Here is a 144,179-nt window from a genome sequence, read left to right on the forward strand (position 1 = left end):
GAAGATGTATTATACAGTGTACCAGGTTTGGTACATTTTTGAGCTGTCTTTATTGTGCCCCACAGGTGTCAATGCAATTCAAATAATCAGTAGAGAGGATGGACTTGATACAGAGAAATTTGATATTAACTCCTGTTCCTATTTTCTGATGCGGTCCCAAAGGGAAAAAGGGGTTTGCCACTCTTGGGATGGTTGCAGAAAATGGCCCATTATTAAGGGAGCTCCCGCTTTATACAAGGTTGGGGTGGAAATCGCTAGAAGGAAAGAAGAAACCAGGGAGAAACATGCAAATAATGACCATAAAAGGGAAATTAAGGGTTAGTACTGCCCATATAGGGGGATTATGGTCATAAAAGGAATTGCTGCAATGCAGCAAGCAGGAGCCAATCAGGGAAAGGAATTAAAGGGCACAAAGAACCAAGGGAAATTTCATAAAAAACAGTTTTCAAAATACAATTGAGGGTAAAATACAATAAACTCTTGAACATAATAGTAAAAACCCAAGGTGCATTGGGGTTAAACATCTCAGTTGCTTCAAAGAGGGGCTTCATTCTCTGGGGTGCCACGGTTCTCTTGATAGATCTCCTGTTCTCTCTTCCATTTCTCATAGCTCTCTTCATTCTCAATCCCGACAATTTTCTCCCTTAGTATTTTTCTTTTTCAGAACCAGAGAGTCATTGATTCACTTGTCTCTTCAGAGTATAGGACTTGAACTTCTTTCTTTTCTCTCTTTTTTTTTTTTTTTTTAATAGTGCACTGTCTATTGAGCTTGAGGTTACATGCAATTATACAACTAGGAGGACCTCTGTTTTAGAAAAATGAAAAAAAAATAAATTAATGAATCCAAGATGCAGGATAGTTATAACTGCTTACAACATCTTAAAAACTAATTCTAGTCAAGCTTCAGATCATACACTGCTGACAGACTTCCCTGAAATCTACTTTACTTTTTTGCCAATATAGTTTCCTTCCTACTCAGTGTATTCTTAACTGTGTTTGAACACAAAGTAATACCTAAAGATTAAAAGAAGAAATGTCTTATAGTTTTCCAGCGGCCATCAACAAAGTTATTAGATGACTGAGGCATCATGGATTACCATTTGAGACTTTAACAATTGGAGAGTTTGATCCTTATCTTTCTTTTGACTAACTTTGTATTGCCTCCAGAGTTATCTCTACAGGCAAGAAAATCATCATGTCACCTTAGGCATGAAATCAGAGTTGTCCTACAAGTCAAGTTCAAACAACACCGCAAATCATCCAAGGATGATGGGGGATGATGCAGGAGCCCATGCTTCAGCTTCATATGTGTCCAGTGTCAGGTTAGTTTTCTGCAGGCCACTTTGGTAGAGGAAGACATAGCATCAGTGCTGTGGCAGGGGGAGATCTCTTTCATGTCAGACAATCCTAACAGAAAAGGTGTATGGTGGACTCCCTCTCTTTCCATCCATGCATATCACACAGATTTTTTTTTCTTTAGTTCAACATGTTCTCAGAATTCACAATAAATGACCTTCTGAGGTGAAAAAATACTCTACTTCAGCAAAGGGTATATTATGAATTTAACATAAAAATAGGAAATGTTAAAAAGAGATAAGGCTTATGAAAGGGCATGGCATTTTACTTGGGTTTATTGTTGTGAACACAGGTTTAATTCACATAAATTAGCTAGAGATCTATAGGCTTGGTATTTTTTTCAGATGAACACAATCTGCAAAAGAAAGGAGGAAAAAGCAATTATTTTTGTGAGCATAAACTATAAACTATCAAATTTGTTAATTTGGACACTAGCTTCACTCTGAAGCTTAGACAGCCTTTTATAATTTAACAAGTAGCCCTGATAATCTGCTGCATTGTGCACAATCATTGTGCCATTCCTAATTAAAATTGACAAACCCCCTGAAACTTCCCCTAGACAAATGTGGCAAGTGTAGAATAGCTTGAATTGGTTTAACTCTTTGGAACTGTATTTTTAAGTAGGCTCTTTTTAGAAGCAACAATGTATGGAATACTCTAAAAAACCTGTACAAATACCCAGAAAATCACCATAGATTTCCCATGATGATGTGTAAACAATGCCTAAAAAACATCTACCATATGAGAAAACACAGTGAAAGCACCATTTTCTCTCTAGACATGTTCAAGATACTTCGTGCTTATTTGGAAGGAGAGCTTCTGAGAAAACTGTTTTCTCCTATACAATGTGATCAGGCCTGCTGCCTGGATGGCTGCTCGTCTGTTAAACTTCAAACTCCTACTGCAAAATACAGAGTGTGCTAGGGGTCTTATAAATGACCTACTTAATCTTGATAGAGGCAGCATTGGACCACCTAATACAAAGGCACCATTTGATATGTCCTCTCCCGCAACAAGACGGTGTCCTTGTGGTTCAGCAAAAGAGTGACTGGAGAGTACAACAATTCGTGGATTGGGAAGCCAGAATCCTTTGGTCTTTTCCTGTACAATGTAAAATTATTATAATCCTGTCTTCCATACCTAACTGTGATTAAAGCTGATTGTGTAATATTTATCAAAAAGTATTTGTCTCTTCTTCTGTGAAAATAGTGCACTCCTTAAAGACTAATTATTTTGATGAGGTATATGAAATAGTGGGAAAAATATTGCTAATATATGCATGTGATGTGCACAATAATGTAAGATTGTGTGCATTTTGCATATTTCACAAGAAGAATTTAGAAGAATTTAGCCTGCAGCAATGCAGTTAATTTCTGGAACATCCAAAGCAAATTCCTGAGACCATTTATGGGGGAAGTGAGACAGAGGGGGGAAAGAAATTGCACCAAAATGCAGATCTGCTGCTACTCATGTGTTAGGTCACTTCTGTATATTGATGTTTTTAACATCTTTACAGAGTACTGAAGTAGCTTTTGTAGAGACATTTCATTCTGGAAGGAAAGTACATTTTTATTGATAGTGGCTCTCTTTTGTTGTATGAATACAGATGATACTGAGGGCCAAATCTTGGCCAAGAGACCTAGCCAGTGTTGTAATAGATGTATGATGCACATACTCAGTAAGAATCTGGTTTATAAAAAGAAAAGAACTGTGTTCTTCGAATGTATGTCTTGCAGGTAGAGAAATCGGGAGATGGGTTGAAATACATGGGTTTGCATTGCTACCTCTAAAGACAGAGTAAAAAGCCAACCAAACAAATGAGTATTGGCCAGAATGCTTGTGGTTTCTGAAAAGATTTATTTTTCTCTATTTTACACCTGTGTCTTCATGTGTGACAATGAGGCCCAGGAGGAGAATTCTGTTTCCTTGAGAACTTAAGTGACAGAGACGTTGGTTCAGGAAGAGGAAGATAAAGTTCTACATAAAAGTTCTGTGACTTAGAGAGAAGAAAATAAAATTAAAAAAAAAAGAAAGTCCTTTCTGCCTTTATTTTACATTTTTGTGTGCGTGTGTTTTGTTTTTTGTTACAAATGAGTGAAGGAAGGAATTTTAAGAAAAAAAACCCTTCTGTGTATTACTTTAATTTGAGACTAATGTTTTGTAAGTTCTTTGTGAAAAGCAGGACGATACAAAAGTCCATAAAAAGCTATAGACTCTAAGATTCCTAGTGCAATAAATTGAGTCTCTTTTTTACACCTGTTATTCCTTTAGATTGAGTAACATACCTGACCTAGCCTATACTTCCTTGTTTCTGTCTTTGTTGATGAGACACATGAATAGCATTTATTTTCTGGCTTCCCTCTCTTCTCCTTGTCTCTCTTCTCAAGTACTTGGATTCATGTATAGCATATTTTGGCTTCATGTATCTTCTTGCATGATGAAGCATCTGCCTGTGGTGCTGAAGCTACTGGCAGTGCCTGTGTTTGCCCCAGAGCACATTACAGATGGTAGTGTCATTGCAGATAATGATAACCTAATATACTCAGGGTAGCAACAGGGGACAGATGCTGCTTTTGTTCAGTTTTCAGTGGCAGATCCACTCTCCAAACTGGGGTGGAGGGGAGAAAAGAAGCAGAGCTGGCGATTTAGGCAAAGACCACTGGGTGGGGCAAAAGTGCACCTCATTAAAAACAAAAAACAAAACAAAGACGTGGGTGATTTGTTGGAAATAACAGGGTAATCAAAAGCACCACTTTTTTTAGGCCAGGAGATTCTCAACCATGTGAGAAAATAACACTTTCTACATATGAAACAGTGTGCATTCTTCATTACTTTTATTACTTCCACAATAATTTACATCAGATTACACAGGGCACCATTTCAAGGCATTTTGTCTCTCAGGATATGGATGTGAGTAAATCGCACCCTATAATCTGCCATCATCCCCAGTGCTTTTTCCAGGGGGGATTTACACTCACACATAAAATAAACATTTAAAACCCCACTGTAAATGGCAAAGGCCCTTTCTTTCAGAGACTGCAAGGATCTAAAATACATGCTGTTTATCTTTTGTCTTCATGCAGTCAGATGAGGAAAGCCTTATCAGATCATAATGTTAAGTAGGAATTTAACTTTATCATTATTTTCACTGAGTGTAATATTTTAACAAATTGCGTTTGTCCTATTTCTCAATTTAATAGCTCAAGATCCCAAAAGAAAATGATATGTTTTTAATGATTAACATGATTTTAGCATAAACCAGCATTTTTAACTCTTGTAGTTAGCAACACTAATGAGGGAATGGACCTCAGGTTATCAGTCATCCATGTTCAGCTGGTGTACCAGAAACATAGGAGAGAAGCCAGTAGCTGAGTGAAAAAAAATCACACTGTATATGATCTTAACTTCCTGTATATCCTCTTACCCATACTCAGATTTGCCATCTGTTTTCTGCCATAATGTAATTGCTCTGCTTGAGGTCCTTGAAGAGGTTTCTTCTCATAGCACTGCTTTTCTTTTCATAGTTTCCTGTGGGATGGAAAACTGTTGGCTTGATTTCAGCAAACCCCTAAAAAGGAAGACATAAGGAAGAAGGAAGGAAGTATTACAGACTTTTCTAAGATTTTTCTCCCAGACATGTTCCTGAAGAGTGATCAGAAAACAAAAAAATAACAAAATCCTCATTGTCTTTATAACACTACTGCCATTTTCTTAAATAGCCAAAGGAAGTGTCCTGTATGTAGTTGTTGAAGCACCAAATCCAATCTAAAGCATTGTCTTTTCTCTTTAGAGAAGGCCATGAAAATATTTTTTTTTTTAAATTTATTTTCATCTTCCTACATTTTCATGGCTGTAACTCTAGAAGACCTCTCACATTTATGAACTCGGTGACTGTTATCACTTGTGTCATAGGGTCAGTGGACAGGACAGTTTATAATAGAGAACCATTTTCTGCAGGGAGAAAAGGACACTGTATCTTTTTCTCAGCAAAAAGACTGAAGCAAGGTGATAAAAGCCATTATACTTCCTCAGTCATTTAACTCAACGGCTGGCACCCCTTTTCACTGACCTTACATCTTTCTACAAACATCCCTATTAGAGCTACTTCCCGTGACTGAAACAGCCATCTGCCGGGGCTTGCAAGTCCTTCTGACCCTGGAGAGGACCATTTCACCTCACTCCTTTTAGAGAAACTGACCGCCTGGACATATTTCTACTGGCAGTGCTTGGCCTACAAAATGAACTGCTGATTTCAGCCCATTTTCTGTTCTTCAGGCATACTAATCAGCAAAAACCATTAAAACAGATGTCACTATCTTTAAGTGGTTTTAAAAGAGAAGACACTGAAGAGCTGAACTACCTTGCAGAAATTTCCAGATGTGAAATGGTCTAATGCACATCACTTTCTTAATGTTCCTTGCCTGTGGATAAATGAACTTTGTTCTCTATTGTTACCAGCTTTGCATTTTTCAAAATATTAAAAACTAACTTGAGGAAAAGCAAACATACTCACAGATAACAGTACCTGAGCTGCTTAGAGTGTTCCAGAGGATACCAGAACAGCAAACAAAAACCCCTCTGCTAATGTCTCAGAATACCTTTTAATTGTCCTGTTGTGGTGGTGCTAAACACAGAAATAAAAAAAGTTAATCTCAACAGTTTAGGTAGTTTTTCAGAAAAGGGGATTACTAAAATATGGAGACCCTACCCCTGGCTTGCCAAGCAAGTGGATATTGAACTCATAACTTCTGTCCTGTAACATCATGATCATCTTTCCACTCTACCTTGTACTGCAGAGCCAAGATAGTAATGCTTTTTAATAATGTCATTACTGATAGTACTTATTACTTAAAAGATTATCCGGTGTTGTAGTACAACTGCCAGTCAAACTGTATCTGCTTATACCAGAACTGAACCTGTTTCATAAGGCTTCAAATAAAATTTGAAGCACTTCAAACATGTAGGTAACCATGACCACATACAAATGCAAAGATTGAAATACAAGTTTTGGATTTTCCTCCAGGTAACTCTCCTGATCCACCACGGCACTACAAAATGGAGTCTTTCAAAATCATTTTTTGGGCCTACTATTGGCTCGAGGACACTTTAACTAGGTCTTCCAAGGTATCTTCTTCCAAGCATTGAAAGGTTGTTATTTGCTACTCTTCCAAAAGTCAGCCATTTTCCCTGTCTAAAGTAGTTGCAATCTTCCAGACTACACAGTGGACGCACTGCAGATTTCCATTTAAATTTATACCTCCTGACTTTCTATCTTTGACTACTGAGAAGCTCTTCATTTTCATAGTTGTGTTGTGAATTAAATGTGGTAATACAATCAATGTGGCTTCCATAGTCGATACAATTGTCAATAGCAACTTGATATATTCATTTAGGGCCTAAAGTAAATTTAATAAAAATTGCATAAGAGTTAATTAACATAAAACAGCTGAATGCAAAATGAATTAAATAAACTAAAATAAAGTTCATGTTTTAATCAGCAAAGCCTTGTTGCTTAACAGCTCCTCCAGGCTTAATGTTCAGCTTAGTTTCTGGATCACACTCTTTCAAATTGCTCCACAGAGACATAAATCTGACTGCAGCTACTGTATACTCTTGTGAGAGTGAGTACATGTGTATATTTCTGAGTGGGAATGTAAAATATAGCTTGCTGGTGTATTGCATGTGAATTAATCCTTTCTGTAGTAGGAAAAACACATTGTAATATATTTGTCTTACAGAACACTGTCAAATATTTTCAACTTTCTTTTGTTTTGAGTGCTACCAGAGAAATTCAAGAATCTTATTGGATTCAATTAGACTATATGAAAGCAGGATACTGCTTATGACTTCACAGGAATTTTCCTGAATAGACACCAACATGTTTGAAATCTCATGGTAGCCTAAAGTTCCCTCCTTTGGCATGCTTTCACTGCAATATTTTTCTTTCTTGAGGCAAAATAAAGAAAAATAAAAATTTCACAATCTGTTAATCCATTGATCTAGGACACGCGTTTCAAAATAATGTCCAAACTTACACTTAAACCCACGCAACTAGATAAGTTATCTGGATTATGGCACATGTGTTAGCCTGCTCTGACTTCCTCTTCGCCTCATCACGCAATCCTGTGAAGGCTATGTAAACACTGAGTGAAAATGCAGCATAAGATGTCTTTTCTCCCTCTGATTTCTTACTGAAGTCCAGGAAGACTTGACCACAACATGCTCCAAACAACAAAGCTGCTGCTGTTTGACAAGTACGGCAACTAAGCGATTAATACACTAGCTAGCCACTTCCTGGATATAAAGTGAGTGGGTTGAACTCCCAGTAGGTGTCCACTGGCCCTCCTGGGACCCTGCCCTGGCTACTGTGTTTCTGTCTTGGAAGACTAAGAGAGAAATGTTGTGCAACATTAGCTGTAACACTGGGTCCAGGAAGTATCCGACAAGTATTTTTTGTATGCTAGAAGATATGTCTAAATTTTCCTGACAAATGTAAAAAACCTGCAAGTTTTGTTAATAACTACATGGAAATCTACTTGCATGGTCACCTAGCTTATATCAATATTAATAATCTACTCCCTTGTCCAGCGGATATTTCTGCTAAGGACTTCTATTATCATATAAGTTAACTGAGGGGTTTTTTTTTCTTAATTTTCCCTATCTGTAAGGTCACAGCGGTGTTATTCTATATTGCAAAGACTGTGAAATAAAAATGTCGGGAAGCACTTTTCGAGCCTCAGGTAGAAAGTTTCACACAAGTGGAAAGTGTCTTTTTATTTTCTGAAGTCTATAAATGATTCTGCAGCTCAAAGCAAGCTTGTGAAAAGCAATTTTCTGCAGCAAAATAGTTCACATGGTCCTACATAAGACAAGCAAGTAATTTCTGTTGAGGTTGTGTGCTTAAAGTACAACTAATTGAATTATAGAAATTTCTAGCGGGAGCAATTACTGAATGAAATCATGCTAATATTCATAATTAATATTGAGCATGACTTGTTGGGTTTTTAACAGGTACTAATTTCAAATACCTTTTTAAATGACTAAAGATCACTACTAAAGAGGGTCCCCTCTGACAAGCCTGTAGCCACCAGTACTGTGTCTCAAAAACTACACTTGTGGAAAAAGGGCCTTTTGCTATTGATATGACTTAGAGAATCACCATATAAAGTTTTCTAGGGTCAATCACATTGACAATGGAAAATATTTTTAAGGGAGAAATGTAACAACATGTTTCACAGCCCAGAGAAGACAAACCCTCAGGTGCACTCTTGATTTTAAACAAACTTGCTAATATACAAACATTTGATGAATGTCATTTATAGTTTGAAATGCTTTCTCTGGAACAAACAAATCTACATCAATATCTCACTGCTAGACCCACCCAGTAAAACTGATTTGATTTTGATGATGTGGAGGATGTTGCTCGGGCTTCTTTATAAATTTCCTACTACTTTTCTTTGGTAAAACTTTTTAAAAAATGAGATTTAGAGGGTACCCAAATTGATCTAAAGGCATCACATGCTAGAAGAACATAATGAACTTCAAAAATAACTATTGAAAAACAGTTAGGCTTTCCCTGAATTGTACTGATTGATGTAAGTCTCTTGGGCTGGGGGAACCTGTTTTGATGGTATAGTAGAAACTAAGGTAAGCAACATTCTGCCTAAGATAACGTTTCTTGGGAAGATTTTGTTGCCACTTTCTTTTAGGTTTTTTTGCAAGTTTTTTTGTTGCTATTGATATTTCCCATAAACAAGGGTGGTCCTGGTTAAGGCATTCAAAAAGTTGTGGCAAGAATATTAAATCTATTTCAAAGCAGTTTACATGCACTTTAACAGAGCAAGAATATCAGCCCTATACCTTGTGCAGTCTCTCCACTGAATTCAGCTACAGTGCAAGCTGCTGCAAAAAAGTGTTGGTGCAAATTTGTCAGCAGAATGCTCCCAAATCAACAAAAAATAGAGGTCAAAACAAGAGTAGAGGGCAAATCAGTTATTGAGCAATCTCCAAAGAAAACCAAGGCCAGGTTAAATGCAGCTTATGCAATTCTTTTTAAAGAGGATATTCAATAAATTTATGGAGCCGCAATCCTGATTCTCAGGCTCAAGCAAATGAGACCTGATTTATCCGTATCAATTTTTGCTACTGTGCCACAGACAACTGACCCCATGGATGACTTGAAACACAGTTCAATCAGTCATTGAATCCTTCAGTTGCTGCGATTCTTTACTTGGGATCTCTGCCCAGCAGAACATTTTATGTTTTGAGAGCTTGTTCATCAGTTATAAAGACGAGTACCTAGAGTGAAGCAGAGGGTCTCTCTAGACAAGAAAGAGAGGCTAATGTACCAAAATATAAAAATGTTCAATGTCTAAGTTTAGATGTTCTACAACTAAAAATAGTATGACTTCAGAGGACTTGCTTTATTTGCAGAGTTGGTTCAATATACAAATTACATACCACTTACTCATTTGAGAAGCTATATGTGCAGACTAGTGAATGCATTTAGATATATATAATGCATTGCAATTTAACCCTTTAACACTCATCTTCACAGGCCTTGTGTTGATTCAGCATCTACAGTAATTCCAAAGTGTAGATTTATTGATTTAACTTGCAATGTCCCAGCAGATCAGTCTAATACATTTTTTCCTCCAAACTAAGTGAATGGACTTGTAAATTGAATTGACTTGAAAAGTGAATTTACATTTTTGTTTCTGATTACATCTCAGAACTACTGGTGATGAACTAAGCAAGCAACTGAATTTGTCATATTCTTGGACTCCTTATTTTCAGTGCATATGTACATTCCATACTGTGATAGTAATGTTCACAGTGTATCACTCAGATACAAAGAAACTACTTTAAGAACTAAAGCTAGTATGATCAAGGTATTTTTATTTTAATAAATGAAGTACCATATACATCTTCATAAAGCTGCAAATCTTACAGTATTGACATTCTTACTGTCAACGAGTTCATCTGAGTATGGACTGCTTTGCTAGTGACAGAGTTACACTCAGGTTTAACAAATCAGCCCAGTGTTCCATATAGTTAAAATTAGTTTTAGGAAGCATGATTGTTGCACACAATTTCAGGTGTAACGCTCTAATGCTCATTCCAACCAGCCATGAATGAGACTGAGAGGTGTAGTGTCTTCCCAGTTTACACCAATTATTACTTTATTCCCAGGGAATTAAAAATTCACAGTAGATATTAAGGGGCTTCATTTATACATAACAAATAGAGAGTCATTCCTTCAGATTATTTTTTATTTTTTTTTAAATCAATGTTTTTCTTCTTACAAATACAGATTTCTGTTGGCCATTTCTATACTGCATTAAGTATACTTTTATCTCTCAAATGTATTGCTATGCATTTTTATTCAAGGTTTCTTCATTTCACATTACAGAAAAATAGATGACTGCTTTAATTGCCTTTTATAGATCTCAGTGTCTGATAGATGACTACGATTTTCAAAAGTATAGAGGGCATTTGGTATCCAGTTCAGTTCTTTCATGACTCTAAGAAAGCTGTAAGCTCACCAGACATCAGTTTTGCAGGCTCTTTCTTCTTTTCATTTGAGAAGAAATGGTCTTTTAAAATATATTTTCTTTTGAAGGGGCTTGTAGCAAACAGTAGTAGAATGCCCTTTGCCAGAGTCTCTAATTACAGATCATACTTGGGACAAAGTAATTCCGTGTATTCATGATATTTCTGAAGAGTAAATTTAGTTTGTGTGTTCTTTGGGTCCATTTCTGTGTTAAGATTGCTCTATTTACTGAACATAAAACGACTACAAAAACTACAGTTTATATGCTTTAAAGGGGATTTTTTTATTAATGGAAAATAACAGTTGAAGTTAAAAAACTCAAAATATTTTATCTCTCCTCCACGTCGTACAAGTAAATCTTCTTAATCTCTCCACATAGTAAGATCTCAGGATGTTAATAAATATTTCCTGGGAGACCAAAGTTAAATTCAGAATATCAGGAAAAGAAACCCAAAGCTTTAAGTGTATTTAATTGGATATGCAAGTTTTCATAGTTTACGTTTTACTTTTTAACTGATTGTAGCATGATTAAACTATGACTTATTCCTGTTCCTCTTTGATAGATTTCTCCTGCTACATTATGATCACATCAGTTTTTTTCTACTCTTTTTTTTGTTTCCAAAATATAAGGACTGGTAGTGGACCAAATAATTGGACTGCTAAGGACCAAATATGTTTGGATGGGGATCTATAGTAGAGTTCTTCTGCAGTTATACTCTGAGTGTTCTCATTGTGTCTGATGATAAGGTCAGTTAACCCTCAGCTATTCTACAAAGTGACAAATTTTATTGCATTTATTTTCCTACATCAGAGCAGTTGACATACTAATTAATTAACATCGTATTTCATATACCTTGTACTGTAGGTTTTGGCCAGGGGATGCCTTTTTAAGTGGAATTTATCAATAAATATATAATTTAAAACAACATTGAAACATGCTTGTATGTCCTAGGTAAGAGCATGAAATGGATTGGAGGCTTCTAAGCCAGTTAAGTAATTATATCACCTTTGTAACTGTCTCTTAATAGAAAAACATCAAAACTGTACTTGAGGTCTAGTCAAACTGAGAACTGAGTTTTGCTCTGAGCTGAAAATAGCAAAAGTAGTCCAAAATTGCATTTCAAGTATTTTAAGAAGTGTGTGCTCTCAGGATGGCTTAATTTCAAGTTATCCTACAGCTTGTTGTGTTGGGTTTTTTTCTCACCTTTTTTTTTTCCTTAAACAGGAATAACACCAAAAGAAGTACCATAAGGTACTGCATAAGGTATGGAGGGAAGTCAAAATATACCAAATGTAAAATAGTATATTAATGAAAGCTTCTGGACTGGGAAGGAGCTTGTTCTTGGTTTTTTTCTGATACTCAACCAAGTGACACATCTTTAAGCCTAAGCAGCCTAGAGGAGTTTAGGAATATTACTTTATGGAATACTTTACCATGTTCACTGTATGGTTAGTAAAATTCTTCTTGACTTTGCTGAGAGTTTTGTCTGAATAAGTAGTGAAGGAACTATTCACATAAATATAAATATATATATGCACATGTACACACAGATGAATAAACATGCATATATAAATAAGGAATAGGCAAACCTCAAAATAAATTAAATGAAAAAGAAGAAGGATAATGAAAAAAAAAAAAACAAAAAAATAACATGAGTATCAGATTTCAGAACTGGTGAGAGGACCATTTTTGTTGCCAGGTAAGAAGTATATCTAAATTCACAACAGTGAAATCCTTTTATTTCATGATGTTGACGATATAGTTCCAACAAAAAGGAAGCTGAAGACATTAAATAAGGACTTATTAGCATTGGTTTGTCTTGTTTGTTCAAGTAAAATAGTTAAGGGTAATTTACAAATGAAAAATAATGTTAATGTATACTCTATTGAGTAAGTGTTAATTAGTTCATGCTTATAAAGTGCTTTGAGGAAGCATGGCATTACACATAAGAGACATTTTTACCATAAGAGTATCCAACTCCTTTAGCTATTTTCTACTTTCACAATACATAATTTTAAACAGTTCAGCAATAGATACAGCCTTCCCTCTTGGGCAAAACTTGTGTGAAAGAGCACATCATTGAATTGTTCTAGAAGGGTAAAGATGCGACACTATGTTCACACTATATACACTTAGGAATGTTCCTACAAAGTTGCGACTAGTTCTGTGATTGCCTTATGCTATTATTACACAGGAATTGTGATATTGATTCAGATCCAAAGCCTATTCTGAGCAGAGTCACTGTCTGAGAAAGTGGTCAGTGTGAGATGCTTTGGAGTCCTTGTGCCCTCTCCCTAGGCACTCCATATCAAGCACTCTGTCACCACTTTTCACATTTTTTTGGCTGCAAGGAGAGATTTAACTCTGAATCATGAAGTACTTCAATATGTCTGTATGTACAAAAATCTAATACTTTGCATATTGTGCGTAAAAAAGTTAAGTTCTCCAAGTAGATGCAGATGAAGAAAAGTTTTTGGCAGTTGTACACAGAAGCAATCAAGTGAACCAGGGGACTGCCCTAATCCTAACAATTATGCAAGAGGTGTTCAAAGAATAGTGATGTGTGCAAGCAAATGCCAACCCTCAGCTGCTTTTCATTACCTAAAACCATCGTTACCTCCACTATCCATGATCTCATTTTCAGTCAGCTATTTTGCATCCATGTTCTGATTTTACTTCTCTGATGTTTTATCTCTATCCAGAGATTATATAGCAGTGTACCTTTCTGTATATGCTAATCCTCTCACTCATAAATCACTTCTTTGTTTTGGGCTTAAAACTAAATCAAGATAAAAAACCTTCATAATCTTTTGGTTTGTCTTTCATTTGGATAATTTTTGATAGATCTTAAAGATACTGTCCAAAGACTAAAATGATACTGCACAAGTAGAAATGAGTGAAGTCCCTTCTCTGTGAAAATATGCCTGACGTTGATACTAAACCCTTGATTATGTTCCTAATTTGTTGGCATTTCAGTCTATATTCACTGTATCTCTTATTGGTTTCTATTCAATTTCAAAAAGAAGAAGGACAGCAGATTCCTGTGCAGGAAAAGGCTTTTTACTTTGTGGAGAATTTCATTACCTTAGGTTCCTATCTTCATTAGGAGACCACCTGCAGTTTGTGGCCTCAAGGACCAAAAAGAGTGAGGCTTGTGAACTACACTGAGATGAGTTTTCACTGGGGTATCTTCTGAAGCCTGCATGGTGTTAGGAGGATCACTCATCCCTTCAGCATGGCCATATGTTAATGGGTGCCGGAGGTTCTGGTTAGCAAATAACCATTACTGAAGGGAGCCCCATAAAGGACTAGAAAGGGATGAAATGAGTATAATTTGCTCTCAAGGGTTCCCATGGATCCATAGTGGGCTAAATCTCTGAATTGTTGGTCAGTCTTCTTGACAGTCCTTGATTTGCCTGGACTTGCCCATGTACCAAATGTAGGCACTTCATGTAAACACAAAATTAGGCAGGTGATCATCCTGCTTGCAAACTACTGCCAGTGAAAACTGAGGCCCTGTGGAGAAAGACACAACTTCAGATCTCAACAGTTTCATCAGCCTGCTTCAGGTAGAAAGACTGCTAATCTTGAAACTTCCCTATTACTTCTTTCTGCCAGGTAAATGGTGAAGAACAAAACTCTAACTCATGGTATCCTTTGGACCAGAAGATCACTGTATACCATTTTTAGTGAAAAAGGAAAGAAGGAAGTTTTTAAATAGTGTTTTGATTTGTTTTTCCTTTAATTTGTAAGGATACTGGAGAGCAATGAGTGTAGTTTTGTGCAAATAAGGCTTGCTTTGGCACTGCTGTGTAAAGACAATCACTCACTTCTGGGTTGTGAGCTGGAATACATTCCTACTCTGTGTTCTGTCTCCTAATTAGTTTTTAATCCATAACATGACTGTGCATCATCCCCTCTCATTGCTTAATATCCTCAAAAGAAGAAATCTTTCAAAAGGCTCTTGAAATTCTAAATCAGTTATATTGCCTGCTTCTATTATGTATTTTGTTAACTATCCCAGGTATTACTAACCCTTTAACAATGTAAAAATCTCTGTAACAATAAGCTTTGTAGTTTTTTTTTCCTTTTCATGTTGTACTTACCAGAGATTCTTGTAGACCTTTGGTCAGTGATACCAATTAGGAGACATACACATACAGGAACTCAGACTTAGATCAGCACAGTTCTTGCCTGTTCCATTCATTATTGAAAGTGCCTGAAGTACAACAATGTGATATGGGTAGTACCTTTATTAAAACATGGCATAGCAATAACCATCCATGAATTTACTCTAATGAGGAGGTCTTTTAAATTTCTTTTCTTTAGTAGCCTATCTGCTTAAATTTTGAGGGCTTGAGTATTTGAGTTTAGGTTACATTCTGCTGAGGCATATATAAAGATATATGCCATATATATATGACTTTTTTTATATCACCAAAAATTTTACACACCTGAATATTAAGTCCTGTACCCTTGAAATGAATATGTTGGAACTGATATTATTTTTTAAAATAGGATTTGCTATACAGAAAGAGCAGGCACAAGCTGTTGCACACTCACTATTATTATATTTTTTTATGCACAAGAAGAAACTGCGTAGTTTCAAAAGAGCACTTGCTTCTATCAAACATGAATTCAGTCCATACCCTGGTGCCTAGCTCATTAAAGCCTGTATCATGTCAGACTGACAAATGGCAAATGCCCAAACCTCTTCTACTGTTCTCCTTGGCAGTGTTTGACACTGTCAGTCATACATTCCTGCTTACATGCTGTATAACTCTGGCAAGTATAGGCAGAAGCATGCTGAAGTGACTGATCTTTTTTGTCAGATTAACCCCAGAAGGCTCCATTTCCATCTCCAGAATTTACCACTGAAGAACTTGGTAAGGTTCAATTCCTTCCCTTTTCTCATTCAATATCTATATCTCAGGAAACTATGACTTGGCAGAGGCTTGGAAAAGGAGCAACAAGAACATGCGTCCAACTAGCAGAATTAGATAAAATCCAGCTAATATAAGTGCAGATGTGCTCAAATATCTTTAACATTAGGCTTCCCAAAGAAGTATGTATAAAATTACTGAAGGAAATTGAAAGTTTTAATTTGCTTTCTTCCGCTCTCTCAGTCCTACTTTTTGTTCTGCATAGTTACATATGGGCTCATCCTGTGAAGTTGTTCAGGAAAGCAACCCATGTCAAATAAAATGAATTTAAAACTTCTCTTTTTTTATTGCTTGATATAATTTCAATAATTGAACTGATCAATTTTGCAATGTACACTCTCACACGTGATGTCACCCTAACTCACAGGAGAGTGACAAGTAGCCCCGGGGATAAGAAGGAAGGAGAAGAGGAGTGTCTCAGCTGGCTTTGTTGCCAGTAACACCAAAACACACGATCCCACACCTTGCCTACCTAAATTTTCTATTGAAGATACAAGCTGTTCCTGGCCTTCTTTTAAATTTTTTCTTTGAACATGGACCTTTTTTTTCCCCTATGTGACAACAGGAGCAAGTAATACGATGAAATGCTAACAAAGGAACATTGAGATGTGCCTCAGTTTTGTGTCTGCAATTCTAGGAGTTAAAAGATATTTTTAATTTTATTTTTGTTTTTGTGAAGCCATGTATCACAGATCCTAGCATACCATTTGGACATTTTTTTTTCTACATCTCAATTTTTCTGAGTTAACAGGCAGATTTTTGCATATATTTTCCCGTAGATTCTGTTTCTATACTGGCTACTTGAGTAAATAGTAAGATCTTTTACCTTTCTTCTTCAGCTTACTAAGCTACCTCTCGGATAACTGTACTTCAAAGGCCATGTGTTATACTCAGTCATTCCATCTAAATGCAGAGCCAGAGAAAATGCTGTAATTTCTAATTTCCCCTGATCTTAAATCCAGAGTTTTATGAATTAACATTAACATCCATTTTTTGACCAGTCTCGTAAGATTACCTATATATCTGTAGAGATTTTACTTTCCTTTCAGAGGCATCAAAGTGTGTTTCCTTTTGAAGTGGTAAGTGCTTTGGTATCGTGGCTTAATGCAGTACTGTATTGTTTTGCTTGGCCTCAGATTCAGAGAGCTGTTGGTCTGATCCTTCATACAGCAGAAAATATTGCAATTTGATATCTGGGACTGAAGCAAGTAATGCATGAGCTTGGCTGCACCAGGGAAAGGGGGAGGGTTATACCTTCATCTTTCCCTGCTAATGCTTGCTGTGTGCTTTTATCTCATTTTGTAGATTAGAAAGAATTTATAAAGACGTAAATACCAAACCTTTATTTTTTCCCTTTTTTTCTTTAAGTTTTTTTTTTGGATAACAGATATATAGCATCTTCCAGTCACTGAAACAGGTTGATAATATGGTTGGAAATGGTGCTGTTGATTATTCCTCTCTAAATTGCTCATAGAAATAGTTTAGAGAACTTGCCTTCAATGTTTCAAACAATACTGTGAAGGGGATGGTGACACAACTTATCTTGAATCCCACTTACTTCAAGAATATTCTGCCAAGGGTTAAACAGTAAGATGTTCCTGAGCCTGAACTGCTAGTGCTACTATTTTAAATGTCCCCCAATTAAATAATTAGGTGTAACTTAATAAATGTTTGAACACCATTTTCTCCTTCCTTCTTTCAGTCAAAGTGTCTTGTAGTTTATGTCACTATGGCCCACTTTTCAGCAAGAGCATGTCTTAATATTGAGTGTATCAAATCTAATCCTACGGTTTATTGTAGGTAGCCCCAGTTGGTCCTGTTCTAAGGCTTTCCCTCCCTTTCTGGTGAAAAGCACTTGCACCGTGGCCCTGCTGGTGGCCTGAATCACCTCAATTTGTTCTAGCAATCAGAGGCAGCTGCTCCATGTGAAAGGAGTGTGGACCACTGAACAGAGCATTAGGACTGACCTCAGGCTGAATGCAAAAGGCTCAGCCTTTTCTGTGAGGCCAGTCAAGCATGTGCAAACAGATTTGCTGAAGTACAAAATGGTCCAGTGATTTAAAGCAAGTTTTCTTCTCCCTTTCTCTCTTTTTCCCTTTCAGAAATGAAACAGGATAGAGGATAGCCTGGGTACAATCTTAGCAACATCTGTTGCCTTTCACTAGGGTCTTGGCCAAGGCCAATAGCTATTCAAAGAGCTACTGACACTTTACTGAAAGAGAAAAAAGCCTTAAATAGAGAAGCATTTGGACATGTTTCCCAACACACACAGTTGGGTCTTTTTGTGGGTCAGAATGCTTTCGGAGAAACACTTCTCCATCCCCTCCCCCACTCCCTCCTTTTCTGGTGAAAGTGTCAGAAAACAAATCTTCAGCAAGTTACAGAGCTCAGTGAGCTTACAACACTGAAGAACAGATAAATTTTCACTTCTTTGCTTTTATTCTCTGAACTAAAGGGTGTTCGACAACCAAAATCTTAACCACAGTTAATAAGAAGTGTAAAGGAATTTATGCTTAAGATTGTTTCACATCTCTCACTTTCTAATTTTCACATTAATTTATCTTTTAAAGCAACTAGTAATAGCAGTGGAGCAACTGCAGCATCTTGGCACTATTGAGATGACCGATATTGTATGAAGATATATTTTATAAAGTTATTTCTTATGTTTGTTTTCCTGTGTGCTCTCCCCCCTACACCATAAACATTAATTTCACCCAGCACTTAGGAAGAGGCAGTTACCTGTTTCTCTCTCCCTTTTTGCTTCACATAGCTTTTCACAGGCAATTTTGCTCTGTCCAACCATGACATGTCTTCATAAAAATGACAGATGAAGCAGCTGAGTAACTGGTGGGTATATTATCCTCCTGCAGGCATCTGCTGCTCAAAAGGCACCTATTGGCCTTGAGACAGAGGATGTATATTGCATCCCATATGTGAAGTCATTCTTAACAGCCCTTCCCTATTTTGAGGATAATCACAGTAAATTAAATAAAAACTACTTAAAGGAAGACTAGTAGAGATATTCAATTACATATATTAGCAATAGAGCTTTATATAAGTACACATTTGTAGACAGAAGATACTTCCAGAATCCTCAAGGAGAAATCTTGTGGAGCCTCCAGTTTTACTGAGTTTTGTTTTGGCCAGGCCATGGTCATTAAGTTCAAAGCAAGATGAACACATATGGAAGAACATAAGCTTCATGACATGGGTTGTCTTAAACTAGCTGACTCATGTGTGTAGCACATTATTAATATTTATCTGCACAGTAGCACCTCACACTGAGATCAGGGTGCTTGTGCTCTATGTCCCATGACTGACCTAAAAAACCCCTTGTATCAGAAAGTTTACAACAGAAATATGTATGACAAACCTCAGTGACTCAGAGAAAACAAAAGTAGTACTTCTGCTGAAAAACCAAGGCTTGCACAACTGGTAATACTAAGGTCAATGTTACTGAATGATTAGACACAGCATCCTAATGACCAGTGCCTGATGTCTCCAAAGGCCAAAATGGAGGACATATGCTGACAGTGAAGGGGATTGAAAGGCTTTAACTTCTGATGCTAGGGCATTATACCATTAACCCTGTTAAGTGTGGGAGGGAGCAAGTTCAAGAGAAATGCTATTTTTTTTTCACCTGCCCTCAGCCATTTTTTTCCCTTATATAGACAGACATGCGTAGAAGTAGGAGGAAATAAGGATTGATCCAGCTCTTTCTTTATTCTTGCAACACAACCATTGGTGTAACATCTTGGGATCTGCATCTTCGTAGCAATGGGCAAAGATTTCCATCACCTTCTGTAGAAGTGGGACAAATTGCTGTTCTCCCTACCCTGAGCTGGTTTTCAAACTGACAATGACTAGATATTTCATAAAACTTATTTATCTCTTATTGACTCGAACAATGTTTTCCTACTGATTTTAATGAATACAGAATATATTCCAAGAAAAGGTAGAAGCTGAACAGGATCAAGGGATATATAATGTTTTTAACATTTTAAGTATAAAAGTAATGCCTGGGTTGTCATTCCTAAAGAATAAAAAATTTGATGGATACATTAACTGGGTGGAAAATTGACATATCAAATTTTGTCTCTGTCGGCACTCACACCAAGTAATTTTGAGAGTGGGCAGTTCAAGATGATGAAGACAGTGACATTTTTCTGTCTAGCTCGCTTAGAAGACATTTCCATCTGCTTCCTATACAACTGCTTACATGCCAGTGTAGAATTCTTTCTCCATAAACATTCACGTATAGGAGTTTAGCATTTAGGATAACATTCAGACATGAAAATTTGATTGCCTGAAGGGGAAAAAGAAGGGTCAGCAGCATGCTCCTTGCTTGTACTGCTTCTTGTGCTTATAATACTCAGATTTCCTATTTTGAAAACCTGTAGTGCTTTGGACTTGTTGGGGATTTATTGTCTTGTTTTTATCTTTAGTTTTAGGAGGGTTTTTTTTGAAAGAGAGAGACCACCTGTCCAATTATTGCTGTGGTCAAGGGAAAAACATACAAAATAATAAAAAATATTGCTTACTTAGCTAATGTTTTCACACAGGGGAGCTTATGAACATCTTGAATAGCAGTCATGATGCAGAAGTACACATAATTTGGGCCATTTATTCAGAAAAGACTTCTAAAATTACAGCTGTAATCTCTGATTTTGTTTGTGCAAGTGTTCAAGCTTGTATTGACAAAGCACACTGGAGCACTGAAATCTGGTTTGGGTTTAGAGGTCAGTGGAGGAGTTAGTTATTCACATTAATTTTGTATACTTGGTGTAGTATATAGAGTCTGACTTGAGATACATCCTGATATGTATGGGCAGTTCCTGGTTTAATTGCATATATATTAGTATTTTTCATAAGTAACTTAGCTGCAGATTTCTAGATGACTGCTACACAGTAGCAGTGCCCCTGAAGCATGTAAAACTCCCTGAAGTCAACTGGACTTCCTATGTATAGCTTTTCATAGGATGAGAGAAATGGTTTTGTTCTGTATTGTAATTCCTCTGAAAAAAATGACCTTAGTTGTGCCACAGTGTGAATGCCCTGCCGAATTTAGCTGAATATCTGGCAGAAATGTATCTAATCTATTTTTTCAGCATACATCAAAAAAGAGAGTGAGTGCTGATTATAAGATGCTTCTTCTCCACCAGCAGGATCTTGTTGGCATGAAGCATCAATCTGAGACCCAAGGGGTTTTTTTTACAATTTGAATGATTGCGTTCATCAAGAGATGCTCAAAAATGTAGCTATGTGAGGTGTGATACAGAGCTACTGTTTAACTTAGTACCATTGCAATGTTAGTGCAGGTACAAGGATCTACAGGCACTTTGCTTGCACTTCTCAGAAACTGGATTTTCTTCTGCTCCTGACCCAGCTCTGCCTTTTCAATCATTTTTGTTTGAACAACATTCTTGAATGAAACAGAAAAAAAAAGGGTTTTAATCATTCTGCTTACCTTTTAATCATCTCTCTTATTCCTAGCCTTTTATTCTCAGCACCTTTCTTTGGCTGCTGCTGATTTTTTTTTTTTATTCCCCTATTGGTAATCCATACTTCTTGCAGGGCACTCACTGCACCATACTGCTAGCTTTGTCATGCTATATCCTATCTCACTGCTGGCCAGCTTGGTACATCCACTTATGATATGATGAATAGCATCTGGAGCCTGGCCACACAGTCTCCATTCTGGTCTTAGAGCTTTTTTTAAGCTATCTATCCTTGCTTGTACAAATAGCCCATTCCTGTGTGGCCTTAATGAAATTCTCCATTTCTCTTCTCAGTCTTCTGACAGCCTACCTGCCATTTGCCATTATCGTCTTTTGATATTTTCAAAATTCTTTCCATGCAGTTGTTCTTGTGCTGTTCTTACTGCTGTGTGACTAATAAATTACACTCGGTGGTAAAATATTTTTCTTTTAATTTTGCAGCTTCCTTGTGATTAAACAAGCCTATTTTCTATTTACAGTTTCTTAACTCTACAGGTTCCTTTCCTACAACTCCCTCTGTTGCTTTTCTCTGTTCTTCCTCACAACGTAAACTCCTATTTTTAACTGTATTCATATTTATTATCTTAGGCAACAGTAAGTTCTTATGACTTTTACAGTTACTTTGCCCTAGATTAACTAGATTTACTTTTGAAAAATACCATTCTTAAAAATATATCAGTTACTCAGATTTGCCAGTATATGTGGACCAAATATGTCATCAAAAGATTGTGGAAACTCAAGGGAACATACAGAGGAACCAAAGAGGAACAGATGGAGCCATGATGGCAATGTTGAATTGATAAGGTAACACTTCCTAAGCAGAATAGGAGGTTGTGAATATACAAAGAGACCTCAAATACCACAATTGAATCACCACTATTATTTACTATACTTTAGTTCATATTGTTATGTCTTTTTGGCTGCCATACCTTCAGAGAATATTCTGTAAAATATATTCTAAAGAACAGGTTGTTGATCTTGTTACTATTAGGCAGGTCCCCATATTACTGTGTTTCCACGTGGGGCAGAAAAAACTCCTGGAATATAGACAACAATGTAATTGTCTCAAAAATCAGTTTAAACAGGGAATCAAGCCATGACCGTAAGGACACAGAAGGCAGAGACATTCCTGTGTTGAGTATCTTGTTAAAGGCAGTGAGTGTCCTCAATTTCAACAGGCCTTTTGTTTTGTCTTCTGCTATTTGTAGAAATGAGAAAAAAAAGATTAAAGAAAAACAATGCTCAGTTCCCGATTGGAATCAGAATTGTAGCCACCTGTAAATAATATATCTGGATGGTTGAAGACCTTACATTAGAATAACTTATAGAAGCATTAGTACTTGTACTGGGAAACCATGTGCTAATGGTGTTAAGAGGTGTTTTCTTTAAAAAAAAAATCCTAAAATGTAAGCTCTCCTATTTGCCTCATGAAAGACTAACACACATATAGCTTTTTAAGAAAATTAAGGAAAAGTTAGCATTTTGCCTCTGAGAGTAATACATTTTCATATGGAAGGAACTGTGCAAGCTTTTTCTGAGTGCATAATGGAAGTTGTTTCTTCCCACACAGTGAGTTACCAGGACCCAGGTAGCAGTTACCAGATATTGTTCTTTTACAGAATGTATTTAATGAATGTATAGATAGAAATGGTAATGTCGAGAGACAGTCAGAGGCTCGGTGGACTGAAAACAAGCATGAAACTTTTTTGTTTTCTGCTTCAGGTCAAAATCCTCCATAAGCAGTGGCTACCAAAGCTCTCACTGTCTAAGAAGCATTTGAGAGTATGTTTTGAGAGAGAATGTATGGTCCTAAATCTGTCTATGGATCAGCTATACAGAACAGCAACATAACTTGTACTGTGAAGAGGCATCCTTGATGCTTTCAGAAGTCAAAAAATGGGAAAGGGTACCAATGCACCCTTTGATGCCTGCAGTCAGTCCTTACAGAGCCTAGCTAAGAGAAAGCCTAGCATGGCCTGAGGTTTGTTTGTACAACACATAGACTTTCCTCCGGAAAGAGTACACCTGTACCTCTCAAGACGAGTAAATGCACTACAAAACATATTAGAAAGAAATACAACATCACTGTAGGCATGGATTACTGCCAAAATGATCCAGTCAATGCACTGGAATGGATTAATTCATTGGCAAAACCCCACAATCGAGATAGTCAAGAACAAATTGTATTAAAAAAATATACATTTGCTTATGTTACTAAAAATGGTAGATTGCCATAAGTGACTAAGAATAATTGCTTCTTTATATTTCATTCTGCCTGTGCAATGAAATTAAATTGGTCTGCTTAGTCACACATTTTGCTTGGAGTCACTGTTTTGCTCCCACGAAAGTCAAAGGGTTTAATAAATTTTCTTTTGATATGACAACATAAGCATTTAGAAAAAAAAAAAAAAGACAAAAATATCTATCCTATTTTCACCATAGTAAAAATAAGTTCAAATGTTTTCATTGACATACAGTTTAATAAAAGGTTTTGCTTGAGACTAGATTTTTGGAACATAAAGCGCATCCTTGAGAGAGGTCTGTTCAGTTAGGAAGAACATCATGAAATACTGTGTGAAGGTCTACAAGCTTTTTAATTGGGTGATAATTGACTCCTCCAGTTCTCCATTAATATCTGGATCAGAATCAAAATTAATAAGAAAGAGTCCTTCCTTTATAAAGATTTTAAATGATCACAAAACTATTTATTCCCTATTTTGAACCTGAAGAGAAAAAAAAATAAAGTTTGAAGATGTTAGGTAAAGTTTATGAAGGTCATGACCCCTTGTAGATACTTTTTTTACATCACCCTATTCCCCAAAAAAGATCTTTTCTTCTGTTTTTAACTCTTCTGTTTTCACCATTGAAATAATTGCTACTGAATTAAATAGAAAAAGGTAAGTTGTCCAAGTACTGGTTACACCTCCAAGAGAATTTGAAAGAAGACAAAGCAGAGGTGTTTGTGATATTTCATGATGAGGAAAAAAGATAATCTGTCCTTGAACCTTGTCCTCTAAGGATCAGTGCAGAGTCTTCTTTTGATTAACTTGTAAAAGATGAATTAGAGATTGGAGAAAGGAAAACAAAGGAAAGGCGAATCCTTAATTACAATCTTAAGCAACTGTGTGCAATCATGTTTCAAGATTTTCTTGCCTGAATACATCTTATTAAGTTGTACCCATGCACTCAGATGCTCCATAACTTGGAGAATGAAGATTGCTTCTAGTTGCTCTCTTTAAACCACTTCTTCAGTTCACAAATGCCATGATGTTGGGATTGCCTCCCTCTGATTAGAAGGGTGACATTGAAAATCACGTCTGAAAGTGAAGCTGAAAGACAAGTAACATAGAGCAGTTACATATTACTTTATTAAAATAGTTATGCATGCTGCATTTGTGTATTCAAATGCATTCATAAATTAAAATTATTTTTTAAAAATCCTTTTTGATCCAAACCAATTGTTTTGGTTTTTTTTTTTAATGAAATGTCTTTATCCTAACATTACTTTATTAGTGTTGACAACACACTTCGTAGTATAGTGTATAATAGGAATGAAAATTAATTATATATGCACGTTATTAGTTTGTTCACAGCATGTTGAGAATGCCTTTCTGATAAATATAAATCAAAAGACATTGGCCAAGGTTCATCTCTTACAGCTGTCCTTGGTACGATCCATTGTTCTAAAAACAGTATGTGTTAAAAATATTTTTGTCCGTGAAAAATGTCAGTTCAGCAGCTCCGCCGACATTTGGAACCTCTGTCTTTCTTTTTTTTTTTTTTTTTCCCCAGGACGCGTCCTGACTCCTGGATGATCGCGTTTCAGTTGTAGATCTGTTTCGTTCTGCAGACCCAAACGGCTTCAGCACTGCTGAAATGAGGCAGAAAGTTTGTGCTGCCGCTTTCCCAGCCGGACCACGTCCAAACAAAGCAGGTACTCATCTCCCAGAGCGGCATCCCCGGCAGCGCCGGAGTTGCGGGGCTGTGCGTGGCTGCTGCCGGCCACCAGCCCCAGCGTGACACTGCGCCTTCTCCTGCTGCCGGCGCGCAGACTCCCCTCTCTCCATCCTTTATTCTATGAAAGCACCTGGTTTAGTTATCCTTTTTTTTTTTTTTTTTTTTTAACCTTCCTCTCCTAGCTCCCCACCAGCTCCCCCCCACCCCGCGGTTTAAACAGTGGCCTGGTAGGCGTGACAGCAGCACTAGGGAGACAGAGGGCAGCAGGGGTGCGAGGTTTTAGGTCCCCCGAGCAGGTCGGTGGTGGGTCCGTGCCCTTGCGCCGGGAGAGCCACCCCGCGGCCAAGAGACCAGGAGAGGGGACCCCGGTCCGGCCTGGTGCCCGCGGCTGCCCCCCGCCATTCCAGGCGGACGGGCCGGGCCAGGGAGTGTGGGGTTCGCAAGTGTCAGGCTGTGGAGGCTGAAAGGGCAAAGCTGTAAAGCAGGCACTCCGCAAGTTCGGATTAGTTTGGCGACTTTTGTCTTCACGCCTCGGGAGCTCAGTCGATTGCAGCTTCTAGGACAAATTGCGTGGTGGGTTGCGGGGGGAGAAATAATAATAATAAAAAAAATCTTAAAAGTCTCTCCCTTCAGCTCCGCGTTTCAAATGCAAATCGGGAGAGAGATTGGTTCCCGCCCCACCCCCTAGCCCGGCTCCTGATTTTTATCCAAAGGACTCCATCTGTATATCCTGTCAAGGAGGAGGAGGAGGAGGAGAGGCGGGGGGTGGGGGGGGGAATTGGAGCCGGGCAGGTGCTTGCTCCTGGATCCTCTTCAATAGCCACCGTGGGTCTTCGGGAGGTACAAAGAGTCCCTGTGCCATCTCCGGGCGCCCTCGAACGGAGCTGGCAGCCGGCTCGGGCCGCCGAGCGGTGATATCCCCTGCCCTGAGCAGCATCCACCTCCTCTGCCTTTCCTCTCACCGCTCCTTCTTCCTCCTCTTCTCCTCCTCCCAGCCACGATCCGCAGACAGTCGAGGTGGGCTTGGCACAGACACCCACTTCTCCTGCGTGTGCCCAGCCGCTGGCCGCGCCGTCGCCGTGCGCGTGGTGGTAGGAGGAGGAGGACCGGAGGGCGGCAGCGCTTCCCTTCTCCGCGGGCGCGGGCGAGTGAGCGGGCGGGCGCGCAGACTCATGCCAGGCGGGCGCCCCGCCGCCCGCAGCCCGACCCCTTCCGCCCGGGAGCATCCCGCCGGCACTTCGCCGCGGAGGAACCGGTGGCCCTTGGGATTAAAATACTCACTGCGCCGGGAAGCCGAGGGAGAGAGGGAGCAGGTAAGTGCCGGCTGCACCTGTGCCTTTCCCTGCCTTCCTTCCCCTCCCGTGTAGGCAGAGGGCGGTCGGAGCAGTTGCGGAAAAGGGCTGTGCGCTCTTCGTCCGCACACCGCTCACCCGGAGCGGCTCCTGCCCGGAGCGGGGCCGCGGCTCGGCGGGGCCGGCGCGGCGCGGGTAAGTTTGGCATTTCCCGGGCTGGTGGCGGCCCGGGCAGCGCGGCGGGGACCGGCTGCGGGACCACCGGCACCAGAGGTGGCGGGGAGACCGTGGAAAGTGAGAGCGCTGGGACCATAGGCGTGTGCGCACCTTGTGAGAAATTAGAGAACAATAGCATCACTCTTGACTCTTTGAAGAAGTCTCACAGACAAGAGGAGAAGTGGGGTGGGGGAAGGGAGGACCACGGACTTCTGCAAAATACAGGCAGCACAAAGTCCTGACTGTCTCAGTCCTTTCTGCCAAGCCAAAGCGGCTGACTTGCTTGGCCTTGAAGTCCGGCAGTGATGTTACAGTGCAAAAGATTACTGAGGCAAGGAAATTTCCTGAGTTATTTCCCAGAGCTTTCGTCCTTTTATGTCAAGGATGTTCTAGAGTTTGCAAACGTTGAAATTATGGGAGCTATTTCTTTGATTAGTATTCAGCCGGTAAGGCTAGCTCTGCAGTGCTTGGGTGATACTGACCCTTCCCCCTCTGCCCCGTCGTCCCCCTCCCCGCGCCCCCCCCCCCCCCGGTATCCACATCTCCACACACACGGGCATGTCCTGATGTCCTGCTTTCCTACAATAGGCTGTGTGCACCGATAGCAAGTGGTTTGTGATCTGGATCCTCAGACTTCTGCTTGCTAATGGAGCAAAAAAACCCAACAAACCACTTTTTGAGATATGATTTAGCTTTTATACTCATGCTTTCAAAAGATGAGGTAGTTCGGGTAAGCCAGGATTCTGCAAACGATGTCTTCCCCAGGATTTAGGGAGGACTGGGAGATGGAGACTAGTGAGGTGCTCTGATTCTGGAAACTGAAATGCTGATACTTTAATTTTTTTCCCACTGCAAGGAAAAATCTTGTGTTCTGATAGATAACTTCTCAAGTCAGAGACTTGAAAGGGCAGAGTATGCTTCATAGTCTCTTTAACAAGACATACTGCCTTGCCATTTTTCAGCTAAAACATAGGTGATTGTGCAGCTTTGCAGAAAATAAATTGCTTTTCCAGGACAAATAAATAAATAAATACATAAAAGAGCCAAACTCTTAAGCATGCCAGTTTCTGAAAGTCTCTCATTGGCATTGATGTGTGACTTGACTTTTCTATACTTATTACATATACTAATAGTTTCTGTGTTATTATATTTGAAGTTTGCAGGGAATTGTTACTGGTAGAAGCTGGGTACTTTCTTTCTGAAAAAGATAGGTCTACATAATACCAGGTGCAGAGCTGTTCAGATGGGCAGTAGCATGAAAGTTGCATAACTAAATTAACTTTACTTAGAATATAGCTTCTGAAGGTACAACAGGTCAACAGATAAAGATCAGCTGTAAAGTCATGTTGATTTTCTCTCAGCAATATCATAAAAGTTTTAAAGATGCAGAAGTGAAGTGAGGATGTTTAGACACTGTATGATTGTGCCTCATTAGAGCTAGTTCAGGGCAACGTGTGTATTATCATCTTTGGAGAAAAAAAAAAAGAACAAAAAACCCACAAAACAAACCCAAAGAACTATCCAGGGACCAAATGTGTCATCCTGTTTAAAGTCCCTGTACACAGTTTTATAGCTTTCCAGTCTGTACCAACCAGGGCATCTACCTAGGCATCTAGACACTTTTTTTAGAATCGTGAAGAAGGGCTAAGTGAGATTTAAAAAACAATTGCAATAAAATCCACAGCAAGGCAAGAAAAGCAAAGGAGCTAAAACCTGACTCTGACAACTTTTAATATTAAGTATGTGCAATATATAGGGTTTAAGTACTTAATAAAGACTTAAAACTACCTGGAATACTAGGAAAATGTTAAAAGTAATAATCTGATCTACCATTGCATGTTATAAGTGCATGTCAGTTAATGTGAATGAAATTACAAACTTTAGTAATACAGACTGTTTTCTTGCAAAAAGCCAATAAAGATTGCAGTTTTAATCAAGGGGCATTTCAACCTTACAATGGGAGACTTTACTGTAATTAAAAGCTGATGTAGGTCATTAGAATTGTGCTAAGAGTCAGATGACAGTCTCACAACTCTCTTAAGTGTACTTTCATTGATTTGATAGTAAAGCACTCTTGATTATTTGCTATTGATTTAATAGCAAATAATTCTTATCTTTTCATATAAAAGGGTAATTGTAAAGCATTTATATAACTGCAGATTAACTGTGAATTATCTGATGTGAAGAATGGATATAGCATCCATGTAGATTTTCACCTATGCTTTTCATGTATGACTGCGTACGTGTACACGCTGTGTCCACATTTTTCTGTGTTTCTTCAGCAATCAGAGAGTGACTGAAGGAGATCATTATTAATGCAAGACCTTACGTTGTTCTAGTCCAACTTAAGTTCCTACTTTGCTATAAACCTGGCTAAGCCTTTTCTCAGAGGGATTCAGCTCATAAATTGACTCCGATGTGTGATGGAAATAGAAAATATTTTAAACTTCAAATGGTTTACAGATGAGTATACTGCTTGGGAGTCAATTTTAGTGATGGGTTGGCTAGTAAGTTTCTGCGTGTGTTTTTTGGCTATTGCCTTCAGTATCTGATGTGTTCAGCAGTTGTTCAATGAAGGCCTTTCTTGAGGCATTCAGTTTCCTTTAGTTTATCACACACATTTTTTCATGCTACTACTGGGTATTGTTTTCTTGTGACAATAAAAATCATTAAATTCTAGCTGAGGAAGGGTACATAAAATAGATGGTTACTTCGATTCTTCCTGTCAAACCAGGTTTAACTCTGAGCAGTAATGCAGGAGTGCCTCCTCTGGGAATTCAGTGGTTCTGCAAGAAAATCATCCCTAGGCATTATGTGAAATTACTCAGCTGAAATGAGGCTGCAGAAATTGAGCTTGTGCAAATTTAAATATTTGTCTTGATTGGTCCCAGATCCACAAATACTGCTGGCGTTTCTTTTCAATAACTGATCAAATTAGCATAATCCTTCTCAGCAACTTAGATGTTTCAAATGTACTGTTGCAAGGTGAAAAACCAACAAAGCACTTTCACATGGAGAAAATGATATTAGAAAAATATCTTTCTTTTGTAAATTTTTCTTGGGGGGAAAAAACCACCTACCAACAACCCAAACAATTTAACACTCTAGCCACAATCTGTCTTGTGATCAACTGCAGAGCTGTAAAAAAGACCAAAAACTGTTGCCTGGGTTTTTTTTGTACATTTTTTTAAGCCATATCATTAATGAAGTGTGCCTAGTGTTTTTCTGTTGCCTCATCAGGTCCTTTCACCTGAGTCAGAGGGTATTGGAGCCAGTTTAGTGTAACAGTGCCATATGTTTGGAGCAGTGATAGTTTTTTGCTTGATAACCAGATGCAGACTGCAGGATGTGCACTACATTTACAGATCTCCCATGTGAATATTTAGGCCAGTTAGCGGCAGGAGGTTGTGGTCTGTAGATGTAATGTCATCTGGCACAGGGAATTAATAGGTTTCGTTGTACTGCCTTGACTTGCAGAGCTTTATTTCATCGAAGGGTCCCCACTTCACTTGCTCCAAGGCACCATCATTGTTTGGTTTTTTTTGCTTTCCCTGAAAGAAGTGATAACCAAACAATGGAACTGACACCATAATTAGACATGTTATCTTCTCTAAACCTTTTTGTCTCAAGGATCACATAATTCCTGTGCCTATGAAGGAGTCTCCTGTAATACTTAGGATGTGTAACATGGAGGAGCTGCAGGCTTGTAACAAAGGGGAATTTTCTCTGCCACTGAATGTAACACCCTGTCCAATGGACATTGTAAAATTGAATGTCAAAACATAAATATTTCAGTGAGGCAGTTCAGCTGTCAGGAGGCTCACCTGCTGATTCCACTGTGTTTAAGGCATCGTGGTTCAAGATCCAGTGGCAACAGTCACCCTCAGAATTATTTGAACACCCAGGGTCTGATTTTACCGAATGACTAAAGTAGAGAAAAAACAAACAAGTGTGGGATAACTGTGCATTGTTGACCAAGGAAAGCAAGATTTAAGCAAGCAGGTGATGGCTTGGGTACACTTTCAGAGTCAGCGAGGTCCAGATTTATGCAGTAAATTTTACAATGGTATCAAAAGTTGAAGCAGTTTGATGAGAGGAGGATAATGTGGCAGAGGGAAGGAAGAGGGAAGAGTAGGAGTGGCAAACTCTTGAGTTACATCTTCAATGAGTGCCCTGGGCTGGCAGCAAAACTTCAAAATAGAGAAATGTAATCCAGACTGGTGGAGTTCAGTAATGGAAAAGGTTTTGGATTTCCAGTTCTTCCTGAAGCATTTTGCATTGGAAAGACATCAGGACAAAATACGCTGAAGGGCAAAATTCCCTATTGGGTTGAGGAGATTGACAAGGAAATGATATGGTTCATAGATTAAGCTGGCACTGTGACACTGGTAGCAATGTGTGAGCAGAAGTCTGCAGGAATTTGCATTTTGGCTGCAAAGGTTAGGTGGTGCAAAAATGATCTCAAAAGCCTTCAGCAAACTGCCCTACGGTGCTGGGGAAATCTCAGCGGTGGGGAAAGAGGGCTTCCAAGAGGATATCTCTGAGACTGAAAACTTGTCCTTATCTACTGCTGCTCATTGCTACACACAAGCAGGGAAGACTAGTCATGATGTGTTGTTTTAGGAATTATAGAGCGAAGCAAAATATTCAGAGAGATTTTCAGTGGGTGTAAATTACCCTTAATTGCTTGCAGTGAGGGGGACTATTCCTTAAAGCTGAGGATCTTATTCATGATCTGAATGTTTTCAACAAATCAAGATTGCCCCTCAGAGACAGTGCATAATAGTGTCTTAGTGTCTTTTTGACACTAGCAGATTGTTTTGGTGAAGTAAAGTAATAACATTTTTCCGATTAGCAGTGTACACCAGAACACTTCTCCTACTAGACTGTGGCTTAAATGTAGTTTAATTTTTTGTACAGCAGATGGAAGAAAATGTAAGTTTTATGCTATATATTGAATAAAGAGATTATTATTTTTTCAAATTTGTATATTTTCCGTCTGATGTTTTATGTATCAGCCTGCTATTTGAGAACATAAATATGAGAGTTTAGATATCCAGTGGATTTTTTAGTTTTTATTCTTACAGCGGTTCACATGGACAGCATTTTACTGCTCAGCAAAGACGTGCTATGTACACTATACAGATCACATAACATACTCTTCAGATTACCCACCAGTTTTTTTGCTTTATATTTTTCATATTTTTGATTGCCAGGACTATATGTAAAGAAAGTAGGGAATACAAGTTCAGATGTGAAAGCTAGAGCCTAATGCTTTAAACATACCAGCAGACAAATTAATTTTATTTTTAAAGCCTAAATTACTTTTTAATGTTAGCAACATGTGAATGAAGAGACATGATTCAATTTTGCCCCTATTTGGGGAGGAGAGTAGCATTTTGGAGATCAGAAACAAGGTGTAAAGGTGCAATTTTGTCCTAGGGTAATTAATGACATCAATTAAAAGTGCAAATATTTCTCAGTTCTGTGTAATCTGAGTCTTACTTGTGCAGAAGTGATACCATTTCATAAAAAAGCATCTTTCAACAAAAAGTACAAAATAGTTGCAGGTCAGTTTTGCCTTCACTTGACACTCAAATGTGTAAACACAGATGGCAGTGAAGGCATTAGAATCAGAGCCCTGAATACCCTCTATCACTGTCAGTGTTAGTCATCTCCACTGTTGCAAGTGCATCCCTGAGCGCTGAAGTTATGCCTTAATGAGGAAAAAATCACCAACAGCACCTCTTAGTTTTCAGTTTTATGAAGGCTGTGACATTGCTAATGTGGACTTGTGGACTTCATACTTACAGACTTCATAGAACAGGTGATGTTGAAGTGTTAGTTACGCTTGGACAAAACCCCAATTTTTTTTAAATTAAAAAAATCTGTAAAAATATGTATATGTGTATATATACATACACACACACACACATATGTGTATATATATATATATAAGTAAGAAAGGTAATGAAATGCAATTTAATGAAAAGTGATTCCCAAAACAGAAAAGGTTTTTAAGTACCAGAGACTTCTGCTTTTGGAGGTATCACACTCAAAAGGCAATGTACTGAAAGAACTATAAATAAAAACCTAAAAAAAGGGCTCTAAGAGGAATAGAAAGACTTTTCCCGAAGAAGAGGAAGAAGGGAGGGAAGAGCGTTTCAGAGCAGAAAGTACTGCCACACAGCTGAATAAAAATAATTGGAATTTTGGAGTCTGTGTGGTGAAAGTATTTGAGAATGAGTAAACCACAACAATTTTTTTTTCCAGGAGGTGTGAGTATTCTGCTTTTCATCAGATTGTGCTGTCTAGCATATGGACTGTTTTTCAGTTGGTATTTTGGGTGCGTTTTTCAGTTCTGTGCTGTGGCGTGTGGCTGGGGACCATGGCACTCCATATGGTGGCTTTCATACTTTCCTGCAGGTGTAAAAGAAAGGATATAAGAGAACACTGTTTGAGATAAAGGTTAGAGCAATTCTAGGTTTGGAATGTCTGTTCAGAGCAAGAACAAGACATTTCAAACTGCTTAGTGAAAAGACTCTAACATATTGTAAATGTTTTACTGACATTTCTTAAGAAAATCCATTTTGTATTTTTATCTCCATTAAATAACAATCTGCTGCCTCTTTGAAATAAACTGACAGTTTATCAATATCAGATGTCTTTAACATGATGTAACTTAGACACAGAGGGGGGAAATCAAGGCTGTGTAAACAGCCTCTACTACAAACAACGCTTACAGTAGTTGAACAGAGCGGTGGGAAGTTAACATATCACAGAGGAAGCATAGCTACTCTTCTTAACACTCTCTCTGTAATTACTGTCATATGGTCATGATTTACCCAAAGGGCCAGATCAAAACTGAACTATGACTAGTTGGGATTAATCATTTCCAACTAGGCTCTGCTAGTGAGGATGACACCTGCGTGTTAATCCCGCCGTGAAAAGTGTCTTGGTCCATGTTGGAATGATGTCTTTTATAACTAAAGCATCCTGTTTTCAAAATTAGGGTCTTTAGGTAAGATATTGCCTATTCTCTTTGGTTTGCCTGTAGGGAGACACTGGATTTTCACATATGGAAGCTTTCAAATTGCTCCTGCTTAGCAAACACGCTCAGTGGGTTTGTGGTTTATCCCACCAGCCTCTAAGCAAAGCCTTTCTGGTGCAGGGCAGTACCACAGAAGGGATTACTATAAAAAGGCTTTAAATACAGTCTGTAATCAGAAGAGCTTTTTATTTGTTTCATGTTTCTGCCCTCTAGGTACCTTTGGCAGCACGATGCATAGGCGTTCAGCAGCTAAAAGAGCCTGACATGCTGAAAACAGATAGCAGATATCACATTTCACTCAGTTTTAATGGTAGTGGGTAGGGATATAATGGTAATCTATCTGGAACGTTTAATGTGTGTGTGATTTAATGTCTAGCCTTTTTAGATTAATTAAATGTAGAAAGGATGAAATCTTCTTTCTTCCATGGCTTCCTAAGTAGCAGCAGTTCACTCCAAATTAATGCCTTGTTATCTATTTTAATTTCACCCTTATTTTCACCTCATGTTTGGCACTACATAAATGCTTCTTGTCTCCCTCATTGCTCACTCAGACAAGGAGGATGCCTGTTTCAGAGACAACATTGTTTACCTGGCGATTTCCCCAACAGGCAAAGCTATGTTTGGCTCTGACAGAATTTATACTTTTAAAAGCATTATACTAAGTATACATTTTTACTTGAGTAGAGAACGCTCACAGTTGTAAAAGGCAGAAAAAAGTGTCCTTTAAGTATTGAAGTTTGAGGAGTTTCTTTCAAAAATATATTTACATATTTAGTGAGTTCTACCAGTTATTAAATGATTAAATTTCAAAATAAAAACAGATGCACAAAAAGATAAAAACTGTATTTGTTAGTGCTGAAAAATCATTCGTCATTATATCAAGGTTTCATTGAAAACACAAAATCACATTACCTTCTCATCTTTCTCAGCATATTTCTATATAAATATACAAACTAGTGTAACATGTTTCTTACTATGTCTGACATTTGCTTTAGGAATGTAGTAAAAATGAGTGGGGAGACTCAGGGCTTTTTAGCAGGTCAGGTTCAGATCAGAACAAATCATTGCGTCTGGTGTGCTGTGACTAAGAATCAATCAATTTTTCTGATTAATCTTATACTACTTTATTTTACTTTTGAGTTATATGGGAGAGAGTTAAGCTAGGATGTGTCCCTGCTGTTAATACAACTTCCTGCCTGTAGCCAGTTTGTAATTATATTATAGTAATGACAAGCAAAGCAAACCATAGCAGACAGAGGAGAAAAAAATAAAATCAAATGACTGTAAAGAACTACACTTGCTTTGAATATTTAAAGAGAAAAAAAATTAGCATTTGTTCGGGGAAAAATGGTGTATTAAGAGAACAGTCAGGAAAAAACTTTATGAATATAAATACATCTGTATCAGCAGTAGTAATGCCATCCAAAGAGTTTGCTGTAAACTCTGAAACTTCTTATGTAAACTCATTGGTATTGATGATGAGAAGAGTAATAAATAAACATTTTTCATGAGTGATGTAAATACTGTGAAGAATTATTTGCATTCTTTAAAAAAAATAAAAATTCTGACAACGGTTCTTATCTTTTTCCTGGATAGGTACCTGTTACAACATTTCTTTGGTGAAGGCTATTCAGCAGTGGTGACATCTTCCAATCGACCACTCTGCAAATTATTATCTCTGGACTCCCAGCTGACACCCTGCCAGACGCTAGAGCTACTGAGACAACTGGAATTGTGCCCGCTTTGGTCAAGGTTTTTTCTTTCACGGAGGAAAAAAAAAGATGAAGTTGGGCAAAGTGGAGTTCTGCCATTTTCTGCAGATACTAGCTCTTTTCCTTTGTCTTTCTGGGATGAATCAAGCAGAGCTCACAAGGTCCAGGTCAAAGCCCTACTTTCAATCAGGGAGGACGAGAACCAAACGCAGCTGGGTGTGGAATCAGTTCTTTGTGCTGGAAGAATACATGGGTACAGACCCACTCTATGTAGGAAAGGTAGGGGATTTAAACAAACTTTGGAGGGTACAGATGCTTGCTTTTTCATATGTTTATATGGTGCAAACTAAAAATTTTAATTCCGTCAGCATGGTTGACTTAAGCCAGGATGGGACAAAGTTTTGTAGTTTGAAAAAGAAAAAAAGGTTTAATACTTCAAAACAGCAACACACTACATTCCTACAAGAATACAAGATTCCTCTCACATTTTTCTTTAAGAGCTCTACATATTAGCGCTACTTCTTTAATGGAATACAGTAATGAAAGTGTTTTACCACCACTGACAGAAAATATTTATTACTTATATTATATTTTATTTCTTTTACATAGAAATAGAGAAACGTAATGATGAATATTCTTTTTTAAGAGCTAACAGCTAGTCCCAGAAAACAGAAGTTATATATTATTTTCTTTGCTCCCTAAAAATCGACATGACTGAAGGCAAGAGAGAAAGAATCAGGCATCTATGGGTATGATGAGTAAAAAGGAGGGCATGTCTGTACTACTGCTTTGCTTTGACTTTACTTGGCTGGCATATTGGCACCTTGGAGGCCTTGCTGTCCTCTGCACATAGGACAGCTTTGTGGCTTTACCTCTCGTGGGCACGGGTCCAGTACAGAGCAAGCCTTTACATCAGGGCATCCCAAATGGTTCATTCTGAGCGCCCGTCGCTGCACATGGAGCACTGTGAGCACAGCTGTGAATCTGGGACTTAGCTCATTCACTGCCTTGTGCTACTAGGTAATATGCTTCCTTCAGCAATGATGAAGGGAAAAAAAACACAAAACAAAAAACAAAACCCCCTCTGGTGTTTCTGTGTAACATTTATGTGTAATCATCTTACTGAAAGGAAAACCCATTTTTCTCTGTAATATCAGAATCAATAAATAGAGTTTCTTGTTAAAATATAGCAAATGCATAGAAAACAAGGGAGTGACAGCTTTTGGCACAACAGCATGCCTGCAGAAAAGGAAATGAAGTAATCTGAAATTCACTGCTTCAAATATACAACTGCAATGAATTTCAACTTACTTAATGCATCCTACTGAGACAAAACCTTGATGTTTTTGTTAATACAATAAGCATTTAGAATTTAATCATGCCAACTGAATAATCAAGTTAAATGGTGAATTGCTTTCGTGATTGCAGCTATGGTTGCATTTAGGTGCTTTTCTGAACTGGGACTGATACTTTGCACAAATGAGCCTTCAAGAAAGATGTATTAGAATCACAAATGTGATCTGAAATTATAGCAGTCCTGAAAGGTTTGGTAAAGTTTTAGGTTATGTAGCAGTTTCCATTCTGATGCCATGCAGCTGCTGGTTGTCTGTGTGAGTTTGTCTTTTAGGCAAATTTGTACTCAGGTTGGAACTTCTCTTCTGCTTTTGAAAATGGCCTTTTTGGCATTCTTGCCCACTTATAAAATAGAAAATGTGGCTTGCAAATTTGAATTCCTCCCCTAGAAGAGAAGTGTCTCCAAATATTCGAGCAAAGGCTGGTTTTGATCTGTAGTAATTCTCATATTCAGTCAAATGCTGTATTATGGCCAAAAATGCTGTGGTAGCGCTACAGTACATGATATTTGCATGTATGTCGTTATTTTTAGCTTCACAGTCTGCTCTTTCCTGTCCTTTACAAGAGTCCTAGCATTCATAAGCAGATATCTTTTGAAATGCAAACCTTATTTTTTTTCTGAAACCGTCTGTGCCCAGCCTGTTTTTGTATCAGCAGTATGAATTGTTGGCTCAGGAACTCACACTTGTACCAGCAATCCAGTTTGTAGGAAAAGCAGATAAAAATTTGCACTTACAAGAGGAAACCCATCTTCCTGGAAACAGAGTACTTGCTGAGCATCTTATAAGATGACATGCCCAGTTCCTAACCCTCTCACTGGAGAGGCTTTTCACTGTGTGGCTCCTGAGGTGCAATCATGACCGAAGCTGCATTCCCACACATGGAAGCAAAAAGGTGAAGAAGTGATTTTCTTTTCTGTGTCAACATAATATGTGTATCACCACTCTGAAGTGAGCAGCAGTTGCCTTCCTCCCCCTCTTCTCCCCTTAAAAATATTGCTGTTCTTGTTTCAAATCCTTTGCAGCTAGGTAGGGACTGAGAAGACTGAGATTTGGGTAGGAAGGTTGGGTTTTTTTGGTTTATTTTTTGGGTTTTTTTCCCCCTTGGTGAGGAAGCTAGAGGAAGCAAAAAGCTGGCATAACTCACTTCTCTCATCAAGTGAAGTGGAAGCAGCAACCAGACTCTGCCTCATGCTCTGCAGAGTGCTCTACTCCCAGGGAAGGCAGTTCTGCCCTGCCTTACGATGCTTTCCAGGGTGCCAATCTAACTGCACATCCAGGAAGGAGGGACCTTTTTCCAGCTTTTAAGGGCTTTTATGAGATAAAAAGGCTTCAGAAATGCTCAAGCAAATGCAACTGCAATAGGGAATATTGTCTCCCCACCACTATTCAATTTTATAAAGCATTAGGCAATTCTGGTTGGAAGGCAACATTTGGAGAATATTAGGGTTACACAGCAAATCATTCAAGATTTGTGAAATACCAGTGTTAATTCCATGTTCAGCATTAACTCTGTGGTCGTGGGTGTCTGCATTCTCACACTTTAATTACCTGATCATGCAGGGTAAAATCCTGTTCCTTGTAAACAATGTAGCAGGATTCTTCTTCACCTCAGTAAGTCAAGCCTTTCACTTAATTTTTCAGTGAGTTCATGTTTTTTTAACAAGATCCATACCTGAGGTATATTGCAGCCTTCCTTCTGGACATCCATTTATTGGTAGAATTTTTTATTTTTTTTCCTAAATGCATATGTATTTCTTTTCTTAAGGCAGCAGGGCCTGTTTCTCATGTCACTCTGCAGAAACCTTTGGAAGAGTTCCTTTAGTTTTACACTAATAGGAGCCAGAGGTGGCAGAAATTTTGTGCCTTTGCTTTTTGTTTTGTTTTCTTTTAATTGTAGGTCTTTCCTCTCGATAATACAAATTTTAATCATCTTGACTGTAATTCTGAGCACCTCTTGGGAGGTGCTTGGCATGTAATCACGTTGTGGACTGAACCACATACAATTTCTTTCTGTCCATCAGCACAGCATATGTTGTGGTCGCTTGAAGGGTTAAAGCGTTTCACTGTTTAGCCCATTTACCTGTTTGGATAAGCACTGTTTTCTTCCAGACATTCTCTGTAGGAAATGAGGCAGTTAACTGTGGTGCTAATTGAGCTAGAAGCATAGTTGGCTTCTGATTTCTGGAAAATATTTACTACTGCTTGGTAATATGTTTTGTGAAATACCTTATTCTGTATTTTCCATATAAATGGCTTTAATACAATCTATTGGGCAAAAAAGTAATAGTATAGAGAAGTTTTAAATGATTCCATTTAAATTTAGGGAAAATTGTATTCTATTACACTAAATATTTGAAAAGCTGTATACAGTCTTGTAATTGAAGTTTCTATGGGTACACATTGGCAAAAAGGGATGCAGTTAAATTAGAACTTGAAAATTTTATTGATATCTTTTTTGGTTTATATAATGATCAGACATCCAGTTTTGTTTGTTTGGTTTGGTTTTTTGTTTGTTTTTTATTTGGTTGGTTGATTTGGTTTTGGAGTGGTTGTGTTGTGGGTTTTTTTGTTTGGGGTTTTTGTTTTGTATTTGAGGGGGGTTGATTTCTTGTAATGTGTTCTGCTGCAAGAGTGTAAGTCTCCTCAAAAGCATTATGACACAAAGTCTCAACCAACAATACTTTCATTTTTCTTGTTAAAAAGTTAAAAAAAATCAAAAGAAGCCACAAATAAACCTGAGGAAATTAAACAAGGCTGTGAACTCCATGTGAGATGCTGATTGATGGCTGACTTCTCTGTTTTCTTTTGGATCCAAACCAGCACTCTTTTTCCAATGGCTCTAAAATTAGGTATAGTTAAAATGCAGTTTCAGGCTTTTTGCTGAGTTGAGCTCTTCTTTTCCCCTGAGATCTCACTAACATATGAAGGACTGGAAATAAAAGACACAGACTTTTGGTTGAGCACAAACCCATTAAGCTGATATGTAACTTTGAGAGGCTCAGTGGTAATTCTCAAAAATAAAACTTGGAACTTGTAAGATGTCCTGCATGTAGTATTATTTATAATGTATGGGAAAGGAAAACGTAAATTCTAATTTGCATTTTCTAGATTGTAAATTCAAGAAAAAAGGTTAAACGAGTAAACTGAGTGTATAGTTTCCTAGAGCTTCCAGTCACTGCCTTCCAGTACAATTTTACCTGCCTTTTTGTTTTTACTCTGTTTTAAGATAAAAAAGCTTGTTGGATTCAATTTTCAAATGTCGATGGACATGCATAGAAACTAATATTTGTATTATTATATATATATAAGATATATAGTGCAGAATGAGTGAAGCATGAAAAAAATGCAGTGAACTTAAACTTTTTCTATAAAATTGGGTCATTTAAGAGAATTTGCAGGTTTTACAAGTTTTAAGAGAACTTCAAGGCAGGATTGGGTAAAGGTTTTTAAAGCAGAAAAAATACCAAGAAGTGTATGTTATTGTTGGCATAGAGAGTGGGTGGGGTTTTTTCAGTCTCATCATTTTGGAGGGAAGGAGGACAGACAGGGGAGGATACTGGGTTTTCGTATTTATTTTTTGTTTTTCAAAGGTGTTGGCGAATGTGTCAATAGGGCGACATAATTATTCACATACTATATTTGTCTGTGCTGTGACCGTATATCAAGCCATATCGATATAGTCAGCAGGAGAGTTCTTTTCACAGAATCGTAGCCTGACAATTTCAGATGTTGCTGATGAATTTTGACTGACTTGGATAATGAGTGCCTTTGCTAAAGCACTTTAAGTCAGTGAGTGCTGTGGAAGTGCTGGCCCCTCAGTCAAACTCGGACCAATCTGCGGGAGTATCAGCTGCTGAGAAACTGAGGGAATTTCATCTGTGATGAAAGAGCTGAGGATTTTTGCATAGAATTAGCCCAGACAGCTTTTCATCTCTCTACAGCAGTTTTACTGACATTTTGGGAAATGGAGAGGAGATAGGGTGATATTACAAAGGCTAAATGTAGGTAAAAAGAGGCTGGGCTGCCTCATTTGCAGATAGCAAAGAAGGTGGGTTGGGAGCAATTCCCTGAAGGGATTTGTCCCTCTTACTGCTTCTGGAGGCAGCCACAGGAACCTGGACTCTGCTCAACTTCAGCTCTGGGGTCTTGTCCCTCCAAACATCCTGCACAAATGTCCTGTTCGTGTCTACTCTGCAAGTCAGCTCCTGGTTGAGAGTAGCTACAGCTTTGCATAGAGGTTTTTTTTCCTTTTTTTTTTCCCACCCCAAGTAGTTTTGGAAAAAAAAAATTCCAAACAAATCAAACTCAAGCCAACTATTTTTTATCTGTCTTTGTGACCTCTCTGTGGAAAACAAAGATGGCATAACTCAGAAAGAAACTTCCTCTGTTATATTTTTTTTCTCATTTTCTATTTGTGTTATCTTTACTTTTATCATAATCTTTGAGGCACTGTTGTTTTATATACTCCCCAAAGGCCGCTTATGAAAGGGAAGAAGCAAATCTGCTGTATTTCTGATATTTATCCATCTCAGGAACTCTTTGCTTTTCTGTGCTATGAAAACTGATAACAGTTGACCTTTTAAGTAAAATGGGACATGCCATTCCTGGCAAATGTTTTTATACCACAAGTGCTGCAAATGAAACAAATGAACAAATGACAAAATAGTCAAGTTCCTGCTTACTTGCCTTGTGGATTGAATAGGTCTTGGTGAAGAGATGCTTCAGTTTTACAGCAGTGGTATGAATTTACCATCTCAACTTGTTCTAACCAGTCACTAGTAGCACACACTTTTCTTCACTGGATAGCTACTGGGGGCTTTGCATTATTCCATACTATACTTTATGTGGATTACCCTGAATAACTGAGAGCTGACTGACAATCTGAATTTTTCCTACTTAGCATGCAGGGCTAAAGTGTCTCTGGGGAGAATGGTGAGATTAAGGCTCACAGGAAGAATTATCCAAAAGGATAACTTAAAATCTACTGCTTTTTCCTGGTTGATTTCATTAGCCTGCCCAGCTATTGTGTAATTTCTTCTTTCCCTCTTTACAGGAAGTCCTCGCATAGCTGCATGGATACAGAAAAGGGTTTTGTGCCGGGGATTTAAAATGATGACAATTTCACATGCTCAAGCACTAAAAGACAGTTTGTATGTAATTTCATTATTAGAAGTGAAAATAGAGTTGAGAGCCTTACAGTAGGATACTGAACCAGAACATGCAGCTTTTTGATCTCTTAATATAATATAGAACACTGATCCTTAACATGTGCTATTACAGAAGAGGAAGGTTAGTGAAGGTGATGACAACATCCGTAGATGAAGTAACCCTCATCGCAGTGTTTCATTCAATGGTGCAGACGTGCTATTTATATAATCCTGTAATACCAGTTCTGTATTTCAGTAGACTAATGGGCTCTACCTGCAGTGCTCTGCTCTGAATTTCTTTTGGGCATTATTGAAAACTATATTTTATGGGTCTCTGACAAAATAGAAAAGAAAGAGTAAAAGCTAATTTTACAAGAATATGTAGATGCAAATCTCCTGTATGCTTGGCTGGTTATCAGAAAATGCCTTATTTTCATCAGAGCATGAGACGTACAGTTTTGATGTCAGTCAAGCTGATGCTGCTTCAGCTGAATTTTTTTGGTGATGTTGTGACATTCCTTCTCCTTTTCATCTCCTGAGGTTGTTCTTGGTCCTCTAGTTCTTGCTATTGGCTGTCATTCAACATCCAGTTTTACCTCCATCGTCTAGTCTCACAGCTGTGTATTAACAACATTGGAGATAAAGTGCTATAAAACTGCGGCTTGCAAGAGCTGAGTATTTGCTAAGGAAATCCATTCATGAATTATTGTGCTAGGCAAAATTCAAGCAAACGTGTCCCCTGCTCTGAGGCAGTGGTCTTGTAAGGCAAGAAGCAATAGCAGGGTAAGAAGCAATGACAGAATTCAGAGAAATCTAATCTTAGGCAACATCTGAAAATAGTTTGAGAACAATAGGTCACTCTTGTTCTTTGCCATGGAGATAGAATATTATTTTTTCTGAAAATGAGATTCATCCAACATTTTAAAACATTATGAACAGGTAATAGAGAGTTCTTTCCTGCCTTTACTTGCCAGCCTTTATGGATGACAAGTCAGTTGAAATTCCTAAGTACAGACCTATTCAATATCTGTGTCAGTACAAGGCTGCATCTCCTTTCAGACCAGTGAAGATAAAGGGTATTTTTCAATTGCTTTCAAAATATTGAACTGCATGAGCTTTAAAAGTTCATATCTTGTAGCCTGCTGTCACACTACCTTTTTCATGTTGCCTTTCTTATGCTCCTTATGTTAGCCATAAGTGTCTGTCTACAGACTCATTGGACATTCATTCAATGCATTAAGTATTTTCCATGTGTCATAATCTAAAAGTGCTACCAGGACTATTGCTGCCTTGTTATAACTCTTCTGCTGAATTTCTTGAATTTCTTCTTTGCTCCACATTGTTTTTTAAATATTATACTGCATATCCTAAGTTCCTTTTCCTTTTTTTTTCTTTTCTTCAAGTAATCACTGGTACCTGTGTACATAATGTCAGTGCCTCAGTGCTAACTTGAACCAGTTAAAGGAAGTACCCGGGACAACATATTTAGAGATTCTGAAAAAATCAGGGAATGGTTCCTTCACATACAGTTACTTGGCTTTTACATAAATATACTGGTAATAAGTCCTGGAAAATCTCTGCAGTATAATCTTTTTCTTTCAGCATTATGCATTTCCTTGGAAGAGATAGCTGAGCTAAGTACTAATGGTGGAACTGCTGAGAGAAGAAAGATGTTAATACACTAGGTTGCTCAGTTCTTTCAAAATAACTATTAGCTACCTTATACTAAAGAGAATTTTCTCTGTCACTTTTGCACTGGAAGAGACACTTACTGTCATGTAAATTAGAGACAAGTAGCTCTTAGAAAAGAAAGTGAAGTTCATGCTGTTGAGAGAACTCTTAATTCTGTCCCAGCTGTCCAAACTATGGTCATGGTATGAATACCAGCCTATACCAGGAGCAGAAGTTTGGGGATGTCAGAGTGCTTAATCTCTCCTGACTTCAAGGCTGTAAAAGGAGGATCAGCCAGTTAAAAATAGGGACAGGGGTTGTTAATATAAATAAATGCTGTGAACACCTAACTATAGATCACTTTACCTCAGTCTGTAAATGGGAACCACCTTTGCATTTCCAGGCTAAGTGTAAACTTAGCCAATAAAGAAACTCCATTGACAACAGAAGAATACATCATGAAATGAAACTGATCACTCAAATCGATAAATGTGCTCATAAAATTGTAGAATATATTTATTATTAATTCTTGCAGATGTTTTTGACTCCACTAAAAAATTACTACCATTAATAGTTCTGTCCATGTACAAGTATTTGCTGGTGTTACAGTCTTGTGCTGTTGCAAAAGTAAGATTGTTATTTATGTGGGTGTAAGTCACATAGTATGGTAGAAGCGCTCTTCAAGTCATAAACATAGAAAAGAATAAACTACTTTTTTTTAGATAAATAGGAATACCAGGACAAATATAGCTCTTTTCCATACAGCATTTCTTGTGCAATCACTCATGTACCAGAAAATACAAAATATGCCTTACTGGCTTAGTCTTAAGCTGTCTTTTTCAGAGTGCTCCCCTGGGAGAAGAATGTAATTTTAAACATTCAAGAAGAAGGCAAAAGTTTTTTAATATGTTTTGATTATTAAGTTGTGCTATTTATAGAGTAACTGAAGATTTAATCCAGAATTTTGAAATCAGTTTTATTGACCCTAGGAGACCATTTGAGAATATTAATGTTGGAATACGATTATCTGGCCATTTTAAAATTGAATTTTAATGGCTATTTTATTCTATAGGTTAGTGAAAGAGGAATATTGAGGAATGATTTGCAACAAGTATCAATGTATTCCACATTTTGACAGTGAAAAAATAGTGCCTTCCTTTCAAATAGTCATAGTATTCTTAAAGCACTGAAGGACTGCATTGTGGTGTTTCACATGGGTGAATAGGGTGTATGCTAAGAACTGTTGCAACTAAGAGTGGTCTGACATAATGTTCTACCTACATCATAGGTGATTCTTTGTCCCTCTCTGAGTAGAAAGAAATACATTTAATATTATTTTCCAGGTGATATGAGGAGATTTTGCTGCATGAATTCCACAAAATGCTGCCATAGTCATATTGTCTCATTTAGTTTTCCTGTTTCTGTAAATCATGAGTAATTACCTTAAGGATTACAGAGACATGCAATTCTGTTGCCGTGGAGTATGTGTGAGAAGAATCGAACCCACAAAGTTATTTTCCTTTTGAAATGTTTCCAAAATATGGAAAATCTGGTACTTGGATACATGTGTAAGGGTGATAAGCTGCTTAAACATTTCATACTGAGGTACCAAATCGTAACCCTGCTGACTAGGCAATGAAGCAATTCATTTTCCTTACAAGGTAGGCAGGTGCTGTATGAGGCAAAGTTTAGCTTGTTATCCTGTAACAATGAAAAGTTTTCAGACACAGCTGGGAAAAGCAGATGGTCATTTCTTAAGTTTCCATAATCATGGTATATAAATGGAATGCCATAAACTAGCAAAATGCTTAACTTGTCTTTCTTATACAATTTATACACATTATATGGGCAGAGTAGGCATTTGGAAAAGTGCTTGGCATATTTTTATGTTTCTTTTTTTGCTTGTAGGGCTATAATGTTGCATAGTGTTTATATTAAAAACTGTTAAGTAATTCCACTTGCTCCTGGATGTTCATAATTTCATGCGTATGTAGACTGCTATCCTCCCCACCCATCTTTTACCCTTTACCATTTAACTGTTGCTTAGCCAAGCGAGACTTTTAAAAGGTTTCCCTTTTCAGTCAGCACTGCAATCTTGTGTTTATCCATACTGCTATTTTATTTGTTCCTTTCTTTTTTGAGTATGTTCTTGACAATACAGAGCTGTGAGCAAAAGCACTCTATTATACCTTCTTCTAAACAGGAAATAAGCCAACTATTACTTCCTTTCTCATTGTATGATTCCAATTCCACTATTCATGTTTGTTTCTTTCTTTGCAAGTTCTTGTCCACAACCACTCTGAGGATCTTAAAGGCATATTGCTTTTTGTTTTTTTCTTTATGCTGAATTCTGAGTGAGTATCAGTCCCAAAACAAAGGAAATATTAGTTGTTTGAAAAGTTGTTTCAGTTTATCTGACTGATAAACTGAATGAAGCCATGTCCAATGAGGTTTTAAGGAACAAACATGCGGGAATTAGAACAATAGCAGTGATGAAGCATAAACATAAATGTGTCCATAGGTATATATGTGTAGGAAACAATGGAAGGACCTCACATTGAGGAATAATTGCTGCTTGTACAGACACATGTAATCAATTCAGATTTATCTTAAGGTTCAAAGAAAATGTAAAAATTCTAGTCTTAATGCTTTTAGTACAGGAAAATAGACATTGAAAAAGTTAAAGAGAAGAAAAAGTATCTCAGAGAGTCAGCGTGAGAAGGGAAGTGTAAGAAGGGAAGCATGAAGCATTTTACTGTGTTTTTCTCACTCTGGAGGTTCATGTAAAACTGAAAAGATCATACCAAAGCAATCAGTGAAAACATTAAGTTAGATTAAGGTATAAAAATGCAATCACAGAATGGGTAAGGTTGGAAGGGACCACAGTGGGGTCATCTGGTCCAACCTTCCTCCTCAAGCCTGGTCATCCCAGAGCACATTGCACAGAATTGCATCCAGATGGTTCTGTAATATCTCCAGTGAGAGAGACTGCACAACTTCTCTGGGCAGTCTGTTCCAGTGCACAGTCACGCTCACAGTAAAGAAGTTGTTCCTCATGTTCAGGTGGAACTTCCTGTGCACCAGTTTCTGCCTGTTGCCTCTTGTCCTATTGCTTGGCACCACAAAGAGGAGCCTGGCTCCATCCTCTTAGCACCCTCCCTTTGGATACTTATACACATTTATGAGGTCCCTTCTCAGTCAACTCTTCTCGAGGCACAGACCCAACCCGCTCAGCTTTTCATCATAAGAGAGATGCCCCAGTCCCTTAATCATCATTGTTGCTCTTTGTTGGACGTGCTCCAGGAACTCCATGTCTCTCTTTACTGAGGAGCTAAGAACTGGACAGAGGACTCCAAAAGTGGCCTCACGAGGGTTGAGTGGAGGGGCAGGATCACTTCCCTCAGCCTGCTGACAATGCTTTTCATAATGTAGTCCAGGATCCCGTTGGCCTTTTGGGCCCCAATGGCACACTGCTGGCTCATGGACAGCTTGTTTTCCCACCAGGACCCCCAGGTCCTTCTCCACAGAGCTGCTTTCCAGCAGGTCAGTCCCCAGCCTGTCCTGGTATATGGAGTTATTCTTCCCCAGGGGCAGGACCCTGCACTTGCCTTTGTTGAATTTCAGACTGTTCTTATCTGCCTGCCTCTCCAACCTGTCGAGGTCCTTCTGGAGGGCTGCGCAGCACTCCAGCATATTGGCCACTCCTGAAGTTTTGTGTCATCAGCAAACTCGCTGAGGAGGCCTCTGCCCTTTCGTCCAAACCATTGATGGATAAGTTAAACAATACTGGGCTCAGTATTGAACCTTGTGGGACACCACTAGTGTCAGGCCTCCAACTAGACCATCTGTCATTGATTATGACCCTCTGGCATCTGCAGTTCAGCCAGTTCTCAATCCACCTCACTGTCCACTCATCCAGTCCATGCTTCCTGAGTTTGCCTATGAGGATGCTGTGAGAGACAGTGTCAAAAGCCTTGCTGAAGTCAAGCAAGGTAGACAATATGCACTGCTCTCCCCTCATCCATCCAGATAGTCGTTTCACTGTAGAAGGAATCAAGTTTTTCGAGTGTGATTTACCATTAGTGAACCCATGCTGACTACTCCTGATCACCTTCTTGTCATCCACATGAGTAGAGATGGTGTCCAGAACAAGGCACTGCATCACCTTTCCAGGGATTGGGGTGAGGCTTACCTTATGTGTACATCTTGACCCCTTTGCTCTTTGCTAAGGAAGCTATATGCACCTATATGGCTCACACATTGGTTTAAGTTGCATCAGTCCACCACATGGGTTCTAGAAAGAAGGCATTATGGGTACCAGTGCTAGCTGACTTGGTTATGTTAGCACAGATGGAAGAGGAGGGCAGCTGGCCAGACATCCAGTAACATCCAGGTTTGAGAAATGTGCAGGGGACTAGGTCTGTTAACTAGATGCATTTAAAAGGGATAAAAAGGTAAATAAAGCTCATTTGTAATTGAAAGAGGAAGATACCATGTGCAGCAAGGTAATCTGTGACAAAACCAAATATTATGAAGAGGAAAACTAGTAGAACTAGGTTTATGTTTCTTTTATGGGAACAGGGAAGCAATGGATAGAAAATGAAAGATGTAAATATTTCTTATAAAATGTTACTTGAGAGGGCTAGAGAATTTGGAATTTGTTCAAAAAAAGCCTAAAACACAAGCAGCTTAGTGCCAAACAGCATAGGACAAGACAGAATAGCATTCCATACATAGAGGTTCCAAGAATTGTTGTGTCAAGGTAAAGCGTGCAATAGCAAAAAAGCAACATGCAGATCTGGGGGAGTCCAAGCAAGTCTGAGCTCTCAGCAGACGGATGGAAGGATGCAAATATGTGCAGCTGTCAGGGCAGCAAATGGATCATGTCCAGACTGTTTAAAAATAAGAAAATTATGAATTTTCTGGTCTACCACTAAAGAAGGCAGCTTTACAAATTGCCTTACAAAGCAAATTTTTCTTGGGAGTTAAAAGGATGAAATAATGACACATGATTTCAGAACCTCAGTAGACACCTTTCTTTCTAGACGGGTATTTTGACATTCATCATTTCATGTAAATATATTTCATGCCATCTGTTTGAAGAGTGCATGAGAATTTTTTCCTGCAGACTAATTTCAATGTCCTGTCAAAATTAGACATTGCTCCATACTATGTAAGTCACAGTATCACATTCAACAATTTCCATTCATCTATTATTTTGGTAAGTAGAGATGGGTAGAAGATGATGGTCCATTCTGCTAGTCTGATGGCAAAATCATCTTTCCAGATTTTTTTTTTCCAATTTTACTTCTAATAGCACAAAATGAAGTCAATGACTGCTTTTCACGTGAGATGATACAGACTGAGGGCCCCAGGTGCTTTGTCATGCTTCCAAAATACATGCCAAGCAAGCAATGAGGCTGTGAGGAAGATGGAGAGATTAAGATGTCCACTTTGATGACAGATCCTTCTGATATCTAGAGATATAAGGGTCTGTGTCTACATACTACACTAAAAATTAAAGATACCTTTGCTTCTGAAATTATATTATCATCTGTGTATTAGATAGTGGCCCACCTTTTAGTTCTGACCATTTGATGCCTGCTTTGTACTATACTTAAACTGGAAATACCAATTCAGAATACTGTTTTGAACTGTAGCTGGATGTGCTAACAGTGGATCAGATTAAATTCTTTGGAAAATTACTTCATAAAATAATTAGCAAGATAAAGGGGAAAGGCGCTGCAACTTAACCATCAAGGTTAGAAGGGTTAAGTTTATTACAGTGGACAAAATGATCTACAATATTGCAAATTTTCCTGCAGTCAAACACTCTTGTACCTGTAAATAACCTTTACTGATAACAGAACTTCAACAGAATCTATACAAGTGTCATTGTTGAGAACGATGGGATGAAACCAGATTTTTTTTTCCCCTCACATAATAACTTGGATCTGGTGAAAACATAAATACAACTGAGGATGAAGGTTACATTCAGTCTAAAACTCAAAGCACTTTTTTGGTTTTGTTGGTGGCAACAGAACTAATGTAAAAAAATAAGATAGATTTTTTAAAAACATTAAGGCACTGTTTGATAATGTTTGGCAGAGAATAATATTACTTTATGATTGATGTTTTGGAAGGCAAAGTAAGACTTGTTCTGTTCATATTCCTGAAGTTGTGTGTCTCAGTAATCAATAGACCCTCTCTGATGTCTTGGTGTAAGGTTGGGCTCAAACATTAAATGTTGTTAAATTTTTATCTCAGTATTTAAATGCCTTCAGGGTGAAGTGTGGAACTGTCAGAAGCAGCAGCAGGTTGTCTCATGGGGAAGGCCACTCAGAGCCATGAGCCTTCACATTGGCTTAGGAACTGCGTGTCTTCACTAAAAACAATGCGATGGTGTAATAAGTGTCTGATTGTTTACAGAGTAGCAGAAAATTTGCTCTGAAAAGTGACTGCATAAAATTATACTGTGTTACTCATTAGATGAGTTAGTTCTGTGTGTGAGTCACACCTGCCTGTTCTGGTGATAATTTATTTCTACTTATTATTGCTATTAGTCCTGCTGAGTGAAGACAGCTGAGAGAGCAAACTGAGTGTTATCCACAGATGTGTTTCTTATGTTCCACTGACTTACACCTGCAAAACCCGGTTGTAAGCTATTGGACCATACATTTTTAAAATGAGAACAGAATCTGAAGATAGCAGGAGTTTTACTTCCTTATGTAACTAGAGGCATGTCCTCGAAAGAGCTTGTCTTTACAAGGCTCAGCCAAGATTGTGGTATGAACAGTTTAACATATGACTTGTCCACTGAGTCAGTTTGAAATGCAAGTCAAAGAAAGGCATTGCTGGTTTTATGCTACTACTTTAATTGTGCAGCACATTAATAGAAAGTCTGTTTACTGTCCTAATGCCTTTCATATGATTAAATTTGTTTAGTTGGTTAATTCAATTTTTTCTTTGCCAGTTAACATTGAATTCACTAGATTTGCTATTGAACAACTACTGTCCTTCCACTTGCACCACTGTTTTTGGGTACATATGGACAAAAAAGCATGGTTATATTACTGAATTGGCATGCTTTACCTTTGAAGAAAATGACAGAATTTATAGTGTATTCTGGTTCCTTTATTCTCTTATAAAGCCACTGGTTTTATCTTCCCATCTTCCACTGGGAAGCAGCTGCAGAGCAGAGCAGACTGAAGGGTATTCCTTATCTTTTGCTGTCAGGAACAGTGACCACCAGTGACTGATCACTTCTGTGCACAACATGCTTTAGAGTTTCTCATGTATTTTTCACTGAAAACAAATTTAAAAAAACCCCAAACAATCTTTTCGCTTTCTCATAAATTTTGTTGAGCAAATAAGAATAGACATTAATGGAGAGAACAAAAGTGGAAGAAGTGATAAAAGGGATGTATGTAGCAAAAAAATAAGCCAATATTAGCCAACTACAGATCCCCAGAAGAGCAGAAGTACCGTGGGACAATGGATTCATCAGTTAGGAATGCATGGAAGGAGTATCGTTGAAGAAATGCAATGTCCTTTGAAGATTTATATAAGCTAGAGGCAGGTGGGGGATATTAATTCTACCTGTGAACTACAAGTGAGATTAGAGAGCAGAACTTTCAGTTCTCTTCAGAAAGTTTGATTTTAGTGATATTTGAAATTTTTAGATCCTTCATTAATTTAAATAATTTGTTTGTGACTTTTCTTTGCAGAAGCTCTTAATTATTTGTGTTATTTTCACAAGGTAGATTTCATCTGTTGGTAAACAATATAGCTTTTTACTAAACTGTCATCATGTTTAAATGGCAATTTGCACATTTTTGAGCGGAAAATGTACAGCAAAAGAACATAAATAAGAGATTTGTGGTTCATGTGCAGAAGCAGTTACTGTTTGGAAAATATTAATTTAAAATTTAAAATAAGATTTTCCTTTTATAATACATAAAAGCTTTGGCACTGTTAATGTAAGAGGCTCAGGACTTTATGAATGGAGATATAATTAATTATTTGTCTTCCCTTAAAAATACAGTGTCCTCAATTAATAGAAATTGTACCCATGTAGTACACAGAACTGTGCTGGTTTACACCAATCTGTATAGAACTTCCCTAAGGGAAGTTTGTTAAATTAAGTGATCATTTTAATGGACCACACAGAAGGTGTGAGACAAAAGTGAAAATGCCTTGAGTTTAAAGTTCTGAATGTTACAACTAGTGACAGAAGGCCTATCAATGAGACAGTAATCCTGTAAAAATACAGAAAGATCAGATTGCTTGTCGAATTATAATTGCTTTAATATGGATGTATGCAAAGGGATAGTAAAGGAGCTGGAAACTTTCCATCTGCTTTGTATACAAAGTGATTAGATTGTGATCACTTAGTCCAAGAGGATAGAAATGATGCACAATTCTGCCAGGATGAGACATGCAAATTGGATCAATTAGGCTTTGAGAGTGCTCAGACAATCTGGTAGAGAAGTTTACATGCTGTGTCAAGTGAAACTTAGCAAAGATCAGTCTTGAATGCTGGGGGCAAGCATTATAGTGATTTAAACTCTAATCTGCAAGAGCAATATTGTTTTGAGATTTAGTTATAAAATGGATCAGATACTCTAATATAACAATCAGATACTATAATAAAAGATCCCTTAAGGAGTTTTTTGATGGTGTATACACAAGAAGTGTGACAGACAAATTAGTAACAGTCGTTTGAATTGAAATATTTGAAGTAGATGAAAGTAAATTCAGATGATTAATCTTGTTTGCAACTAACGGAATGCACAATACTAACAACTGTACCTTCATGTTCACCACAGTGCTTCAGAGGGAGGGCGTGTTCTCATAAGGAACCCATTGTGTGCACTGTTTTTACTGAACCAGAGCTCACTCAGAAGGGGAACAAACGATCATAAAAATGATCACTGGATAAGAGTGCACTAATTTCATTGGGAACCACCTAAGAGTTTGAATTATGTACCCTTTTCTGTGTCTTTTTTGTGTCAAATGGATATGTTGTTTCACATAATCAAGGGGGTCTTTAAGTAAATTGAACATTTTCAATATATGTGAAGTACTGGAACCTTCAGAAATGAGTTTCTGAAGGCAGACTTTGAAATTTTCAATAGAATCCAGATAGCTTTCAGAATGAGAAACAGGTCTGCACAATTTGAATTTTAATTTAGATTTAGCAAGTATACATGACCAATGTAAAATAACACCCGCCATTTCACTATTTTCTAATAATTTTTTTATCAATTGCACATAAATTGACTGTATTTCCAGCATTTAATGACAGTGAGTAAGAAACACAGAAAGAATATGTAATGGTGAAAACATGAAGAACAGATGAAAACATCCTGGGTTGGCATCAGCATTGTACGTGGGCAATCTCATATCCATGGATTTTTTTTTTTTTTTTTAATGAATGAATTTCAATCTTAACTCATAAATAACTTCTCACATAATTTGAAATTTAAGGAAACAAAACATAATGACTGCATAGGAATTTGATGAGATTGTCTTTGTTAAACACGCATTGTACACACCAACATAGAAAAAGGCACTAGGAGAGCATTGCCCTTTTGATAAAGCTGTAAAAATCCTTCTAGGCTGGAAGGCTTTACAATTAACCTAGTATTGTTCATGGGGTTTTTATGGGTTTGAAATACTAACACATTATCCTCCCCTTCAAATATTTTCAGATAATCAGCACAAAACATGGACATTAAAAGCATTTATTTCCCAGTCTTTAATCCTGTGGAGTTAAAATGCCTATCAAAATATGAATTACTGTCTTGTGATCAGCCTGGTATGAAAGCCCTGGCAGACCTGCAAGTTTGAATGCTTAAAAAAAGTTAAGGAAAAATCAAACTTTTTAAAGTATTTATTCAAAAGGATCATTTTAAATGATCCGAACAGTTTAAAGCAGACTTTCACGTGTCCATACTTACTGTGCATACTCTGCTTCAGCTTGTTCTGAATGCTGAACAACTACAGTGTGAATGTATATAGTGGAATCACTTAATCTTTCAGTGTTGCTTCTTACAATTAGTCTGTGTGATGCACAAGTTCATTAGAGCAACCTTCCTCTTTGAACAGGAGTTAAGGCTTTATTTTAGAAAGGTACTTAGGCATATGTTTAGTACCAGCTTTCATGCCTGTTAAGTGATGTACATGGATAAGGATGACTTCCTAACTTAGAAAATTCTGAAACAAAGATGTAGTTTTATGTAGCACATGGTTAAATTTCCCTAGGTTTTGAAGTGAATTTTGAAAAATGGGCTCTGAATTAACTAACCAGTATATATGGATGGATGCATTTGTGAAACACTTTTGGGTAAAAATCAATGTGACAAACTATGTTGAGAGAAATACATAATAGGAGGGGGAAAAAGAGAAAAAAAAAAAAGTATTCGTCTTATAGCCTGCTGAAAAAAGAACATCTTATTTGTCATTCAGTGTTTTACCTTTGCTGAATTGCAGTGTTAGAAATTGTTCATAGTAGTTAATAGAAAACTACTATAGAAATGTTAGGGTGTTTAGTTAAGCCAGACTGAAAAAAGAGGTTCTAAATGAAATGTAAACACAGTAACAACAGTAAATTGTGCTTTAAGATAATAGGTTAACCAAGGGATTCTTCTGCTCTTTTTTAAGAGAAATCATTTTAAGGCACAAGGTAAGTGTCCACAGGAAGATATCTAATACTCCACTTTACTTGATCGTGCTGTATTTCATGTTATATTGTCATATTAGCAATGAAACTGTAATGCTTTACTATAGATATTCTTTGCTGCCCTTTTCATATGAAATAATTTACTCATATTAAAATGTTATAGTAAAATTTTGTGTTCAAATTATCTGTTCTTATTTCCTTGACCCACTGTCAGCTCTGAGAAGTTGTGACTTTCTTCCCAACATACCTTCCAAGGTACTGACTATGTCTGATGTGGGCATGTATCAAAATCTTAATATTGCACTTGAAGTCTAGGAGTAATCCCATTGATATTAGTGGGAAGACTTATGGGATTAAATTTGCGGAAATGCTTTGGGAAATACCTGGGTGGTATGAAATATTTTATAACATATAACCAGTTTGTTCATATGAAGAATTGCCAATTTCAAGTTGACTGTACATCTTTCAGGAAAGTCACCACCAAGTATTGCATTATTCCAAACATATAAAACTTTATAGAGAAAAACAGTAGGAATTCATATTTTAAGAAGCAAAACACAGTAATAAACACCTTATACTGACATCTGTATTATCATTTTTGTTGAAGGTTAAAATTTCGACCAGCATGGGAATTTTGCTTTGTTTCACCAGTTTCATAAATATTAATTAACTGTTTTCAGGACATTATAGGTTGGTGAGGATGTGAACCCAGATAATTAATTTTTTTATGTATTGTAAGTCTTTCATCACTAAAATTATCAGATCATACTCTCTTCTGTAGTGCAGTACTTTATAGGCTTCTACAGGCACAATTAGTAATTACTTAAACTGCTTTACAGTTATGTATTTTACCATTGTCTTCTAGTCTGTCAGGGTTTCAGCACTAGAAACACACAAGGTAAGATTATGGGTGCATCCTTAGTAGCATTAGACTTTCAAAAGCAAATTAAATGTGAGGAATTTGTACAACATAAAACCAGAACGAAAAGAGAAAAGCTCTACACCCTCTGGGTGTCTATTGCTTGGTACTAATGTTCTTTGGAAGCAGGTTCCTATGAGAAAAATCATTATCAACCAAGCAATGCTGCAAGCTATTTTGGATAGTTGAAGCAGAAAGAGGATAATCACTCTAAACTATAGATCAGTAGTTTGGCAAAGAAGAGACAATATTGGAGGTATAATTTCCACTCTAAAATAAATATATTCAGTGTAAGTACAAGTCATTTTTGTTTATAGATTTGGTATTATTGATATGGTAGTCAAACCAGAAGTGTGTATGATTATTTTTCCTGCTCAGTGCTGTTACAGATAATTCATTAGATTAGAGAGTTAGAGATGAAAAAATAGATCCTCTAAATGCTCTCTTTTTCCATGGTTGAAATCCTAGGCCCAAATTATTTTGACTGAGTAGAAAAGGCTGTAAGGGAGACTTAACTTTCCAATCACCATATTTGTATTCTAATTTATTATTTCTATTTTCGAGATCAGGTAAAAAAGTAAAAACATTCATTTTGCATTATTGCAGGTAGATAAATACTGTTACTGCCTTTCTTGTTTCATCTCCACCCTTTCCCTTCTTTCTGTGCCATAAGGGAGGGTACATTCATACATTGTCTAGTCCTAAGCAAATGAAAAAATAAATAAATGAATAGTACTGAAATAATAAGTAATTAATAGAAATATGCACAGAAGAGAAAATATATTACTGTAAATATATCTAATCATGCATCTATATATGTGTTCTGTTCAAGAAAAATATATGCTTAAGAAACAGTTCTTTACTATATGTGTATCAATATTGAGCAAGCAGAGACTGTTTCATGTGTAGTGGGGAAGAAATTTGAGAAAAAGAATGAGTGAAGTTTCTTGGAGGTTCTGTTTCTGCAAGCTGCTACACGTACATAAACTTTTCAAGTCCGTGGACATCTGCTAGCCCAGAGATATTCTTCTATGAAGTATACTGGGGTCTTCAGTATTTATTTGCTGTGCTGTATTCTTTAAGTCTGAACACTTTCATAGAAGCCATACGTGGGGAATGCAGGCAGAAAGCATCCTCACACAGTTCTGTTACACTGCTGAAATAGAGTGTAGTGACTTTAAGAGAATTTTGTCTTACAGCTTCAGTGATTCTTGTCAACAAAATAAATCAAATCACTGGACCAGTAAATACATTGGTTTAGTATATAATGGCAAGTTGCATGGTGAATTATGAATAGATATGGATCATGTGAAAATACTGTTGGTATATATGGAAGGGAACTTAGTCCCTTTCCTAGAGAATAAGTAAGACCCAGAGTAGAACTGGTAAGAATAAACATTCAGGAATTTGTAAATAGAACTTCACTCCAGTGGTGTTTTCACATGATTTAATTGTTTTAGGCACTTGTATAAATGAGGTTTGAGTTATTGGTTTCTTTAATCAAGATTTAAATCTACCAGGTAAAAGCAGAAGCAGTTTTTCTGCTTCTGTAAGTCAGATAGCAAATCCACTACTCTATGGCTTGATTTGTTAGTGATGCAGTTTTGTTACTGAGATACTCAGAATGAGTACTCCAAGGAATAAATACTTATAGACTAAGAATGGTATGGGGAAAAAAAGAAACAAAACAAAACCACACCACCACCACCCCAAAAAAAAAAAAAAAGGCCTAAAGCTGAATATTGAACAGGTCTATAAGGATCCCAGTGTGCATATTGTTTACAAACACTGTGGTCTGTTTCTCCATTCTAAGAAGTTGATTTCTGAAAAGCTTGAAGCCTGCATGTGAGGGTAAAGTAGGTCTTTTTTTTTCTGGAATGGATGTGTTATGTTGCCTGTAGGCTCTTGGTGGTGCTACAATACAGTATTGTTGTCCCCCCACCCCCAATAAATACTATGCAATTAGTACATGATGATGCACAGTATACAGATGGTTTTTACCTCCCAAAGCTACCAAACTGTCTTTTTAAGAGTCTGAATGACAAATAGTCATTTTGGAGAGTGACATGTCATGATGATGGCCCATTAAAACTCCTCAAGAATACTCAGCCCTCTACATATGCCCACTCAGCTCCATCTACAGCAGCAGCTGCTTCTGAGTTCCTCCTGTAGCTGCACTAAACTTAATGGGCTGGTTGCACAATTCCCTGTCGCCACAGGGCATTTCATGTTCTTATTAAAACTGGGGAGGGGGGAGAAGGCACAGAATTGTGAGTACAGAATCTGCAGAGATCGGAAAAGAAGAGGACAGGCTAAGGCAGAATATGTGCGTGTGTGTCTTTGCATGCATATGTATGTATACATACATGGACTTAAATGTATACATATATACAGGCACTGTTTATGTACAGAGCTACAGTATATAAGTATGCACAGGGAGAGAGAACACCATAGGCACAATTGAGTGTTATTAAGGGAAAAAAAAACATTAATATGTGACATAGTTGCTCTTATCACATCAAGTTTTCAGTATTTCCTATTAATTATTCAACTCACTAGCCTTTAGATGACAATATCTGTTATTCCTAGAGGAACTTTTGATCTGAACTTTGTCTTTGACTTAAAAGCCTTGAGGACTTACTTAGATACTAACTGAAATGTTATGAAGCGTAAGTTTTAGAATTTTAGTACTTCTGTTTTCAATTTTGTTTGCACAATAACCATCAAGGAAATAAAGAAGTTTCACCGTTCTCTTTACTGTTTAACCCCTTTTTTCGAAAGGTTGGCAAAATGTAATATTCACTTCATGTGGCTGAGGTGATAAGGTTGTAATCCTCCTGGAGCACTGATCCATCAGGGCTGCATAACTAAAATATAAGGTATAAAGTATAAGGGCTTTCACTAAACTCTTCCACCAATACTTCTGAACGTTTTACTGGGGAAACATCATGGAAGAAGGTGAGAAGAGTCAAACTTAACTACTTATTCCAAGTGTGATGATGGGAGAGAATAAGTGTGAGTAAATTAATACAAATTCTTACTATTTCAATTTCTTAGGCACTGAAACATGCATTCTGTAACATAAAAAAAAGTTCAGAAACTACATTAACAGGGGAAATAAGGATTTTTCTCTTTTTTAAAGTAAGATGCCTAGCTTATTCGAAGAAAACTGCCCATCAGTCATGTTTGTTATGTTTGTTCCTCTGGTTCCAGGACTTTAAAATCAATGACAATTTAAATTGTACCTTTCCCTAAACCCCCCCCACCTCCTCCAGAGTAGTCTTTTTTTTGTACACTTGGAATAGTATTACACATCCTCAGTAAAATGATACCTGACTAGATTCAGGTTATCAGCTCTTTTAATTCCTGTTGCACTAAGTGGAGTATGAAAAGAAGATGCTGATAAAGTTATACAGAGTTACTCTCAAATACTTTTCTCTCCTAACACCCATCACTTGAGATCAGCTCCACATAGAACTCATTATTTTCTTTCATTTCTATTTTTTATTTTTTCCTTGCTGTTTCCTCCCATCTCAACTTGTCAGTCTTCCTTTTCCCTGTCTCCTTTTGTCCCATTTCCATATTAATTAGAGGTTCTTTATTAGTCAGCTTCTCATTCCAGTTCTCTCCTGGTCCTTCAGACTTATCTGTGTTCCCATTCATGCTGATTTTGGTTTGTGGATATTTTTATATTTTCTTTTTTTTTTCAACTTGTTTCCCTGATGATCATTATTATTTATTTTATCTCTTATCCTATGCTTTCTTAATCATGCATCTGCATGAATACCTTGATTGTAGATGGAGCTTTATATACTGTTGAATATGAAGGTCTTGGAGGTCAAATTTTACCAAATGTCATATATTTTACCTGCAGGAGGCCTATTGAGGATAAGTTGTGAGATGACACAACTGGTATACTCCCAAAGGGGTATGCCTTGGTTTTACCTTGAATGTGAAATGTGGTCATTTGATAGGTAACTTCTCATTATGCCATTGCATTTTGGGTGATCCTGGGTACATATATATACACACATACATACATACATAAATATATATATATATATATATATGGCTTGTGGTCATTCGTAGGGGTTTAATAGTACCTGTAGCAAGACAAAAGATAATTCAGAGACAGTCTGAGTTCAGGCAGCCTATGAGGTCAGTGCTGGATGTGAAGAGATCTCAGGAATGTCTTGGACCTCAGTTTCAGAAGCTCTTAGGCCTTTGGTCATCTCTGAGCACTCCAGATACTATTTTGGATATTTTAAATAAACACAGAAGTCTTGTCTAGGCTGAATTGGTTTTTAGTAAGCCTGTCAGCCACTGCTTGTGTTTGATAAATATAACGTGGTTATACTGTGGTCTACAGCATGAGACCTTGTTATATTCCCACATGACTATCTCTGCACTTGCCTGACAAAGAGAAAGTCTGGAGGCAACAAAACAGTGCATGAAATTGCTAGTACGTCAGCGTGGCAAATTGTGCCACTGTGACACAGATGTCTGTGCTGGTTCCCTACTATACTGACAACACTGCTGAGACAAGGAAACTCTGGCAGCATTATAAGCATATTCCTTCTTTTCAAACTCTAATTAAATATGCTGGGGTTTTGGGTATAGCCATTTGTATTGACTGGATCTCTTGTCCTCACTATTATCTGTTATGCTGAAAGCACAGAATGTAGACCAGCATATTTCTTTCTGAGCCTGTACTATAGTTTTACATAAATTAATGAAACGAAAAGCAAACAAACACCCTCCAGGAGCTCATTTATCACTTTCTCAACATTTCTTGGAAAATAGACTTTTATAAGAAAATCATTACCTACTGAATAATACTTTCATTGGTGCCTGAGTATGAAGACAATTATATGAATCACAAACCTTTACTGACATCAATAAAATGTTGCGAAACCTGTTTCTTTCCCACGTGACTTTTGTACTGAGACTGAAAAAGAAATCTAAAATGAGGTCTTAAGCTGTTGATATTGAAATATGGTTTCAGTTTACGAGAGTGAGAGTTTCATGACTCCCTCTGAAAACAACAATCACATTAATAACTAATGTGTTCGCGAAGCCCTTAGACACTGCTGAAACGTGGTATGTGTGCATACTGGATTTCACTTAAATGTTAACTCCATTGTCTATGCTGAATTTTTAATATTAGTTATTATTTGCATTGAAATTGTTCCAAATCAGCAACATTGAACCCTTACTTATCCTGATGGTTGAGAAACATAATGGTGTATTTTAAACAACCAACCAACCAACCCTGTAAATATCCAGTACTTTATGAGTTATTACAAGTCAAAATACATACTAAGAGTGGTAATCTGAGAGGAAAGGGAATTTCAAAACTTCTTTGTCCAACCACAGTAAATACTGAATCCAAGAACAGAGTAAATGATGAATACAAGAACAGAAATTTTAAGAACCTGGCTGTTTTAATAACAACATTTAATAGAAATGACCAAACTACATTTTTGTTTCAAATCACCAGTTTTCTTTCATCTTCTGGAAATTACATGTTAAATCTCTATACAACCTTCTTAAGTTTTCCCAGAAAGCAGGAAGGGGAGGAGGCGGCATGAATACAAGAGTGTCTTCCTCCCACAATCAATTCTTGGTTGTTTTGTGATAGTAAATTGTGGTTATAAAAGGGACAGGAGTATTACTCCTGTCTTGGTGTTCTTTTTGGTGGTTTTTTGGCTTCCTCGTGCTGCCTTGCTTCTAGTGAGAAGGCAGGAATAAAGCTGCATATCACCAATAACTATGGGTGCCTGCACAGGCATGAGGATGCATTTTTCATTCCTCTCCTCCCTTTCTAGTTACTTTCATAGCGAGAAAGGAAGAGGTGCATGCAAGGTAACTCCTCCTTGAGAAAACTCTTCAGTTCTGCAAAGGAGTGCACATTTCCTAGGATCTCAGGGAACTATGAAGCTAGGTTTTATTGAAGCATCTAATGTTTGCCCTGTCCATCTCTTTCTCTCCATTACCTTTGTGATCCTGCTGGTGTCAAAAAACCATCCGCTCCTCATGTTTTCAATTTCATTTTCTTCTTCACCAAGAATCTATAAACTTTGCAATTAACCACGCTGACAGGGGGAGGAACAACTAAAAAGATAGATCTTTGGGAAAGGAAAAGCAGAGAAGAGAGGCATATGAACACTGCACCTGCTTTAAAGAAGCCTGAACTGAAAATCTGAAAAACAGCAAACCTTTCATTCAGACATAAAAAAGATCAATTGTAGCCAGATAAACTGCTTTTAATACTTTAAATGCTTTTAATAATGCAGTGCAGTATCTCTGCTTACTGATAAAAATTAATGTCCTTTATTGGAAATACTGCATTAGCATACTTTATTGGCAAGTGACACAAAATGATGTCGTCTTTGGTTCTACAGATTTTAACATACAAATGAACAATATCCACAAACTATTGAGTATTTGCAATTTTGAAGGAAATGTTTTATTTAGGTTTCCCTAGAATAATCCTCACCCTAAAGGTCAACATATACATAAATGCATTAGGGTAGACCCTATACTAAGCTATATTACTGCAGTGCCAAAAAATGTGATAACAAAATTGGGTTTATTAAAAGAGTTAGGATAATAATGTCTTTGCTGTTGAGTGAAGCTGACTACTTCCTTCTCTCACACATATCCAAACAAGCACTTCTGAAAACTGAGAGGAGTTTTAGGAGTTGGGCCTAAGATTGAGTGCCCTCTTTTTTCGGTTGAGTTCAGAGACAATATAGGGCATTCAATAAATTATCTTCTAAAAAACAACAAAAAAAGATGCACTTCTTATACTCACTGTCCCTCTCTGCCTCCACAAGGTTTCTTGTTAAAACTGTTCCCTCTCTGCTCTTTCCCAGCACATCAAAAGTTATCATCTTGTTAAAAGATACATCATCTTTTTGTAGAAAATTGCTGTTTCCTTTTCCTGTTCTCATGTACTCCTTCTTGTACATGGTGTAATGCTGGGAACACCCAACCCCAGAACTTGTAAAATCTTTGTGTAAAATGTATGTGGAATATAACAAAGAAGCAACAGGATCAGTGTATAATAATTGGATCATGAATCTTATACTGTAAATAAGGTTACTTGATAGTCAAAGTAAACTGGAGTGTTACAATCATGGATATTGTGTGGAGGTGGCAATGGATGAAATTAATTGGAAACATGCAACTGTCTCTTATCATTCCTCTTTCTGAAAAAAAGGGAGTTTTATTTACAGTATCTATTGCAAACTGACTCTGAAAGAAAATTTGTCTGGAAGGATTCAGAATGGGATCAGATGAGATTTACCCAGTGAATTCTTTGTTTCTTGAAATAAGAATTTGAAACTGCTTTTGTCTTGATCCTCTCTACTTCAAAAGTCATAGTCCCCACGTGCAGCTACAGACTGAACTGCAGGTCTGTCTCCTGCATGAATGTCGCTGTAGAAAGTGGGAGGAGTGATAGACAAGGTAGCAGATGGCACCATCATAGATGCTTTCTGGAATCTTCCTGTCAAGTACAACTGTCCTGGGGACTATCATCATTCCATATAATTGTCATCAAATCAATAACAAGAACAAATAAAAACCCCACGTCTTATTCTTTAACGTATTTCTTCTATTAAAAAAGGGGCACAACCACCCCCACCCCTCCCAAGTAACAAAACCAGAATGAAACAAGAATATCCAACAATAACAAAAATGTACAAAGTGTTTTCTAAAACCAACCTTATAAGGAAAATAGCACTTTTCACTTCCTAGGATGTTAATTTCAATAGCTGGAACCACAGGTAGTTTGAAATTACATTTGATAGTAGCAGAGATGTAAATATGGTACAGTACATTCAGAAATTTTTTTTCATAGTTGCAAATCATTGATGCCTCTACAGTAGTGACTTTGAAGATCACTGGAAGAATTATATGATGTGAAACTGGAATATAGGTGATCTGAAAACTGCACCAAACTTCACAATTTTTTCAGCTAGTATTTTTTTGCATTGTTCTATTGTATTGTACTTTTAAATTATATCAGATTTGCTTAAAATACATACAGAAATGTTGAAAAAAGCTCTTCAGAGTGCTTTACACTGAATTGACAGTACTATAGTGCCAAAGATAAACTAAATCTCAAGATGTATCACCTTCCTGGGGTTAAGTAGGTAGAGAATGGTACATTACTAATTTGAGCGTGGGCCAGCAGAGTTTTTAAAAGTTTAGTAGAACAAAGTTTTAATAAAAGATTCAAAGAAGTTTTGCATTTCCAGAGCCTTAACCTTGGAATAACAAAGATCCTTCCTAATCACTTTACTAATCCATGCAGTAGCAGTTTTCTTACCAAGGCATCATTCAAAAAAAAATTGTTCTCTGTTCAGCATTTCACTCCAGGTCACCAGCCACTGTAGTGTAATCCATGAGGAGATTTATGGACCTCAGAGTGGGACTCCAACTTAAAGAACAATGTGATGTTAATCAGCAAACCACTAAGGGAGCAAATGGGAAATGCTGAAGCTACAGATTTATTTTTTTTCCCCTGGGATTTGAAAGCCTTACTCAGTGAATCTTCAAGGATTTACACTTCTGGCCTCTCACTTGAGGGTCTCTTTTCTTTCCAAACACTGCTAGTTAGTTATTCAGGATTGGGGTGGACCTAAATACTAGGTGAAAGGTAAGCTGTGCAACTCTGCAGCATGAGACTACTGTAGTGTGCTCAGCTTCATCCCCATGAGGCAGTGCTATGTTAATCTCAGCAAGTTGAGACATGGAAGCCTTTCTTTCTCTGCCTAAAGAGATCTACTTGTACTTCTCTAACCTTCAGAAAACTACTCTGCCTGATAAAGTGCTGGGTATGCTCGTGTCATCTGCTTTTCTCTCATCCAGCATATCTTCAAGTATGCCACAAAAGGTAGAATAACTTTTACGGGGAGAATGTGCTCAACCAGCACAGAAAGACCAGTGCCCTGCCAGTATGTGGGATATGGAGAAAATTGAATCACTTAAGGCAATCACAAAGGCAGTGAATCTTTGTATCCTGTAGCTTCAGTTCTTGAGTAATGTGATGCTCAGCATTTCAGTCTAGACTGTAGGATTATGGCTATGTAGGGAAATCCACACAGTACCTCTGTAGCACATTGGAGACTTATGCACCCTGAAGTATGTCTCAGAGAAAATCAAACACAAGCCAGACAGATTCTTAACTTACACAAGCCACTGCTTCTCTGTAGGGAAGATGGATACTTCCTCCAGTCAAGTTTGAAAAAGCACTGAGGGCCCTAGTGGCCAGATTTGTCACATGAACAGAGGTATGGTTTGTTCAATAACCCCCCAGCCATTAGGGCTGAGGAATATGTAGTGCTGTGGAAATTGAAAGAGCCTGAATGTGAGATATATTTTACCGTGACCTGCTCACAGTGTCAGCATTGACTGTTCCTGAGTGTGCAGAGAAATAGGGTTTTAAATGCTTGGGGAACTCTACTAAAGAAATCTCAGGCTTGTTTAGGTATCTCTGGAGTTAGGTAGTAGGAGTATGAAGATAAGCCGTATTTTTAAATAATGTAGCTAATCTTAGACACCCTAGTTCTTTTTTTCCGATCCAGTCCAAAGCTCCAGATTCCATTTCTGTCTTAAAAGAGAGAGGGAGAGTACTGTAATTGCATATAATATGAGATACCCAAACAGCGTAAGTGAAATAATGTGTAAGAAATAAGCAGCTTTTTATCCAACTGAAAAATTCAAAACTGATCACAAATACTTCCCTGTTGAAATAGGAAAAGGTTTTGCAGCTGTGCTAAGGTATGCCTGAGATAGCAATTTTCTGCATGCATTCTGGAAGTGATTACTATCTTGGTGATACTCCTAACTGAGAGAAAAAAAAAATGTTAGTGGGAGAAATTGTGATGATTATTACAGTGGAGTTCAACACTGACATGGAGTTAGGACAGGTACAAAGTAGATACGAGATACAAAGAATCCAAACATTTTTAATATTGTCTTCAGCTATGTGTAGGTATTAATCTACTTTTAACAAGCAAGAAGGTACTTCAAATTTTACTGATGTTCTTTTCACTTGTATCAAATATATCATATGTGTGTGCTACTTTAACGTGGTGTCCAGATGAATTACATTGCTGATACAAGTTTGAGAAGTATGTAAGAAGTGTTTGAGTCTGTGTTGTGTAAAAGGAAGGTGAAACTCAGTGGATATAAAAGAGCTGGAAAACCTATGGAATATTGCTCTGTAAGTTAAAATAGCTTGAGTGATGAGGAAAAAATTTTCTTTCTGTAAATCGGTCTTGCCATTCTAATGGAAGATATGTTTTGACCTACTGAGGTATATTTGTTATGTGCCTGCTATAAGTAGTCCCAGGGAAACTATACCTAGCTTTCAATGCTGTTGTAGTTTGGACAGCTTGGTCTTTCTCAGACTCTGCATTCTCAGATAGTGAAAAGCAAGATATGGAAGTGAAGAAGTGAAGTTACCGGCCCATCAGATAGCAGTGAGCAATTTATCAACCAATGCATTTAATTTCATTTTGTAGATTCATAGAATATGCTGAGTTGGAAGGAACCCATCAGGACTATCCTGGTCCTGCGCAGGACCATCCCCAAGAGTCACACCATGTGCCTGAGAGCATTGTTCAAATGCTTCTTGATCTCAGACTGGCTTGATGCTGTGATCACTTCCCTGGGGAGTCTGTTCCTGCTCTCAACCACCCTCTGGGTGAAAAGTGTTTTCCTGATATCCAACCTAAACATCGTCCAACTCCACTTCATGCCATTTCCTTGAGTCCTGTCACTGGTCACAAGAGCAAAAAGAAGAGTACTTGCCCCTCTGCTTCCCTTATGAGGAACATTTGATATGTTTTACTGCTCAACACAGTAAACACTGAGAAAACTGTAAACACACACAGCAGCAAACACACACTGACATTAGGTTTATAGTGACATTTGTTTGAAGTCTCACCCTTCAGTAAGATAATAAGCTGAAACAAACAACATAGTTAAATTCAGAGAGGAATAAAGTCCCGGTTATGATCATATCTGTGCATGCATGTGGCTATATAATACTCTGGCATGAGAAGGTTGTAAGGAAATGAGACTGTTTGCAGGAAAGAATGAAATTTTCTTGCTTAAAAGATCAAATTGACAGGTTCTAATGGTCCCTCACAGACTGTGCATGATAAACATTCAGCTTATCTTTCCAAGAACAAGGAAATTTCATGTACTACTGCTCAACATAAGAATTATTTTTACATATCTCCATGCCACTGAACCTCTTGTAAGTTAATCTCATCTCTCATCAATTTTTCACCAGCTTCACTCTGATGTTGATAAAGGAGATGGTTCCATCAAATACATCTTGTCAGGCGAAGGGGCAAGTTCCATTTTCATTATTGATGAGAACACGGGGGATATTCATGCTACAAAGAGGCTGGATCGAGAAGAGCAGGCCTACTATACGCTCCGAGCACAAGCACTAGATAGGCTGACTAATAAACCTGTGGAACCAGAGTCTGAGTTCGTCATTAAGATTCAGGACATCAATGACAATGAACCAAAATTTCTGGATGGTCCCTACACTGCTGGAGTTCCTGAGATGTCTCCTGTGGGTAAGTGCAAAATACACTGTTGGTGTTGTGGGAAATTTGTTCCTATTGCCTTTTTAAAAGTTTCATTATTTTTTACTGTATCACACTCAGCTACTTAATTATCTATGAGGCACCTGCAACAGTTAGATATTTCAAGACTTAACTGGAAATAACATGCTAGATTAAGTATTTAGCCTTTCAAAAATATTGTGAAACTCAAATTGCTATGTAAGGATTCAGATAACCGTTTTATGGTGTCTTTCCCATTCCAGTGCCCAGAGGCTTTGTTTTATAATTCCCATTAACAGTAATAAGTTTCACACCTATGTTATGGTACTCAGAGGTGATAATATATAATTTTGTTCAGATAAGGTCTGTTCATAACAAACTATTCAAATTCCTGCTAGTGCTTAGCATTATTTTTTTGGAAAGTGTTGCATGTATCAGCAATAGCTTACTGAGTATTTTTTTTCTAATGCTGAAATCCCATTTTCTGGGAAATACATGCAAGCAGCAGGTATTGGGGTACAACTTGAGATAGTTTCAAAGTTCCAATGGAGTGAGAGAAGAATGGGTTTTAGAGACTTCAGACCCTCTGTTGGAAAATGAGAAATACTGATTTTTCCTGAGTTTGAATTAGGGAAGAATTCCAGCGTCAAATCCACTTTAAAGGGACCCAATGCTCATTGGTTGTCAGGTGCCACTGTTCCTTTGAAAGCTGACTCTTTCAAACCAGATTAAGGCTTGACCTAGAGATATTTTGGTAAATTTTATCTTAACATGAAATTATAAATGCAAGAATGAAGAAAAAAAAAAAAGCAGAACTTAATCAAAAAATTCAGTGGAAATATGTACATGTGAAGGCTCACTTTAGCTTAAGAGAGTCATATGGTGATTGAAATAAAGATTTTCTTTGCTTGACTGATTTTAAACCATATTAAAATTTGATACTCTTACAGTAAGTCTGCACATATAAATTTTTCTGTAGTTTCCTCAATATGATCTCCTGTGTTTTTGAACGTTAAACAATGCATCTAAATTGGATCTAGAGAGAGAAAAAGAATATTCCCTACCTTAGTGCCCTGCAGCAATTAGTAGTCAACATTGTTTTTGTATTCGAAACTCAGCTTAGGAGTCAATGGGAGATAAGTAAAATATTGCTTATAAGTTTCCTGTACATTTATTCTACTAAGCAGTGAACTTTGACACTGTTTCTCACTGATGCTTGGTATTCATTGTCACTCAAACGCTATGTGGATGGCTGAAGAGGCAATAGCAGCCTTGAAAGAAAGATAGACATAGACACCACAGCTTCTGTGGAGTAACAGGAAGTACCTGAAGTCGTCATACTTTGCTGAGAACTTTTTATTTCTGAACTTTGAAAAAACAGAGATAATCTGAGACTGTAAAACCTAAATAGTCAGCACTTCAAAAATATGTTGTGTTAGGATATATCTTTGTTTTTTTAAATAAAGTTGCTGTTTTATTTTAGAATTAGATTATTTAAGATGTAGCATGCAGCAGTTGTTAGATTATTTTTCATTTTTGTCTTATGCCCTGAAAAGCAATTATCTCCATATTTCTCTTTTGCATGAGTTACTTCTGTCCTTTCTTACACTGGCATACTGATGTATGGACAACTCGTACAGATATATGAGATTTACCTACACATACAAATCCATGCCTCTGTCCCTACCCATGCTCCATTTGTTCCAAAAATATTTTGGAAATATATCTGTGAGGAGTGCACTGTGTGCAGGGGAAAACATAAGGACTGTTCTTCAAAATGAGCTACTTTTGCATATTTTGTTGAATCTTTGCCTTATAAATGAGTAAAAAGAATTATCTCCCATATGGACCATACAACACCAAATATATTTCCAAATTAGGTGAAATGTTGTGCAAAATTATGAACTCAGATTGTGCACTCTGTGAGATTTGTGTCAACTAAGAGCAGTTTCTTGTTCATGACCTTCCTGAAACTGCAGATTTTAAACATCTTCATGGTTAGTATCACACAACTACTGAATATTGCATTGTTACAGAATTAAGGATTACCATGAAATGCCTTTGTCGCACTTGTCTTACATAGTTATAGCAATTCATAGTTTATTCATATAACATAATTTTTAATTAATCACTTAGAGCATTCATTAAATATTAAGGAGATACAAAGTATCTCTCTCCTATTTTGCTTAAAATTATATCCATGACAAGGATTTTTAATTGGATATTAAAGGAAATGAAAGAGATCACAGGATTATAAACCCAAATTAACTATAAAGCTATGAAAACTATAACCTTTAACCTACAGGCTGGTTATGCAAGTATAATGATTCTGTATTTTACTTGACAAATATTTTAGGACATTATCTAAGGCTAATTGAAGTCAATCTTTTCTGTTGTTTGAAATGACTTTGGGTTGGGTTCAAATTATATTTGGATCAGGCTCAATTATATTGAATATTCTGGGTAGGGTAAATATCTTGATGGCTTGTAAATCTGTTCATAGCAAAAACCCTAAAGATATGGCTTATCTGAAAATCATAAAACCTTTTTTTTTTTTTAACTGCATCTCTTACTTAAATCCAGCAATATTATATTTTAAACAAAAAGATTGCAAATTATAGTTCAAAGTATGTTTCTGTGATGTTCACCAGAAAAATAGCTGATGTGAGATACTGGTCTGTTTGACTTACAGCCAAGAGAAGTGGGGATGAAAATTCTAATACCCAACATAGTTTTACTTGTTTAATATTTTCTACTCTCCAACCATATCAGCAGCTTTGCTTGTTACCCAGCACAACATGCCACGTTTATTATCCCTGATTGAGATGGATAGAAACATTTGAATTTTATAACAAAGAAAAGGAAAAGAAAGCAAAAACATTGTGTCATGCTTAAATTTTTGATACAAGTATGTAGTGCATTTGGAGACCTTGCTGCTTGTCTGAGACCCGACTTGATCCTTGTCCCAGAGTGAAGGCTCTGGGAGGGAAAAGAGGAGGTGAAGAGGATTCTGTCTGTCCCCCTTCACACTCCTGGAGGGGAAAGGCCGTGGAGGTGTTGCTGCATCAGCGGTGGGTTAGGCCAGTGGCAGAAGCACAGAAATACCAGATGGTATTGTGTAGAACCAGGCTAGATTGTTGTATGTAAGGATTAAGCAGGAATTATGGATAACGTTATAGTAAAGGTGTTTAGTGTTCCTGGTAGCAGCTGATACCATGTAGAAGTGTGATGCCTTTGGTTTGTGTTATATGTATTACACATCATTAATTGATATCAGTTATTATCTTTAATAACTGACTTCCTTTAAAGGTCTATTTTTTATTTGTTAATATGGCTAAAATTCAATTGATAAGGGTTTAGGCTGTTTCAGAATTATGCATCTGTTAATATGCATCTAGTTTTAGGAACCATTTTTCCCATAAATGTTCTCACCAATGTTAAAACAGAAGTCATACAAGCATTTCTTATAAAAAATCTTTTTAAAGATGATAAAATACACACAAGGTACTAGCAAGCTTTTTGAAAAACTCTGCAGAGGTTTCTAAAACAATACATTCAGAGATTCAGAAATCCCTTTGAAGGATCGCCAACTCAAAATGAACTTCAACAACTAGCTTTATCTGATACTGTCCCTGGAAAGGTTGGTCTCTGCACCAGGTCAGGAACATTTGTTAGTCTTGACCTCGGTAAATTAAACTACAGATAACATTCTAAATTCAAGGTCCTCTCTGCAAATGTCTTCCCTTCCTTTTGCCCTAATATCAGAATAAATAAGTCACATTCTGAGATTACTGTGATTTTGTAATATCTACCAATATATATTAAAGTGTAGGTAAAAAATTGTCTTAAACATTCTGGAAAATAAAATCAGAACTCTGTGCCACCCACATGGAATTCAGTGTGTTACTAGCTAGTATCAAAAGAAGAAGTACAGGAAACACTTTTAAGCAGCACAGATTTTTCCTCAGTATTTGCTACAATTGCTGAAAAATTTTTGAAGTTGCTACATGTAGAATTCTTTTTAATGAACTTTTATTCAAGTTTCATTAGAAACATACTTGTAGAGAAAAATATTTGTAGAGGAATCCACATCTAAGAGGAAAAGACAGTTTTAAAATAAATAACCCCTATTTATCTTTTCAACCCATGTCAGATACACAAATTGTAAGTAATATTTAAAGTTCTAGTTGTGAAGTTGCAATTTATAATAAGTCACTAATGAGTGTGTGGGGTGGCATTAGTGTCCTGTCTACACTTACACTCTAGGGCTCTGAACAATGCTGACATAAATAAGATTTACTGGCACACTAGTTTTGTTAGATGAAGTGGTGTCATTTGTTGATTGCCTATGTTACCTGTGAGTCCTAATCTTGGATGCATAAATGGCAGCTGACTGTCTGTGTTAAAAGGTACGGCAAATTTTTCACTAATTGAAGGAAGACAATTTCAGTGCAGGAGCACAAACTCTTCTAAGATGGTGAAGTTGGAACTATGATGCAACTACCCATTTTTCCTCAAACTATAGGTTTAATTACTGTCCATGAGTATCCCTACAGCTTTCTGGGTCATTTTTTTTCAAAGGAAAGTAAGTATTCGAATTTGATATCAATCCACTGCAGAAAGATTAGGACAACTGTGTGTTGCAATGATCATCCTCTGAAGGAATTCCTGTTCTTCAAGAGCAGTCTGCTTCCTCTGGAAAAATCTCTTGAAATCTTCACATACAGATCTTTCTGTGCATTAGGTTTCCTTGGAACTGATTTCCTACACGTAGGACTTTTCACATAGTAAGAATGTTATCTTTCATATTCTTTTCAAAAAATATATTGTGCAGAAATCTTCCTCTCATCATGGGACTCTCAGCCTCTCAGAAGGTCAAATTTTTTTGTGTGCAATTAGTAAAGAAATAATGACAACAACAGTTTTTTTGTTCTTTGGGTTTTTTTAAGATCTTTCACCCATTGAGATTTAAGAGAAGTTGATTAGCATAAAGGGACTAGAAAAATGTCATTGTTTTTTAGTTACTGATTACACTCAAGTGGAATTATAGCAGAAAGACTTGGTGTTAGAATTTCTACCTAAAAACCACCCTTTTCTAAAGGATCCATGTGTTCTAGAAGAGAGACAATTAGATTCAGATAATGGCTTTATTCATCTCATGGAATGTAGAGGGTTTGTTTGCTACATCAATATATTTTTACAGCAAACAAGCACTTCTAAGCTTGCAGCATTTCCAAAATGTCTGTGCTGAGATTGCAGAGCTTGTACTTTCTTTGATCTTGTATTGGTCTGGAGTCCTTGAAAGCAGCAAGAGAAGGGAGCAAAGACGTAACTTGTGTGAGGTTTATAAGCTCTTTTGCCAATATTTGCAGATGTTGTAAGCTTCATTGGCAGGGCTTAGGGTCTGTGTAAATGTGGTAATCCTGGCTTTCACAAAGAACACAGGATGTCAAATAGTCATTATGATACCCTTGTTCTCAAAAGCTGGAGAGACTCTTGCAAGTTTAAAATAGGTCCCTGTATGAAATTACATTATAGAGTAATCTGTAAAATCAGTTTGACATACTGAATCAAAGCTCTTAGTTACTGGTGAACAGAAAATTGATGTATTTTAAGTCCCATAACTGATAAATGACTTGATGGATTAACTACCAATTTTCTTTTTAAACTTTCCATCTACTTAATAGTTGCATGTGAAATTTCAGGTTCAGAATAACCTTTTCCCTGTCCGAAAATATCAGACAGGCCACAAGAGAGAAAAATTGCATTTAAATAGAATTGCAATCATACTACTTTGTCATGGATACTTCAGGAATAGAGATCAGGAATGCAGGTCAGCTAGGCCATAACCTAAGTGAATAAAGTTATTTTATGACTGACCATTTCTAGTCAGAATTCTTTCAAGTAGGTCCCATCCTGTTCCATTTTATGGAGAGCTGCACTTAATCCTCTCTCCAAACCTTCAGCCTAGTCCCAGGATCCGTTTATGATGCTCTACGGAACTGAGAACTGAAAAGCTGAGGTAAATGGATGGGGGATCAGATAGGAAGAATTTCAGACTTTCTCCCACTATTTCCTGAAAAAATCCAAATAAAACTGACCAGAATACAACTTAGGTTAAGTTCACCCTGGACACTTGCTATTGCAGTTTGTTCTTAAAAAGAGATTTCAAGACTTGCTACTCTCATTTTCACATGTCAAAAATGTGTTCTTTCAGAAAATGAACACTGTCTTTAACAAACGCTTCTCTCTAATCTTGTGTCTAAATCCAGTCTGTGAAGCAATCTGATCCTGTCTTGAAGACCTTTACTGAGCATCTGCCAAATTGCTACAATATTAATTTGCAATCTAACCTCCAAATGGGTCCCTGGGCTGTTGAATGGAAGGTCTGAATGTTCCAAACAATCTGTCAGTGAGAAAAAATAATCCTTTCTGGCTATCAAAGGGTGGTGACCATGGCCAAGGCCCTGGCTCCCAGGTGTTGTTTTATTCTGCTCTCAGCATACATCATGGAAGCTGTTGTATAGAACAAAACAAATGGGAACTGATGTGGAGAACATAATGAATAGAAACTGGATGCAGAATGAGGTTTTCACAAAATATACCCTACTTGCTAGCCAGTTAGACATTTTGCTTTCTTATTCCTGTCAACATAGAGACATTTCTTTCTTAAGGAATCTTTATGCACTAGGTTATTACCACAGCTGATACTCAAGTATTTCATATTATTGAAGGAAATTAGTACCTTTTAAAGGACTTTTCACCAGTTTTTCTCTGAGCTGAAACAGAAACTCTTCATCCATCTCTTTATGAAACAATAAATAATTTTGTAGGCTAACATTAATTTTGTGTACAGTTATCAAAATGTATAAAACATGTATATGTATGTATGTTTGAATTTCTAATGATTCATTACAATTTCAGCATGCAGACTTCTCTTAAAAGGGAAATTATTACTATATTTCATACTCAAACAGATTTCAGGCATCACCATCATTACAGAAATATTGCTCTCATATCCTCCATCAACCAAAGGCAGAGATAGAGAGGGGGAGCTCCTGGGTGAGATTTTTTTTATTATTGTGAGTCAAAGGCTGAGATTATTTGGGAAGAAGGAATTCTGTAATAGCTGATAATACTAGTTTGCGAAGAGAACTTTATACACCAAGCTGAGTCAGCGTGGAAATGATGAACAGTTGTGAAAAAGCCACCTCACACTGTTCCAGATATATATTGGAACAGCATATTGAGTAACTGAAGTCCATATTTTTTGATAGTTCATGTATGATGGTCCTTTGAACATTTTACAGGGACCTCTGTGGTTCAAGTGACAGCCACTGATGCGGATGATCCTACTTACGGCAACAGTGCTCGAGTGGTCTACAGTATATTGCAAGGACAACCTTACTTCTCTGTGGAGCCGAAAACAGGTAACTTTCCATAAACTCTTTGCAGAAATGCTTAGAAAAAAGAAAATGTGCATTAAAACTTGCTAGGAACTTACTAATATGACCTCTTGGTTAATTGAATACATTTGGATTTTGTTGATCTTTTAATCTCTTATTCTTTAGAATAGATTATGAAAACCATACATCTGAGCTATGTAATAAACAGACTTTGCTGGAATGGAATTTCTTATCTTGTCAATCTACCAGCTGCCTGGTCTGCTGCCTGTTGCCATCTCTCTGATCAATGAAAATTTCAAGATACTGTGAACTGTGGTGACCAGTGACAGGACCGAAGGGAATGGCTGAAGTTTTCTCAGGGGAGTTTTGGGTTGGATATTAGAAAGAGGTTCTTCACCCAGAGGGTGGTCAGGCACTGGAACAGGCTCCCTGGGGAAGTGGTCACAGCACCAAGACTGACAGAGTTCAAGAAGCATTTGGACAATACTCTCAGGCACATGGTGTGACTCTTGGGGATGGTCCTGTGCAGGGTTAAGAGTTGGCCTTAATGATCCTTGTGGGTCTCTTCTGAGTCAGCATATTCGGTGATTCTGTGAACAGGTTTTTTGCAGATGTTTGTCTTAGAAATATCTAAATGTCACACAGTCAGATTTCCATAACAGATTTACGGCACGATTACCTCTTCATTCTACTTTTTAAACTGAAGTTTTGTTGTGGGAAATGAATCTATATATTAATTTGAAGAAGAAAACACTGTGCTTCCTATCTTTATCTGATACCACATTTTGCTGCCACTTACAAAATAAATTACTGGTGAAATTTTGCTTTTACAATTTTCATGAAATTTTTTGAATATTTTTAAGTCACGACAAGATGCAATTTTTAATCTTTTGTTGCTTTAGTAAACATTGCCCATTCTGCTGTATCATTTCATAAAGCAGGAAAATAGGTTCTCGCTTTGCTTAATTCAGTTTAGTGCCTGAGCCTTCACTTACACCAGCAAGGAGAAGAATTACAATCTTCATTTTGGAAATAGCCAAATTGAGACAAAAGAGAAAAAAAAGTATTTACCCTTTTTATTATAAATAGTCTTTGATGTGAATCAGACCTGTGTCCCAATGCTATGACCAAAAAGCCACACTCAATTTAGCAACATCTAAGTTTGCAGAAAAAAAGTACTATAGTTATCTTCATATTGCAACAGGTCCATGCTCAGCAGGTATACATAGCACTACCTTTCTCCCTCCAATGAGTATGATTTATAGTGGTTTTCTCTCTGTTTCTCTCTCCATGTATATGTATGTACAACGTGTATTGCCACAGTGAATGCAGTCAGCCCTTGAACAGTAATACGGTAGTTTCTGCTAAGTCAAAATCTTGATGAATTCAGACTGAAATGTTTGCATACATTTCTCTTTGATGTAATACTCCAATTTCCTTTGTTCTTGACAGTTGTCTTCCAAATGATTGGGTAATATTGCCTGGTAATTTAACTGTGATAGAAAAACAAGCAGACCAGGAAAAGCAACGTAGAAACAATAACTCTATGAAATTGTATATTAATTGTATTTTAACATGTCTTGTAAAATGGGTGAAATAATGCCAGACAGTTCTGCTTGTGACATAAATGTTTCAACACAGAGGTGATTAATGGCAAGTCCTGCATTCGTAAGGGAAGAAATAAAACTCTAACTAAACATTCAACAAATAGCAGATGAAGAGATATGTGTCCCAATGTGCCTCTTCTTTATTTAGTTTGTTTATGTTTCCTTCACTGCTGACACTAAGTGCTGGTGGAGTAAACGGCTGCCTCTCTGGAAATCAGAGTTAGCAGCTGTACTGTGTACTGAGCATGAAATATTCATAAAATCATCATATTTTGAGAGGGCATATTTATTTTTTGCTCTATATCAGCATAACTGAAAGGATGAAACATGGAATTTTCTTCCAGTTTTCATTTCAAATCAATTAATTACAAATCGTGTGCAGATCATCAAATGGATATAACAAAAACTACTTCAGATATCACAATATTTCCATTAATAAATAAAAATTCTCTTGATTATGCTAATGATTTAGAAGTGGGTATTGTTAAATCAAATATATGGAAAAATAAGACAATTTCATATATCTGCAAAGTGTGGCATGATATCAGTATTAGTAAGAGTTATTGTGGTGAATGACTATTCAAAACATCATTAAATGAATCTTTACCTTGGAATGTTAAAAATTAATGCAGAATATTCTGTTCTTCCTAACTCTAAAAGAGTAGGAAATCAAATACAGAAAAGGACATCTTCCAAGGAAGGGAGTGTTACCCAAGACATTATGAAGTCTAGTTCAGGGAGATGTTATTTGGAAAACACAGTTATGCACATCATTACGCAGTGAATCTAGTGCTAAATAAAAACTGGTGGGTTTTGGTGACTGCTTAAAATAAGCTTATAGTATGTCAGTTCGACTCCTAGTCAAACCCTGTGATATTAGTGTTGAAATTAATTCATTCCACTCTTGTTGCTATCATTGATCTGCTGTTACCTTCTAAAGGCAAACTCAGCTTTCACAGTAGCATATTTGCTTGTGCAGCCATTGACACCTTGTCTTACTGCAGGTGTTATCAAGACTGCCCTTCCGAATATGGATAGAGAAGCCAAGGACCAATACCTGTTAGTTATTCAAGCAAAGGACATGGTAGGGCAGAATGGTGGATTATCAGGGACCACATCTGTAACTGTCACCCTGACTGATGTTAATGACAACCCACCCCGCTTTCCACGCAGTAAGTTGCTTTGTAAATACATAACTTGTAATATTATTCCTGAACATTGCTATTTTCTTTACACACCTTGCTATTTCTAAACAAAAAGTGCTTAGTTTCCATGTTAAGTACTTTGAGAATCACTGACCACAAGTTATAATAATTATTATTACCATTATTACATCTTTTTTCTTTCCCTAATGTGTATCGGATCAGTTGAAAAGAAGTGCTGTACAGCAGGGACATTCCTCTCTATGAAAAAGAAGAGCAAAAAATAGATATCTTAATCGATATTGAGCTCTTGCCAGTTAGACTTCAGGATTCTTTAATTTGACTTTTAATCCTTCATATTCCTTTGACATTTTAACAGGATTTCTCATATGCTTACAGTGTTTCCTAAAGAGTTAATCACAAAAGAGCTGGAAAGTCACCTTCCCTCTATTTGCTTTCTTTGACCAAGGTGTCTCTCCTCCTAACCAAAGAAAGGAGCACACAGTTGTATGCTCAAATCTGAAGAGCACAGTTTATTCATAGCATTCTGTCTAGGGTTCTTTTTTTAAATAAAAAAACCATAATTCTTAAAGTAGAATTAAAATAATGTGAGGAATATATTCACATCAACTCGAGCCTCACCTCCAAAAATGAAAAAATAGATCTGTACGTAATAGATTTCCTGCTATTTCAAGCCACCAACTGCTAGAAATAATAAGAGAATAAGTGAAGTTATTTTTGAAGGTGAGGGTGTTATTGGCTACAGACTACACTCAGATACCCTTTTGACAGCATATATATCATTTGGTACTTGAATAAAGAAGCTGCAATTTTCAAGTTGATGCACTTGCTGTTAAAGAAATGAATATGTATCAGTTTCTAGTGATGTTCAGATTGCAAACTACCTAATCAAGATACACAGGTATAAAATGATAAGATTTTATATTGATATTAGTTTACTTTCCTCTTCTTTTGAAAACAAAACATTCTCTGCATTATCATTTTTGCATCTTTATGTTATACCTCTCTTGTCACATGAAGAAATTATGCCTATAGTACTTAAGGAAGAGTCTGTCACAAAGAGAACCTAGCAAAAAGGGCAATTCAGTTTCAAAACTGAAGCATATATTCTTGTAGCCTGAGTAAATATTCAGGCACATGATTTAAAGGAAAGTAAATTTAAGAAAGCTAGATTTTTGCCTTCAGCCTCAGAAGACTCTGAATTCACTAAATTTTTAAATTTCACAGGATCATATCAATATAATGTCCCAGAGTCTTTGCCAGTGGCTTCTGTGGTGGCCAGAATAAAAGCTGCAGATGCAGATGTGGGACCTAACGCTGAAATGGAGTATAAGATTGTGGATGGTGATGGTTTGGGAGTATTCAAAATTTCTGTCGACAAAGACACTCAAGAGGGAATCATAACAATTCAGAAGGTGAGTCTGATTTTATCCACCAATTCTATTTGGATCTCTGCAAGATGAGGGCAGGTAATGAGAATATGGGTTTTTCTTTTTAAGAGTCTTGTCTGCTGTAAAGGTTTTTTCCATTGGTATATTTCATCTTGGCTCCACTGTATGATTTTGAGGGTTTTAATGAGTTACATTGAAAAATATTGTGCTTTTTATTTTTTGATGAGGATTTTTTTAAAGCGCCTGTATTTGGATGGGAATATAAGCTTTAGTCTCATTTGTCTTTGTATTAAAGAGAAAATACAAAAATATATTTCACAGTGAAAATGCAAGCTCCAAATAAGAAACATATCCCAAAATTAAGTTTAAAAATAATTATCTAATTGTCTTTGATTGATGTGGTTCTATTCAGAACCACATCTAACTTTTAAATTATGTAATAGTGAAAATAGTTGTTTTACAGGTTCATATATTATTAAAAATATTATTTTTAAAAAACTGAAAAAATTAAATAAATATTTTTTCTTCATAGTTCTCTGTATGTACAGTTAAAAAAGTAACCTTTTAAAATTGAAAAATCGTTTTTATATAAAAATATTAAACCAACTTTCTTACCTTCCTGCAACACATTTTAGACTACCCTCTAAAAAAATAAAAACGTGTTGAAATATTTTTCAAGAAAATTCAATTTTTGCAAACAGGAAAAAAAATGCAACACTGTAGAAGAATCTCTTAAATAATTTCCTACTCTGAATGTGTGAGCGCTTGGCAATGACAATACCAAATCTATGGACAAACTCTGGTAGAGCAATTTTAAGGAAAATTCCCTGTCTCGCCATCCAGGAGCCACTCAGGCCATGACACTTGCACCACCTGAGCTGGGACCAAAGCCCATTCACAGCTACACACCCCATGCTCACACAGTCAGACCGGGTTTCCTTATTAGCTCGACCCCAGGTTTCCTATAGCAGTGTGTCAGGCATCCAGATCCTTAAAATGATTTCATTTTGGTGCAATAACAGTAACAAAATAGCAGCTCGAGCTGGTGCCTCCGAGGAGGGACTGTGAACAAAGGCACGCCTGGGCTTTTATCCCCTCCCAGGTCTAAGCCCAGTAAGGTCCGAGGTTCTCAGCCCCTGCCATGTCTCTGAGTGTTCAGTCCCCTGTTGGGCCACAGACTCCTGTGACCTTTGTTCTGCAAAGGGTCCGCATTTCACGGCCTCTTGCCCGGAGCTCCAGCCACCTAGAGCTAAATCTGCAGCTGCCACCATCCTAGCTGCCTGTACTGGATGTATTCCTCAGCAATTTAATACCCCTAAAATGTGGGAATCACTTGGTGTTTTAGAATATATGTGATTATGTTCCTAAACGAGGACTTAACCTTTGTACTTGATATGATTCTGTAATGAATTTTTCTTCCCTATTTACTCTTTAATTTTTGTAACCTTCACCTATCAGTTGTGGAATTTTTTGTCTTGTTTTATTGGTTTTTTTCCCCCTTCTCTGGTGCATCAATTCCTTTCTAAAACAAAACTTCAGTAACATATCTCCTTTGAAAGAAGCTAAAACTGCATGATGTTGCAAAGCAATGGGCTAGTTCTCTGATGCCTTTAATAACTGTTGAGAACTAATAAGAATCCACACGTCACAACAAATGGAGTATGTTCAGCATCGTGAACATGCATATTAGATCAGGCTCTAATATGTGTAATGTGAATTATCTTTTTTCAAGGCAAAAACACCCATCTTAGGCTTCTTGCAAACTGTACTACCTTTTGTATTTAAAACTTGTATGTTTGAACTACAAGTGATGAAAAGTTATCTAGTCTCTATTCAACAGCCAAATTCAATGTGGCATCTTCAGTTTGCTCGTTTAAGATTTTTGACCAAAGATTTGAGAGAAATTTGCCTATCCTAGAGGGAGAGCATTTACTAGTGCCTCAGTAACCAACACTGAATCAGTCAGGGTCGTCAGTGATCTAATTTGAGAACTGGTGAGTTCACTTTAATTTTTAGTATACTTTTGTAGTCATGGTGTTTGTTCCTGGCACATCCTGATTACAGTGCTGTACAGTGGACCAAATAATTGCCATTTATTATTTCTGTAATAACTTTAGCTGGGGAGCCGAACTGGACTTTTCAGTACTGAACATTTGTCCTAAGAAATGCTCTGTGAAATAGCTATTGAACTACATTAAAAAGGTTAAAAATTGTTGACCTGATGAAATGATCCATTTTGTTAATAATCTTTAAACCTAGATGCTGCTATATTTTGACATAAGAACTGAGATTTTTTTTCTGTCCATCATTAGAACTTTTCACCAGTTTTCCTGCTATTATTAATTCACTTTATCCTGTGCAGTGGATTGACCTTGGCTGGGTGCTAGGTGCCCACCCAGTCTCTCTATCATGCCCCACTTGGGGAGGGGGGTAGAAAATAAGGTGGAAAAAACATTGTGGGTCAAGATAAGGGCAGTTTACAAAAGCAAAAGTGAAGGTCACATGCACACCAAACAAGGGAAAAAATACAGAAGATCTTATTCCTTACGGTGATGTCCAGCTACTTACAGGGAAGTAGGGCTTCACTTCGTGTATCAGTTGCTTCAGAAGGCAAATGCTGTAAATAATGAATGCCCCTTCCCTCCCCCCCCTCATTTCCCTTAGCTTTTATATCTGAGCAGACAGCCTATGGCATGGAATATCCCTTTGGTCAGTTTGGATCAGTTGTCCTGACTGTTTCTCCTCCCACGATGGTGTGTGTGGGGAATGTTGGAGAGACAGTGCTGGTGCTGTGCCAGCGCTGCTTGGCAGTGGCCAAAAAAGTGGTGTGTTGTCAACACCTTCCCAGCTACCAATACAAAGTGCAGCACTGTGGGGGGCTGCTGTGTGGAAAATTAACTGCACTGCATCCAGACTCAATACACTCTGCCATACCCAAAAGCAAGTCCTCATGCTGAGGGGCACCTCTCAAACCTTTGGATGTCCTTAGCTCTTCATTTTGACTCCAGAGAACTGAGTGTCTTGCCCAGGGCTGAAGGACCCTCCCTGCCAACCCCACAGAAAATATTGTCTAGGAGAGTAGTAAGTGAAGAGCTCAAGCACGGTGGCTACCGGGCAACTTGTTCTTCTCTGGAGAACAAATACACAGAAGACCATTAATAACAGTGTATGCAGGTTAAATGGGCTTCAACTACGGAGTCTTACCTGCCAGATCACTATGGAGCCAGGCAAGGGTTATCCCTGCATGGTAATGTGTGCTCGTTGGTAGTAAATCAGGGAAGAAATTAAGTCTGTAGCCTGAAATCTGCCTAAACATTTTACTGTCCAGCACATGATGTTCTGTACTCCTATGAGTGCAATTACCTCTCTCCTTTTCATGCCCTGAAATTAGCTGAGGTATTGAGAAACAGCTCAGCCTCAAAATGCATGCCCATCCTTTTCAACTTGTATTTATATGCTCAGATGACATGTCTGTGTACACATCAAGCAGTAAAATGCCAAGGCAAAGACTTCTGAAAAGGCACGCTTTGGTTCTAAATGCAAATGGATGCGCTAGCTTTGCATACTTTTGCTGCAATTGTACATAAAGCTCAGCAGGCTGGGCATGAAAATCACCAGCAGTTAACTGTGAGCAGCTGAAAGCACTGCTCCATTCATTTTTGTGCTGGGTGTTGTGGATAAAGTTTGGCACCTGATTATCCGAGTTCCACATGAACTGAGGATTTTTCATTCTGCTTTTAGAAGGATAACCGCTTTTGAAAAGTTGACTTCCTCACTAAAAACTAACACTTCTTTTAACACATAAGAAGTATTAAATAAAAAGAGTTTTTGTAAGAAAGAAAAAAAATTGTGAGAAGTGATATTTAAGAATTCACTGAGCAAAGCAGGTTTTTTATGCTCCAAGTGGATGGAATATGAAAGAAAATACCCAAGAATGAGCAAAAATTGTAGGAAAGTTATTTGGTTTTAAACAGAGAGATACCAGGTTTCGTGACATTAGAAATATAAAAATGTTACATGATTAAGTATATCTCAAGATTACTTGTGTATGATGTACTTGCACATATATTGGTTTGAAAGGTGACAAAATTGGTGAATAAGATTTGGGTGTGTTTAATTTTTGGGTTGGTTTGGATTGTTTTCTATGCACATATAAACACATTTCTTCTCTGCACCCTATGACACAGAGACTTCAAAACATCGAAAGTCAGCAGAAAAAAAAAATTGTGATTTTACTCTAACAGGGTGATATGGTTGGAAGCTGGCTCCCTGCCAAACCTTACCACAACCTTACCCCCAAAACCTCAGGGAGAAGAGGGAGAAAAACAATCAAGAAAAACTGAAACGAGAGAGACAGCTAAAGCAGTATATATATAAATATATTTACACTTATGTTACAGTTATATACAATTGAAATATATATACAATTTCACAAGGGAACGGGAAGGGGGAAGGGAAAAGGAACAAAACCAAAATCAAATATATATATATATCTCAATTAGTAGCCCAATATCTAGCAACTAAAAGAGTTAGCAAAGAAATATCTCACTACTCTCCTTGGGACAACCGAAAGTCGCTCTGGAACAATCGCCGGCAACCTCTGCCTCCCAAGGTCGGCAAGGCCTTACCAGGCCTCGCTCCCCAACACGGCAGACTCAACAGCAGGGAACCTGCACCTCCAAGCCGCCGGAAGGAAAGAGAGCGAAGGCCTCTCCTTCTTTCTTCTTATAGCCTGGCTTACCTAAAAATCGTAGGGAATGCTGGGTAAATCTGGACCCTTCCTTGGTTACAAACTGGTCACCAAGGAAGGCCTAGACCAAACTACTACACAGTGATATTCATAGAAATATATGGAGAGTATTCTTTCCTTATTTATATCTCTTCTGCATTGCTAAATCCAGATATCTCTTTGGCTTGCACAGTCTATTGAGAATGGGTTTTTCTCAACACTTTGAGAAAAGTGTTGTTTTCTACAGTGTTGTTTTCTGGATAGTACTGGTAGTTCTGCTCATAGTTTTTATAGCCATGAAAGGACTGGGGATTCCAGGTTCCTCAACATGCTAGTACTGTTCTTACCTAGTGTCAGTATATATTAGCTACTGATCTAAACCTCAGTTCAAAGTAACTTTTTGATTGTAGTCTGGTACTCTTGCAATAACTCCCTTGACCACATGGAATCAGACAAGGGAGGAATGCTTTCTCTGTGTGTTTTTCTCCTTGATCTTTATCCTTCCAAGGAGTAAAGAATTGGATTGTACTATTTTATGCAGCACAACGAAGAAGCATGCATGCTGTATCATTACAGTGTTTGCTGCTATATTGTTTTTCATATGGTCATCACACCTTACTTCCTTTTGTCCTGGTTATGATTTTTGAATTAGGATAAAATGAATGAGATGTGAAATTCACATATTCCAGGAAGTTGCTCAAGTTCACTCTAAACTAAACAAAACAACAATAAAACTCCCAAAGAAACAAACCCATACAACTTTTTCAAAATACTTGGGACAAGGGCTAATTTTTTCGTGAATTTATGACTTATATAATAACAGCAGGTTATGTCTGGGTAGAATTTTTATTTTGTGAGATCAGCGAAACTAGAAGTTCACCTAATGACAGAAACACTACTGAACCATTTACTTGGTTAGTTGCACTAAAAACCAAAACCTACCCTCTTCTGCAATGCATGAACTGAATTCATATGCAAAAAAATGTATCCAGCATGTGTCTAGGACAATATATAAAAGGGTTTAAGTTGTTTTTAATATGCTATTCTCTATTTCCAAGGTGCAGTAGGATATAAAAAAATGCTAGAAGACAAACTTTGTGTTTCTTCTTCCTTGTCTTTCTTCTTCTTTCTTCAGAATTTGGTATAAACAAGTGAATGGAACCCATAACAGATATTTTCAGCTTAAAGGAAGAGTGGGAAAGTGGTGGGAAAGCTAATGTTTTTTTTTTCCTGTAACCTACTATATTCAAACAATTTGTTACCCAGTAGTTTCAAGTTCCTGTGGAAGTCTTCCCATTTTTTATTTACCCACTTTCTCTTTTGTTAAAAATACTAATAAATAAATGAAAAATTTTCACTTGTCAGATGAAACAGAGGAAAACTCTATTTTTATCCTTTACAGAGCAGTCTAAAGATGCCATCTTCTCAAACTTTGTGCTACAATTCTGATGTTGGAAATAATGTGAGAGTTTGGCTATTCTCCAAACTGTAGGCAGTCTCTGTAATGAATCACAGAATAGAACAGAATAGAATAGAATAGAGATCATACATTAGAATAATTAAGGTTGGAAAAGACCTTAACCTTGGGAAGATCATCAAGTCCAGCCTTTGACCAAACACAGCCATGTCAGCTAGTGCCACATCCAGTTGTTTCTTGAACATCTCCAGGGATCGTGACTCTACAGCCTCCCTGGGCAGCCTGTTTCAATGCTTAACCACCCTTTCAGTGATGATGATGTCAAACCTCAGCCTTTTCATGATGTCCAACCTGAATCTCTCTTGGCACAAGGTTGTGGTAGTTGTAGAGAACGATAAGTTCTCCTCTGAGCCTCCTTTTCTCCTGGTTGAACAACCCCAGCCACTCCTTTAGCCAGTACTCATATGACTTACTCTCTAGACCATTCACCAGCTCCACTGCCATTCTCTGGACATGCTCCAGAGAACACCTCATTGTTTTTCTTATAGTGAGATGCCCAAAATTGAACACAGTACTTGAGGTGCAGACCCCTGTGGTGAGTAAAGGGGAGCAATCAGCAATCCCTTCCCTGGTCCTGCTGGCCACGCTGTTTTCACAAGCCAGAATGCCACTCCAGGTGACCTTCTAGGTCACCTGTACACACTGCTGGATCATGTTCAGCTGGCTGTCAACCAGCACCCCAGGTCATTTTTGGGAAAGCCAGACCACTTTCCAGCCATTCTTTCCCAAGCTTGTAGTGCTGCATGGGGTTGTTGTGACCCAAGTGCAGGACTCAGCTTTGTTGAACCTCATACAATTGACCTCAACCCACTGATCCACCCTGTCCAGGTCCCTCTGCAGAGTTGTCTTACCCTCCAGTAGATCAACACTGCCACCCAACTTAGTGTCATCCATGAACTTACTGTGGGTGCATTCGATCTCCTCATCCAAATTATTTATAAAGGTATTAAACAGGATTGGTCACAACACCAAGCCCTGGGGAACTCCACTAGTGACTGGAGACCCAGTGGATGTAGCACCATTCACTGCCACTGTCTGGGCCTGATGAGCCAGCCAGTTTTGAACCCAGCGAACAGTGCACCTGTCAAAGCCATGGTCTGCCAATTCAGAAGTTAAACTAAACTAGATGTGTAAGTTACCTTCAAGCTTGATTAAGGAAAATATCCATCTTAAATGACCTTTGCAGAAAAAGATCAAGAAACAAAATATCCCAAAAGAAGTATTGTACAGGTTTTGAAAAGGAATCGGGCATTTGTATTTCTTAGAAGTGTTTGAAAATTTTTTCTCGGTTCACACTGTGACTCAGTTCTCCATCTGTAGAGTAGGATCAATTCCTTCCTGTGGTTTCATTTGTAATTTACACTCTGCTATCAGTGCTCTGCTAGTAAAGGACTCACATGATTTGCATAGCTCGATTTCACAGTGGTGAGGCTGTTTGGAGAAAATGTGTAATTTTTCTGCATATATTGGAGTTTTAAAAAATGTGTCAGATTTGTCTCTGCAGTAGCAATCTTAGAATTGAAGAAACATTTATGGAAGTGAATGATGATTCAGTCATTTAATACAACAAATTCTGAAGTATCCATGCAAACCTACGTGTGTACAATTTTGAAGTGAATTTGACTGTTCACAGAATTCTGATCGTAATACACATGAATGTAGTCTTGGTTTCACTTTCTAAGCAAACTGCATACACAAAACCTTATTTTCTGTGTTTTCCAAAGCACTGTTCCTAAGAATAGTATACTAAAAAGGGCGTCATATAAGTACAGATTTCCCTTTATTCGCAAAGTTGCAGGCTATGGTTAGACTTCAGTAATAGAAATAACTTAGTAGCAAAGCATCTTAAGATAAAAAACCTGATGCTCTTTATCCACCTACAACTTTATCAAATACTTGGTGCTTAAAGTAGCAATGGTAATTTAGTAATAAAATAGGTTGTAAGATATATTTTTATTTTATGTATCATATGTGACTTTTTGAAATGTTATGAAATCTGATTCAAGTCATTTGGAAGTCTATGGAGAGATTTTAGTGGACTTAAGAGGAAAAAAAAGATCAAAAAAAGCCTGAAGACTCTGTAGAGAGAGGAATGTAATGTCTTGCTCCAGCAAGTGACAAGCATTAAGATTTCCCATGGTACAGTTCTTGCTCACTTTGCCTTCATTTCTCCCCCCCAGTGCACAGCCCAACCACCAATATCACCAACCAATTTGAATGTTAAAGGAAAAGATGTGAAAATAGCGTTGCGAAGTACTTTCTGATAGACAGTGACTGCTAAGAGATTATTTTAAAACCTGAGTTCATTCTAAAAGCAATACTGGCAATTATAAAATGGGAGGGGAGAGGGTTTGTGCATAAGCTTTTGAGTGAAAAGCTATCTTTCCATTACTGTTAACATTTTTTCCTGCTGGAAATTTTTCTTTCAATTCTGTATCAGAGTTTACAATGTAAGAACATGAGGTTTCCATGATTCCTTTGAGAGATGGTGTGCATTTGTTTGATGTACTGCAGTTTTCAATATAAAACCTCAACTGAGTTTAAAAATGGGATTTTCACCCCTAAAAAGTACCTTATTACAAAGTTACCATTAAATAAAAATGAAAATTACAAAAATGAGCTTTCCATGAGTTGTAACTTCATATTCAGCCTCTGTAATATAGAAGACTTGTTTTGTAATTTTCTTTAGAGAGTATAAAATTCTTACCCCTTAAAAGGAAAAACTAATAAAACCAACAGAGTTCACAAAAGGAAAGATTAATGGATCCTGCACAAGATCCAATCAGATAATATTAATGCACAGATATTAATGAAGCTGTCAAGCTCTATTCACTGTACTGAAGGACTGAAGTATACATCGTCCATTTAACCTTCAGCACTGATGTAGTGATTTGTAGTCAGTTAAGCTGGTGTTCCATTATTGGAATCCTGTGCCTTTTTTTGTAGCAGGAAATAATAAAGGCATGATCCGAAGGCCAGTTAAATAGTGCTGTCTGTTAACAGATGTCAGTGATAATTAGATAAGAAGAATTAAAAATCTTTTCAGTTCATTTTCTCAGTCTTTCATTAGTGTTTGTAGCGTGTAATGTCTTAATTATATTGTGTAAGAAATGTTGAAACATTTCCACCAGGTCAAGAGCTCTTGCATATTAATCATACCTTAGGGGTTCTGTTTGTTTTCCAGAGTATATTCTACCTTAAAACCTGATACCTCTGTATTCACCACAGGATCTGAGATTGTGTATCTTGTAGAAATAGATTGAAGATGATGACTGTAGGTTTTGTAGACATTGCCACACCCCACAAGAGACAGGCTCTGCTACAAAGAACTGAAGTAAAATAACATCACTGCCACTGCATAACACAATAACACTAGATATTGTAAAATTCCTTTGCCAATCCATACTTACCTTTTTCTAAACACCAGCTGTTCTCCACTGTGTATGTACATAAGTTAGAATTTTTTAATTTCTTTATTCATGTTTCATTAACAAGGATCCTTATAGTTTTTGGATACTGTCAGCAGCATTGGGTACCAGAAGATATCTGAGTAAATCCTAGGGCAGGATACATGTTGCTGAGAGCAGATGTTTACTTCTTCCAATTACTGATACTCCATTACTAATGACTGGTGAAAAACAGGCATTCATAACTAGACCAGCTGATTTTTTTCCTGGAAGAATTTTGGTACAATCACACTAAGGACATCATGGTGTATTTCTTAGATGTATACAGCTAAGTTTAAGATTAAACCTGCTCTTATTAAGGAAGGCTATTTAGAATATGAATCTACACCATTGATAGTTTTGCATCCTTCTCTGTGAGGAAATACTTTTCTAATCAAATTGTATTTTTCATGTATTCCCTACTAGTCTAAAACTCCTGTAATCCAGTCAAATGAAGAGTGTTCTCTTTTTTTATTACAAGAATGAAATATGATTATTTAAAAGTGCATCTCAGCCCTCATGATAAACATTCACATAAAAACTACATTTTTATTATTTCAGTTAATAAAGTTCTAATTTAGTCTTCTTTAATCATTATAGAAACATAGAAGTATCTTAAAATTAAGTAAAATAATATTTCTTCATTATTTTGCTTGTCTATGAAAATTAGAAGTTATATAATTTGTCCAGCTACCTATATTGTGCTGTATGACTTTGTCTATCAAAACAGAATTTTCTTATTCTTTTTTACTTAGAATGACTGTGCTGTTGACATTAGTATATCAGAAGGAGATATCTTGTCTGCAGTCTCAGGATGTATTTCCATGTATTTAATTACGTATCACTGTAATCTCAATCACTCAATTTCAACAGATATCACTGATTAATGAGAATAAATTAGCTTTCCCTTCTCCACTACATACTTTTGTACATTCTGACTGAAAATATACTATTTGCTAAAGGCTTGGTGGTTTGGGGGTTTTTTGAGGCATGAGTGGTTTCTTTTTTAATTCAACAAATATTGGCCTTTTGTCTTTGACATTTTTCAGGTTATCATTTCTTTAGTTAATAGTTTGCTTTTATGGGAAAACGTGGAGTCTTAAGATATTTGTGTGCTTGGTTGTCTTCTCTTTAACCTCGCTGCTCGTCTGGTCATATCAGTTATCAATTGTTATCACTATAGAATATAGTTTCTGAGACATTTTTCATCATCCTAACATCACATTACATTTGCATTATGGCAATGGGGTTTGTTTCATAACATATATATTGTACTTTAAATACAAACCAGAGTGAAAATAAAAAAATATTAAACACACTTTAGTATTAAATACTAATTGTATCCAGTATAGTGACCAGTATCCAGACAAACTTTCTTTTGTGGCATATCTGTTTTAGAGAGCTATGGATACTACAGATGTGATTCAATGCAAGAAGTAAGCACTTGCATAATGTGAGGATCACATGTATTCCCATTCAGAGAAGCCTTTTGCTGCCACACAGAGTTTGTAAAAGTTCAGTGCCTTTCTGAGTATGATGTGCTGCAGTTCATTTTTCATATTTAAATCTAGACTGTTTACAGCTGTATTATAGCATCAGCATAATCTCTGACTTTAGGATGCTCATTTGGGATTTATCCTACTGTAACTTGATGGAGAATGTAGGTCCTTGTAGGTCAACAGATGTGTGTTTCACCTCTGCTGCTCCTTTGAGCGAATACTGGAATGTTTTGCAGATGCTGGCAGATTAATTTGCAAGCACATCTCAGATCCCTCTGATGTATTCAGTAGCAGAACTGCAGAAAACCATTTTTAATCTGTTTTATAGACTTGGAATTATAGTTGAGTAACCAGACTGCAGCTTTAGAAGTGTTTGGGTCTTTTGCTATTGTTCTTAATGATTAAACTTGGAATTGAAAAGGAATAGTTAGCTGAATGTTGGTGCAAGCTGACAAACTAAGACTATAGATATGGGGTAAATGGTTGTAATATTAACTTGATGCTTTCTTTCAGTAATTGCTTATGAGCCAAGATGATTTTTTGCCTCTAAAATAATCTTCTTTATGAGACTGTCCTCCAGATTGCAGATATCTCTCTAGTTTTAGGGTAATTTTTGATTCTAATGCAGTATTTATTTGAAAAGAAACTGTAATTTTTTGCTGGTTTAAAGGTAAACCAACAGGGAAAATGAACCCAACTCAAAAGAGAGATTATAAGTCAGAATAACAATTTAATAAAATAATGCAATAGGTGCGATTATACAGACAAACAATTGATTTTAACCCACAAAACCCAAATGTATAACCCAGCACCCTGGGGCATGAACAAAGTGGTGTTCTTTGCCCCCCCTGAGTCCAAAGTAAAAGGAGAGGGGAAAACCTGTTGGTGAGGTGCTGTTGCAGTCTCGTCAAGAGTGGTGGTTGAGAGCGGTGATCTGCAGTCTTCCTCTGGATCCCACGAGTGGTTAAAAAAGTCCCAAGACCCCAAGATTACATATCCTCCAGTTCAGGCAGGAATGCCCAGTACCTCCCTCAGGGTGGGGAGTTCCACAATGGATGTGAGGACAGGAGCACCCTCCTATCTTGCAGGCCTCTTAACACCCAGTTTATAGCCAGAGGACTCAGGCTGCTCTGGGCAGATGGTGTAAATGGTCTATTGATAACACTTTCAGGGAAATGGCATGGAAGGCTATTGAATACACAGTTTTGGGTTACACCCATACAGTGATGAACTGGGCCCAGCTGTTCTAACTAGGACAAATTTCATTAAAGAAAATTAATGCAGAAGGAAGGTGTAAAAAAATAATGTACATTTTGCTTAAGAAGCAAAACAAAAGAGAACAATCTTCAGGCTGCATCTCAATACTAAGTATTATCAACTTATATAAAAAGTTTATAAGCAATGTCATTTAAGCAATAACCATATTTTCTACACAAATTTATACAGAACTTGGAGTAACAATTATTTAGTTAATCCCAATGCTATGCAAAAAACCCCCCAAAACACCAAAACCAAAAAAAATCTTACTTACAGTTTTCTGAACAAGATGCTTTCACTTGTAAATAACCTGTGAATATTATATTGAGTTCTTATGTCTGGGTACTGTGGCACATAGTATTTACCATGATCTTAGATAAAATATTAAAAAGACAAAACAAAGTATTCATTCACACTGGTGAAATAAAGGTGAGAATTTGGTCCTCAAAGAAGTCATAGAAAGTATGGCATTATTTCAGAGAATTATTTCATTCACAAGGTAAACTATCTTTACCATTAAAGTCATTGGGGAATATTCATTAGTGAGACACTGCAAATAGTGTTTTGAGAAAACTAAAAAATGAGCCAGCAACTGTGCTTTGTCAGTTGAAACTGCTGGTTGTATACAAATGGCAAAGTTCATTTTGTACTTACTAAAAGTTGTAAGTGAAACAGTTTTTTGTCAACTTCACTGGATAATAAAATTTCCAAACAACTTTACCTGCGTAGGAGCTGGATTTTGAAGCTAAGACAAGCTATACCCTGAGGATAGAAGCAGCCAATATGCATATTGATCCTCGTTTCCTGAGTCTGGGACCCTTCAGTGACATGACAACAGTGAAGATAATTGTAGAAGATGTTGATGAGCCACCTGTGTTTACTTCACGTTTGTACTCCATGGTGGTGTCTGAAGCAGCAAAGGTTGGCACTATCATTGGAACTGTAGCAGCCCATGATCCAGATGCCTCAAATAGTCCTGTCAGGTAATTGTAAGATGTCTTATTTATTTAACCTTTGTATTGAAGTTGTTCATTTTGTGGTGGGAGGGTCTTTGGTTACGCTGAATCAATTAGTAAGCTTTGTTCCCTTGGAGAGGGAGATTGAGGTTTTCTATGAGTTTGCATGGTTTGGACTTTTATATCCTGAACTACAGAACCTTTGAAAAAAATATGTATTTAAATCTCCGTGAAAAAAAGAAGAGAAGATATAGTTTCAGGATTCCAAGGGAAAAAAAACAAAATACTGCTCGTATTTATTTTTCCCTAAAGTTAGGAAAAGCCTGTTATTATCTTTAAGGAGTAATGTTCTCTTAAATCAACCAAGATAAAAAATTATGATACACATGTATGTGTGTGTGTGTGTGTATGTGTGTGAATAATGATTGTGCGTGCACTAGAAATAAGAACATAATAGGACATAGACTCCCACGTGGTAAACTGGAGCTGAGGTCCCACAGAAGGAAACATTAGTAAAAACTCTTTACATTAGAGAAGTGGATAGGACAAGATGCATGTTGTGCTAGTCAGGATGACTAAAGACAATAATATTTTGGGTTTGTTATTTTGCTGGAGCCAAACACCTTCCATTTGAATGGGAAGAGATACAATCATTAGAGATGCATGAACTGTCAAGGCCCTCTTTCTTTGTCTTCAGTGTGTGAAGAACCTGCAAGTTTTCCACAATATAATGTCCAGGATTATGTTTTCTTGTATCTAAGGTCAAAGCTCAAGGATAAAGACTCACCACCTAAGTTAAACCACTAATGAGCTACTTGTTATTTTTCTTATGCAGAGTAATAATATTAATTCTCAAAGGAACATGCAAAGGGTCTCAAGAGTAGTGGTTATGACTCAGGAATTTTGTTAATTTAAACATCTGCAGGAGGAGGAGAAGTGCATACACAATTAGAAGTTAGTACTTAGTTTCATTTGTTATTGTTGTTCGCTTAGGGCATACATAGGAGAGGCCTTCACAGGTACAGTACTTGTTTGAGTGTCACCTATTTTGGTTAAGTTTTTACTTTCATGCATTGAAAATGAACTTGGGACTTTAGAGTAACTCTCTAATTTCTACAGCAACAATTTTAAGTTGCAAAAATAAAGCATATGTTTCACTCCTAGAGATGATGCACGATCTCTCTATTTCATTATATACTTGCAACATATTGAAAATAGCTGATTCCTATAATGTATAAACAAGTCCTAGATGGATGCTTGGCATGTATTTACTTGTGAAATTTATCTTTGCTGAGCTCTTCCTTTGCTGTGACACTGTTCTCTGGCACCGATGTTATCATCTGGTGTATAGTATGATTTAGCAGAGTCATTTAGAATAGGATTAAACATAGTTCCATTAATGCAGGCCATGCTCAGAATACTTTTGACTCGTGTGTAAACATAAAAATGAGTTTATTTGTCTTGATCTGGTTAATTTTTACAATTCCAGCATAAAAAATTGTTACATCATCAGTGTAACTAACATCCTGAAGATTTCTTCTACTTCAAAGTTTTTTGGCATTTGAAGGGGAGGGAAAAGAAAAGTAGTGAGGATTTATCTATATGCTTGTGAACCTGCTACATACATTGTTGAAGGTTCTGAAAGACCACATAATTTAAAGCTGTTCTGCATCTGCTATGATATATCAGAGCCAGATTCACCTAAAATTGGAATGTGTTAAGGAGGATTAATGCATAAAACTTTTCAGGATCTGTTTAAGAAGTTTAAATTATAATCTATAAATAACTATTCCAACTTCCACATGTTTGACTATATTCATACTGATTAAAAATTAGATTTGTTATAATTCAGAAAATGTTGAAATTACAAAATCAGATACAAAACCTTGACAATACTGGGGGTTGGGAAGCATAATACATGTTTTGGAAATAAGAGGTTATCTCATATGGACCAGAGAACTACTGATGTTTGAACTAGCTTAAATAAAGGATTTAAAACTCCTGAAGCTCAAAGATTTTCAAGTATTAATGGCTGCAAGGAATTAAAGGATTAAAAGTATTTAAATTTTTTTTTTTAGAATTTGAGTTTGGATACAATACTTGTAAATAAGTTAAGGAAAACCACTTGCTTCTGATGCATAAAAATTATTTTTCTTTTTGTTTCATAAGAATCTGTCATCCAATTTATGTAACTTGTTTGCTTTCCCTCTCCCTCCCTCCTTTTTATTGCTTTCTTCCTTTATTTTCTATTTTTGTCTTTCTCACCTCTCTATCTCCTCATTCTCCTCCTTCTCCTTCCCTTTCTTTACTATTTTTTAAAGAAAAGTCTTTGACTCTTCAAGTTGCATAGTGATAGTGTCAATAATTGTAAAATCTAAGGGCTGGCAGGAGATTGAGTCCCAGCTATGGGGCTGCCAAGAGTGACTACATAGCAGAGATGACAGGCACAGTCTCATGGGGAAACTTGCCAGCCACAAAACAGCTGTAGAGCACTGCTGACCAAATAAACAACAGTGCTGGCACGAAATTAAGTGAAAACGACCTGCAGTTAATGTAAAATGAAAGAAGAAAAAAAAGTGAAAGAGGGAAAGCCGTGATCCACAAAACCTGCTGTTATGGTTCCTCTCTTTATTCTCTCTTTTACTGAGATATAATACAGTAAAACAATTCTAATTGTGTAACAAGTCTCTGCTCTTAGATTATGCAGCCAAGAGGGATAGATTAAAAAGACAGTAGCACAACAAAGAAAAAGCTGGTATATTACAACACAGAACAAAACAAATAGTTTCATGAGATCATTATATCTAGGAAGTCCCATTTTTTATCTGTCGTCCATAATTCTTCCTTGCCACGTCATTCAGATGATTTGGTTACTGTTATATCAATAATTTAATATATCATCAGTGTGACAGTAATTGTAATGATCACACTTGATCTGATTCAGACATTTTAACTCATCTCGAGTGTAGGGAAGTGCTCTGGAGTACATACTTAACCTAAATGAGAGTGCAAGAATCTGACCAAATATTAAATCGAATGTTGAGAGTATTCCAGTTGTAAATCTAAATCTGCCTAATAACTGTCCTTTTCTCTCAAAAAGTTTGTAAGCTAATCACCCACAGGCATTTTTTGACCTTTTCTCTTATGCTATTTTCTGTTTGCTAAGGATCTCATTTCCCCTTCCTAAAACAAATTGGGAAGTAAAGATATGTTGAACTAAAGAGTTAAGGGCATGAGCCTGTGTTTGTCTAATGACAGTAAAGCATCGGAAGCTGACAGTGATGACATGTAATCCCTTGACCCTGTTCTGCATCATCTTTCTTTTTTCCCTCTGCCCGTTCAGCTCTGGGTGACTCAGGGGCTCTTCTGCTGGTGACAGAAAGCTCTGTGCTCAGACTACCAGTTCCCATGGGATCAGTGTTCAGCTGGTACAGCCTTGTAGCAAACTTGCAACTCACTTTCTCCTTATCTGGCTTTCAGGAGGATGCTATTTCATTAATTCCTGAGTTTGCCTTACAGTAGAGGAAGAAAGAAAAGACAGAGGAATACGTCTCACCTCACTTAATAGGACACCGTGGGAGTGGAACCTGCCACTGTCAGCACAGGTCACTGTGGAACTCTCACCTTTGCATATGGCTTTGCTTCCCTCAGTGCCCCAGAGAAACTTGAGTGAACAATGTCAAACTAGGGAAACAGGAGAAACACTTTCCCTCAAATAAAAAATCAGTGAAATATTTTTACAAGCTCTAATTGAACATAAATAAAAGGTTTTCTTTCATCCTTTACCTAGGTATTCGATAGATCGAAACACAGACCTGGAGAGGTATTTCAATATTGATGCCAACAGTGGAGTCATTACGACTGCTAAATCTTTGGACAGGGAAACTAATGCTATTCATAACATCACAGTTTTGGCCATGGAAAGTCGTAAGTATCAATTGAAAGATTTTATTGACTGTTTATGTGTAAAACTTTAGGCTTGGTTGTGATGAGCTGCATTGAGAGAAATTCTGACAGTTTCAAACCATGGCAGATAAAAATAGCTCATTACTCAATGCAAAAGAAACCTATATGGTAAAAATTGAAAAATACAACACTTTAGGTATTTGCTCATTCTTTTGCTTCACACCTTGTGTATTCTTTTGACTTCTGAAAAACAAGTACAAAGGAAGAGGAAATATGTTAAGTCAGCAGTCTCAGACCAAGTGTCATTACAGGAAAGATGATATGGAATATAGAGGAGAGCGGTTACCCAGTCTTAGTGAGGGCACTCAGAGCTGACTGCTGTTGGTCAACCACAGCATTCTTAGAAGGTATGAAGGAAAGGGGATGTGAATGCTTATGTGGTTTAATTTTCCTGACTCTAAAGTACCACTGCAGAGGTTATTTTGGACTCGGTATTTTTTCTGGTGTAAGATGAAGTGTTAGAGAATATAGCCCTTCAAATGCATACAAGAATTCTGCTAATGCAAGTTTAAATCTAAACTTATTCAGCTTTGAATACATTCAGTGGAGAATGATATATTTTTCCCTTTATATTCGAAGAATTTATTTCTTCAAATTTCATCCTTATTAGTACTCTGTTGGGCTGTGATAATAAGTTCTCTGGTCTGCTATTTTAAAAATCTTCTCTTCTTGCTTTCAGTGAGCTTAATTTAAGCTTAACCTGAAAGCTTACATTATCATTTAGTGTCTGTATGAATTTCTCTTGTACTATCAGTAGAATTTGGGTCGAGTAGCCCATAATGGAAAACAAAAATATTTCTGAGTAGTAACAAAACTGATGAGTTAGACAAGGGACATACCTGTCACAAGCAAAAGTCTAGGAGCAAAAGCAAAAACTTACACTGCTTTAATTTATGTTCATGTCCTGCTTGGTTTTCAATAAGCTTAGATCAGCAGAGGAAGACATTGATATCAAAATTGCTTACTCTATTGTATTTTACATGTGAAATAAAAAAGAAAAACAACAACAAGAACACGTGATTTACATTTGGATGCATTGCTTTAAATACTTAAAATATTTACTAAAATGTGGTTGCAATACCCTATAAAAAAGATAGATACATAGTAGAAGTTTTGTACAGATTTTAATTTGCCCTACTCTAACACTGTCATCACCACTTCTGGTACAAGAGAAGCAAAATAAGTATTGCACTCCCTGATGCCCTTTATGCTTAGCTCAAAACACATATACTGTTTAAATTTTGACATTAGACCCTGAATGTATTCATATTTTAGCTAGAGATGTGCATCAGTTTATGAATTATTCATATTTAAGGTGTTAAACTTGTTAATGACAGTAGTGAAATACTTTATTGTTTATGCACTTTAAATGTTTTGGGATTTGCTTGGCAATGAAGCCTTCTCTTTTTTTCTTTTACACATAGTTGATAAAATTCTTGTTTAAACTTCATAATAGCCTGATCCATCTGAATTGCAGCAAAATAAAAATATTTAACCCATAATAATCATGCTATTCCCAGTATAAATAGTGATGTTCTGGCTGGCTGTATGCCTTGGCGATGCTTTTACATAATTTTGCTGTTATCCATCCGTACGATGTGATTCAATGCTATGATTAGTGAGTTAGATTTTCAGTTTATCCCTGAGAGTAAAACCTTAGTTTAATTGCAGTTGTAGGAACACATAAACATTGTTTCCACTAGGTCCAGAAGACCAAGCCAAGAGCTTCCTTTGTCTTTGATGGGGGGATTATAATTGATTTGACATCTATATACAAACGAAGAATGCAAATGAAAAGGATACTTACCCAAAGAATAACTTGCAAGGAGCTATTCTTGATTGTTTTGTTGGATGTTTTTCCTATAGAGAATCCAGCACAGATTGGGAGAGGTTATGTAGCCATTACTATCCTTGACATCAATGACAATGCTCCCGAATTTGCCATGGACTATGAGACAACTGTCTGTGAAAATGCTCAACCTGGTCAGGTATGGCTTGATAGGTTTAATATTTATTTTTACAGATAGGCAGCCAATCGTTGTGAAAGTCTGCCAGCTTTAAGATAAAGAAAAATCAGCTTTCTCAGTAAAAATGAGACTGATGTACACAGTACAAGCAAATAGCAAGAAAGATGCAGGTGTAAAAATTACTAGTTGAAGGCACTTTTAAAATCTCTTTTTTATGGGTATAACTGACAGATTTTGCTGAAGTCACCTAATTTTGAATAACATTAAAAACACATACTTCCTCCTAATTTTGCTGTGAAAAGCAGAGAGAATAACAGAGGTTATTTTGAGACTAAGAGCCTACCCTCAAAAATGAGTATACACTTTTATTCCCCTTAGGAAGTAGGGACCTTAAGGACACAGTTTCGTAAGGGGGATGTATTCCTAGTGGTTTTAGTTACCCAAATATATTCCAAATGGTCTTAAACTCAACTAAAGCTATATGTTGTTATTTTTCCTTGGTGTCTCTCATATTTGACCTTTCCTCTCTACTGTGTAAGACCTCACAAAATGTATATATTTTCTCATTATCTCTCTCTCATTCTCCCAGAAAACTAGTAGATGTTGTGCCTGCACAGATCCCACATATTCCCTGGAAGACTTTGCACTTTTGTGCCTTCTTCCAATGTACTGGCCTTCCTGTGTCAGGTGTTATTTATTGTACATTTCAAGATCACATTATAATTTAAATTCTTAATGGAAAACACTACAATTACTAGATTGTGTTCATGAGAAACACAGAGTATGTGTGCTCTTATACTTCTTTGTTTTCCCTGTGCTCTGGTCAGAACTGTTAGATTGGAGTATTAATTTTTTATGGATTTTAAGCAATGGTGAAACTTGGTTTAGAAATTTTGTAAGAATTTTAAAAAATGAAATTGAAAAATAATAATGATAATAAAAATGAAATTCCAGAAAATATGAATATACTTATTATGTGCCTTTTTGTTTTTCATTATATTAAAAAGTATATATATTAATTTAAATGCTCAAAAGCATAATGGTTTCCTTGCAAAAGTTTACAGCATTGATTGCAGCCACAGATAACTACATTAAAAGCCATCCAGAAGATACACTTCTTTCACTTCTATGTAGCTCTGGTGAATGACAGGACCTAACTTTCCCCCAGGCCCTGTGGATCATTACTTTGGTCAATAAATTTGGTACAGATAAAGTAAAAAGTCAGGTCATACTTTAATTTTAGTAGTGTTTATACATGCTTAGGAGATTGGAAAACCAAAATGGAAGATGACCAGGACTCAGGGAGTATTGATACTTTGATAGGTAATAGAGGGGTTATTCAGTGTATAAGTACAGTGAAACCCTGATGTATTTTGAAACAGGTGATCCAGAAAATTAGTGCAATCGATAAAGATGACCCACCAAATGGCCATCAGTTCTACTTCAGTTTAACGGCAGAGGCAGCAAATAACCACAATTTTACACTGCAGGACAACAAAGGTAAGAAAATTTCATTTCGGTAAATATTCAACAGTAACACCTTTCATTTTCAATGCAGCATGCTCATTATGACCTACATAAACTTCTGTTCTAGTAAGGACATAAATTAAACTACAGTCAGCCTGGAAAATAATTTTATCTGTAGACTATTTGTCAAGGGAATTAAGCTGTGTTTTGAATCATTTAAAGCCTTGAGCCAAACAGAGTGGCTTCAAATCTTTAAATCTTTCTTTCTTTTTTTTTTCATCAGTCACTCTTCACATTTTTTTCCCTGTATTTATAGGTCTTTATCTAAATTAGATTTTACCTTGGGGCAGTGACTGAAAAATGTCCAGGAATTCATGTTTTATTAATATAACTCAGGGCATAAAACAGGAGTGCACAGTCAATGGAGAGGTTTTGTGATTTGGTTTAGGTTTTTTTTTTTTTAGAAAAACACATCTTTTCAGTAAGTATACCCCCTTCTGAAGAATGCTTTTGGTAATGAATGCTACCTGCAATATTTGCACAGACTTCTTATGACTGTTTCCTCAAAGACTCCCATTGACATCACATTTCAGTTAGTTAAAATATCTGAAAACGCATTTCTAATTAGTGCCCTCATTAGTTGCACTGCATAGTACAGCAGCTGGGCATGTGTCAGTAAGTTTAGCTATTAGCTGAAGCAAATAGAACTAAATAGACACGATATTGTTCTTGCGCTGCTCTTTTATGGATCAGTACTAAAACAGAGCTACAAAGTCATCCTATTAGTAAAACAAGAAAAACAGACATGTGGTGGAGTAAAGGACACTAGAACCAGACTGAATAATATTCACAAAGTATAACGTGAACTAATAAAGTTCTCTCATGCAGGTCTTCATTGCCTCACCTTACAATGTAGTTACTGAAATGCTTAATTTTCTTCATATAAGCTGCTTGCAGTTAGAAACTGAACACTCTAACACTAATAATGATCAAAATAATAAAATTGCATAAGAATAAGACTATTCAGAAATCTGACAGTACAAGTACTGTAAAGTACTTAATTAAAGTTCTCTTACAGAGAATTTATAATTTGAAAAAGTAATAATAGATTTGGGCAATGCCAGTAAAATCAGTGGAGTTGCAAGACAGAACAGCAGTTGCCTCTTTTGATGTTAGATATAGTTAATATAGTTAGATATTATTAAATGATGATACTTAATTCTATGCATATCTCATATGATGCTATAGGAAGAGGTGATTGCGTATTTTGCCATAAATAGATAGGTAAGCAGATAGATAGACAGACCAAACGAACGAACTTTTTGGTACATCCTAGGAGATATAACTCCATACTTTGCAGGAGCTGTCAATACATATTGAACACAGTGAGTTTTGCACATATCTTCCAGATATATGGACTTTTTAATCACACAGCTCAGAACAGCATCAAACTTTACATTTTAGGCTGATTGTGTTAGTCATCTTGATTCTTAGAAGAAACTGAAAACAACTGGATATCTTTGCTACATGCGCTATTACCTCTATTTGCACTCTTACTGGATTTTTTGTGCATTCAAAAAATATTTTACTGATCTTCAGAACCTGTTCTATTAGTATTTTCATCGCTTTCATTAATATATCTATATCTTTAAATAATTAATATAGATGTGTGTAAATTAAGCTGAAATATGTATGTAGATATTTAATCTGATCACTGAAGGATAATTTTTTTCTTTTTTATGATGATTTCATCTTCAGCTGTCTATCAAGAGTGGGAAACTGTGAGCTTAACTAAAACCAGATTGACCTCTGTTATTTTGAAACAGTCTTTCATGGAAAATAGAAATCTTTTTGGTTAGTCGAGTATCATTTCTCAGCTGATCCTACCTGTACACCTTCAAAAAATATATGACCATGAAAGACAAACTTGCTGAAATAATATAAATATGTTAATAAAGTTTTTATGTGAAAGACTATAGTATTTATAGGCTTGTGTTTTAGAAAAGTCACATATTTTACAATTTGTCTTTTTATTCCTTTATCTAGATAACACTGCAACAGTATTAACCAAAAGGAATGGGTTTCGAAGACAGGAACAGTCTGTTTTCTACTTGCCAATATTCATAGTGGACAGTGGATCACCTTCACTTAGTAGCACTAATACCCTCACCATCAGGGTCTGTGATTGTGATGCAGATGGTATTGCTCAGACGTGCAATGCAGAAGCATATATCTTGCCTGCAGGACTGAGCACTGGAGCCCTCATAGCAATATTGGCTTGTGTCTTGACACTGCTAGGTACGTCTTCTTCCTGTTACCCTTATTTTCCGTTCAATCCATAGTAGCAAAATATATGTGCATTTAAGCTTCAACATGTCCCTTCACCTTGATTTCTGTAAACAAGCACAGATAACATTCTAGGAAGAACAGCATTTTGTACCATGACCCACAAAAAATCCTTTATATTGGGACTTTCAGTTTCAGATACTTTGTTTCAATGTCAAGCCTCCAGACATATATAAGAAATAATAGTAAAAGATAGCACTTGTATCAAATGCAATATTTAAGAGATACTCAATGCAGTGATGGAAGCACTTGGTTTAGCATATTCGCCCTATAACCAGTATCAGTGTGTGTCCCTTTTGCGTAGGCATAACTATTTTTAAGCATTTATTGATTTGCATGGAACAAAAGACATGCAACAGATATAATTTACTGATGAGAAACATAATTAATTGACTTCTACAGAATGATCTTTTGTTACTTCCATAAATGTTGAATTTTATGTTGAGCAGTGGAACTGCAACTAAATAAAAGACAGTGGAAAGTAGTGGAACAGTGTCAACATCCTAGTTTAGTTAGCATTACTCATTTACTGCCTAGTCATTAAACGGAATGACTACATGGGAGAGTTAAGGGTTGAATCAAGGAGTAAAGATGAAGGATCAGGTGAGCAAAAGTGCAGTTTTGCTTATTGTCTGAAAATTCATGTGTTAACAATGGTACCGATTCAATGCACAAGATTTTTTTTTTTAAATGTTGTTATCATTAAGAGATTTTTCTATTCCCTGGTTGTACATATCAGCCTAAGGAAAGGGAGAAGACCACAGTCTCCTTATGTTGATATAATCCCAGTGGTGCTTTATCTGTCACTGTTATCCAATTATCCAAGTAATTTGGATAGGTCAGATCAAGAAACTTTTTTCCATACTTCTGTTCATGGCAGTATTTCCACCATGTGTAGAAAGTTCTTCCTTCACACTCTGATTCACATCACTGTAAACCACTAGAAGGAAATGTTCCCTCTGCTAAAAATATTTCTATAGGACTCCAAAAATAAAAACCTGTTGCATATTTTTTTACAGAGTAAGAAAAATCACCACCTCTGCGATGAACCCAACCAACTTACTCAGTAGCTATATATAGTAGGTGGTATTTCTAAAGTTGGTGGCAAAAAAACGCTAACTCCATAAGACTGTTAAATCTCACTCAACACATGGTTAGGCTTAAGGAGAAATGGAAAGGATTGATTGCCAAAAGTTTTACTGAACATTTTTAAATGCCATTTTTCTAGTAGTATTTCTAGGCAATTTATATACACATGTGAACTTTATTTGGACACGAAGCTAAATGGTAGAGTTCAAAAAGATATGAAAATATCTCTCCTATCAACTGGCATTAACATCAGTGGAAAAACACCTATTTTAAACTTTAGTCCAACTTTTTTCTAAAGTTTGGTAACAATAGCAATTCATTTGATCCCAAAATGAAATGTCACCATATCTTATATGTAAGAAGGGACTTACTGAAGGTTACATAAGAAACTACTGTAGATACTACACAGCCTGTCTTGGTTGTAAACTTTCCTTAAATAGAAGGAATATGACTTAAAGAAGACCATTGAATGGAGACACAGCATGTTACCAGTGGATAACTTGCTGGTTCTACTCAGTACACCAGGGTTCAAATACAACCAATAAATCAAGAAATGGGAGCTTTTGTTCCAGTCATTTTTAGAGTGTGCTGAACAAGTGTTTGAAGAAGAACTGAGAGTAAGTTCTCTGAACATAGTGTTTGAATAAGGGGCTGCGCTATCACTTCCAACCTAAACTGTTCCTTTTGGGTACAGTTCAAAGATGCAGGCACAGTTTAGGCTGCATTTATATGATATCCCTACCTTTTAGTCCCTGCATTTTGGTATTGTATCCTGCTACTGTTTTGTTCCCAGTCATGTACCAGTGCCTAAGCATCACTGTTGCCCAGTGAAACCAGTCAAGTGTTGCTGCTTGTCTGGTCCCAGAGCCTTTCTTCTTCTATCATTTATTCCTAGATGTTTTCTGGAACCAACTGCATGTTAGTACTGCTAGGAATTTAATTTTTCCCTTTTGCTCTTCACATTCATTCCTGAGAAAAATCCTGAAGATCCACCAGCACAGCATAAAAAACAGGCTTCAGCTGTTGCCAGTTGGTTCCAGGACTGGGACCAAGGGATGCATGTATTTCGTAAGAGTTTATCAGTGAGAAGTGGATATAGGCTACTGGATCAATATCTTTTTCTGACTCAAGATTAACACGCAGTGCAAATCCAGTCACATTCATCAATGTCATCTTAATGTGAGTGCCAGTTGTAAAGCAGAGGAGGCATGATATTTGCATAAAATGAATGAGTACATGCACACTGCCACCAGTATCTTGAATTCTCTGCTAGCTCTTATTTTCTTAAAGTTAGTATGATATACTTTGATAAGTGATGTTTTCTTGCCCCATACATGAGTTTGTCTAATAAATAACTGTTTGTCTTGACCAAGGCTCAGATTCTCTCAGTGGGATTTCTTAGAGTTACTCTTTTTACTTAAGCCACCATTATAATTGCATATAACATGGTATAGACTACTTTTTCAAACTAGGATAAGTTTGAAAAGTTATAAACATTTTACCAAAATCTTTTTTCTATCCTCATGCTGACTGATAGACATTTAATTGTAAATTTTATTTCACAAGAAAGTTTCAGTACTTTTTTAATTATTCAAAACAGCTTTGCAATTATGCAGTAAGGTTATGTGTTACAGAAAAAAAAAATTTTAAAAAAAAATTAAACACAAATCCTAAAAAAAATATGCTTGCAATTTGTTCTGTAAAAAGCATATGAAAAGGTAGTTTGATTAATTCTGGACTGTACACAATTTTTAGAGAAGTAAGTAGAAATTTTTTGACTGCTCTGGAAATTACATGGTAATTTAATTCAAGATAATTTGTTTTTCAGTTAGCATCTTCCGGACACAATAAATGCTTTTGAAACAAGTGTTTGTAATAAAATGCTTACATAAAATCACACACAAAAAGAAGAATACTCACTTGTATTTGAGAGGTTAAATATTTGTTTTGCGTGGAAGCAGTGGAAAGCTGGGTTGGCATAATACTTTGTCATGATTTTTTCTTTCATATTTCTGAATATAATGTATTGGTACCATCCATTTACTTATAAAGACTGAAGAAAGCCTCCTGTTGGTGTGGTACTAGAGTTTATAATTAAATTATACGTTGATTTGACTTCAAAATACAGCTTTAAATAATTTTTTTTAGTTGAAGACAACAAATTTTTTATTATTATCACAATACCTACAAGAGCTGAATTAAATCAGCACACATAACTGTGTGATTTGTAAACAAGAAGAAACAGTACTAGTCATAAGTATCTTATTCTCTAAATAGGTAAAATCTGTACAAAATGTGACTATGTAGTATGTGTGGGTTTTGGTCTTGCAGTTGTAAAAGTGATAAATGTATAACTCAGGATAAATGTATAATTGGGGGTACCCAAAGCAACATATTCAGAAGGTGGTTGAGTATGCAATGCAGAAGCTGTTTTCTGAAAGTTATGAAGCTGATTAGGGTCACTGAGTGTGGGCATTTAAAGGTCACAGTCACTTTGCAAATATCAGTCCAAACTGATTAAACAACAGTTACGGACGAAGCTTGTTAACTGGGAATTAAATTCAGGTTTCCTGAGTCTTGGCCTCAGTAATCCTCAAATCTCATCTGACTGTAGTGGCAACTGCAAAGTATAACTAAATAGTTTATTAGTGTACTGCTTAGATGGCTGAGGATCTCCAATCATGAGCTTTATGAATCGTGGCACACCTAAGGCATAAACCAATGTGCACATCTATTTGCAGCTGATGTGTCTTACTGCTATAGTAAATGCCAGGCTTAGGGGTGTAGTGTATACAAAGCATAGTAACACTTGTGATTTAGCTCTGTTCCTTACTGTATAGCTCTGCATATGGTCTTCTCCCTCAGGTTGTCTCACGACTTTTATGGCTTCCTTACAATTATGTTGCAGTTGCCTTGAGTACAAGAGGAAAGATTAACACTAAAATAGAGAAATATGTTCAGGTGACCTAAACCTGACTTTTTACCAGATCATGCCAAAATGGAAATTCAATGATAATTCCATAAAGCACACTGCAAAATGGCAAAGCAAAAATCCACTCTTGTATTCAAAGGTGTTTGTTAAAGACTGATTTAGGTGAACTGAAACTACCAATATTAGAGCTAAGTTTATACTGACATAAGGATAAAACTGTGTATTACCACAGCTAATATAAAGACAAATTATTTTTTTTCTTGGCTATCGTACCTGTTAAACAAAATCAATATTTCTAACAATTCAGGTAAATCAGAAGAAATAAAAGGTTAGTTGAGATCTATCTTTGCTAATTCTGGTTATTAAGTCTTTAGTTGTTTCTAATATTGATTACTGTTTATTTGTTGTATCACATATGAAATCAGTATTGTCATTTCATCTCTTTAGCATGAATTTGGTGTACCAGTATGGAGCCAAATTAGTGCCCTCAGTGTGCCTAAGCTTTTCCACTGAATTATTTTTTCTCTAAAAATCATGAAATTAGGTTTTTAGAAGTTCAGCCAGTCACTAATTACTGACCTAATCTCTGCTTTTTTCATACATGTACTTAAAAACCCCTACTATGACTTAATGAGAGATGGATAAACTTTGAAATCATTTGCATTTGATTTAGATATTAGTGAAAATTGTTTAGGGCTTGTTTTCATCTCTGCAGCTCCTGCAATGCAGCTAAAACTTTGTTCATTTAGAGGTTAAACTTTATTGTTCATAGCTGTTGGAAAGGCTAGAAATTAATGATCTTGTATAGTCATCTAAATGCTAAAATATTTAACCTTTAGAAAGACTCCATATTTTTCTTGGCTTCAAGCAAGTGTGAGAGGTAGAAAGAATACTATATAAAAAATTCATTGAATCTTGATTTTTATTGTACCTTTAGGCAGACTTTCTTACTAAGTTTCGTATTTTACACTTATTAGCAGGTCTTTAAGTTTCAGCATAAAGTATGTTAAGAGGGACAATGGAGTGAAAATGTATTTACACTTGAGTAAAATAAAAGATTAGCTGCTTAATTATATGGCAGTATAATTTTGCCAATAAATGTTAAAAATAATAATAAGTTATGTCAATAGAAATCTTGGTTTAAATATATATTTGTATTGTGAGGAAGCTAATTTATCTTGCACTTTAAAATACATCTTTTACAATAAGGAAAAGCATTAAGAGTGGAGTGTAGTTGTCTCCGATAACACTTTTATGTTCTCTGCTGCATAGTTTAATTTGTATTATACAAATACCAGAATGTTTTGAAATTTCATAAAAACCACTTTAAAGGTCAATATCTTATATTATTAAACTGCTTATGTAAATATTGTTCAAAGCAAAATGCCCCAAACTACTGACTTCTGAATTAAATACCTAAAGCATGAATCAGATGGATGCCAGTGGCAAAAAAAGTGAAAGATGCTGATTATACAGTAATATAGTCACAACAAATCTCTTAGTAGATGGATCATTAGGTATGCACCTGGTAGCTACTCAAAAAACAAAAGATTGTTGTCAATATATTTGTCAAAAAGTTTAGGGGAAAAAACCACCTTGTTCAATTCTATTTTTAGGCATGTTGCTCTAAAGGAAAATAAAAATAATACAGAAAGTCATTCCCAACTTTAACCAGTTCCGAGTAGTACCATGATATCTGTACACTTATGATACAACTTTTTTACGTGTACAAATGACTGGTTCATTCTAGCCAAGTGATCCTAATATTAAATCATTCCTCAAAATGACTGGATTGGTACGGATTTTGAAAATTCCTCCATGAAAAGAAAGGCTTTCAGGAAAGGTAGTCCAACATTATTAAAAAAAAACTTGAAAGATAGCACAGCCATTGGTCACAGACAGCACAGCTTCATGAGAGGAAAGTCCTGCTTATTGAACCTGATTTTCTTTTATGACAAGATAACTCACCTAGTTGATCAAGGGAAGCCTGTTTTTGGATTTCAGTAAAGATTTCAATACTGTCTCTCATAAGATCCTTCTGGACAAAATGTCCATCACACAGCTGGATAAACACATCATATGGTGGGAGAGCAGTTGGCTCACAGGTTGAGCACAGAGGGCAATAGTGAATGGAATAACATCAGATTGGTGACCTGTCACTAGTGGGGTTCCACAGGGCTCCGTCTTAGACTCTGTTCTCTTCAACATCTTCATAAATGACTTGGACACAGGACTGGAAGGGATACTAAGCAAGTTTGGAGATGATACAAAATTGGGAGGAGTTGTTGACTCCCTCAATGGCAGAGAGGCCCTGCAGAGAGACCTCAACAAATTAGAGGACTGGGCACTCACCAACCATATGACGTTCAATAGGGGAAAGTGCCTCATTCTGCACCTGGGATGGAGCAACCCTGGGTGTTCGTACAGACTGGGAAATGAGATGCTGAAAACAGTGCCACAGAAAGGGACCTGTGGGTCCTGGTCGATGGCAAGTTGAACATGAGTCAGCAGTGCCCTGGCAGCCAGGAGGGCCAGCTGTGTCCTGGGGGCATCAGGCAAAGCATCAGCAGCTGGTCAAGGGAGGGGATTGTCCTGCTCTGCTCTGCACTGGTGCGGCCTCACCTTAAATATTGTGTGCAGTTTTGGGGACCACAATATAAGAAAGATATTAAACTCTTCGAGAGTGTCTAAAGAAGGGCAACAAAGACAGTGAAAGACCTTGAGGGGAAGCTATATGAGGAGCAACTGAGATCACTTGGTCTGTTCAGCCTGGAGAAAAGAAAACACTGAGGGGAGACCTCATCACAGTCTACAACTTCCTCTTGAGGGGAAGAGGAGGGGCAGGCACTGATCACTTCTCTGTGGTGACCAGTGACAGGACCTGGGGGAATGGCCTGAAGTTGTGTCAGGGGAGGTTTAGGTTCAGTATTAGATAAAAGGTTCTTCAAGCAGAGGGTGTTTGGGCACTGGAACAGGCTCCCCGGGGAAGTGGTCACAGTACCAAGCCTGACAGAGTTCAAGAAGCCCTTCGACAATACTCTTGGGCATAGGGGAATGGTCCTGTACGGGGTTAAGGGTTGGACTCGATGATCCTTGTGGGTCCATTCCACCTTGGCATATTACGTGATTCTGTGTGATCATGCAATTTATGGAGGCCACTCTTGAGACTACCTAGGGAATCTCAGGCTCAATTTTATCTATATTACCTTTTAGTTTTTGCTTTTCCAGATGTTTCTATAGCATTTAATTGGCATATCAAAAAGCTGTAGGTAAAGATTGAAAACCTTATGAATGCATATAATAACATAATCTTAACATTAAAAATAAACATAAAAGCAGAAGAGATTATTGAATGTGGAATGACACTTTTCAATGTACTGTTATTTTTACAGTCATAGTGATGCCTGCTATTTTCTAGGAGTATCATTAACTCAGCAAATGTTATCCAGATGCTACAATATAGTATAATTATTTTCTAGGAGGATGATTCACGCTCCATCATGTCCCACAGATGGGTGCAGTATTCATATTATTGGTTCCATGTTTTGTGTGTCAGCACGTTTCCTTACCAAGAACTTCTGGTGTTTCTTTACCCAAACTGTATTTGAACATGAGGAGCCTTGAGCTAGTTTCTCCCAGTGCTTTTGGCTGTCACTGCAGTTTAGCATTAGTTTTCAAGTTGAAAGAAACTTTAAGGATTAAAATTAAATAACCATTTAGGTTTCTAGCACTGGTTCATCCAATAAACTCCAGCCCTAGCAGTTCTCATTAGATGTAATTCATAAACCTCAAGTGCTGAACTTTGCACTTTTCAGGAAAGCGAGATCTTTTATAGATGTGCTTTTAGTCCATGAGCTAAGACAATCTCATTTTATACATTGCTACACAGTTTTTTCCAATCTATAATTTTTTTGACTTCATTTTTGTTCAGCAGGGATTGGTCATATACTTTAATTCAGTCTCTTCCCAAACTATGGTTGTCGAATTCTGTTCCATTAGTTTATGAACGTGTTTTTATCACTTGGGTAATTTAAGAGTTCAGGAAAAAGTCTTTTTTTTTTTTTTTTGTAATTATTTCATGGCTGATTGTCATAGTCAGACTGAACCAATCTTAAAATTTATGTTTTACAGACAGCATAGAATATAGTGTTAGAGATGAAGATGATAATCTGGAATGATTTGGGAAATAGATTTTTTAATGTGTAAAAAGTTTATGGTTTAAAAGCTGTTTCTGAACATGCTAGGTTTCATATCTAACTGCATAAATTGCCTGCTATTTCCTTCAGTCTTTGCCATATAAATTAGTGAGTACTTCCACCCCTAGTAAAAATATGAGGGAACTTCAGCACTGCTAAAACTTCAGTCTTTCTTTGTTCCAGTTCTTGTCTTGCTGATTGTCACCATGAGGCGACGGAAAAAGGAGCCCCTCATTTTTGATGAAGAGAGAGATATCAGAGAGAACATTGTCAGGTATGATGATGAGGGTGGTGGAGAAGAGGACACAGAGGCTTTTGACATGGCTGCCTTAAGGAACCTCAACATCATGCGAGACACCAAGACCAGAAGGGATGTGACGCCTGAGATTCAGTTCTTGAGCAGACCAACTTTTAAAAGTATCCCAGATAATGTAATTTTTAGGGAATTTATCTGGGAAAGACTAAAAGAAGCTGATGTGGATCCCTGCGCACCACCCTATGACTCCCTGCAGACATACGCGTTCGAGGGGAATGGCTCAGTGGCAGAGTCGCTCAGTTCTTTAGATTCCATCAGCTCAAACTCTGACCAGAACTACGATTACCTCAGTGACTGGGGCCCTCGTTTTAAAAGGCTTGCAGATATGTATGGGACTGGACCAGACTGCTTATACTCATAGCCTTGGAACCTTTCTCTGAAAATGCACTGAAGAATATTAAAATAGAAAACTCAACCTTTCAGACTGAGGAAAGTTGTAAATATTTCTCCATTTTTAAACTTTTCAGTTGTTTGTTTTTTTTTTTTTTGGCCTTGGTGGAACATATCTTCATTAGACTTGTCCTAGGGACTGCACTGACCACACAGAATATGAGCATTTGGTGGCATTTTTGATAAAATGAAATGCTCAGCCACGTTCAAATAGATAGCAACACTCAAATACCTACAGAGGCATCTCACTTTCAGGAGTATGTTATGTACTGTCACATCAACAAGCTAGGGGTACACTGTAGATGCCTTCACAGTATTGCTATATCTAGAATACAGAGTCTCCCATATAAGAAGAAACAAATTTGCAAATATATAATTCAGAACAACATAACAATATATGGTATTTACATATGCAGAGTTTTTTCAGCAGATTTTCTTTACAGTGGGCATGAAGCTTGCTAGAACAAAAGCAGAAGGACTGACATGAAAACAAACAAAAGCCCACGAGATACTATTTTTGGTTTTCTCTGTGTTTGTTCTCAGAGCTATTTAATTAGAAGTCTCTGTAATTTTCTGGGTAGTTTTTGAGAAATTATTGTTTGTACTAAGAAATTCCACAGTATTTGTCATCAATTTATGAAATAGCTTATAAACCACATAAAATGAGAACGATTTAGGTGTAGTCTTATGGTTGAAGAGTTTTGTGATGCCCATGTAGGTATAGAAAAGATGTTGCTATCTATTTGCTATTTTTTATTCTCTCTTCTGATTTGTACAGGAGAATTTATCCTTTTTTATTATTGTTTGACATAAAGCGTTATATTTATTTTGGAGCTCCAATCTCCTCTAAATTCAGGTCCATTTTACTGCCTCATGGTATTAGACTTGTCAGAACATGCTGATTTTTCTCCAGTCTCAGATAAATGTAGGAAATGAAGCATGGAAATGGAAAAATTACAGTAAAGCAATGCCACCCTCCATTCATCCCTCAGAAAGGAGAGCAGCTACAAGGATGTACAGTTGTTCTTCTGAGCCATTACAAAGTCTGGGACATTTAAATAAAATATTTGTACATGGAATTTTTTTGACAGAAGACTACAGAGGTAGCTGGGAGTGTCTTTAATCCAAGATTTCATTTTCAAGTTTAAACATACTGTACGCTTCAAAGACTGTTAACACCTTGCTTTTCTCCTTTCCCTTCTCTTTTGCTGCTCATGAATCACAGTAAAAGAGTTTTCAATTTCTTGAAAACATTGCATTGCTTAACGTAAGACAAGCAATGTAATACTATTAACTTCAAAAGTTGTCTTTATATCCTGCTGCTCATAAGTATTTTTTCCCCAAAGGTGTAACCTCTCTACACATAATTTCTACACTGGTTCAGGAGTGCCAAAACAGAAGGACAACTGCTGTTGGTTAAAATACTGTATGGTTTTGAAGTAGGATTTCTTAGAATAATCTGACAGCTTTTTTATGATTCTGACAATATTTATACTTCATCTTTCATGATTTATTACTAGATAATAAGGCATATATTCAAGTTAAATAGTGGTTTTAGGTATATTACTTCAGATTTTTTTGTTTTGGATAAAATGTAGATGAGTTCCTAAATTAGAGTCTGCTCCTGCAAACTTTTTTGCTTGTACCTAACTTGAAATTACTTGACTTACCTGCAATTACTGAGAGGTATACAGAATTGTTTGCAGAACTGTCTTTGTGAATAGAAGGTACTCCATAGAGAATGATGCTCACTCTAAAAGTCTTTCTTTCTGAAAGAAAGATCCTTGTACTGAAATCCTAATGTATGAGTGACGTGAGGCTGGGGGATGGGAAAGTATCATTAAGGCTTTGTAATTTTTGCAGCCCAGCATTATCAATTAACTATGTGGAAGTGGCCTTCAGCTCCATCAAAAAAAGAAAAATAATTTTAATCATCTGCAACACATTCAATTTGAGTTACATTTTAATAGACAATCATTGTTTCATAATTCAGTAGATCTGCTTCTAGTTGTATTAAATATATATATATAGGTATATATATATATATATATGACAGATTTTGTAATGGAACTGAAAGATATCGTCCATGACTTTTAGTCACACATGTAAGATTTTCAATAAAAAGATTAAAAAAAAAAAAAAGAACCATGTGTATACAGTTTAATGAGAACGAGATATGCTGCAGAATTTAAGCAGGTATTAAATCAACAAGTTTTTAAGAGAACAGTTTTTTATTAATCTCCTTGTTTTTCAGAAGATAATTCATGCATCTGGATTAAGATGTCAAAAATGCTGATTTTAGCACATAATACTCAAAGGAGATTTAAATGTGGTTTAGAGTAAACATCCCAATTCCCTTGCTTTTACACCTTTAAAAAACACAAAAACCTCCACTACTAGGAAACTATATTAGAGTGGTTTTTTTGGTGTGCTTTCTATGGAAAAGATGCTCTTTATTCTGATGTCATGAAAACTCATTGCCTATATAAGTTTTTTGTTGCACAGTTCTAAAATAATTGAATAAGCTTGCTGTTACATTCTATATTCTTACCTACTGATTGTATTGTTGCAGTAAGAAAGAAAGGTGGAAATCCGTTATGTTTGATGACAGATGTTACTATAGTATATATATAAGATGTGCATAGTACACGTAATAGATAATGCTCTCCATAAGTTACCATGACTACAGGCTTTCATTGTTCAGAATCTGATTCGAATTCTTTCTTTATATTGCACAGCCTGAAGTCGTAAAGTATATTCTACTGACTAAATAGTGTAAAATGTAAGAAATATTTTCTCTGTCCTAGAAAGGTAATGAAATTATTTGTGCAATTTAATTAGAATGGCCCTTTAGAAAGATTTGCAATCTTATTTATTTATTTAACTTTCCGAAGAGTTTCAGTATCTAACTAGAGGCCACAAATCCTAATTAAAAAGTATATCAAACACTGCAGTCACTTCCATCTTATATATTGAAACATCTCTTTCCTTCTACCATATACCAATTGAATAGGGTTATTTTAAATTGATATTTCCAAGCACTTTGAAAAGTGCACAGTTTTAAGAGTCTTATTAAAAAAAATCAACATAAAATTAATCTATTTGATTAAGATTTATGGTAAAGACTCCTTACTCTGCTTTGACCAGTGTGAAATCCACTGAATTCAACATTGGACATTCTGGCTTACATTTTTGATTCAAAAGAATAAACTTAGTGTACTTACTTTAAGTTATATCCCACTAAGATGTAGTATGAACCTTCCTAAGCTTACTAATTCTGATGGCTGGGTTAATACAATCACTGTAGGACTCAAGATATTTGGTGCTACAAACTGAAAGTTCTCCTTCTCCCTAAAAAGGGAGAATAAAAAAAAAAAACCTTGCTTTTTACTGCTACTTTTATATGTTATTTTGAAAGGGAGCAGGAGGATTCATTGTAATTTCCTTTAAATTTGGGGTCTTTTCTCAATTATCTTTTTCCTGTTTACCTTTCAGGTGCTGGCAGTAATCGATAAATATTTCCTGTCCTTTTTTTCTTTAGACATTTTGGATGAAAGCATGTTATGAAATACAAAATAGCAGCATCTTATTTTTTATGGGCAAATACTCTTGTACGATACAAAGAAAAGTAGTAGTTTGTCATTCTGAAAAGGAAATAAATGTACTATAAAGCATATAATCACATTGACTTTAAAGATCATTAAAGAGTTGAAAGAGAAACACAATTACCTATATATCAAATCTAGTATTAAATTCTTGGTCACAGTCTGTCGTGTAGCTGATTTAAATTTTTTGTATGTAGATTTTTTTCCTCTACTTTGAAATCTATGTAGAATAATAATGGTTTGAGACATCCTTGTATTCACCTCACTTGTGATATATGGGGTCAAATATATATTTATTGGTCCGTGGCTCTAAAAATTAATTGCAAAAGATAGGAATATCACTTTTATTTATTTGACAGAAGCAGGAAAGTCTACAAAATAACCACAGCTCTACAAGTTGCTGTCTTTACTATAGCATCGCTAAGTTTGCCAGATCTATATCTAAGTTTTCCAGATATATCCTAAGATATATTTTCACCCCAGGATCATTCTTTCCAAACCAAGAACTTTTCCTCTGCTCATTTTCAGTGCAGGTAAAAATGCATTTTGTTGTTTACTGAAGGTGTTTTATGGATATCTGCCTGAACTTTTGTTCTTTGAACTAGGAGATTCACAATACACAACAGGTATAATCTATTTTCTAGATGAAGGGAATATGGTAGGCTATACTTTGCCTTGTTATGATAATATATCTTTTCTCACAAAAGAAAGAAAAAATGTTCCCATGTGGTACATAAAATCTGCAAAATGTTAGATCATATAGAATTGCATATAGAAATATATTGGTTGAAAAAACTTGATTTACCTAAACATTGCATGATACAAGATTATCTTGAAATCTTTATGTGAATCTTTATATATCTAATCAAACACAATGAAAGAAGAAAATAGCATAAGAATTTTCTGGAAATCAGAAAAAAATCTCATTTGAAGCCACAGTGGTGTCTCACAGAGACAAATCTTATCTCATGTTAACACATATTTCCTAAAATTATATGTATATTTAAATATACCACCCCCACAGTATTTCTTTTAAAATGCCTTTTTTTAATCAGAAAGTATCTACAAAAAGTAATCCTACTTTCAAAAACTTTTTCGATCTTCATCCATGTCTGATATAGAAGAATATAGTTTAGACTCAGGCAAAACTTTTAAGATTGCCCCCACAATGAAAGGCAATTGGTTTCAAATTATGACCCAAAATAGTTTAAAAACTGTTAGAAACGTTGTTATGTCATAATAAATGGTATCAGATTGAAATTCCTATTCCTAGAAATAGTGTCAAGTTGAATAGAGTTTAATATTTGATTGATCAACTACGGTCATAAACCTATTGTACAGTATAACAGCAAGCTGAATGCTGAATCGGTACTACAAAAAAGGTCAAGGATTTTATTTTCTCCTTCTACTCACCACCATCGTGGCCAATGTCAGAATTTCTTTTCATTGTACAGCAAAGCAAAATCGTGTTGAGTCTAAGTTGGCCACAGCAGGGAATTAGATCTTTTCTCCTCTTCACAAAGGCTAAAAGGCTATTTACTAGGTCATTCCATTCAAATATTCTTGTCTGATTATGTCTGGACTCCTAGGTCATGCTACCTGAAACCTGTGAAGTTGTTGGGGGTTGGAGTTTTTTTTTTTTTTGGGGGGGGAGAGAGGGTATTGTTTGTTTGTGGGTTTGGTTATTTTTAGAATTGTCATTCTTGCTGAAATGCTTATGTTTGAATGAGTTGACCTTTTTCATTGATTTTTTTTTTTGCGTTTGTTTTTCTTTGGTCAAAACCATACCAGCCACCCACCTTTTTCTTTACTGTTAATAGCACAAAAGAAAGTCCTGAGGTGCTCTCTCTCTTTGATGTCAAGAAGCTATGGAGAAAAAGATAAACATAGGATCAACATACTGCAGTGAAACTAATCTGTCATTTTCTCTCAACACAAGCTCCCAAACACCATAGTTAAGCTGCCATTAACACCATTCAAATCATGGCATGGATCTAATCTTACAACTTTAAAATATTTGGTCCTTTTCTGGCACTACTACAGCAATTTTTACACATTTAATGAAATCACATTAGATAGGATTATCAAGGTTTTTACCTGTAACTCAGTTTCATCATTATTATCTATATCATGGTCTTGATGCACAGAAAAAGAAGGAAAAATTACAACCGTAAAACAGAAAAAGTACAAAATGCCTCTATGTGGTGTTTTAATTATTACTCTACCTTACTATTTCCAATACACTGATAGCTTTTCATCTCTTTGAGACTGCTAGTAAATTAAGATAAGTGTGATATTGAGCCAGATATTCAAACCACATTAGACCTTTTGAGTCTGACAAGAATGGACAGTCTGAATTTCAATGCCCTATTTCCTTACTGATCAAAACAACCTTTATTATTATCATCACACTCTTGAAATTATGTGGAGAAAGAAGTGTTTATTGATGCACCTACAAAATGATTGGTGAAATCTTGATCATATTGTAGTACTTGGCAGATCTCCCTCTGGTTTTCAAGAGGTGTCAAGATTTATGCATTGTTGGGAGAGACAAATAAATGATCACTTACAGCATCAAGATGAGAGATTGTTGCTTTGAACTGGATACCCTTTCTTTTTACACAATCTCTTCTACCGACTTTCCCTTTTTGGAAGTCACAATCTGCTTCTTTTAATGGTAATGCAAGTAGCTTAATAAGATGTTTTTATTGGCATAAACTACTTACTTAGTACCAGCATAGTCCACATAACCTTGCTGTAACAAATAGTATTCTTGCACTTAAAGGTCATTTCTGTGCACACACTAAATACAGACAGTGTATTTACATTTGATGAAGTACATATGGTAAAATACTCTCTGGAGAAAAACAAAACAAAAAACAAAACACAAACAACTGTTTCTCCTTAAAATTAACATACAGAATTTCCAAGATGTGAAAATTAAATTACTATACCTTTCCTCAGACTGTGTGACTATCTGTAGCTTTACCGATTTCTGTGACTGTAGGTACAATCCAAATTAACCATAATCATCTTGTTTTGGAAAATGTCAGACAGATGCTTGAGATTTTGTTAACATAGAAAGGGGCAGTAGCAACAAACTGACAGAGAGAGTAAGAGTATTAAGCTTTTTCAGGTGTTTTTATTGTTTCATACATGATCTAATCTTGTGAAAAATAATGTTTTACCAAATACTACTGGAATACAATTTCCTCTGAGCTGATAATGTTTCCATCCTGTGGAACAATATCTTCCGACAGTCTGCAGTGCTTGACCTGGTCTCATCTTATTCAAGTATAAAGAAAGAAGCAATAAGGGGAGAGATTAGACACCTAAGTGATAAGCTTAATAAGAAATTTTCTATTCCTCAAAACATTGAGTTTTCCTGGGTTTTTGTGTGAGGAACACATGAAGAGAGCTCTCACAGACGTACAACCTGTTGATACAGTTATTATTTCTGGTTGGATACTTGTTTGTGTCTTTTCCCCTTCAGTTTCTGGTGGTTTGTGACATATCAAACACAACTACAGACATGAGTAAGTGTGGCGTATTTAGCTCCAAGGATATTGTGAAAATTCAGGTAGTATAAGAAAAAATATTTTTTATAACAGGTTAGTAAAAACATAAGCATTTTTGTCTTCCCCTTTCTCTTCTTATCTCCCCTTCTATCTTCTGTCCCTTGAAAGATAATATATGACTCTAAAGCTTTTGCTAATGTTTTGGGTACACATTCAGCATCTTTTGAAGTAGTTACCTGTAGAAGATGAATGGAGAACAAGCCAGTGTCAAAGTCAAAACTTGATAATTAGGAAAGAGATTTTTGACAAACTAGCTTTGAGGTAGAACTATGATTTATCTTTCAGTGTAAGTTATTCTATGATAACAAAATAAAATAATAGGAAAATTGATACTTAGTAACAGCTGATCATGAAAAGGAGATTAATATGTATGACAAATGTTTTTAACTGTGGCTTAGCACAGGTCAGTATGGTATATTGGGACTCAGAGATTAATGATGTAGAACAGCTTGGCTCATGGACAAAGCACTTTCATGAAGGGATTTTTAATTCAAATAGCTACTGTAAAATGTGGGGTTATTTCAATATTCAAAAGCCACCGTTCCTTGGAAATAAATGCAGGTAACCAACACCCAGACTTCTTGTCCTTCTGAGAACAAGTAGATATACACAGAGAAGACGGAAAGGGCAAGCTTTTAAAATTTAACACCTGTAGTGAATATGTATGAAAATCCAGTTGACTATAACTGAAAGCAAGATAAAAGCACAGGAGGCATCTTTCATTGGCATTCATTCTAATCGGTCTAATTTAGCCAATTGTTGTAATCTGTATTAACAGTTGTCTTATTTTGGTCTGGCCTTTGTTAACTACAAAAAAACATGAGATTCATGTTGCCTTCTGGTGAATTTTGCATTCATGAAGAGGTAAAGCAAATAACAGACTGAAACTGTGTCTGTCTGGCAGTTTGGCCTCACCTACAATATAGATAAGACTGATGGTATGTGTAGGCAGTTTGGCCTCACCTACAATATAGATAAGACTGATGGTATGTGTAGACCATGCTGAATGTCCTGGGAAAGAGGATATTTTCTCAGGCTCTTTGTTCTTGATTAGTCTGTCAGCACCTCAGGAAGGCTATGACCCTTGTGCTTGATCAGTCTGTCAGTGTCCCGTTATGGGGACACTCCAGTGAGCAGTCCACTGGATTGGAGAGCAGTTCAACTACCTTGTCTGCACACCAATAGTATAAGGGTGACCCCCTTCCGGGTCCCCACAGGTGAGTATGTTACCCACTGCCAGGGACTGCTACTGCCCTTGAAGGACTCACAAATAACAGTTTACAGAATAACACCGTTTGTTAGTATAATAGAAAACTGTTACAGGTTAACGTTCAAAGATTGTGAGTGATACTGCCTGACTGCAAAAACATATTCAAAGCAATATACAGATAAGCTTTAATCCCTAACAAAAGCTAACTGGAAGTAATAATTCAGCATGCATAGAGTATGGTTCTTACCCAACAGGCATCCCTGTGGGGGAGAAGACTGGTTCAGACTGATCAGCTGATCCCAAAAGTTACAATGGAGTCTTCCCTAACTTCTCCTGATTCTTAACTTACTTTTATAATATTTCTTTTTGTTTAGGTAGAGCTTGAGTGACTCTACCTATATATCATGCTCAATGAGGGGTGATTGTACCTTGGCGGCAGGTAACTTTGGGTTGGAGGTGCACATCAGGATTACATCTGAGATAACCATGGGGTGGAGGTGGGTGTCAGCATTACCTCTGAAGAGAGTGATTTCACCAGTTTCTGGTTCAACAGCAAGACATCTTCTTTTATCTCCCTTGGTTAAAAGCTGCTATGTGGCTTATCAGATAAAAAGTACCACTGAGTTCCCTCCTCTGCAAGGATTTCAACAGAGCCTGGCTGTTGTGTCTCTACTCTGCTCCACTCTCCATTTCATCCCCCCTTATCATGTATTGTGTGCGGGAAGTTGGGCATATTGACTGCATTCCATCCAGGGAGCAGCAGCTGTGTTTCCTCCTATAATTCCTATACTTTTATAACTGTGTCTATAAGTTTCCAATTTTCTCTTATTTTACACCCAGTCTTTTTCCTACACTGAATGTCAATGTCTTGCTGCCTCATTCTTCATTCTTTCCTGTATATATCCACTGCTCATCTCTTTCTCTAGCTGGTATTTCCTAGAGGAACATTTTATCCTTGTGAATTCTCTCTATATGATGCTTCATACCTATGGTCACAGATGTTGATTAAGCTTATAAATAGAGCCGCAGTACTAGTGTTACTCTTACTACAAAAAGCAATGATACTCCAAGAGCAAAGAGACACTGTTGGTCTTGGAATCAGACTATCAAGTTATCTGCCCAGCTTTGTTGGTGATATACTCTGTGACACTGGTTGATCTATCTCTCTTTGTCATCTATTGGTATAAATGCCTGAAGAGGAACAGAGTACTTTCAATATTTTGGAAAGTGAAAATAGTACGGCCACATTTATGTAATAAGTGTTTGGTTTTTGTTTGTTTAATTCAGTCCTGGCATAAGTAGGGAGTAAACCATTCCCGAGGCAATGACATCAACAATGTAATTTCAGTGCTGCATATGAGATTGCAAGGAAGTATCAGGAAACAACAACGAAGTCTGAAAATGATTTTGCCTTAGAAAGGTATACAAATGCAATATGATATTCATACCAGTGGGATGGAATGTTGTAGGGGGAAAAAAGCACACTAAAAGGCTTCCCATACTTTAGTTTCATACATTTTATGTTCCATAGAGTTTCAAAGAAAGAGAGACTGAATTAATTAGCTTAGTTATTCTGCCTCTGAAGTGTTCTAGCAAATCCACAGTGAAACAGTGGCATACAAATATATTGGAGGGCTAGTAAACTTTACTCTGGGGTAAAAGAAAACTTAACATCCTTCCATTGAGTATGCAAGTAGATAAAGAGAAATACTTTATTGATATTTTAATATGAAAGAAGTCATATTTGCAAGTAACCAGAGACGTTTTGAGAATGTACCTTCTCCTCAGCTAACTTATTTCAACAGCAAAAAGCTGGTTAAGATCTACTCCTAAACTAAAACATGTATCTTTAAAACCTTTGGGTTAACTGAGGTTAATAAACAAAAACTTTGTTGACATGGAAGATCCATCTGTGAAAGGATAATTAATTCATCCTGTTTTCCATTCAATCATAAGAAAATACAATGGCTTTGTAAATTCAAAAATCTGTCCTCTCTTTGGAAACATGAAATTAAAGACCCTCACTAGCAAGTTGATTGGCAAAGCAAAGTGTGGGAGAAGCTAATGGCCTTGAACAGGCTACCTCCTAATGATATCTAAAGTTAATCTGCCATGCGTTTAAGGAATCATTAGGTTAGAAAACAAAAATCACTGCTCTATTAGAAAACCGAAGTGAAGGCAGCTCTGGTAAGCTCTCATCAACCTCAGTAGAAAATCAGGTTTTGCTCTATCACTTTATCTCTTTAATTTGATGGTGGATGGAAATAATATAAACCAGTTGATACAGGAAAAAAATTAATACATTATTCATTGTACAAGTGACCATGCTGTCCAAAAGTAATCTGTGTGAGATGATTCATCAAAATTCAGGCAAATAAATCTGGACTGCTCATATTTTTACTGAGTGGATTAAAAAGGATGCCAATACTCTGACAGCAAAATTATTTTCTAAAGTAAATGGGATCTCACAGAACATGTGTTCTATTGTTTTCTTTCCACATTTAAGAGAAAAAAAACAACCACAGATAAACAGAAGACGTGAGTTCAAAGAGCTCAAAGAGGACCTTTTTGTAACTATAATAGCTGTTTTATTCGTCTTGCAGTAGCTCAGAATTCGTGTAATATCATGGCAATTATTTTGTTCTAGTACAGCAGTGAATTGACCCAGAGAACAGTATCATTTTCAGTGAATGAGACCAAGTTCAGATCTTCAAAGGTATTTAGGCACATGACCAATGACAACTAAAGGACTCTAAAGGCCTAGGAACAGAACGGAAGGTCATAAGTTTCAACTTTTTTTTTCAACTTTTAATGTTTTCTTATTTTATTGAGTCTTTTATCTACAAATAACCAAAGCGTTGTATGAAACTTTATCTGCAAAATTCCCATTAAAACTGTGTAAGCTAAATTCTTTAGGTAACCTCCTTAATTTTTCTTGGGAATCTTTGGTAGTTCAAAATGAAGTATTTTAAAATTTCTAATTATCCATGCCTTCTTCCCCCATGTATTGGATTTATGTGGCCAGGTTTTGAGGCCAGGGGTGTGGCTTGAGGGGTGGCTTCTGTGAGAATCTGCTGGAAGCTTCCTCCATGTCCAGCAGAGCCAATGCCAGCTGGCTCCAAGACGGACCCGCTGCTGGCCAAGGCTGAGCCATTTAGAGATGGCAGCAACACCTCTGTGATAACATATTTAAGAAGGAAAAAAGTTATTGCACATATATAACTGAGCTCTGAGAAGAACGAGTGAGAATATGTGACAGGAACAACTGTGCAGACACCAAGGACAGTGAAGATGAAAGGTTAGAAGGTGCTCTAGGTGCTGGAACAGAGGTTCCCCTGCAGCCCGTGATGAAGACCATGGTGAGGAAGGCTGTTCCCTTGCAACCCATTGAAGTCAACATGGGTGCAGAGATCTATGTGTAGCCCATGGAGGAGACTCACACTAGAATAGGCAGATGCTGAAAAGAAGGCTGTGAACCCACGGGAAGCCTGTTCTGGAACAGACTCCTGGCAGGGACCTGCAGACCCATAGAAAGAGGAGCCCACACTAGAGCAGGTTTCCTGATAGGACTTATGATCCTGTGAGTGACCCAGTCTGAAGCAGCGTGTTCTTGAAGGATTACATCCTGTGGAAAGGGGCCAAAGTTGGAGCAGTTTGTGAAGAACTGTTACCTGTGGAAAGGGACTGAAGTTGGAGCAGTTTGTGAAGAACTGTTATCTGTGGAATGGACTCACACTGGAGAAGTTCATGAAGAACTCTCTCCTGTGAGAGGGATCCCCATTGCTTGTCTCCCTGCACCACTGCGGGGAGGAGGTAGAGCCCAGGAAGGAAGGAGGGGTGCAGGGAAGGTGTTTTAAAGATTTGTTTTACTTCTCATTATCCTGCTCTGATTTTGTTGGTAATAAATTCAATTAATATACTGAAGTCAAGTCTGTTTTTGCCCACGGCAGTAATTGGTGAGTGAATCCCTGTCCTTAATCTCAACTCATGAACCTTTTGCTATATTTTCTCTCCCCTGTCCAGTTACAGAGTGATATAGAGTGCCTTTGGTGGGCATCCCGCGAGGGTTAAACCACCACACTCCACCTGCTGGCTGAAGAACCATACATCAATAAAGCTGCTTTTTTAACTATTTATTCCTTTATAATATCTAATCTTTTGACAATGTGAGTTGAAGTATGAAATCAGAGTACCTTGTGTTTAGAAGAATAACAAGTTATCTGGACTTAAAACAAAACTGTAATAGCTCCTGACACATTCTATTCTTTTTATTTTTTTATTATTGTTTTCTATAAATAAGAGCCTACTGACCTTTACATTACAAGACAGAGAGCAAATATAATGTTTTTTAAACATATTGTCCAAGGACATAGAGATGTGTTATTGACAGCCAACAGGCAGAAGTGCAAGATGACATGATGTTGGACTAAAAGGATGTAACTTTTAACCAGTTTAGAAACAAGACATCATGTTTACAATTGAGTGTATTCATCAGAGAGCTGTTAAGTATGAATTATTAAACTTAGTGCACTTCAGAAAATGTAATTGAATGTATAAGACTAAAAATACAAATTATAGTCTGCAAGAAAATAAATGTAAGCTACTCCTATTTCAAAAATATGCATAAAGTATAAGATTAGCATACAGTTTAAAGGTCAGTTAGTAGTGCTAGTACATTGGTATTATGGAGGTTAGCCATGATGGTAGCTTGAAAAATAAATGACTAGTCACATGATTTTACGGACTTCTGTTGCAATCATACTTCTGTTGCAATCATGTTTCTGTTATTTTTTTTCTCCTCATTCCCCTTTAATTCTTCTTTCCTTTAATAAATGTATTTTGTTATACAAACTCTCAGTCTCTAAAAGATCTATCTTAAGATATAGCAGGTAGTCCCACTACTTGGGTTGCAAAATTAGATTGCAGGAATGGGTTTTATAATCAGTGTTTCTGGTAGTGCTGCCTTCCAGAGGCAACCTGCAACAAAATTCTCTACCAGTGTTTACATGTGGTTAGAATTTTTCCTATTTTTATAAAAGGTAGGCAAAAGACTTAAAAGCAATACACTACCTGATGTTTCTTCTTTTACCTGTGTATTCTATGAATTCTAAAAGAAAAAAATTTCAAGAAACTGTGGTAAGGGTAAAGTAAAATGTTGGATCTCATGTCTCTGGAAGTTAATAGTGAATTAGTAAGACCCCATGCCTATATAAACTGAGTTGTGAGTGGGAAGGCGTTACTGGTCAATGATATTTGAAAGACATTACATCAGGGAGCCTATGTCAAATGAATTGTGTTTTGAAACTAGGTCGTAGAGTATAAGTCTTCAGATAACTGCTGACCATTAATTTAACATCTTTTTCAACAGTCTCGATAAGGCAAAAAGTACTGAATTAACACACACGGTAAAATACCTTCTCTCTTTCCATCTGATTTCAAAATGTTCCCTTCAGGACATTTTTTTTGAGTCACACCAGTGAAGAAAAGCTGTATTAGCCATCACAGAACAAGATCAAGAAAACTTTAGATGTTAATGGACTGTTAATTCAGCATTTTTATTATAGCATGGGAAACAAAAGAAAATAGTTGACTAAGCAAAGATAATTCAAGTTAAGGTCAGTCATAAAAAAATTCTTATATTTCATATGCTACCATGCTCAACTTTCAAAACCTCTAGCAGTTATGTTCAAATCAGGTCATAAGGAATCATTAAACGAGGTATGTACTTAGAATTTAAATCCGGTTTTTGACAAAGTTCCAATGTCTTCCTTTTTTCTTGCATATTTTTCTTTTAACCTGTAAGGAATTGTAGATGTTCTTTATATAATAATCTCAGTAAAATTCTTAAAGTAACAAGTAACATAATTCTGAAACACTACAATTTTCTAGGCATGTATTGTGAAATAGATATCATAATAACTTGGGGACAAGATATTTTTGTACATGGAGAGGGCAGATATCTCTATGAAGTACTGAAATGAAACAGGGCAATACCTTCTTTTAGATCCAAAAGAATATTTATAACAGTTAGCCACAGAAAGTAATCCGATGTATTGAAATGTAAGACAAAAATTAGCCTCTGACTTTTTAGTTTCTTACTTCTAACTCATGATGTTGATTGGCTTGAATGAGAAACACAAGTATTTGAATGGAACAGGCAAAGAATTATTTTCTGTAAAAAGGGTAAATTTGAGCATGATCTTTAATTTAAAGCAGGAGGTCACAATAACTCATGGAAGAAGTACAAGACTTAATGAATGAAAAGAAAACCAACACAAAACAACCTCAAATATATCCAAAAGATTATTAGGAAAACAAACATAAAGTATGGAAAAAGACTGTATAATAAATTTGCCTAGCATGAAATTGCAAGGAAGTACAGAAACAAAGTGAAAATAGTCAAAATACAGTTAAGCTGAGTCTTTTAAAGAAAATTACAACTGTCAGTGACAGAGATAAAAATAGAAAAGGGTCAGCAATGATAGGAAACAGAAGAAAAGTGAGACATGCTCAGAAAGGAGAAAAGATCAAGGTTAGTCTATTCCAGTTTCCAAAGGAATATTTTTGCCTCAGATTCCTTTTTTTACTGTGACTGCTATACAGAAAGTAAAGGTAATATCTGATTATGGTAATCTCAGTACAGATAGGAAAATATTGCTCCCATTTTGTAACATATTGTCAGGATCTTACTCAAAATATTCTATATACTATTACTTATCTGATAGGATGAAATTTACCTGAATTAGATGCACAAGAAGACAATACGGATGACTGACAATGGACAAATCCCTACGAAATCATTAGAAAAGAAAGTAAAACAGATGTAGAGGAAAGATTACTTTATAAGTGTGGAAATATAAGAAGGACAAAAATTATCTGCTTTAGAAGACAATGCTATGCATCATCATATGGATATGAGACGGTCGTGAATAATGCTGTCATCACAATTCGTTAGATGTTTCTAAATAAGTCCTTGAGTAGCCTTTCTAATATTTTGGCTCTAACACTGAAATTGAAAAGATTAGAGAAACAGATCACGTAACACAAAAATACATCAATCCTGTTTCTCGTGATAAAAGATTATATCTATTCAACTCATTTAAATTTTTTAAGTCTGTTAAAATAAACTTAAATGATTCATTGATCAAAAATGCAAACCCTGTTTTTTGGTAATACACAGAAATTAAATGTCAAGAAGTCATTGCAGACTGGCCTGCAGAAAGCATTTGAAATCTGTTTTTGTGTCATCAGTGTCCTTGCTTATATGGTTTCATCTAACAAATGCTCACATTCTTCCTGTAATCTAGAACAGTGTCAATGTCCTTGATATTCTCAGCTATATTTCTGTACATTTTAGTAGCTTTTGATCTGATGTTGAAATAATGAAGTCTTTGGTTGGTTGAAAGAACATAGTGTTGTGACTTTGAGTTAAGGTTTTCTGGTGCCTATCCAAGAAGATGCTTTTCAATCTATAACTAGTGAACACTGGCTTCTATTACTATAGATTTTTTTCCCCCTACAAGTTCTATTTCTTTATTTAATTGCATTTATTTATGAGTTTAAGATTTATTATTGACTCTTTTTTCCTACCTCATAGCAGAAGTAATACCACATTTTGTTCTTTGAGGTCTGAAATTCTGAGTCTGAAATTTATAAAATTGATATTATAAAGAACAAAATTCTAGATGTTAGTGTCTTAAACACTGCAAATGCATATAGCTAAAAAATCACTGGTTTTAGTTAAGTTACTCTGACTGACTTGTTTTGGTTTTTTTCCCCCTTTACTGACACTATCTCACCTTTCCCAGTTTCTCTCATTTCTGACTGAATGTCTGAAACTACTTGTTATCATTCCCCTACTGTATGTCACTCAAGACTATTTTTCCAGTGGTTAATTGGGAAAGGACAGCTCACCCTGGCAGGAATAGCCTCATGATATTTGCACACAGGAGTCTTTATCACTAGGTTATCATGACTATGATGCTGCTCTATATATATCACTGTACAGAAAAGAGCAAGAAATTCAGAAGACACCTCTAGTATTTTTCTGTGCAGCACTCCATAAGAGAAACGGGGAAAAAAGAAAAAGAGGTTTTGTTAGATAGAAAAAAAATGGTAAATTGAGGTTAAGGAAAGAGAAGTTCATATTTTAGTATTGAAGGAGTAAATATAATTTCAATCAACAGTTTTACTATTTTTATATGCAAAAATAAACAAGTGTAGACCAGTATGGAAACAGACTGGTATGACCATATTTATTTTTTCTTCTTAATCTTTTTCTTCTTCACTGGTTTCTCTGCTCTATCATGATAAAAAAGTAGCAGAAAATTATACGTTATGTCTTCTCGGTTATTTTGTTATCTGTTTTAAAGCACTAATTTTTGCATAAGAGCTTGACAAAATACATATAATTCATATACAGAAAGCAGAATGCCTTATAATACTAGGTTCACTGACAGCAGAATCATACTGCCTTTAAATCAGTAATGCAACTTTTTCCCCTAATTAGGGAAAGGTCAGTGTAAAACAAAAATAATAATCACAGTGATAAAATTTCACATTTATATTGTGTGGTGTGTGTGAAGAATTCAAAGTATTTTTTGAAGCTCAGTAGCATTTAACCAACTATTAGAGCCGTATTGGCACAGGGGAAGCTAAGAATCAGGGCACAGAAAATTTAAGTGACTTACCCAAGGCCACACAACAATTCAATTCCAGTAACAAAAATAAGATTCCATAATTTAAGTCTCCTTCTTACCTAGCTATACCTCATTCCTGCCAAGCATCTGTCTTACAGACAAATACTCTTGTTCTCGATTGGGAAGTGAAATGAAAGGAAATGAAGTCACCTTGTGTGATTTTATTAGCTGACCTGTCTTAATGAAATATTGAATCCTCTAAAGATGGTGCATAGAATTTATCTCTCTGTTCCTAAATATGTTAATAGTATTCTTTTACTCTTTCTCCTGTAGAAATTTTGGATATAACAGAAATGTGGCAGTGTCAGCAAAGGTGCACCCTTACAGGACCATCTTCTGCAGCTGGGTAGACTTCAGAGTAAAAGAGAGCAGATGTGATAGAAAGGACTGACTACATTAACAGCTTAAATAAAAAGTAAATGGTATATCAGACAGAAATGTGAAGGAAGTGAAATACCTTCTATCTAAATATACACATGCAGTCGCAGCTGTTTCCGAGGTAACACAATGTGCCTTTCCGAACAGTAATTCCCCAAAGCAGGTGTAACTTTCAAGGGATGAGTCAGTGCAGAAAGACATTCAGAACCACAACATTTCTACCACTAAGAGTTAGTTATTTTAGGTGATTTTTTGCATTGACACAGGTTTTTTTAATAATTACTAGTGAAAGTTTGCCAGGAAAATAAATGCAGTCTTCAGGCAATCTCTATGTCTGCTTCTTGTAGACTGATCTGTCCTTCTGTATGTTAGTAAAAACAAGAACAAAAATAAGTTGTTAAGAAAGACAGGAGGAGCAAGAGGGAGAATGGGATTAAAGTTTCACTGCCTGACAGAACAACCATCTATAAATCTTCTGTGCATCTTTTACCTTTGCAAAACTGGGTACTAGCCAGTAGTGTACAATGAAATGTAGGCAGAGAATCCAAATCTTTACTGCCTGAAGCCTGTGTAATTTCTTATAGCTTTTCAGTTTGCATGTAAAATGCTACTATTCTGATCATATTCACACTTCTTTGCACACAAGATAGTGATTACTTAAGGCAATGTGGGATCAGACCAAGAAAGACAATGACCAGGATTCTTTTCTTATGCTCAATATATAAGCGAGAAAATAAAGAATAATAAGTAACACAAGAATTTATATGAGTTTTCACTTTTCTCCCCAGTGTTTGCAATAGCATTAATAAATTTTTAATTATTAATTCCGACAAGTGTTAAAATATTCGAACTGCATAAAATTTTCCAGTGGATTACCAGTGCATTCAAACCCATTTAAAATTACACTTTTGTAGCATACCTGTAAAAACTGCTACTTGACCATCTCTGCAGAAGACCTATCTAAAACCTATACACAGTTTTAGAAAACTAGATTCCCTCTGTATAAATTTTCGGTGCTGTAATGTACCTATTAGTAGTACTTTGCTCAGAGTGCTAGTGCAATAAAATATCTAACAATGCATGGAATTAATATGAAACATCTACCTGTTAATCTTTTATAATCTTTGAGTACATCTTGCTGCACCTTAGGCAATTTGTCACATACTCAAAGGGAGGTTTACAGTGAAGGAACGCAGGTTTGCAATTTTAATGGGGTTTGTGTGCTTGTTAAGAAACTTAGCAAGTATGGGATGTGCTGAAAGGTTCTCAAAAAACTTTCCCAGCCTTGAGTTGAGAATTGCTGTTCCAGGACAGCAGCTGACACGTCCTTGTCTGTACTACCCAGATGAAAGTTGAGAATGGAAAGTACTTTCACATCTCTAGGCATATATGTTGTTCTTGCCTTTTATCCCAGACAGACTTTGTTTTCCTCAAAACAATCTGCCTATTGCTGTATAAAGATACTGCACTTCAGAGACTTCATATTCTTTGGTAATGATTCGTTTATTCATCAGAGAACCAGGGACCATTACAAGTTTATGCCTATTCCTCAGCTACCACATTGGACCAGGCAGTAGTGCTTACTGATTTGCACAGTTTGCTTAAAAACTGCAAAAACCATACTGTTACATGTTGAGAAAAGACTTTAATGTATTGGTTGACACAAGAGAAACAGAGGAAATTGGTTCTGCCACTTTCATTTGTATGGAACTGCAGTAAAATCGTTAAGATTGGTGTGAATGGAGAATGAACAGGATTTTTCTGCTATAGAATCAATGGAAGAAAAAGCAGAAGAACAACTCTAAGAATAGCATGTGCTGACAACACATAGATTGTCAGGTGAACATGAAGACCTACACACACTTATGTGTTGATTTTCAGAACATCTGTGTCAATAGGCAAATAACTGAGTAAATTCTGATGGCTCATAGGGTTGAACAGGATGGAGAGATTAATCTCTGAAGACTCCAACAGACATACGCAAAATGGGCATGTAGTCATCAACCTAAGAAAAACTGAGGTAGTGATGAGTTTCTCATGTTCATTAGAATCTGTGTCATCCTGGGACCAACTACTGTTGTACAAGCACATTGATCATGCTGAAGAGGATGGTAAAGCACAAAAATCTTGGTGACTGTGAGTATGTGAGTCTGAGTATTAATGTGAGTTAAAATAGTTCGGGTTTTTTGTTTTAAGTTTTTATTTATTTATTTATTTTCATTTGGTTTGGTTTTTAATAAAATCCTTTTTCCTTTCTAGAAGGCCTGCACTAAGTTTTTCTGCACTTTTGCTACCATGTTCTGACATTACTTCCTACTTTGTCTATTTCTGTTTTGTTCTTATTTTCTACTTCATCATATATTCTCCTTCTGCATGAACTGAAAACAAAATAAGACAAAACAAAAAAAAAATACCCAAGCAACCCAAATAACTCATCAAGATGTAGTTCCTAAAATGTGTTTCACGGATAGTACTTTGCAGCTATAAAAGTTTAGAAGAAAGAATGCCAAAAACTGAAGTACAGTCAGATTATGAACAAGTTTCAAAAATGTCTCACTTAACAGAAATTAAACAAGATGCCTTCTGTCAGGAGTATACAATTCAGTCTGGCTCTTGGTACTTTGTAAATCTTGCAGAACTCCTGAAAATTGTGTGGAATTAAGTAGAGGTTCAGTGGTTAGTTTTACTTGGTGGTTACATGATTTCTCCATCAATGAAAAACTGAAAAACTGAAAGGGTATTATCAAAGGCATAGATTTGAGAGAAAAACATTACCTTTTTGTTATAAAACCAGAAAAATATGTGAGATAAAATACATGTACAGTGGCTTTCAGAGTGTGAAATGCAGCTCTTCTCTGCACAGTAAGCCATGTTGGAAGGCCAGTGCAAAGGGGCCACAAAGGTCACTCTTCCAATCAGCTTTTGGGAACATCTGTTTTCTAAAGAGGGATGTATAGATAATGTAAATTCTGATATTAGGGGTAATTGTATCAGCTCATGAAGGATTGACTCCAAAAGAGGGCTATATGATCCTCTTGAGCATTGCAACATGCTGGAGGAAGTAGACAAAAGACAAAAGTTCCATGCTAGTTCTGGGAGTATAAAGTGAGAGGATGTAAAAATTAAAAAATTAAATATTTTCTTTTGTTAAAAAAAAAAACCACCTTACAATTTCTAATGAGTCAGGTAGTTCAAACTCTACAAGCTATAAATGAAGTCTGTATATGAATGTCTCACATTTAGTTAGGACTGTTAGCCACCTGATGCTCATGGGTCTAAATAATTTCAAAGTAATTAAAGCCTCCTAAATATTAGTTCAGGTTAGCTGTTTATCACTGCATAGTTAGGATTGTTCCATAGTGCCCATTAGTTTAAACACCGCTGGTATTTGCTCAATAAAAAAGAGGGAAAGAGACAAAAAGGTAGGAAGAAGGCATGCAAGGCTTAACAGATAATTCCAGTTTTTTATTGTAACAACTAGGAAATTTGAGACAGTGGAGGGGTGAGAGGGAGAGAAGTGCTGTTGCTTTCAGTTTCAGCTTTTGCTTAGATACTTCTGTGATTCAGTTCTGAATAATGTCCATGGCTTGATCCAAAGGCACAGAAGCAGTCGTACTGACTCCGTTTCCACTGCCTTGGAACATGCCATTGACAGCCAGATGTATGGACCAGGTACACATTTAGTGTGATGTCCTTAACCTGTTTTTTTCCATGTAGAGTAAAGAAGCAGATGAAAACTAGAGAGGACCTGCAAATCTGAAATTTAGCTTTGTAGCCAAAGAAACAACTGCAGCAGCATTCTCCAGCTGTGCTTATTACTACTGCACAACAGTGATAATTACCAAATTTCTATATTTATAGAAAACTAGTGCCTCATGAATATCCAACTGCACTTTTATCTAAGCACAATATGTGACCATTTTCTATAAATATGGACGTTTGGTTGAAGAAGAATTACATTTTTTAATTGTTAAAATGCTGGATTAAGTGGAATGTTTAATTATTTATTTATAATACAGGAAAATTCTACCTTTCAGGAAAATCAATATGACTCATTACCATTTTCAGTGAACCCATCACTGATCATTTAGTGATTTTTGACCATGAAGGCTACAGAGGGAGTTTTTTTGGCAGTATATCTTGACAGGAAACAAGCAGATTATCAAAGTTTTCGATCATGATGACTAATGTGCATAATAAATGACTATGCAGACTATATTGCTGGAAACAGTGGCACCAACAAGTCTGTCAGTGGTGTGGAGCTGCACAGGTAGAATGAAACAGAGACATTGATTCAGATGAGATAGGTGGAACATTTCAATTATTTATCTGCAAACAACTGCAGAAGCAGCAGCAAACCCCTGACATAGCATAAGATGGTTAACTTTGAACTTGGAATAGATCTTATAGTCACCAAGCTACCTCAGAGGAAGAAGGCAAGTTGTCGGTAATTAATGGCTTGTGGATTTAAGAAAAGAGCAAGGTGTCAGCATTTACTTAGAAACGTATGTGGGACCAATCTAGCTGACAACTGCAGGGAGTTTTGCAAATGTTTGCAAGAGGCATCTTAAGAAATATTCATCTGAAAATGACTATACTTATAAATGGATTATGATATCTAAAACTCCACATGCCTTTTATTGTCAGTTCTGGCTGCTGGTCTTCTTCCATCTTGTCTAATAAGATTTACCTTAAAATGTTTGTCCTATTTTAACAACAGCAGCAACCAAAGAGAAGAAAAACAACTAACCTCCTTTTTATGGCAGAAAAACATCTTTTTTTTTATTAGTCCAAATGCTTCCAAAGGCTGTTTTTGTATAGTGCATGATGTGTATGTGGTGTCAGCGACTGTATATAACAGAAATACACAACACTGGCAAGGTGGATTTCAGTCTACTGCTGATGAGCTGCCTCCCTTTATCCCTCTTCTCTCCTCGAAATAAACTGCTAAGCTTTCAAATGCTATCCTGTCTCCATGTACCCACTTGACTAAAATGGATTTTAAGCTTTTCACCTATTAAAGCTCTTCTTTTTCAAACAGCACTAAGGGAACCTAAAGCAATAAAAAACTAGCAGAAATCACAATGTCATCCAGAGAGGGGGAAGGGGAGAACTCAGGAAACTGAATTGCTGCTTAAAATGTCAGCAATTAAAATTAATTGAAAACAATTAAGAACTCTAATCTTCTTATTCCTCTTCAGTGTTTATTTAATTTTGATAACATTACTATAGTAAGTTCATACACGGGCTGAAAACATGTTGAAAATTATCTGTAGTTTCGTTTCTGATTCTTTGCAGAAGAGTGTCAGGGCTCCGTAGGAGCTGGGGGGCCATGAAACAGCAGAGTCTGGCAGCCAGGGCTCATCCTACCACCTCATTCACTAATTTACTTTTTTTTTTTTTTTTTTTAGATTTCTTTCTTTTTTCGGTTTTCTTCTATAGCCAGTATCTTTCTCTAGCTTCTCCAGCTGCTATTTTTAATGTTATGCCTGTGTTGGAATCAGAACATGGAGTGTTCCTTAGCAATGGATTATCCTCTACGTCTTACTTTTTTGAGATGTTTGAGCAATGAATTTTCTCTAGTGGATATTTGCTGTCTCATCAAGTCTTCCTCACTTTTAAAATGCAAACTACTTTCTCCTGTCCTTTGATTCCTTTAATTTATTTTTGAAATTTCATTCTGAGTCAGAGCATTTCCTCCAATCAGCTGGTATGCTGCTGGGCTTCTATTTCTTTTATATATTGTGCCAGGTACAGACACATTTAAAGTTGCTCTTGTCAGCATAACTCTGAGCATTACAAGACCTAGTTGTACGGCACAAGACTTTTTATTTCACAGTATAGGCTGAAGCTAACCTAATCCCTTTTAAAGATGAATTACAGGTATAGCAGATTGGTGAATGTGGGCTAAGCACTCAACCTTCCTCAATTCACAAAAAATATAAATATATATAAGCACATAAGACTTGCTAAAATATTGGCTTTTTAGCTCAAGCTGTCAAAATTCATGTTTATATGTTTGGAATTTCCCAGTCTGTCTGCTATCATTATTGACAGTTTTTCAAGACTCATCAGGACAAGATTCTGAGCAACCTGATCTCAATTTGAATTTAGCCCTGCTTCCAGCAGAAGGCTTGACTAGGTCAGCTTCAGAGTTTCCTTTGAATCCAAAGTTATCTATGCTTCTGTGAATCATAATGAACTTGGTAAGGACATGCCTCTCTTCAGTAGTGATTTTACTGTTCATTCTCAAAACCTCATAACCTTTGCTCATTTTAATTTGTTTTTATCTCAAGTTTTAAATAACTCACTGAAATTCTACTACATCCTATATTTGGTATTTAATCTGATACATTGTTTAATTTGCTTATAAAGTAATATAAGAGTATGAGAAGTTGAGCAACAATTAGTATATTTACCACTTTTTTCTTCTTCTGATTGCCAGTAACTGTATTATTTGTACATTTTACCACATTTCTTCCTTTGCCCCTCATACTGCCATTACTGTTCTGTAAGCAGTCACCTCTGTTTCATCAGTTACTAGGGAGAGCTGTTATTTACTAAATCTTTCACAAAAAGTTATCCTTCTGGAAACTAACTGACATCCCAACAATTTTCTTAACAAACTATTGATTTTCTTGTGCTTTTCACTTCACATTGGATGTAGAAACTTCATACTTTTGAAGATATTGTAACTAGGAAGGCAGTGAAGTAGGTATGCTTTGCACCAGATTTCCTCTTTCATCATGTCATCTTTATGTATCTGCAAGCTTTTAAAGTCCTTTTTAAAGTTATCTTTACCAAGCAATCAAGTCTCTCTTGAATGCCTAAGTCTTTAGAAGCCCTAGCAATACTGAAAGGACATTACTGACTTCTGCTCTTGGGACACACCAATAAATCAGTTTAAGATTATTTTCTGAACTTGTATTAAAATTGGAGAAAATATATGGCAGAATTAGGTTAGGAGGAAATAAAGACATAAAGAGCTCATTAATTAATTTCCTCAGACAAGAGTATTAGGTAATCTCATTTTGCGTGTTTTCATATTCTATCACATAAGGCAGGTAACTATTGAATGTTTTGGTGCACTCCTAAAGCTATGTAAGAAGAAAAGGCATTTCCTTTTTTAGAGATAAATATTGAAGAGGTTCTTACAGATGAGATGAGTATGAAGAAACCCTTGTTGTATATGGAATTAGTAGACATCAATGTCATGTTTAGTTTTCAGTAAGAGGTATGGAATTAATGTTAATCTTCAGTGAATATGAAGATTAATAAGTTTCTTGTACTTCCCAGTAAAATCTTTGGAATTCAAAGATTTTGCAAAGAAGGCTGCTTGTTTTGGGAGAGTAAATACAGGTAGGAGCCCAAAACTGTAAATGCTCTTATTTTTTGCACTGCCTTATTCCTTCATTATTTTTGCAAGTGTCCATCCTTTTACCAAATAACCATCCTCCTACATGATCACATGAAATAGTTGTATGGACAATGACACATTTTTGGTTCAAAAAATAAACAAATATTTTAAATTACTGAGGATTACAAGAAAGGTTATTGATTTTTCTAGATGCAAGCAATAAAAAATAATAATATGATAAAGCTGAATGGAAGTGTTGCAAGTAATTTTATCAATAACTTTCACTTTCCAATTTCAAGATGCAGCACGTACATGTGGAGAGCAGAGAGTACCATCTCTTGGACTTCTTAAAAATCACATTTTATTTATTTCTATTCCGATGTCCTGTTAAGAGCATTAGAAAATCACTATTCATTTGATATATCTATAAAGCATTAGATATATTTTTATAAAATATAAAAGTTTGTATTTGACTAGAGACATGTTTTAGAGAGGGGTTTTTTATATTTGTTGTTATATTTGCTTAGATTTCTAGTCTTGCAAAACAGTTCCCTTCCAAATGGGTGGAAGCTGTGAATGCTACATTGTTTCTTAACAGCACCTTGAAGTTCTCATGCTCATAGTCACTGAACCAAAACTGAAGGGTTTCTTATGATCTTGAAGGGATAAGGCTCATATGATATACATTAGAAGGAACACTATGCAAAGATTTAAATATTGATGTCTTGTAAAAGTGATGTGAGGTAGATGAATGTTGTTATTAGGCAGCATCAGCTTTTAATATAGTAATAAAATTTCCTGTGTCTAGGTGCTGTAGTAAATTCCAGCAAGGGATATTTATATAAGTGACTATTGATTAAAAGCACCTTCCTTAAGTGTTAACAGTGGTAGGTCTGCAGTAGAAAATTTTACACATTTTCTATCAAATTTCCCCTACTTAACAAGTGTTGATATTAATTTTTTAAAACCATTTTCAAGAGATGTCTTGAACAGAGTGGGTAATAATTATAAGCTGAGATAAATCCATATTTGTGATTGAATCCCTCCTCTATTCAACCTCTGGACTCATAACCTCTCCTCATTTAGCATATTCCCTTTCTTTATCACTTACGCAGTTTTCTAGTCAGAAATTGTAAATCCTTTGATTCAGTGTTCCTGAAAGACAAAAAAACCTTTTAAAACCTTTAATTGTTGATTATTTAATTGATTTTATGCATACTTTTTAAACTAATTCATATATACACTAATACAAAGTAGACAGCTTCTCATCTCCAGGTGCACTATGGGATCTACTATTAAAAAAGGAATCATAGAGGAGAGGAGACCTCAGGAAATACACACTTTGGTCATTCCTTCTGTTTCCAAATGCGTCTCATAGTCATTTAACTTTCAATGACCCCACACAGCTCCAGCAGAGATTCTCTTCCTAGCTAGTCATATTTCTTCTTATTCATATTAAGAAACTATATCCATGTCATAACTGAGATCCTTCTTAATCACATGTACTGTAGAAAATGTTATTTGCTCCTTTTGAGTTACTTGGTTTTTCAAACCCCTCAACAAGACTATGAAGTGTATAAACAGTATAGGTCAAAAGTTTATGATTCTCCAAAGGCAGAAAAGCTGGAGTTATTGAATGAAATAGAGAAAATAAACATTGAACATAATTTCTCAGCAGTTTAGTGAGAGAGTGTTTCAATATAGCTTTCTTCTTTATCTGTATCTAAGAAAACGGAAAAAGGGAATACCCACACCTGCACACACACACAAAACCACCCAAAAAGCAAACAAAATAACAAAAAACCCCTACAACCCCCATTGGTGAATTAAAAAGGAATGATAATAACAATTGTCAAGTTGGAGGGAATTAAAAAAATGGTGTAAGCATTACAAGTTTTCCCCAAAGACCACAGATAAAAAGGTTTGGGAGCTGGTGACCTAAATATAAAATGAATGAATACAAAATGTTCTTCTTTGAAGGACAAGATAACCTAAGATGATGATACGGTATTTTTTGAATCCAGTGATTAGGAAGTGAAAATAAGCTGCTTCTGGGGTTGCTGATTGTAGAGAAAAATATATGTATATATATGTGCCTACAGTTTGAAGGAACAGAAGCAATTATCCTGTAATGGATACATTTTTGAAGAGTAAAGGTTAGTATCAGGTAAGACATTTCTAACTAGTCTGTCATCATTTTTTCTTGCCTTTCCCATGAAGAAAAGTAACATCCCAAAAGTTCCCCAAATCATAGACTCAACAAAATTCCCAGGATTCAGAGGACTATGAAACATCTCTTTGAGGTGAAACTTTAAGTGTTTTTTGTTCAGAAAAACTTCAACCAGTGAAGTCTCTTCATTTTTATGCCAACTGTTGAAATACCCTTTATAATTTTGAAATGTCATAAAAATGCCTACAGTTTTGCTTTAAAAACTTAACCAAGTTGGACTCATTCAATAGGAGAGCAGTCCACCAATACTATATCCCAGGCCCTGCATCACAGCATGAGATTAGTGCCCAACCTCGAGGCTTCAAGAGGCGTTAGATTGTGTGGTCTCTTCCTCGTCAGGATAAGGTGTATTTGTGCATGAAAAGCTCTAAGAATGATCCTCCTCGGCACTTCTTCCCAGAAGACATTTAGAGCTTCTTATTATCTCTCAAGTTGCATTTGTTCTGTTTCAGTGATTTTTTTTTGATTTTTTTTTTCCAGGGTGCCCAGTGCCATCTATTTCTGCACAGTTCCTCACTCTTTCTGTCTTGGTGATATCTTCTCAAGCTGCTATAACCTTTCATATTTAGCCCACACTGATTTTAACTCCTCTGCCATGTTCCAGTTAAGAATGTTCGCTTGAATGGAACAGTCACTTGTCCTTGTCATTAAGAGGCACCCTGTATAAAAGATGTTAAAGTCCAAAGAGCAGCATATCAAAAAGGTTAACGGCAAATGAAATGGTGCATTTCAGTGTTACTTAGGAACTTCATTAAAATTTAGTACCCATTATTGGTCTTTTTAAGATCCCAACTTCCATTGAATCATCTGATTTTGTCCTTGTAGTTTCGTTAATAATTCAAAAACTTTTGTTTCAAACACCTCGTGTCAGCATCTCTGTCAGTGTCATGCTAATAGTTTGAACTTCACCTGAATATAAAAGGAAGGAGATCAGCATAGACAGAGAGAATGAAACCTGAATTCCAGCCTTGCAGTAGCGATCAATCAAAGGAAATGTATTTTTCACTGAGGATATGAGCAGGCTAAAGAGATTTGGGTTTTTTTTAAATTAATATTTTATTGTATGATAAATAGAATCATATGTTTATACTTCAGGGAATATTCATAGAAAGCTTAGAATAAAATGTGAACTACAGATTATCATGGAGGCATCTTATAGTGTCTCCTTGCCTTCTAATTAGCATAATATTGCCAAACATGTTCCAATTATGAGAAATAGAGTGAGGAGGAGGAAACACACAGACAGAGGAAGGGATGAAGAGAGAGAGACAAAGAGACTGTGTGTGAATTATCAGGTTCTAATTCTGGTTTTAGTTAGGTTCAAATTAGGAGAATAATTGTATAGGAAGGAGTAATATAACTTTAAAATAAATTCTTACATATTCCTTTACATTTATAAAATGCATTTATACATGTTCTTTCTGCAGACATGCAATCCATACCTCTCATATTTTCTCTGTGTAAAGTATTTTTTAAAAGATAAATACAAGCCTTTTAATAAACAGACAAATTGTTTGCCATAGAATCAGCAGTATCCAGCAACCTTTTCTCTTCCTTTGTGCACTCAAAATGGAAACCACTTTATATTTAAGCAACATCTAAAATATTCTTAGGAATGCATAAGGCACACATTCTAAGATAATACAAAGATTAGTTTCATTTAATACTGTAAAGGGGTCATTCAATAAATATGAATCTTGCTCATTGGAGGCTGATTTGTGTTGTTCTTTAAAAATATTTTAACAGTTATTGTTGCCTTGTTATGTCAATTATCGAGAAAAAGTGTTCATCCACATATATTTACATTTTTTGATTTGCAGAACATGAAAAAAATAATTGAAGATTTCTTGAAATGGTATCATGGTGATTACTCATATAATATTTTTTAGTTTCATAAGAAATTTTACAAAAACAATAATGAGCAGAGAAAGTCTCTTTATTTCCCCTTCAAATAAGAAATGCTTCTCCTATCAAATATGTTTTGGTCTCATCTATATTAAAAAAAAATCTATTTAAAAATCTGTTTCCCACATATCCTTGACTCATATATATGTTGAGAATGACTATTGAATGGTAGCCACTCAAGCCCTATAAAAAAGACTAGCCAATCTGAACAAAAGGACTTCTTCAACAAACTTTTTGGAAACAAGTTATTTTCTTTTAATTTAGCTTTCAGCTTTTGTCCACATTACTTGCATCTTCTATATAACCCCAATGTCATCACACCTCACATACAGACATCACATTCCATTGCATTTGAAAGTACATAATCTGCTGTATATATCTTAATTTATATCAAATGGAAGAATTACCTGTGGAGAAACTGTCTTAAATATGCATTAGAAATCACATATATAGGGTTGCTCCACAGGAAAGGATGATTAGGTCAAATCCTTCAAATAAGGAACTCAGAGATGTAATTTCTTAAGATTAGTGCACCTTTCTTCACTGTATAGGAAATGGTTTATCTTCATTGTGTTTGAATAGATACTAGTGAAATTTCCGGGGTAAGATAAGGAGAAAACTGTTCCATTCAGTGTGATATTAACTGTTGATGAACTAGTATTTATAATGAAGGCATGACATGTTTTCTATGTTGGCCTGAGTTTTGCAAAGAGAACATGGGAAGTATCCCCTGACTAATTTCTGGGAGTTTTGTGCAGGACCTTTGTGTATGATTTACACTTCCTAATCATTCTCTGCATCAAACTCTTTAGTTATTATCTTTTACTTTTTGTTTGTTTGTTTTCCCAAAATACTTTCTACTGTATGAGAAAACATGAATCTTAGGGATAAAATCAGTGGCAAAATATGAGAATCTTTGAAATTATTCAAATGTCAAATTTTCTGTTAGAAAATATAAGTTGATCATAACTGATAGTTTCCATGGGTTTCTCTGATTTGTTGACATTTTTTAATTAGCCACAAACAGACTTCAGTAACAGCCACCAGTTTCTGCTACACTTAGGAAATGCCTTTTGGGTAGCTGTGGCTTGCATTGACAGTTATAGGTAAACAGTCCTGATGTCTAAGCTGTTTACAGAATATTAACCAGATCCACTGTGCCTCCAAACATATCAATGAAGAAAAAAAAATAGTCAAGAGTCTCAGAGTTTAAACTATATAAAGAATTTTATGCCAACGGTTTTCAAAATGACACTGTTTTTTCAGACATAATTTTCAATGGAACTTGACTCTAAGAAATCAGGCATTTTTCTCCCCATATTTCGGAATATTGTAAGAAAACGAACTCAGTGATTTTGTAGTTCTCGCTCTGCTTTCTTTATGTACTGATCTGAACAATTCCAAATATTTTAATTACTTCCTAAAATATTATTGAAAAATATTTCCTTTTTTTTTTCCTTCATAGTTGTACTTTTTCTCGAGTGCAAAACTCGTAAAAAAAATCTTAACAGTTACTCAGAATGCTTTCAAGAGTGAGTAGGAAAGCTGGAGAAGCATTTAATGCCTACATGATTATACTTTTGGTGGTGAGAAGCTGTTGATCTTTTCCAAAATTTTTTTGTACTTCTTGTTACAGTTGGAACAAGGCTACACACTAGTTCTGATCCTTCAAGTACCCATTTCATCAGCTTACAGGAAAATAGAAATATTCACACTGAATTCAGTTTTAGAAAAAGATCAACTCTCTGCTGATGTTTACATCACTAAGGTAATGTTTACGACTTGTACTTTTTGATCTTTTTTCCTACTTTCTTGTATAGGAAGGAGAGATGGGACAAAGACATCAGGTCTTTTTGAAGAGGGAGTTTTGGGAATTCTGTCTCAGGGACTGGGAAATCAGAGTGCTCTCAGAACTACTACATAAACCTTCAGGAATTAGAAAGAATTCGTAGGCATCCATCCAGAAACTATGTTAAGAGGCAAATATCACAGACAGTAGAATTTTTTTACGCAGAAATTTCATGGGGATCTTGTCACAAGGACAAGAACAATCCAAATCTTAGATGGAGTCTGAAAGTTGTGAAAAATGAGCAAATGATCTTCTTTCAGAGATTCTTCATCTAATCTTGAAAATTTTCTTAAAAAAAAATGCTCTTTATCTAAAGAGAAAAACCAGACACTTTTTTGACGGACACTGTATTATGGGGAAATTAGATGCTAGCATTTAGAAGAGAGCTTATGAAGTGATTGATTGATTGATTGATTGACTGGAAATTTTTCACTGAAATGTTTCTGACAGTAAATGATTTGTCAAAAGTGAAATTATTCCCAGAAAATTATTGCCTTGATTAAAAACTCAGTAAAAAAAAATTGAACAAAAATTTAAAATTGACAAAGCATTCTTTTACATCCTTCAAGTAAGAAATTCACATTTTAATTTGTATAAGACCATTTCCTTATAAAGCTGGTTTCAGATTCTCTCTATATTTTAGATTTTAAATTATTCTCAGTATTGGTATTCTGTTGTCTCTCATAATTAATATTCCTTTTGATTTACTGTATTAGATTTGATGGAAATAGTAAATATTTGCATTGGGAAGAAATTGTCATGCATATTCTAGTTTCTATTGTCATGCATATTCTAGTTTCTATTGTCATACATATTCTAGTTTTTGTGCTATAATGTCAACAAAATATTTTAAGTGTTACTTGTCAGGAAAAAAAAGGTAAAATGGCAGAGAGGTCTTTAGAAGAATTGGCTGAAGATCAGTATTATGAATTAATAAGTTTTCCATGGAATCATACATTACAAAGGTAGTTTTAGTTTTTAAATATTCACCAATGACCTGCCTAGCCTATGGCCAGGCAAAGCCAATTTTTCCTTCAGGTTTTTCTTTGTTGTAACTTGATATTGATTTCTTTCAGAGAAACTTAAAAATAGTGAAACTTAGTTACTTCCAAAAAAATGTGTTCAGCATTCAGACAGAGTGTGTTTAAAATTTTTAGGAAAGTGCATTCCAACAACAGAAAAAACAATTGTTTTAATAATCTAAACATGTTGCAAACATTACGTTAGCACATTAGTGTTTGGGGTCAAGGATTTGTTTTAGTTTACTTTTTTTATCTTTTTAATTTTGTCTGTATTTAGTTCTGATGCTGTACTGAAAAGATGTAATTTGAAGCTATAAACAACAGCTGGACACACAGGTTTTTCGTGTTAGACTGTTAGTCATCTGTCTTTTCTATAAATGGTCAAATTGGCAGAAAAATGAATCAAGAAGCACAATAAACAATATAAGAAAAAAGGAAGGTAAGTACCAGAACAAACATATAGCTTTCGCTAGCAGGCAATATTCATTGGAGAAAATAATGACAATTATTTTTACATATGAGTTACTAAATGCATTTCAAACACTGGCAGTTGGAAAAAAAATTATTGTATTTGCAACTACATAGTATAGTAAAATTCTTGTACTATTAGATGTAAAATTATGAACAAATCTTAGCACCATTTTTCAATCCTGTATTATATGTAATCCAAAATAAGTGTTTTTTACCCATAATATGTTACACCTGTATAATACAAAATACTTTTTTGACAAAATACCAGATTTGTGTCCACTGTAAGTTAACATCTGTTTCATTGTCTGCTGGAAAACTGAATTGCAAAATCTAGACTGATGAAATATTCTTTCACATAATCTTTGGTTACTTAAAATTCCTACATAGTTCTAAACCAAATCAAATAAAATGCTTCTAATTTAAGTTTCAGGAATTTTGGAGGAATATTTATGATTTCTTTAAATTTGGTTTATTGCTTTAAGGTATGATTTTACTAGTATGGTCTGTTGGAAAATATTCCAAAATGTTGAGAATTCAAAGGTATCTCTTATTCAAAGATTTACTTTTTCAAGTAAGAAAGCTGAGAGAAGATAAAAATGGAAAAATTCTATGGCCTTCAAACTGTCATCACAATTTAATACTTAGCAAAGTGCTTAGAAAGATCACAGATTTCTTTTATTGTTGCACTATTTTATTCTATTCCATCTAGATTAAAATAAAGGATATGGATGGAGATGTGATCACTCTTTATAAGATTTCTTATGGTATTACTTATATCATGGGCACAATTTTAGGGTCACAGTAACAGATTTGCTCTTGTGATTATTACTCATGCAAAATGTTAAATCTGTTTGTAAAATTCATATCTATCAAAGCAACTTTCTACTCCTTTTTCTTTAGCTATATCATAGAACAAAATTCATGTGTTTCTGTACTTTCTCTTGTGCCCTGTTCTTTGTAAAGTGAAATTAAAACCTCATGCTTGATAAAAGGCAAGCAGTTGTTTCTATACTGATTGTCTTAGATGAAATACTACTTTTTAAAAGTGATTTCTCCTGCCTCTTTCCTGCGAGTTAGGCTTGCAAAAAAGTAACGCCACAAATAGTTTGGAAAAATAAGATTCTATAATGTGGCTGGGAAAGCAGCTCCTAGCATGCTATATGTTGACTGACTTTTTACCTTGCAATCTTACTGAATATATTCCTGAACCCTTTGTTTTCCAGCCAGTGCCATCTTTTGCAGAGCACACCATCAGTATGCCTTATTAATACATCATTTGCATGACAGATTCAATGGCATGCTGAAGCAACTGCTCATCAGAGC

The 144,179-nt window shown here is 36.3% G+C and overlaps 1 protein-coding gene across 2 annotated transcripts; it reads left to right on the top strand.

Moving 5' to 3' along the window:
* The first annotated feature begins 26,322 nt into the window (after positions 1 to 26,322).
* Positions 26,323 to 110,637, top strand: CDH7 (cadherin 7). Of its 2 annotated transcripts, XM_018081989.3 has the most exons (12): positions 26,323 to 26,621; positions 35,464 to 35,858; positions 66,670 to 66,964; positions 74,263 to 74,382; positions 76,970 to 77,137; positions 78,356 to 78,543; positions 91,657 to 91,910; positions 95,674 to 95,810; positions 97,716 to 97,837; positions 99,199 to 99,316; positions 101,330 to 101,581; positions 110,030 to 110,637. In XM_018081989.3, the coding sequence occupies exons 2-12, from the start codon at positions 35,649 to 35,651 to the stop codon at positions 110,521 to 110,523; spliced, it is 2,358 nt and encodes a 785-aa protein (XP_017937478.1). In that variant the 5' UTR covers positions 26,323 to 26,621; positions 35,464 to 35,648; the 3' UTR covers positions 110,524 to 110,637. The 2 variants fall into 2 exon arrangements, with proteins under 2 accessions (XP_017937478.1, XP_029815221.1); XM_029959361.1 differs by lacking the exons at positions 26,323 to 26,621; positions 66,670 to 66,964 and having other exon boundaries at positions 35,765 to 35,858.
* Positions 110,638 to 144,179: the final 33,542 nt, after the last annotated feature.

The sequence above is a fragment of the Manacus vitellinus genome, unplaced genomic scaffold (assembly GCF_001715985.3).
Source record: "Manacus vitellinus isolate BGI_N305 unplaced genomic scaffold, ASM171598v3 scaffold_1_pilon, whole genome shotgun sequence".
NCBI lineage: Eukaryota > Metazoa > Chordata > Aves > Passeriformes > Pipridae > Manacus > Manacus vitellinus.

What these genes read in the sequence shown, in the direction of transcription:
- CDH7 (XM_018081989.3), top strand. Translation starts at nt 35,649, where the DNA reads ATGAAGTTGGGCAAAGTGGAGTTCTGCCATTTTCTGCAGATACTAGCT. An exon ending in ACCCACTCTATGTAGGAAAG is followed by an intron (nt 35,859 to 66,669) that starts GTAGGGGATTTA and finishes ATTTTTCACCAG; the next exon opens with CTTCACTCTGATGTTGATAA. An exon ending in GCCTCAAATAGTCCTGTCAG is followed by an intron (nt 91,911 to 95,673) that starts GTAATTGTAAGA and finishes TCCTTTACCTAG; the next exon opens with GTATTCGATAGATCGAAACA.